Source organism: Dreissena polymorpha, chromosome 1 (genome assembly GCF_020536995.1).
Source record: "Dreissena polymorpha isolate Duluth1 chromosome 1, UMN_Dpol_1.0, whole genome shotgun sequence".
NCBI classification, from domain to species: Eukaryota; Metazoa; Mollusca; class Bivalvia; order Myida; family Dreissenidae; genus Dreissena; species Dreissena polymorpha.
Genome location: NC_068355.1, coordinates 79,903,255 through 80,037,890, shown reverse-complemented (window position 1 = coordinate 80,037,890; position 134,636 = coordinate 79,903,255). Strand labels below are relative to the sequence as shown.

Sequence of the window (134,636 nt, the reverse complement as noted above, 5' to 3'; positions counted from 1 at the left end):
ACCTATCAGAACGTCTGAAGCATATTGAATCTGTCTCTGAAATTAGTCAAAACAAACATGAAAAAAATTGAAACCCAAATGAAACGAAACAACCTTAAGTTTCATAATGTTCCCGAACAGCAAAATGAAACGAGACCGATGTTAATTGACACTATAAAACATCTTCTAACGGAGAAACTTAGCATTAATTGTGATTCAATTCTGACCGACGACGTTTTCCGCCTACCGTCGCGAGCCGGCAACAGGCCGATTCTTTTTCGATTCGCCCTTCTTCACGATCGGGACCGCATTCTGACGGCATTCCGGGGGAAGCGGAAGAAAGGCGATCCCGGATTCCGAATAGGAGAAGATCTTCCTCCGAGAATCGGAAGGGCTAGATCGGGGTTATTTCCTCTATTTCAGCAGTGTATTCTCGAGAATAAGCGTGTACATTTCAAGTTCGACAAACTTATAGTTGAAAATACAATCTTACGCATACGACGAACTACAGAAAAAGCCCGTTCGCGTTGATGAATAGGGGTGTGGCCAAGGCTCGGAATACAAACCTGTTGAAACTACTATAAAACTATGTTCCCTCAATGTTAGAGGGTTAGCGAAATTTACAAATGACACAGATTTTCTGAATTATGTAAAACAATTTGATTTAATAGCTTTATATGAAACTTGACAATCGCGTTTGTGTGAATATGGTGATGTTTTCAATGATTATATTCCTTTTGAAAATATAAGATCCCAGAGAAAAAGCAGCATTCGTAATTCAGGCGGTGTATTAGTGTTAATAAGAGAATCTTTTTGTCGATACGGCATGAAAACAAGAATATATAATCAGTTTACGGATTGTATTGTATTATATGTAAAAAAGGAAATGCTTTCTTTACCAAAAGATCTGATTATGTATTTTACATATGTATCACCAGAAGGGTCTGTTACATATGACGCGGAGGAAACCGACGGCATAAGTTTATTAAAAGACAAATTAACTATTATAAAATCAGATTTCCCAGGTACCTCGTTTCTCATAGCCGGGGACTTGAACGCTCGTGTGAAAGATATGCTTGACTACATCCCCCAAGACGATGTTGATTTTATTTATAGTACAGAAACCGACTACCCAGGTGATAATGTTTGCCTTCAGCGTAATTCGATAGACTTAACGATAAATAAGTTTGGTTATTCTCTAATCGAACTATGTTGTATGCATGATATACATATGCTAAATGGTCGTATGTTCGATGATAAAGACGGCAATTTTACATGTGTAGCAAATGACGGCCATAGTACTGTTGATTATGTCTTAGCTTCAACTGATATTTTTCATATTATTTCCTCTTTTGGTGTTGATTGTATTGATTTCTCTGATCATTTTCCATTGTACTGTACTTTGTATTGTAATGACATTGTTAATCATATGCGTACTGAAAAGAATGATATGTCTGCTAAACATGCATGTATAAAATATAAATGGCGTGAAGAGGGTAAAGAAGAATTTGTGAATAATTTTAAGAGATTATATGAATCTTTCAGCAATACAGTAACCACAACGAACACCGTCGAAAAACTGAATGACTTTATCACTATATTCAAAACTGCGGGCTCAAAAATGCGTGTTAGTCAAAATAGGCGTAGAGCAAGGCAATCTGCGGGTAAACAGTCGGATTGGTGGTGCCGCGAATGTGAGGTGGCAAAACAAAATAAATATAAACTATTACGTCGGTTTCGAATAACAGACAATAACGAATAACAGAAGATCTACAGGATTATATTCATGCAAGAAACGAGTTCAAAAACTTATGTAGAAAGAAAAAAGAATGTTTAGAAAAAAGTAGAAGAGACGACCTGGTAAATGCCCGTACTAGCCCAAAGGAATTTTGGAGGCAAATAAAAAAACTCGAATGGTGATCATACTACAAAAAAAGGTATCGGCAGTATTTCTGCAAGTTCATGGGTGGACTACTTCGAAAACCTTTACTTGGCAGACAATACATCCCGTTCCGTTAACCAAAACGAGTTTACAGAACTGGCCACCCACATAAACGCAGTCGTACTGGACCGTGAGATATCTGCCGACGAAATTGAAGCAAGCATTCGTTCGTTGAAAGATAACTGTAGCCCAGGCGTAGATGGATTATGTATTGAGATGTTCAAACAAACCTACCAAATCAGTGTGCCTTATTTGAAAGACTTATTTTTATACTATTTAGTTTTACGAGGAAGGTAGTTTTCCCGCGAAATGGAGCGAAAGTATAATAGTACCGTTGCACAAAAAGGGAAGTAGAGACGAGCCTAATAATTATAGGGCCATATCGCTCATAAGTAGTATTAGTAAAATATTTACAAATATATTAAATAAAAGGCTGACTAGTTGGTGCGAAAAAAATGATGTAATTATTGAATCTCAAGCTGGTTTTCGTAGAAATTATTCTTCAGAAAGAGTGTAATTGCAAAATATATGCACGATGCGTTTACTACTCGGAAGACATTTTTGCTTGATACTTAATTGAATATAAAAGTGTTTCTTGACGTTATAATTGCTTTCATTATGAAACATATAACTTGAATTACTTACTTGTCAAAGTTATGATATGATATGTTATATATATATTGCATGCTTATGTCTGTGTGGTACATGTTCTGCTCGTTTATAATATAATTATTAATTAACATATCTCTGTCACCACCATTGGATGATTATTGAACAATTGTATTTTGGGCCGGAGGCCTTGCATTACAATAAACCATATGTTATGTGATGTTATGTAGTAGTAGTAGTAGTAGTAGTAGTAGTAGTAGTAGTAGTAGTAGTAGTAGTAGTAGTAGTAGTAGCAGTAGTAGTAGCAGTAGAAGTAGTAGTAGAAGTAGTAGCAGCAGCAGTAGCAGCAGTAGCAACAGCAGCACTAGTAGCAGCAACAGCAGCAGTAGCAGCTGTAGCAGCAGCAGCAGTAGCAACTGTAGCAACACTTGCCACAGAAGCAGCAGTAACAGCAGTAGCAGCAATATCAGTAGTAGCAGCAGTAGCAGCAGTAGCTTCAGTAGCTGCAATAGCAGTAGTAGCAGTAGTAGCAGTAGTAGCAGTAGTAGCAGCAGTAGCAGCAGTAGTAGTAATAGAAGTAGCAGTAGTAGTGGTTGAAGAAGTAGTTGTAGTAGTAGTAGTAGTAGTAGTAGAAGCAGTAGCAGCAGAAGCTGAAGCAGCAGTAGAAGCAGTAGCAGCAGTGGCCGCAGAAGCAGCAGTAACAGCAGTAGCAGGAGTAGCAGCAGTAGCAGTAGTAGCAGCAGTAGCAGGAGTAGCTGCAGTAGCAGTAGTAGTAGTAGTAGTAGCAGTAGTAGTAGTAGCAGTAGCAGTAGTAGTAGTAGTAGTAGCAGCAGCAGTAGCAGCACTAGCAAATAACTGCATAAACATTGCATGCTATGCATTTTCCAGATTTTTCATCAAGAGTCAATAACATGAACTGGAATTGTTATCTCTTTTAGGTATTATCTGCCTATGGCAATATTGAGTGAGAGCTGCACATCATAATTATGATATTGGTTCTTATTCCATGAACAATGAAATCAAAGCACAATGCTCTATAATCTGTAGATTATGTAACTTTTTCAATTGTTTATCAGTCTATTAACAACCATTTATTGTAATAGCCTTACATAAAGATGATACAAGTGGTGTTTAATTATAGATAAATAATTGATGGAACTTGGAAATAATTTGATCTGGATTGTTTTTGAAAATTCGGAACCTTGAATCTGAATTTTGTCAAACATAGTTTTGTTCCCTGAATATAGGGTATCATGTTTTGCGTTCATTATGTTATGGATTTTGTTGTTCTCCTGGTTTAAAATATATAAATAAATCACACGAAGAAAAGAGTAGCTAGTTGTTAAAATTTTATTCATTATTATATAATTATATAACACAGCAAAACATAACTGCAAGAATGTTGAGTGGACACATTATTAAAATAAAAGTATCGTTCAACCCAGTACAATAAAATATGTATCATTGAAAATGGACAAATCATAAATTATTACATGTAACTGTGTCATGAATCAAAAGTAAAGAGCATTTAGACGGCTATAATCTAATTAATGCATGCGCCTAAATTGTTTTACCAGATTGCATGTTCAGTCCACACTAATCAGGGAGACACTTTCCGCTTTTGCCGTATTTTTCTATGTGCGAAAATCCAGTTATGGCAGAAAGTATCGCACCTGATAAGCCTGTGCGGACTACACAGCCTAATCTGGGACAACACTAAGTGCATGCATTAGAACCTCTTTTTACAGAGCGAGCCTCAAGTATTTATTAAATGATTAATTAAGTTTTCTTACATGATTTTTTAAGAAACACTCAGAAATCTCTCAGTAAAACATGATTTATTTGATAGCAGGCGCAGGAAAATTAGTTGAACTTGAAGTAAAATTATTCAGGAAATGTACATGAAGTTCCAAGCTTAACTAAACAGCACTGTCATTTCAAGCAATATATCGAAAAAAAGTCTTGTTACTCGATAGTGTGCACGAAAATCGCCGATATTTTCTGGTATTCCCATGTAATTTTGCACTGTATGATGTTCTTGTTTTGAGAGAGTACCAGTATACTCAAAATAGTTAGTATAGTGTATTCTTAAATAACCCATCCAAACTAAAGCGCATTCCATCACTTACCCTACCAAACATGCGTATTACAACTTCCGTTTCCAGACTAAAGTGCGCGATCGAAGTCGACCCTAGTTTACAGTAAAGATGGTATAGTTTTACGGCAAACGAAGTTAAACCCCTTGTCTCTATTATAGATAATAGCATATAAAACATAAACACATAACAAAAATATGGGCTTCCATCCTGAGCTTAGAGCCAGAAGAAAACATGTGTTTATTGCATGGAATTTCAGCCGAATAAACATCTTAATGTGACTTGAACACTAACATGTGGGTGTAAAATAGCGTGAACCCAAACGACTATACTCGCAACAATGACTGAATTTTGACTACTACTCTAGTAGTGCTATTATTACTGCTGTAGCTACTACTACTACTACAACTACTTCTACTGCCAATGCTGGTGGTGCTGGTGCTGCTACTGCAATGCTACTGCTGCTATTACTTCTACTACTATTACTACTACAAATACTACTACCACTACTACCAGTCCTACTACCACTACTACCAGTCTCACTACCACTACCGCTACTACCATCACTTCTACTACTACTACTACTACTGCCACTGCTACTACTACTACTACTACTACTACTACTACTACTACTACTACTACTACTACTACTACTACTACTACTACTACTACTTCTGCTGCTTCTACTGCTACTACTGCTACTCCTGCTTCTGCTCCTATTACTGCTATTACTCCTATTTCTGCTGCTGCTGCTACCACTGCTACTACTGCTACTGCTGCTGCTGCTACAGTTTCTACTGCAGCTACTACTTCTATTACAACAACTACAACTACTGCTACTGTTGGTGGTGCTGCAACTGCTACTACACTGCTACTGCTACTATTACTACTCCTGATTCTGCTACTACTATAACTTCTACTACCACTGCCACCAGTCCCACTGCCACTACCACTACTACCAGCCTCACTAACACTACCGCTACTACTACTGCTGCTACTTCTGCTACTACTGCTACTGCTGTTACTCCTGCTACAATTGCTACTGCTACTACTGCTGCTGCTGCTAATGCTGCTGCTGCTACTACTGCTGCTGCTACTGCTGCTGCTGCTACTGTTACTGCTTCTACTGCAGCTACTACTACTACTACTACTACAACTACTAATACTGCTACTGCTGCTGCCGCTAATGCTGCTACTGCTTCTACTGCAGCGACTACTACTACAACAACAACAACTGCTACTGTTGGTGGTGCTGCAACTGCTACTACACTGCTACTGCTACAATTACTACTCCTGATTCTGCTACTACTACAACTACTACTACCACTACCAACAGTCCCACTACCACTACCACTACTACAAGTCTCACAACCACTACCGCTTCTACTACTACTACTACTACTACTACTACTACTACTACTGCTTCTACTGCTGCTACTGCTGTTGCTGCTACTGCTGCTGCTACTGCTGCTACACCTGCTGCTGATACTGATGCTGCTGCTACTGCTTCTACTGCAGCTTCTACTACTACTATTACAACTACTAATACTGCTGCTGCTGCTACTGCTACTGCTGCTTCTACTGCAGCTACTAATACTACTACACCAACTACTAATACTGCTACTGCATCTGCTGCTACTGCTTGTACTGCAGCTAAAACTACTACTAAAACACCTACTTCTACTGCTACAGCTGCTGTTGCTCCTGCTGCTAATGATGCTGCAGTAGTGCTGCTGCTACTGCAGCTTCTGCGTCTACTGCAGGTACTACTACTACTACTACTACTTCTACAACTACTAATACTGCTACTGCTGCTGCTACTGCCGGTACTGCTGATACTGCTACTGCTGCTGCTACAGCTTCTACTGCAGCTACTACGACGACTACAACAACTACTACTACTGCTACTGTTTGTTGTGCTGCAACTGCTACTACACTGCTACTGCTACTATTACTACTCCTGATTCTGCTACTACTACAACTACTACTACCACTACCACCAGTCCCACTACCACTACTACCAGTATCACTAACACTATCGCTACTACTACTATTACTACTACTACTACTGCTTCTGCTACTACTACTACTGCTACTACTACTACTACTGCTGCTACTTCTGCTACTATTGCTACTCCTGCTACTGCTGCTAAAGCTGTTACTCCTGCTACTGCTGCTACTGCTACTACTACTGCTGCTTCTGCTACTGCTGGTGGTGCTGGTACTGCTACTACACTGCTACTGCTACTATTACTACTCCTGATTATGTTACTACTACAACTACTACTACCACTACCACCAGTCTCACTACCACTACCGCTACTACTTTTACTACTCCTGATTCTACTACTACAACTACTACTACTACTACAACTACTACTACTACTACTACTACTACTACTACTACTACTACTACTACTACAACAACAACTACTACTACTACTACTACTACAACAACAACTACTACTACTACTACTACTACAACTACTACTACTACTACTACTACTACTACTACTACTGCTACAACTACTACTACTGCTACTTCTACTACTACTACTACTGCAGCTACTTCTGCTACTACTGCTACTCCTTCTGCTTCTACTGCTGTTACTCCTGCTACTGCTGCTACTGCTACTACTGCTGCTACTGCTGTTGCTGCTACTGCTGCTGCTACTGATGCTGCTGCTACTGCTTCTACTGCAGCTACTACAACTTCTACAACAACTACTAATACTGCTACTGCTGCTACTACTGCTGCCGCTGCTGCTACTGCTGCTGCTGCTGCTGCTGTTATTGCTGCTACTAGACGCCGCTATTTTTACTTAAGCTGAAAAAGTTACTATGACACCTTGCTTGCAGATGAAAAAAATACTCCCACACCGGTCGACATACTACACTTGCGCGATATTTGCTCGATATATCGCGCGAGTGCCATATCGTGCGTCGAGAGAATGTCGTGCGTCGAGAGAATGTCGTGTGTCGACCTAGTGATTTTAAGGTCGACAGGCGACATTTTCGCGATATATCATTGAATGTCGCGCGTCGTATCGTGCGTCGAGAGAATGTCGAGAGAAAGTCGAGTGTCGAGCTCGAAGGTCGACACACGACATTCAAGCGACATTCTCTCGACGCTCGATACGACGCGCGACAATTCAGTTGACAGTCAAGATTTTCTGCGATATTTTTTTACTAAAACCCAGCGCGATATGCGACACTCAAGTCTTTGCTACACTTCTGTTTCTCCTTAAAAATAACAAACTCATATTTGCAATACCAGACGAGACGTTTATTTGCGGGACACTGTGCAGCCAAGTTCAACATTGAATACATACATGACAAGATTTATGACTACAAAATGTGAACCGACCGGCCAGGAAAAGCCAGAGACGGTTAACGCTGGAAACCTGTGCTCGTTTGCCAATTGTCGGAACACAATACGAATGTCGAGCCTCATTCATGTGTCTGGTTTCATATAAAAATCCAAAACATATACAATCACAACAAAAAACAACAAATTTTTCTTAGCACATAGAATTAAAATAAAACCTGTCCGCACTGACTGAAGACGCCTGGTAGAATGAACTCTACACAACATAATCATACGTTTGAGATCCTCGTGCAAGACTGACCAATCATTTTATTACTGTAAAACAGTCTCGTTTCGCGTATAACAAATATTTCACGCTACACTATCGAAACGCGTGAAATAAAAAGTCTTTGCTATACTTCTGTTTCTCCTTAAAAACAACAAACTCATATTTGCAATACCAGACGAGACGTTTAGAAAACGAAAAGAGCGGGCTGGTGGGACAAAAAAAACAAACAAAAAAACAAACAAATAAAATATTAACTTTTTAACATCACAATTCTATTTGAGAATTAAAATGCCAATATTTATAACGCCAGAGCCTTAGACACACTCAGTCTCCTCTCCAATGAGTCACAGACATATCTATCCTTACTATTTTCGCTCTTCCAGCGACCATGCCGTTTCCAACAACGGTCATTAACTCCCGCGTTCGCCACGCATGTTGCGCCCCCGGCACGTAATGAATGCAAGCCAATATTTGCATTACCTACCACTTCTCTTAATCTAGCCGTTATACACTCGCGACTTCGGGTATAACTCAGCGGTTTGTTTTTCTGAATCAATTTTAAATTGCCTTTTGAATTATTAATAGGTCTAAACAAGAAACTATTGTCACTCGTCGATAATCCAGCAATTTCTAAAATATCTATTTAAAATAAAATACGGGCAAGCCGCAGTTTCGCCCTTAGCGATATCGATTTTTTCGCCCTTACGATATTGGTCAGTCTTACTTTTTCTTATGGTAATTGTAAAATATTCGTTAAAAAATTGAATATCATCACATCTCAAATTTACTAGCTTGTTAAATCGTAATAAAAAAAAATGCTAAAGATATCATGCATAAATCCCTCAATACAAGCAAATCTGTATTGTTAGAGTACTTTTCACTAAGCTCTTTCAACGATTCTAAAGAAATCGGTTCCTTGCGAGAAAAATGTTTTGACAATGTTCTGTTTGCGGATTCCAGCAAATTCATCACAAATGCATTAGCCGTAGGATCAAGGAGATTTCTAAAAGAATGAGCCCACTTAATGCTATATAAAGAAGCACTTATAACAGAACTCGATACTTGCTTGTCAATAAGATCAGTCAAATACAAAGCCACATGAATAGGAGAAGCTGGAACCGCTTAGCCGCCCTTAGAATATATAAAAGATTTCCACTTATTAAAATAACTAAAATACTTTTTATTTGTATTGTCACTTCTTGAATACACAATTTGTCCCGACATCTTTCCCGTCAAATCTCCAAACTCGCTAACGCTAATCCCGCTGTCTTGAATCTCCGTCTCAATAGCCGTCTTGAGATTTAAACCTGCAGAAATATATGATACGTCACTCAATAAATCGTAATGCAATAAATCCAAAATTTAACGGTCTCCCATCAAATATACCGTTCCTTCCTCTGCCTCGTATGGTAATATGACCCGCTGGAAATAAAGTAAAATCATGCACAAAGTATGCTTTATCATTACCTCCAGGAAAACACAACGGCAAAAAAAGGAGCCGACTTCCAAATAGGCAGCAATACAGTTGCATTACACTGTTCGTGTTTTATCTTAAGAATACAATCACATGCCAATCGAGGCGGGGGAACAATCCAGTTGTTTTCGCCTTTCCACTCCAAACTAAATGCGTCTATAGCGGAAGTACCAGGGCACCAATATCTAGAATTAAATTTGGCGTATTTAGTATTGTAATTACATGCAAAACGATCACATGTATGTGGACCCCAAGTTGTTTCTAAATTTCGAAAATATAATTTGCAATTGACCAATCGTCACTATCAGTGGACCTACTCAAAAAATCGGCTTGATCGTTGCTTTTTCGTGGAACCCAATTTGGTACCAATATTATACCATTACTTCTACATACATCATCAACATGTACTGCAATATCTTGCATATATGGCTTTCTACTACCTGTTTTTAAAATACTTGTTACATTCCTGTTATCGGAGTTTAATTTTACTACAGATCCTTTTACTTGTTCCAAAGAACTATTAAGCACTCTGCGTACAGCTTCTAACTCCCTCCAGGTAGAACTGAGTCTTGTTTCAGACTCGGACCAACAACCCACAACATCGCTATTGTTGTGATTCTCTACATAACCTCCAAATCCAGCTCCACTGGCGTCACAATAGACGACGGTATGCTCATTTTCACAAAACCAATCAAATTCTTCTAATTTCCCACAATTCAGCGAATGTATGTTACATTTCCAAAATAATATCTCATCAAAAGCCTTGCTTGTCACCAAGACAGGAGCGTCCCAACTCGCTCTGGACAATACGCACTGATAAAGAGACCTTGACCTTAAACGTACAATCGGCCTATAGCGCTTTGCATCGAAATCAGCTGACCTATCAGTCTTGCAAGTACACGTACATGAAACATATTTTCACCTTTAACAATTTTAGATGAAAGCTCATTTAATAAACAGACTGCGCTTTCTATACGCACAGTACCATCATGCATATGCCAAGTATACCCTAACCAATCTATGCACTGCCGAGGTTCCCAATGACATTTTTCATCAGCGACTAAGAACCCAAAATTCCGCAAATCTTCCCGTATGAACCTTGAAACGCGAGAAGCGTTTTGAAATGAATTTGAACCTCCGAGACCGTCATCCAGAAATACAACTATTTTGTGACCCATCGACCTCCATTTTGTTACAAGAACTCTCAAAATCTTAGTAAAAATCAAACCCGCTGTAGAGATCCCAAATGGTAACACGTTGTAAACATAATACCCTTTTCCGTTTTCGGTTTCCCAGCAAAAACCTAGAAATTGTCTATGTTCTGGAAAAATCATTATATGATGATAAGCGGATCTAATATCAAATGAAAATAAATAGGTCTCCTTTACAAAAGATTTGTTTAGCAACTGATTGATCCTCGAAACAAACCTTGTATTTAAATAATTCTGGATTTATATAAGGACAATCTTAAACAAGTCTCGGTTTTCCGCTTTTTCCATAAGCCACAGTCAAAGGATTAACAACGACTGGAGGTTTGTTCACTTGAGAAATACAGCCCTTAGCCAATAAACGTTCAATTTCGCTCGACACAAATGAACAATTATCATTAGCAGATTTGTTATTTGGTAAAATAACAGACCGTGGTACATCTCTAAAAGGCAACTTGTATCCATTATTCACAACATCTAATATGTACTCGCTTGCATTTGCGTTTTTTCCAATACTCGTAACAAGAATTAAGCCTACCTACAGGCGTTTTTACTGATATTTTGCAATCGAATTGTACTTTTTTCTCAACCACACTACAATAAACATGGTTACTTATCTTGTTATCTTTCGAAACAACGGCTCCACCGTCTGGGACTACAGCCTTGCACTCTGCTCGCCAATGTCCTGTACGCCCACACCGGCAACACGTCCCGGGCCGTCTAGTCTGCGAAGCTGCCGTTGACTGAATCAATGCCGATGCTATATTGCCATCGCCTTTGACCGGAAGAACGTATGGAGAGAAACGACGTTCGCGTTTCCGATGCTCTTGGCGCAACTTCCGGTCTGCCTTCTGCTGGGCTCTGTAGATTTTCTTTTCGTCATCGGAGTCCTCTGCTAATGGATGTGCTTCATACTCATGCACTACTCTCCATCCGGTATCTGAAGAGTCTGCTAATCTTATGAGCTTCTGTCTATGCAATAGAATGTCCGTACCTGCAATCTTCTTATTCGCGGCTACCACAGACTCGGTGGGCTGCAACCTGACGGATTCTTGCAAAAATCCTTCTGCCTCTCTTAATTTGTTCAAAACTTGGTTGTTGATCTTGTACTGCTCCTCGTTACCCTTCTTACGTAACGTGTAATTCTCGTTCATGGACAAATTTTCTTGAATAGAATTTAACCGAGCTTGCGACAACTGTTGATTTTCGCTCATTCGTCTTTCCAAACTCTCAAATTTCCTTGAAATAATGTCCTCCAAATGAGAAAGAATGTCATTCTCTTGACTCGCCATGGCTGCACGACCACGTGTAAAACGAACTGTGTATTAAGAGAAGACAATAAAACCTGTCCGCACTGACTGAAGACGCCTGGTAGAATGAACTCTACACAACATAATCATACGTTTGAGATCCTCGTGCAAGACTGACCAATCATTTATTACTGTAAAACAGTCTCGTTTCGCGTAAGACAAATATTTCACGCTATACTATCGAAACGCCAATCTCTTGCACGACGGTTACATTACATTCACCTCTGTGTTGGGCTAAGAACGGAGTATTGGTTACAATATACTAAATCTTTTTGGAGTGCAATGCTATACTCTCTAAAAACATGAACATCATTTATTTGAAGACACGGTTCTCTGTAGGGTCACTTGCCATGACTTTATTTTAGTATATTTCTGTGTGCATGTGGCAGGGAAAACATTGTTGTTTACTAGAAATTCACTCTTTTATCTGAAGATTGGAGACTACATAAGACTTTGACAGATTGCGGGAAACCTTCATGAACTGGATAGAAGCCGGTAAATAGATGGCCGTAAAACAGTGTCTTTTGATTCGTGGCGAGTTCTTTCTTACATGTCGCGTGACCTATCTTTTTTATTGCTTAAATCAATTCGGCTTGGAATGCTCTTCGAGAAAAGGTATGGTTATGAGGGTCTCTATGCGCAAAAGTTTGACTTTATTTTTCGTTAAAGTTATTGCATTTACATTGAATTTGTGTAGGAAATCTTTTACTATATTGTAACCTAAACTAGCTTTAGGTAAAAAAATGTAATATCATCTGCAAGTGCAAAATATGACTGGGAAAGCTGATTTTTGGTCATTTCTTAGCAAAAGAGAAGAAAATTAGTGCATTAAATGCATGAATTCAGATTATTTGACCTGAAATAGTTGTTTTTCAAGTTGACCCCCCCACCCTTGTATAGCCAAATAAGGGCTTAATTGCTTTCCGACTTAAATTCAAAGGCATTTTGGTTGACCGTGTAGCGTTATTGTGCTACATGCAGTCAGAATTCAACGCCAAGGACTCCGCAATCCAGTAACGCAACAATAGCTTGTGCGTAAAGCATGAACATTCAAACAGAGCCCCATTTTACCTACATGGAATGGCGGACATTTTTACAGTTTTGACAGCGCAACAGATGCTTAACTGAGCCAGCTTTCATATTTAGTACAATCATGCATATGACAAGCTTTATCACCTCATATTATTCATAGAAATACACTAAAAATACATAAATGCATGTTTTTTTCTTCATTTTATATCTATTTCTATTGGGTATTTTGACTTTTTCAGGTAGAAGAATGTCTGCGACTAAGCCGAGGGCCACTTGATAAGGGTTGTTGATGGTAAAACAGGTAATAATACTAATTTATTATCATGTACACAGGCAAATAAGCATATTTATGATGCTTAAGGTGTGAAATACTGTCCTAATCAGTTTTGTGGTCACTCAAACTCTTGCCGTCGTGCAATTCCCATGCAGTTTGTATCGATTATTCCGCGTCCTGACACGTAAAGCTCCTGCTCTGTTGGCAGCAGAAGTTGGTACTCAACATGTTTATCCTTGTTCCTGAGCATGTATGCAGCACAACTGAGCTGATTTGCTACTTGTTACCCTACAATTAGCTTGTGTTTGGTACTGTTTTCTCACAATATGCTTTCAGTCATGGTTCCGGCTTGAGAAGATGTCGCGTCCGACTTAAACATAGGATTGTTGTAGCGAGTGTCCCCTTCATCGTTTACATTAGAGGGATCTTTTTGACAAAATTTGGCACTTTCAGCAACCAGTTTTGTTTTTATTTGGTAAATGCTTCTCTCATTCAGTGATTTAAGGGCAGTATTGACTTTATTTCGCTTGTCTTTGCATACAGAGGTGACATGGATCAATGATGTTTGATGTGTTGAGAATTCTGCGGGAAGCTGTGTCCCCAAAAGAAGTACTAGAAACCCCTTTCAGGAAGCCTGCATTGATCTGAGCTGCCTTTCTGCCCCTGTTACTACATGGAACCTCATTTCTAAGCTTAAAATGCTTGCCTACATATATGTATCTTGTTCATTTTAAACCTTTCCGTCCATTCTATACCCCCAAAATGAGCATTTTTTCTTTCGCTTGGTTCTGAATCCCCATTTTTTACCCAGATTGCCACCATAAAAATAGTCAAAAGTACTTATTTTGTGCCCAAAATATGACATTTTGTATTCTCTTGAACCTCTAAATGAGAGCTGGCAATGCATATTGACCATCTGCTGCAGTTTAAAGGCACCCATGACATTATATGCTAGGATATATCATTGGCCTCTGGCAAATAAATGGGCTCCGAGCGACAAGGCGCGTTTCAAGATTTCACACTTTTATTGGTGCTAAACAACAAGTTATTGGAAGCTTATTGATTTCTTCTCTTCAAAGTATCTTTGATCTCTCATTTGTACTAATTTGTTTATTGTCTTGGATGAAATTGGATTTTCTTTGCTTTGAAATTGACATTTTTGGGGTGATTTAAAAAAAAAACACACAAAAAAGACATTATCAAAATTGCTTAGAGTGAAAATATCTAACAAATTCATTCTTTCACCACCCCGCATAAGCCCCACGTGCATGTCCATTTGGTTTGTTTTTGGTATTTGTTGCAGATATTGAACTTAGCACATTTAAACCTTAAAGGGACATTTAAGCTTTAACAGGCCTAAAATGGCCTTCTTTGGACCGAAAACACCTGCGTGTGAAAATATGAAAAAAAATGGCCAAACGGACAGATAATCCAGCCAAACTTATTACATGTGTGCAATATGAATAGGAAGATAAGAATATGCAAGAAAAACACATTTTAATCAGAAGATATTTTTCCTTTAGGTTACAATATACTAAATCTTTTTGGAGTGCAATGCTATACTCTCTAAAAACATGAACATCATTTATTTGAAGACACGGTTCTCTGTAGGGTCACTTGCCATGACTTTATTTTAGTATATTTCTGTGTGCATGTGGCAGGGAAAACATTGTTGTTTACTAGAAATTCACTCTTTTATCTGAAGATTGGAGACTACATAAGACTTTGACAGATGGCGGGAAACCCTCATGAACTGGATAGAAGCCGGTAAATAGATGGCCGTAAAACAGTGACTTTTGATTCGTGGCGAGTTCTTTCTTACATGTCGCGTGACCTATCTTTTTTATTGCTTAAATCAATTCGGCTTGGAATGCTCTTCGAGAAAAGGTATGGTTATGAGGGTCTCTATGCGCAAAAGTTTGACTTTATTTTTCGTTAAAGTTATTGCATTTACATTGAATTTGTGTAGGAAATCTTTTACTATATTGTAACCTAAACTAGCTTTAGGTAAAAAATGTAATATCATCTGCAAGTGCAAAATATGACTGGGAAAGCTGATTTTTGGTCATTTCTTAGCAAAAGAGAAGAAAATTAGTGCATTAAATGCATGAATTCAGATTATTTGACCTGAAATAGTTGTTTTTCAAGTTGACCCCCCACCCTTGTATAGCCAAATAAGGGCTTAATTGCTTTCCGACTTAAATTCAAAGGCATTTTGGTTGACCGTGTAGCGTTATTGTGCTACATGCAGTCAGAATTCAACGCCAAGGACTCCGCAATCCAGTAACGCAACAATAGCTTGTGCGTAAAGCATGAACATTCAAACAGAGCCCCATTTTACCTACATGGAATGGCGGACATTTTTACAGTTTTGACAGCGCAACAGATGCTTAACTGAGCCAGCTTTCATATTTAGTACAATCATGCATATGACAAGCTTTATCACCTCATATTATTCATAGAAATACACTAAAAATACATAAATGCATGTTTTTTTCTTCATTTTATATCTATTTCTATTGGGTATTTTGACTTTTTCAGGTAGAAGAATGTCTGCGACTAAGCCGAGGGCCACTTGATAAGGGTTGTTGATGGTAAAAACAGGTAATAATACTAATTTATTATCATGTACACAGGCAAATAAGCATATTTATGATGCTTAAGGTGTGAAATACTGTCCTAATCAGTTTTGTGGTCACTCAAACTCTTGCCGTCGTGCAATTCCCATGCAGTTTGTATCGATTATTCCGCGTCCTGACACGTAAAGCTCCTGCTCTGTTGGCAGCAGAAGTTGGCACTCAACATGTTTATCCTTGTTCCTGAGCATGTATGCAGCACAACTGAGCTGATTTGCTACTTGTTACCCTACAATTAGCTTGTGTTTGGTACTGTTTTCTCACAATATGCTTTCAGTCATGGTTCCGGCTTGAGAAGATGTCGCGTCCGACTTAAACATAGGATTGTTGTAGCGAGTGTCCCCTTCATCGTTTACATTAGAGGGATCTTTTTGACAAAATTTGGCACTTTCAGCAACCAGTTTTGTTTTTTATTTGGTAAATGCTTCTCTCATTCAGTGATTTAAGGGCAGTATTGACTTTATTCGCTTGTCTTTGCATACAGAGGTGACATGGATCAATGATGTTTGATGTGTTGAGAATTCTGCGGGAAGCTGTGTCCCCAAAAGAAGTACTAGAAACCCCTTTCAGGAAGCCTGCATTGATCTGAGCTGCCTTTCTGCCCCTGTTACTACATGGAACCTCATTTCTAAGCTTAAAATGCTTGCCTACATATATGTATCTTGTTCATTTTAACCTTTCCGTCCATTCTATACCCCCAAAATGAGCATTTTTTCTTCGCTTGGTTCTGAATCCCCATTTTTTACCCAGATTGCCACCATAAAAATAGTCAAAAGTACTTATTTTGTGCCCAAAATATGACATTTTGTATTCTCTTGAACCTCTAAATGAGAGCTGGCAATGCATATTGACCATCTGCTGCAGTTTAAAGGCACCCATGACATTATATGCTAGGATATATCATTGGCCTCTGGCAAATAAATGGGCTCCGAGCGACAAGGCGCGTTTCAAGATTTCACACTTTTATTGGTGCTAAACAACAAGTTATTGGAAGCTTATTGATTTCTTCTCTTCAAAGTATCTTTGATCTCTCATTTGTACTAATTTGTTTATTGTCTTGGATGAAATTGGATTTTCTTTGCTTTGAAATTGACATTTTTGGGGTGATTTAAAAAAAAAACACACAAAAAAGACATTATCAAAATTGCTTAGAGTGAAAATATCTAACAAATTCATTCTTTCACCACCACGCATAAGCCCCACGTGCATGTCCATTTGGTTTGTTTTGGTATTTTGTTGCAGATATTGAACTTAAGCACATTTAAACCTTAAAGGGACATTTAAGCTTTAACAGGCCTAAAATGGCCTTCTTTGGACCGAAAACACCGCGTGTGAAAATATGAAAAAAAATGGCCAAACGGACAGATAATCCAGCCAAACTTATTACATGTGTGCAATATGAATAGGAAGATAAGAATATGCAAGAAAAACACATTTTAATCAGAAGATATTTTTCCTTTAGGTTACAATATACTAAATCTTTTTGGAGTGCAGTGCTATACTCTCTAAACACATGAACATCATTTATTTGAAGACACGGTTCTCTGTAGGGTCACTTGCCATGACTTTATTTTAGTATATTTCTGTGTGCATGTGGCAGGGAAAACATTGTTGTTTACTAGAAATTCACTCTTTTATCTGAAGATTGGAGACTACATAAGACTTTGACAGATGGCGGGAAACCTCATGAACTGGATAGAAGCCGGTAAATAGATGGCCGTAAAACAGTGACTTTTGATTCGTGCGAGTTCTTTCTTACATGTCGCGTGACCTATCTTTTTTATTGCTTAAATCAATTCGGCTTGGAATGCTCTTCGAGAAAAGGTATGGTTATGAGGGTCTCTATGCGCAAAAGTTTGACTTATTTTTACGTTAAAGTTATTGCATTTACATTGAATTTGTGTAGGAAATCTTTTACTATATTGTAACCTAAACTAGCTTTAGGTAAAAAATGTAATATCATCTGCAAGTGCAAAAGTATGACTGGGAAAGCTGATTTTTGTCATTTCTTAGCAAAAGAGAAGAAAATTAGTGCATTAAATGCATGAATTCAGATTATTTGACCTGAATAGTTGTTTTTCAAGTTGACCACCCCACCCTTGTATAGCCAAATAAGGGCTTAAATTGCTTTCCGACTTAAATTCAAAGGCATTTTGGTGGACCGTGTAGCTGTTATTGTGCTACATGCAGTCAGAATTCAACGCCAAGGACTCTGCAATCCAGTAACTGCAACAATAGCTTGTGCGTAAAGCATGAACATTCAAACAGAGCCCCATTTTCACCTACATGGAATGGCGGACATTTTTACAGTTTTGACAGTGCAACAAATGCTTAACTGAGCCAGCTTTCATATTTAGTACAATCATGCATATAACAAGCTTTATCACCTCATATTATTCATAGAAATACACTAAAATACATAAATGCATGTTTTTTTCTTCATTTTACATCTATTTCTATTGGGTATTTTGACTTTTTTCAGGTAGAGGATGTCTGCGACTAAGCCTGAGGGCCACTTGATAAGGGTTGTTGATGGTAAAACAGGTAATAATACTAATTTATTATCATGTACACAGGCAAATAAGCATATTTATGATGCTTAAGGTGTGAAATACTGTCCTAATCAGTTTTGTGGTCACTCAAACTCTTGCCGTTGTGCAATTGCCATGCAGTTTGTATCGATTATTCCGCGTCCTGACACGTAAAGCTCGTGCTCTGTTGGCAGCAGAAGTTGGCACTCAACATGTTTATCCTTGTTCCTGAGCATGTATGCAGCACAGCTGAGTTGATTTGCTACTTGTTACCCTACAATTAGCTTGTGTTTGGTACTGTTTTCTCACAATATGCTTACAGTCATGGTTCCGGCTTGAGAAGATGTCGCGTCCGACTTAAACATAGGATTGTTGTAGCGAGTGTCCCCTTCATCGTTTACATTAGAGGGATCTTTTTGACAAAATTTGGCACTTTCAGCAACCAGTTTTGTTTTTTATTTGGTAAATGCTTCTCTCATTCAGTGATTTAAGGGCAGTATTGACTTTATTCGCTTGTCTTTGCATACAGAGGTGACATGGATCAATGATGTTTGTTGTGTTGAGAATTCTGCGGGAAGCTGTGTCCCCAAAAGAAGTACTAGAAACCCCTTTAAGGAAGCCTGCATTGATCTGAGCTGCCTTTCTGCCCCTGTTACTACATGGAACCTCATTTCTAAGCTTAAAATGCTTGCCTACATATATGTATCTTGTTCATTTTAACCTTTCCGTCCATTCTATACCCCCAAAATGAGCATTTTTTCTTCGCTTGGTTATGAATCCCCATTTTTTACCCAGATTGCCACCATAAAAATAGTCAAAAGTACTTATTTTGTGCCCAAAATATGAAATTTTGTATTCTCTTGAACCTCTAAATGAGAGCTGGCAATGCATATTGACCATCTGCTGCAGTTTAAAGGCACCCATGACATTATACGCTAGGATATATCATTGGCCTCTGGCAAATAAATGGGCTCCGAGCGACAAGGCGCGTTTCAAGATTTCACACTTTTATTGGTGCTAAACAACAAGTTATTGGAAGCTTATTGATTTCTTCTCTTCAAAGTATCTTTCATCTCTCATTTGTACTAATTTGTTTATTGTCTTGGATGAAATTGGATTTTCTTTGCTTTGAAATTGACATTTTTGGGGTGATTAAAAAAAAAACACACAAAAAAGACATTATCAAAATTGCTTAGAGTGAAAATATCTAACAAATTCATTCTTTCACCACCACGCATAAGCCCCACGTGCATGTCCATTTGGTTTGTTTTGGTATTTTGTTGCAGATATTGAACTTAACACATTTAAATCTTAAAGGGACATTTAAGCTTTAACAGGCCTAAAATCGCCCTCTTTGGACCGAAAACACCCGCGTGTGAAAATATGAAAAAAAATGGCCAAATGGACAGATAATCCAGCCAAACTTATTATATGTGTGCAATATGAATAGGAAGATAAGAATATGCAAGAAAAACACATTTTAATCAGAAGAAATTTTTCCTTTAGGTTACAATATACTAAATCTTTTTGGAGCGCAGTGCTATACTCTCTAAAACATGAACATCATTTATTTGAAGACACGGTTCTCTGTAGGGTCACTTGCCATGACTTTGTTTTAGTATATTTCTGTGTGCATGTGGCAGGGAAAACATTGTTGTTTACTAGAAATTCACTCTTTTATCAGATAAACTGAAGATTGGAGACTACATAAGACTTTGACAGATGGCGGGAAAACCTCATGAGCTGGATAGAAGCCGGTAAATAGATGGCCGTAAAACAGTGACTTTTGATTCTTGACGAGTTGTTTCTTACATACCGCGTGACCTATCTTTTTTATTGCTTAAATCAATTCGGCTTGGAATGCTCTTCGAGAAAAGGGATGGTTATGAGGGTCTCCATGCGCAAAAGTTTGACTCTATTTTTCGTTAAAGTTATTGCTTTTACATTGAATTTGTGTAGGAAATCTTTTACTATATTGTAACCTAAACTAGCTTTAGGTAAAAAATGTAATATCATCTGCAAGTGCAAAATATGACTGGGAAAGCTGATTTTTGGTATTTCTTAGCAAAAGAGAAGAAAATTAGTGCATTAAATGCATGAATTCAGATTATTTGACCTGGAATAGTTGTTTTTCAAGTTGACCCCCCACCCTTGTATAGCCGAATAAGGGCTAAATTGCTTTCCGACTTAAATTCAAAGGCATTTTGGTGGACCGTGTAGCGTTATTGTGCTACATGCAGTCAGAATTCAACGCCAAGGACTCTGCAATCCAGTAACGCAACAATAGCTTGTGCGTAAAGCATGAACATTCAAACAGAGCCCCATTTCACCTACATGGAATGGCGGACATTTTTACAGTTTTGACAGTGCAACAAATGCTTAACTGAGCCAGCTTTCATATTTAGTACAATCATGCATATAACAAGCTTTATCACCTCATATTATTCATAGAAATACACTTAAAATACATAAATGCATGTTTTTTTCTTCATTTTACATCTATTTCTATTGGGTATTTTGACTTTTTCAGGTAGAGGAATGTCTGCGACTAAGCTGAGGGCCACTGGATAAGGGTTGTTGATGGTAAAACAGGTAATAATACTAATTTATTATCATGAACACAGGCAAATAAGCATATTTATGATGCTTAAGGTGTGAAATACTGTCCTAATCAGTTTTGTGGTCACTCAAACTCTTGCCGTTGTGCAATTGCCATGCAGTTTGTATCGATTATTCCGCGTCCTGACACGTAAAGCTCGTGCTCTGTTGGCAGCAGAAGTTGGCACTCAACATGTTTATCCTTGTTCCTGAGCATGTATGCAGCACAGCTGAGTTGATTTGCTACTTGTTACCCTACAATTAGCTTGTGTTTGGTACTGTTTTCTCACAATATGCTTACAGTCATGGTTCCGGCTTGAGAAGATGTCGCGTCCGACTTAAACATAGGATTGTTGTAGCGAGTGTCCCCTTCATCGTTTACATTAGAGGGATCTTTTTGACAAAATTTGGCACTTTCAGCAACCAGTTTTGTTTTTTATTTGGTAAATGCTTCTCTCATTCAGTGATTTAAGGGCAGTATTGACTTTATTCGCTTGTCTTTGCATACAGAGGTGACATGGATCAATGATGTTTGTTGTGTTGAGAATTCTGCGGGAAGCTGTGTCCCCAAAAGAAGTACTAGAAACCCCTTTAAGGAAGCCTGCATTGATCTGAGCTGCCTTTCTGCCCCTGTTACTACATGGAACCTCATTTCTAAGCTTAAAATGCTTGCCTACATATATGTATCTTGTTCATTTTAACCTTTCCGTCCATTCTATACCCCCAAAATGAGCATTTTTTCTTCGCTTGGTTATGAATCCCCATTTTTTACCCAGATTGCCACCATAAAAATAGTCAAAAGTACTTATTTTGTGCCCAAAATATGAAATTTTGTATTCTCTTGAACCTCTAAATGAGAGCTGGCAATGCATATTGACCATCTGCTGCAGTTTAAAGGCACCTATAACATTATACGCTAGGATATATCATTGGCCTCTGGCAAATAAATTGGCTCCGAGCGACAAGGCGCGTTTCAAGATTTCACACTTTTATTGGTGCTAAACAACAAGTTATTGGAAGCTTATTGATTTCTTCTCTTCAAAGTATCTTTCATCTCTCATTTGTACTAATTTGTTTATTGTCTTGGATGAAATTGGATTTTCTTTGCTTTGAAATTGACATTTTTGGGGTGATTAAAAAAAAAACACACAAAAAAGACATTATCAAAATTGCTTAGAGTGAAAATATCTAACAAATTCATTCTTTCACCACCACGCATAAGCCCCACGTGCATGTCCATTTGGTTTGTTTTGGTATTTTGTTGCAGATATTGAACTTAACACATTTAAATCTTAAAGGGACATTTAAGCTTTAACAGGCCTAAAATCGCCCTCTTTGGACCGAAAACACCCGCGTGTGAAAATATGAAAAAAAAATGGCCAAATGGACAGATAATCCAGCCAAACTTATTATATGTGTGCAATATGAATAGGAAGATAAGAATATGCAAGAAAAACACATTTTAATCAGAAGATATTTTTCCTTTAGGTTACAATATACTAAATCTTTTTGGAGCGCAGTGCTATACTCTCTAAAAACATGAACATCATTTATTTGAAGACACGGTTCTCTGTAGGGTCACTTGCCATGACTTTGTTTTAGTATATTTCTGTGTGCATGTGGCAGGGAAAACATTGTTGTTTACTAGAAATTCACTCTTTTATCAGATAAACTGAAGATTGGAGACTACATAAGACTTTGACAGATGGCGGGAAAACCTCATGAGCTGGATAGAAGCCGGTAAATAGATGGCCGTAAAACAGTGACTTTTGATTCTTGACGAGTTGTTTCTTACATACCGCGTGACCTATCTTTTGTATTGCTTAAATCAATTCGGCTTGGAATGCTCTTCGAGAAAAGGGATGGTTATGAGGGTCTCCATGCGCAAAAGTTTGACTCTTTTTTTCGTTAAAGTTATTGCTTTTACATTGAATTTGTGTAGGAAATATTTTACTATATTGTAACCTAAACTAGCTTTAGGTAAAAAATGTAATATCATCTGCAAGTGCAAAATATGACTGGGAAAGCTGATTTTTGGTATTTCTTAGCAAAAGAGAAGAAAATTAGTGCATTAAATGCATGAATTCAGATTATTTGACCTGGAATAGTTGTTTTTCAAGTTGACCACCCACCCTTGTATAGCCGAATAAGGGCTAAATTGCTTTCCGACTTAAATTCAAAGGCATTTTGGTGGACCGTGTAGCGTTATTGTGCTACATGCAGTCAGAATTCAACGCCAAGGACTCTGCAATCCAGTAACGCAACAAAAGCTTGTGCGTAAAGCATGAACATTCAAACAGAGCCCCATTTCACCTACATGGAATGGCGGACATTTTTACAGTTTTGACAGTGCAACAAATGCTTAACTGAGCCAGCTTTAATATTTAGTACAATCATGCATATAACAAGCTTTATCACCTCATATTATTCATAGAAATACACTTAAAATACATAAATGCATGTTTTTTTCTTCATTTTACATCTATTTCTATTGGGTATTTTGACTTTTTCAGGTAGAGGAATGTCTGCGACTAAGCTGAGGGCCACTGGATAAGGGTTGTTGATGGTAAAACAGGTAATAATACTAATTTATTATCATGTACACAGGCAAATAAGCATATTTATGATGCTTAAGGTGTGAAATACTGTCCTAATCAGTTTTGTGGTCACTCAAACTCTTGCCGTTGTGCAATTGCCATGCAGTTTGTATCGATTATTCCGCGTCCTGACACGTAAAGCTCGTGCTCTGTTGGCAGCAGAAGTTGGCACTCAACATGTTTATCCTTGTTCCTGAGCATGTATGCAGCACAGCTGAGTTGATTTGCTACTTGTTACCCTACAATTAGCTTGTGTTTGGTACTGTTTTCTCACAATATGCTTACAGTCATGGTTCCGGCTTGAGAAGATGTCGCGTCCGACTTAAACATAGGATTGTTGTAGCGAGTGTCCCCTTCATCGTTTACATTAGAGGGATCTTTTTGACAAAATTTGGCACTTTCAGCAACCAGTTTTGTTTTTTATTTGGCAAATGCTTCTCTCATTCAGTGATTTAAGGGCAGTATTGACTTTATTCGCTTGTCTTTGCATACAGAGGTGACATGGATCAATGATGTTTGTTGTGTTGAGAATTCTGCGGGAAGCTGTGTCCCCAAAAGAAGTACTAGAAACCCCTTTAAGGAAGCCTGCATTGATCTGAGCTGCCTTTCTGCCCCTGTTACTACATGGAACCTCATTTCTAAGCTTAAAATGCTTGCCTACATATATGTATCTTGTTCATTTTAACCTTTCCGTCCATTCTATACCCCCAAAATGAGCATTTTTTCTTCGCTTGGTTATGAATCCCCATTTTTTACCGAGATTGCCACCATAAAAATAGTCAAAAGTACTTATTTTGTGCCCAAAATATGAAATTTTGTATTCTCTTGAACCTCTAAATGAGAGCTGGCAATGCATATTGACCATCTGCTGCAGTTTAAAGGCACCAATGACATTATACGCTAGGATATATCATTGGCCTCTGGCAAATAAATGGGCTCCGAGCGACAAGGCGCGTTTCAAGATTTCACACTTTTATTGGTGCTAAACAACAAGTTATTGGAAGCTTATTGATTTCTTCTCTTCAAAGTATCTTTCATCTCTCATTTGTACTAATTTGTTTATTGTCTTGGATGAAATTGGATTTTCTTTGCTATGAAATTGACATTTTTGGGGTGATTAAAAAAAAAACACACAAAAAAGACATTATCAAAATTGCTTAGAGTGAAAATATCTAACAGATTCATTCTTTCACCACCACGCATAAGCCCCACGTGCATGTCCATTTGGTTTGTTTTGGTATTTTGTTGCAGATATTGAACTTAACACATTTAAATCTTAAAGGGACATTTAAGCTTTAACAGGCCTAAAATCGCCCTCTTTGGACCGAAAACACCCGCGTGTGAAAATATGAAAAAAATGGCCAAATGGACAGATAATCCAGCCAAACTTATTATATGTGTGCAATATGAATAGGAAGATAAGAATATGCAAGAAAAACACATTTTAATCAGAAGATATTTTTCCTTTAGGTTACAATATACTAAATCTTTTTGGAGCGCAGTGCTATACTCTCTAAAAACATGAAAATCATTTATTTGAAGACACGGTTCTCTGTAGGGTCACTTGCCATGACTTTGTTTTAGTATATGTCTGTGTGCATGTGGCAGGGAAAACATTGTTGTTTACTAGAAATTCACTCTTTTATCAGATAAACTGAAGATTGGAGACTACATAAGACTTTGACAGATGGCGGGAAAACCTCATGAGCTGGATAGAAGCCGGTAAATAGATGGCCGTAAAACAGTGACTTTTGATTCTTGACGAGTTGTTTCTTACATACCGCGTGACCTATCTTTTTTATTGCTTAAATCAATTCGGCTTGGAATGCTCTTCGAGAAAAGGGATGGTTATGAGGGTCTCCATGCGCAAAAGTTTGACTCTATTTTTCGTTAAAGTTATTGCTTTTACATTGAATTTGTGTAGGAAATCTTTTACTATATTGTAACCTAAACTAGCTTTAGGTAAAAAATGTAATATCATCTGCAAGTGCAAAATATGACTGGGAAAGCTGATTTTTGGTATTTCTTAGCAAAAGAGAAGAAAATTAGTGCATTAAATGCATGAATTCAGATTATTTGACCTGGAATAGTTGTTTTTCAAGTTGACCCCCCACCCTTGTATAGCCGAATAAGGGCTAAATTGCTTTCCGACTTAAATTCAAAGGCATTTTGGTGGACCGTGTAGCGTTATTGTGCTACATGCAGTCAGAATTCAACGCCAAGGACTCTGCAATCCAGTAACGCAACAATAGCTTGTGCGTAAAGCATGAACATTCAAACAGAGCCCCATTTCACCTACATGGAATGGCGGACATTTTTACAGTTTTGACAGTGCAACAAATGCTTAACTGAGCCAGCTTTCATATTTAGTACAATCATGCACATAACAAGCTTTATCACCTCATATTATTCATAGAAATACACTTAAAATACATAAATGCATGTTTTTTTCTTCATTTTACATCTATTTCTATTGGGTATTTTGACTTTTTCAGGTAGAGGAATGTCTGCGACTAAGCTGAGGGCCACTGGATAAGGGTTGTTGATGGTAAAACAGGTAATAAGAAAAAAAAATTTGGTACGAAAACAATTGGGAACAAAAAACATTTGGGTACGAAAAAAATGGGTTCGAAAAAAAAAATTGGTACGAAAAAAATTTGGTACGAACACAAATTTAGGTACGAAAAAAAATAGGTACAAAAAAATTGGGTACGAAAAAAATTGGGTACGAAAAAAATGGGTACGAAAAAAATTGGGTACAAAAAAAATTGGGTACGAAAAATTTGGGTACGAAAAACATTTGGGTACGAAAATAATGGGTACGAATTTTTTTTAGGTACGAACAAATTTGGGTACGAAAAACATTTGGGTACGAAAAAAAATGATTACGAAAATCGAAAAATTGGGGTATGAAAAATCTAATTTGAATTGTCTAGCCCATGAATTGTCTCCTGGGGGTGAATTGTCTTGGGGTTGTTATTAAAACTACATGTACTTCCGGCCAAGCCACTCGTTTATAGCGATTGCGCAATAAAAAACACCACTTTTTCGTGATTTAATCAAAAACTAGATTTTTCCCAGTTATAACGAATACGCCAACAGGTAGATCGCGTTATATGTACAGTTAATGGAAAGTTTCAAAGGGCCATACATTGTAACTCTGTGAAAAATCATCCGACCAGAACCGGCTGATAATATGCATGTCTCCTCTTGGTAGTGAAACTTCCCATTAAGTTTAATTGAATTCCAGTCATTAGTTGCTGAGAAATAGCCCAGACAAAAATTGTGCACGGACGGACAGACGAAGCGGCTACTATATGCTCCCCCCTTAAAAGTTGGGGGGAGCATAATAAAGAAGTTGTGGCAATTTAAAGGTGGTACGCAAACTTTAAAATAGATTTATCAATTATATGCTTATTCTTAGTGAAAAAAAGGCCATAATTGTTACAAAATGCTTGATACAGTTATCTGCTTTTGTTTATACATTGGGGTCATGTTGGTTAAGAAGCAAAATACATGTATGAAAGCAATATGTCAAGGGACATAGAAAATATTTGAGGTGGTATGCAAACTTTAACAAAGATTTATCTATAATATGCATATTCTAAGTGAAAAAGGGTCTAATTCTGTTAAAATGCTTGATACAGTTGATTGCTCTTGTTTATAGATTGGGGTTATGTTGGTAAAGAAGTATGCAATATATAAAAGCAATATGTCAATGGACATAAGAAATATATTTGAGGTGGAACGCAAACATTCCAATGCGCGCGCCGACGCCGGGGTGAGTAGGATAGCTCCACTATATATATTTCATATATAATAGTCGAGCTAAAAAGTAAATATACTATAAACAACAAGCTAACTTCAATCACAACTTTAATGCAATGCAGTTAAACAATAAAGTTACAATGATATGCCAGGGATTGAAACTAACTTTTTGCTATTGTGGGCAACCATCTTTAGTATTTTGGTTGCCCAGATATAAAATTACGAGCCCAGAAATATGAACATGTGAATATTATTATACATTCCTTTAATAAAATAATAGATACTTAAATACATTTGCTGACAATACACATGTTCAATTCATGATGTATTATTATGAGCCTGAATTGAATCATGTCCTATTCCTAAATAATGAATGTTATTTAACTAGTATTGATCCATGGTGATCAATTGTTTTTCAATTTTTATTGCACTGAATTGATTTAAACTTTAAAAAAAAGTTTACCAACTTTTGAAAATGAGTTGCCCAGGCCAAAATCTACTTGCCCCGGGCTCACGGGAAACCACTTATTTCCATCCCTGTATGTTCTTTATTTTCTGTTTTTCCATCCCATTCTCAAAATTAATATTTAAGCACAATTTTTTTTAATAACATTTGTATGAATTGCTAACCATTATCACCCAAAAAACAATTTTACAAAGCTGTAATCCTGTCGTAGAGATTTAGTTTACTATTATCAGTGTTCTCTTTAAATACCGGCAGCCAGTGATTTTGCCGGTTACATTTACTCCTGATGCCGGCTACTTTTCCCAAATATATCAAGTAAATGTCATAAATGCTTTGGTTTTACTGCATAGTTGCCGGCCATATAACTGGCTACTCAATTTTTTCTGGAAAACACTGAATTATGCATGACAAACACACAATACTTAAAATCTTAGATTCGTTTTTAAAATAAATTGACACTTCCAGCTTGTCGCCATTAAAATCCAAAGATTCAAATAATTTCCCACGAGGTACGTCAACAATTGCGTAATCAAATGAATGAAAAATAAAAGTAAAGAAAGCCGGATTTTACATAAATTCCAGGTTGATAAACACAACAAGGTAAATTTAGGTAGTCGGTGAGATACATGTATAATAATACTACAGTTAGTAAGGCCCAAACCCTGGATACGGTAAATATACTAAAACATACCCGGGAATTTTAACACTAAATCTGTTGTTGTCGGCTATTTTGTAAAAATTAATTATGTTCACATTTATGTCAATTTTCTGTTAATTGGCATTTATATTATCAAATCTCATTGTTAAAGTCATTAATGTGATTTAATATTAAATCTTAAATTGTTTTAAGTCGCGTCATTTTATGACGTCGTCAAGTATAATATTTTCCGTGACGTCGCACGTTCACTTTTTACCGGTCCGTTAAATGGGGAACACCATATTCGGTATTTATATTATGTTTTAACAATTAATTAATGCTGTGTAATAAATATTGTATAAGATATTTCGATAGTTATTGAAAATGTTTCAAATTGTTATTTATGAAACCTCTTATTATTATGAGTGTATGCCATTATAATTTATATTATACTTAGCATATCTGTTGTACTATAATCTTATTATTCATTTTTTATTGTTAATTTCATTTATTGTAGAGAATCTTCAATGTTACATCTAGTCGCCAATGCTTGTCGTCAGTGTTAGTCGTAAATGCTTGTGATCATTGTCGTCAATGTTAGTCGTCAATCCTTATCGTCATTATACATGAAGGAAATAAAAGCAGAAACAGAGACGTATTCTTGATTACTTGATTATTTCTACAGCGTCCTCTCAACACTCGTACTAAAAAGCATGTTGATGCAGAAATTTTAAAAGAGAAGTTAGTTTAAGGTAAACAATATTGTTTTATGTTAATCGGTAGCATGTTTTACGATATCGGGTTTTGGGCGGATATACAACTTGGATACAATCTAATATTTGCAGGTATGTTTAAGTTTATTTACCGTACCCGGGGTACATGTAAGTAAAGTTAAGAGTACCCAGGGTACATGTACCGGTAAGTAGTACCCGAGCCGACAATGACCAATCGAGCCTTAGTAAGTGAGTGATGGTGTATGGGATAACATGCACTGAGGGTGTATATTTTTCATGAACAAGTCAATTGAAGGTGTTAGAGATGCATTGATCCATAAGATTAAAAAGGGTAATTAACCACGGGCTTATTAAAATTAAAAGGATGACATTACATTGTACCAGCTGTTTATTGTTGTATACTGTAAGCTTGCAATATTTTAAATAATGTAAACAACTTACCTTGTATTAAGTTGGCACATTGTTGTCAGGTGTAGAAACTTTTTATACTTATTTTTGTTAAGTTGCACTGGCTGAACCAAAAGAATTATGTAGTCGTTTCTAAATAATCACGAAACAACCTACTAATGCATATATGCTTGCCAGTAACTGAGTTTGTGCATTTCCATTAATTATATTATCGGCCTTGGCAAACAGCGTAGAATCAGATGAGACGCCGTGTGGTGTCTGCTATTTCGTTACGCTGAAGATTTCCATATCGGATTATCCGCGGGTGTTTTTATGTCAAATGTTATGGTTTTTCAATAGATCGTATACTTATCTTCAAAACAGCGAATTAGCGTTCACTTTACATCATTTCTGATGATCTTATTTTGTAAATATTTTCTGAGTGTTAATTCCTACGTTGCTATGTCGTCAGCCATTTTGACGGTTGGTTTGTTTACTTTCGGTTTCCACTACAAACGAAATTAATTGATTTGCTGCTCGCGTTTATTTATTGATTAAATAATAAATTATTAAACCCTAATAATGTAATTGTCTCAATATCATTTATATTCAAGATATTATCGGATAAATAGAATACCATTCTAATACCAGTGTGTACTTACATTTATCTCGGAAAGCCTAGCCGTGTAAACCTTTCTTCAACTCGTCGCACACAATACGTTGAATAACACATAGATTTATATCATGTTTATTAAAAAACCACACTGTGCACAAAAGACATGCATGTGTACTTCCGATTGATATTCAAACACAATTATTACGTCTTTGTTTATCGATTAAACGCCTAACTTAATATTAAATTAATAACGCGTAACGTGAGTTTCTTTGTTTCGTAGCAAGATGGAAGCTAGCCTAAGCGCTTTTCATGACGTCATGCGCGCGTGCTCTTTCCCATAAAAATATTTAAACGCAAAATACTCGAAAACTTGATTTTTCCCAGGTATAACGCCTACGCCAACAGGTAGATAGCATTCTTCTTCATATACATGTCAAATTTCAGCAAAAGTTACCGACCAGTTTTCAAGCGCCACAAATCGCGGCTATATGCACCAACTTAACGAAACTTAGCCCCCTTTATCATTCGTTCGAATGAACGTCATCAATGATGACGTCCAATACATCACTCATTCCATTTTTCTAAAAAAAAATTGTACGAAAAAATATGTGGGTAGGAAAAAAAAACAAATTTGGGTACGAAAACAAATTTGAGTACGATAAAAAGGGTACAAACAAAATAAGGGAACGAAAAAACTATTTTGGTACGAAAAAAATGGGTACAAATAAAAAATAAGGTGCGAAAAAATTTGTGTACGAAAAAAAAAATGAGTACGAACAAATGGGTACGAAGAAATTTGGGTACGAACAAATTTGTGTACGAAAAAATTGGGTACAAAAAAATGTGGGTACGAAAAAAAAATTGGTTATGAAAAAAAATTAGGGTACGAAAAACTATTTGGGTACGAAAAAAAAAGGTTCAAATAAAAATTTGGGTACAACAAAAATTGGGAACAAAACGAATTTGGGTACGAATTTGAGTACGAACAAATGGGTTCAAAGAAATTTGGGTACGAACAAATTTGTGTACAAAAAAAAATTGGGTACGAAAAAAAATTTGGTTATGAAAACCTATAGGGAACGAAAAAATTAGGGTACAAAAAACTATTTGGGTACGAAAAAAAAAGGGTACATATATAAATTTGGGTACAAAAAAAAATGGGTATGAAACAAATTTGTGCACCGACGGACAGACGAAGCGGCGACTATATGCTCCCCCTAAAAAATTTGGGGGGGAGCATAATAAACAAGTTATGGCAATTTAAAGGTGGAACGCAAACTTAATAATAGATTTATCAATTATATGCTTATTCTAAGTGAAAAAAAGGCCATAATTGTTACAAAATGCTTGATACAGTTATATGCTCTTGTTTATACATTGGGGTCATGTTGGTTAATAAGCAAAATACATGGTGTATGAACGCAATATGTCAAGGGACATAAAAAATATTTGAGGTCATATGCAAACTTTAACATAGATTTATCAATAATATGCATATTATTCTAAGTGAAAAAGGGCCTAATTCTGTTAAAATGCTTGATACAGTAAATGTGTTGTCTGCTCTTGTTTATAGATTGGGGTTATGTCGGTAATGAAGTATGCAAAATATAAAAGCAATATGTCAATGGACATAGTAAATATATTTGAGGTGGTACGCAAACATTCCAATGCGCACGCCGACGCCCGGTTGAGTAGGATAGCTCGACTATATATATTTCATATATAACAGTCAAGCTAAAATGTAAATATACCATAAACAACAAGCTAACCTCAATCACAACTTTAATGCAATGCTTATAACAATAGAGATACAATGATATGCCAGGGATTGAAACTAACTGTTTACTATTGTGGGCAACCATCTTTAGTATTTTGGTTGCCCAGATAAAGAATAACGAGCCCAGAAATATGAACATGTGAATATTATACATTCTTTTAATAAAATAATAGATAATTAAATACATTTGCTGACAACACATGTTCAATGCATGATGTTTTATTATGAGCCTGAATTGAATCATGTCCTATTCCTAAATAATGAATGTTATTTAACTAGTATTGATCCATGGTGATCAATAGTTTTTCAATTTTTATTGCAGTGAATTGTTTTAAGCTTTAAAAAAAAGAAGTTTACCAACTTTTGAAATTGAGTTGCCCAGGCCAAAATCTACTTGCCCCGGGTTCACGGTAAACCACTTATTTCCATCCCTGTATGCTCTTCATTTTCTGTTCTTCCATCCCATTCTCAAAATTAAATTTAAAGCCGATATTTTTTAATAACATTAGTATGAATTACTAACCATTATCACCCAAAAAACAATTTTACAAAGCTGTAAACCCGTCGTAGAGATTTAGTTTACTATTATCAGTGTTCTCTTTAAATACCGGCTGCTAGCGATCTTGCCGGTTACATTAACTCTTGATGCCGGCTACTTTTCCCAAATATATCAAGTAAATGTCACAAATGCTTTGGTTTTACTGCATAGTTGACGGCCATATAACTGGCTACTCAATTTTTTCTGGAAAACACTGAACTATGCATGACAAACACACAAAAATTAAATACATCTTAGATTCATTGTAAAAATAAATTGACACTTCCAGCTTGTCGTCACTAAAATCCAAAGATTCAAATAATTTTCCACGAGATACGTCAACAATTGCGTAATCAAATGAATGAAAAATAAAAGTAAAGAAAGCCGGATTTTACATAAATTTCAGGTTGAAACACAACAAGGTAAAGGTAGTCGGTGAGATATAATAATAATACAGTTAGTAAGGCTCGTACCCTGGGTACGGTAAATATACTAAAACGTACCCGGGAATTTTAACACTAAATCAGTTGTTGTCGGCTATTTTGTAAAAATTAATTATGTTTACATTTATGTCAATTTTCTGTTAAATGGCATTTATACAATGTATTATCAAAACTCATTTTTACAATCATTAATGTGATTCAATTTAAAATCTTAAATTGTTTAAAGTCGCGTAATTGTATGACGCTGTCAAGTATATTTTCCGCGACGTCGCACGTTCACTTTTTACCGTCATAGATTTTTTTAAAGAAACATTTTTTGGTTTGCGAGGTCCGTTAAATGGGGAACACCATATTTGGTATTTATATTATGTTTTAACAAATAATTCATGCTGTGTAATAAATATTGTATAAGATATTTCGATATTTATTGAAAATGTTTCAAATTGTTATTTATGAAACCGTTTAATCTAATGAGTGTATGCTATCATATTATACTTCGAATAGCAGATCTGTTGTACTATAATCGAATTATTCATTCTTTATTGTTAATTTCATTTATTGTAGAGAATCGTCAATGTTACATCTAGTCGCCAATGCTTGTCGTTAGTGTTAGTTTTCAATGCTTGTTATCATTGCCGTCAATGTTAGTCGTCAATCCTTATCGTCATTATACATGAAGGAAATAAAAGCAGAAACAGAGACGTATTCTTCATTACTTGATTATTCATACGGCATCCTCTCAACACTCATACTAAAAAGCATGTTGATGCAGATATTTTTTAAAGAGAAGTTTCTTTAAGGTAAACAATATTGTTTTACTTTAATCGCTAGCATGTTTAACGACATCGGATTTTTGGCAGATATACAACTCGGATACAATCTAATATTTGCGGGTATGTTTAAGTTTCTTTACCGTACCCGGGCTACATGTAAGTAAAGTTAAGAGTACCCGGGGTACATGTACCGGTAAGTAGTACCCGAGCCGAGAATGTCAATTGAAGGTGTTAGAGATGCATTGAACCATAAGATAAAAAGGGTAATTAACCACGGGCTTATTAAAATTAAAACGATGACATTACATTGTACCAGCTGTTTATTGTTGTATACTGTAAGCTTGAAATATTTTAAATAATGTAAACAACTTACCTTGTATAAAGTTGGCACATTGTTGTCAGGTGTAGAAACTATTATACTTATTTCTGTTAAGTTGCACTGGCTGAACCAAAAGAATTATGTAGTCGTTTCTAAATAATCACGAAACAACCTACTAATGCATATATGCTTGCCAGTTACTGAGCTTGTGCATTTCCATTCATTATATTATCGGCCTTGGAAAACAGCGTAGAATCAGATGAGACGCCGTGTGATGTCTGCTATTTCGTTACGCTAAAGATTTCCATATCCTCGGGTGTTTTTATGTCAAATGTTATGGTGTTTCAATAGATCGTATACTTATCTACAAAACAGCGAATTAGCGTTCACTTTACATCATTTTTAATTATGTTATTTTGTTAATACTTTCTCGCGTTGTTTTCGAACCTGTATTGGCAGCCAGCCGCCCATTGGTCGACGCCGTCTGCTATTTCGAACGATGAAGATTTCCATATCCACTGGCGTTTTTTTATGTCAAATGTTAGTGTTTTCCAATGGATCGTATACTTATCTACAAAACAGATAAGTAGCGTTCACTTAACATCGTTTGTGATGATGTATTTTTTGTAAATACTTTCTAAGCGTTCATTCTGACGAAGCAGCCATTTTGACGGGTGTGAAGAAATACCGAAATTCCCGTAATTACCAGAATCCCCAGGAATCCCCGAGATCCCACGAAATCCCCATTAATAGTGATTGTTTATTGAAAAACTGCGTATTTTAATATAGATCGTTGCGAAATACACTGAAATCACTAATGAAACATTGTTTTATCAAAGTTTGATTTCGGGGATTTCGGTAGGATTTCGGTATATCCACATACCGCATTTTTAATTCCGGTTTTGTCAAACTTGCGAAACTTTTTCGTGATTTAATAAAAAAACTATTTTTCCCAGGTATAACGCCTACGCCAACAGGTAGATCGCATTCTTCTCCATATACATGTCAAATTTCAGCAAAAGTTACCGACTAGTTTTCAAGAGACCCAAATCGCAGTGATTTGCCCCAGCTTAACGAAACTTAGCCCCCTTTATCATTCGTTCGAATGAACGTCATCAATGATGACGTCCAATACATCACTCATTCCATACTAGAGTTGCGATACCTTAAGGGGTTTCGCGGGATGGAATGAGTGGGAACTAAACAAATTTGGATTCAAACATTTTGGGTAAGAAAATGTGGGAACACAAATTTTGGGTACTAAACAAATGTGGGTACGAAAATTTTGGTTACGAAAAAAAATGTGGGTACGAAAATTGTGGGTACAATGGGTCAATGTTAAGGTTTTAGCATGGCGGACGCCGGACGGCGAAAAGACACGACACGACGCGATGAGCTGGCTATGACAATACCTCAGGTATTCTCCGAAAATAGCCGAGCGTATATGCATAAGTCAGTGAGTAATACTCAACAAGACTATTGTCAAGCAAATTTGTCCCCTACCGGCTCCACCATTGTCAGAATTTATTTTATGTTTTTACCAGAGTTGCGACACCTTAAGGGTTTCGCGGGATGGAATGAGTGGGGAGATCAAATCAAATTGAAAACCGATTATTTCGACCAAAAAATAGGGTACGAAAAACATTTGGGTACGAAAAAAATAAATGGGTAAGAATATAAAAATGTGGGTACGAAAACGTTTGGATACGAAAAAAAATTGGGTACGAAAAAAATGGGAACCAAAAAATAATTGGGTATGAAAAAATTTGGGTACGAAACATTTGGGTAGTAAAAAAAATGGGAACGAAAACAATTTGGGTACGAAAAAAAATTGGGTACGAAAAATTTTGGGTTAAAAAAAAAGAGTGGGTACGAAAAAGAGTGGGTACGAAACAGTTTGGGTACAAAAAAAAGGGTACGAAAAAAATTTGGGTACGAAAACATGTGGGTACGAAAAAAAATTGGGTACGAAACAAATTTGGGTACGAAATAAATGGGTACGAAAAAAAAAATGGGTACGAAAAAATTTGGGTACGAAAAAAATGGGTACGAAAAAAAAATTTGGTAGGAAAAAAATGGGTACAAAAAAAATTTCGGTACGAAAAACATTTGATTACGAAAAATATTTGGGTACGAAAAAAATGGGTACGAAAAAAATGTGTGGGTACAATGTGTTCATGTTAAGGTTTTAGTATGGCGGACGCCGGATGGCGAAAAGACACTTCATGACACAATGAGCTTGCTATGACAAAACCTCAGGTTTTGTTCGAAAACAGCCGAGCTCATATGCATAAATCAGTGAGTAATAGTACTTATACTCAATAAAAGCTAGGCACAGCGTATAAAATCAGAACCACTGGGCTGAATCTGCTGAAACTTGGTCGCATTATAGATTATGGTCCAAACATGCTACAGAATGAGCACTTCTGGACCTGACAGCGTAAAACATTAACCGATAATTGACAGCACAAAATGGGTTATTTTGTACAAAAAAAAAGTAAACTTTAAGTGGCATTTGATGACTTTTAGACATCAGAAAGTTGCAAATGTTTAATATTCTGCACACTTCGACTTGTTTGTTTTTTTTACAAATTTAGAAGCATTTATCCTTGGGGTGTATATAAACCCTGTTATTCAATGTCAAAAATAGCTAAGCAGCAATTCCCCTTTAACATTATTCCTATTATTTAATTGTATTGTTTAAAAAGATAACTGTGTATATTTAATCATAATGGCTCCGTATTTCACACTTGATAGGCCACTGCTGGGGCTTGAACCCAGAACTCATCTCACATTGTAAGATGCATTTTTCAATTAAACTACAATGACTGTATCGTGTGAAGTGGAGCCAACATACACCCACATAAGTGAAAAAATCATTACGTCGATATATTTGTCCTGGGCGTTTCCCGACATGTCGCATAACTGTTTACAACAAAAGATGTATACATAGATAAATATACATACATGTAAATGGGGAAAAAATGAACCATCTATTTTTAATTTTTGCTTCATATATACACATTTCCTAGCCATGATTTATAATTATATCATGTTGAAATCATTTTTAGACAGAATATTACTGAAACTGCAATAAACAATAAGATGGATAGATATAATGTTTACTTTTATCTAGTACAATGAACAAATGTTCTTCCGATGCCATTTTCACTAAGGTATAGGTATTGAATCCTGATATATATACGACTAAAAATGAACATCTAAACAGCAGTATTTTACATGAAGAGTACTCACAAAACCACAACAATAATACTCAATGAATGGGCTGTCCAAAATCCGAAAAATATGTACACTACAATAACAAGACGTTAATACAAAATATGCATGTTAACATTATTCAAGATATGAAAGCAATATATCAAGGGATATAGGAAATATTTGGGGTGGTACGCACACTTTAACATCGAGTCAGTGTGCGAATTTCACTTTTGAAACCACTAGCCCGTTCGGGCTACCAGATGGAATTTTTCACTAGCCCGAACCAAAGTTTACTAGCCCGAACTGTTTATCACAAGTTTTTAAAATAAGTTTATATTTGTGCGGTTCTGGGTAGATTTTATTGCAGGTAGGGTGTAATTGATGAGGATTGCAACTAACAGTTGATTCCAATTAACTGGAAATGTTATTATAATATTTCAATGACACAATACGATTATAATATTTATGTATGACGATATTCGTCAATCAATACCTTACATGCAGTCAAGATGCAAAGGTTTATATCCAGTCTGTAAATAATTTTAGATGTCAATTGTCCCAAATTTGAAATCCGAAACATTTAGCCGAAAGTCTTAGGCCGTATGATAAAGCGAATAGAGGGCAGTGTCTGCTCCCCCTAGCTTACTGTTTTTTTTTATAGTCTTTCTAGGTCCAATTCTGGTGAGTACAATGTGAAAAATTATCAACCAGACCATCCGTAACATCGCATGTGTATTCATCATTCTAGATATTTTTTTATCAAGAATGTCGAAAATAAATTAAAATCGACAGATAATACTGTATCCGGAAACAACTGTCCAAAAACAATCAATGTAAGTCTTTGCACGTGAAATAAAATATGCATAACGTTTGACTGCCAAAACTGAAAACCAGTAAAAAGTAACCAAGCAACTACGCTATCAATATATAATTTGGTTGACATATTTTATTAAAATATGATATTGCAATGCGTTAATTCGTCAATAGATCATTACAAATCCAAGATGGCGGACATTTAAAACATTTGTAGACTTGTATGGTTTTCTGAAAGTACAGCAAATTGAACAACCTGTGTAGATCCGCATTTTATTTGCACGGTATCAAAAAAAAATTGTCATTCAAACTCTCGTCATGTCAACATAATCGGAAGGGTGAGGAAACGCGATACGAAGCTAAATAAACCCTCTAAGGTATGGTTCAAACGATGGATGAAAATAATATTTGTGAGCATTTTTAATTTCAAAAGTTCGAAAAATCAAAAGCCCAATCGGGCTAGTACCCATTGAAATTCAGTAGCCCAAAACAAGATCAACTAGCTCCGGGCTAGTGCGAATTTCGAACATTTTAGAGTTATCAATAATATGCATATTCTACATGGAAAAAGTGTCATAATTCTTATAAAATGCAAGTGATACAGTCGTCTGCTCTTGTATTTAGGTTGGGGTCATGTTGGTTAAGAAATATGCAAAATATGGAAGCTATATGTCAAGGGACATAGGAAATATTTGGGGTGGTACGCAAACTATAACATTTGCACGCTTACGCCAATGCCGGGGTGAGTAGGATAGCTCCACTTTATATATTTCATATATAATAGTCGAGCTAAAAAGTAAATATACTATATTATTAACAACAAGCTTACCTCAATCACAACTTTAATGCAATGCTTATAACAATAAAGTTACAATGATATTTTATTGATTAAAACTAACTTATTACTATTGGTTGCCCGCACTGGCAACCATCTTTAGTATTTTGGTTGCCCAGATAAAGAATAACGAGCCCAGAAATATGTGCATGTGTATATTATACTTTCTTTTAATAAAATAAAAGATAATTAAATAAATTTGCTGACATTGCACTACTCAATGTTTGATGTTTTATTATGAGCCTGAATTTAATTATTTCCTATTCCTAAATAATGAATGTTATTTAACTAGTATTGATTCATGGTGGTCAATTGTTATTCAATTTTTATTGCACTGAATTGTTTTAAGCTTTAAAAAAAAACAAGTTGCCCGGCCGGACTACCAACTTTGGAAATTGAGTTGCCCAGGCCAAAACTACTTGTCCTGGGCTCACGGGAAACCACTAATTTTCATCCCTGTATACCCTTTCATTTTCTGTTCTTCCATCCTATTCTCAAAATGAATTTTAAACCACAATACTTTATAATAACATTTGTATTGAATGCTAACCATATTATGACCCAAAAAACAATTTTACAAACCCATAATCCAGTCACAGCGAGTTTTTTTTATTTAGTTTACCATTATCAGTGTTCTCTGTAAGACCGGCAGCGGGCCATTTCGCCGGTTACATTTACTCTAGACGCCAACTACTTTCCCCAAGTATATCAAGTAAATGTCACAAATGCTTTAGTTTTACTGCATTGTTGCTGGCCATATAACTGGCTACTCAAATTTTTTTGGAAAACACTGAATTATGCATGACAAACACACAAAACTTAAAATTTTAGATTTGTGTTTAAAATAAATTGACACTTACAGCTTGTCGCCATTAAAATCCAAAGATTCAAATAATTTTCCACGAGATACGTCAACAATTGCTTAATCAAATGAATGAAAAATAAAAGTAAACAAAGCCGGATTTTACATAAATTCCAGGTTGATAAACACAACAAGGTAAAGGTACCTTGTAGTCGGTGAGATATAATAATAATACAGTTAGTAAGGCTCGAACCCTGGGTACGGTAAATATACTAAAATGTACCCGGGAATTTTAACACTTAATCGGTTGTTGTCGGCTATTTTGTACAAATATTAATATATGGTCACATTTATGTCAATTTTGTGTTCAATGGCATTTATATTATCAAAACTCATTGTTAAATCATTAATGTGATTTAATTTTAAATCTTAAATTGTTAAAAGTCGCATCATTGTATGACGTCGTCAAGTATAATATTTTCCGCGACGTTGCACATTAACTTTTTACCGCCATAGATTTTTTTAAAGAAACATTATTAGTTTGCGAGGTCCGTTAAATTGTGAACACCATATTCGGTATTTATATTATGTTTTAACAATTAATTCATGCTGTGTAATAAATATTGTTTAAGATATTTCGATATTGATTGAAAATGCTTCAAATTGTTATTTATGAAACCTCTTATTCTAATGAGTGTATGCTATTATAATATACTTTAAAAAGCTTATCTGTTGTACTATAATCTTATTATTCATTTTTTTATTGATAATTTCATTTATTGTAGAGAATCGTCAATTTTACATCTAGTCGCCAATGCTTGTTGTCAGTGTTAGTCGTAAATGCTTGTGACCATTGTTGTCAATGTTAGTCGTCAATCCTTATCGTCATTATACATGAAGGAAATAAAAGCAGAAACAGAGATGTATTCTTGATTACTTGCTTATTCCTACGGCGTCCTCTCAACACTCATACTAAAAAGCATGTTGATGCAGATTTTTTAAAAGAGAAGTTTGTTTAAGGTAAACAATATTGTTTTACTTTAATCGGTAGCATGTTTAATGACATCGGATTTTTGGCAGATATACAACTTGGATACAATCTAATATTTGCGGGTATGTTTAAGTTTATTTACCGTACCCGGGGTACATGTAAGTAAAGTTACGAGTACCCGGGGTACATGTACCGGTAAGTAGTACCTGAGCCGAGAATGATCAATCGAGCCTTAGTAAGTGAGTGATGGTGTATGGGATAACATGCACTGAGGGTGTATATTTTTCATGAACAAGTCAATTGAAGGTGTTAGAGATGCATTGATCCATAACATTAAAAAGGGTAATTAACCACGGGCTTATTAAAATTAAAACGATGACATAACATTGTACCAGCTGTTTATTGCTGTATACTGTAAGCTTGCAATATTTTAAATAATGTAAACAACTTACCTTGTATTAAGTTGGCACATTGTTGTCAGGTGTAGAAACTTGTTATACTTATTTTTGTTAAGTTGCACTGGCTGAACCAAAAGAATTATGTAGTCGTTTCTAAATAATCACGAAACAACCTACTAATGCATATATGCTTGCCAGTAACTGAGTTTGTGCATTTCCATTCATTATATTATCGGCCTTGGCAAACAGCGTAGAATCAGATGAGACGCCGTGACCCGTGTGGTGTCTGCTATTTCGTTACGCTGAAGATTTCCATATCGGATTATCCGCGGGTGTTTTTATGTCAAATGTTATGGTTTTTCAATAGATCGTATACTTATCTTCAAAACAGCGAATTAGCGTTCACTTTACATCATTTCTGATGATCTTATTTTGTAAATATTTTCTGAGTGTTTATTTCTACGTTGCTATGTCGTCAGCCATTTTGACGGTTGGATTGTTTACTTTCGGTTTCCACTACAAACGAAATTAATTGATTTGCTGTTCGCGTTTATTTATTGATTAAACAATACATTATTAAACCCTAATAATGTAATTGTCTCAATATCATTTATATTCAAGATATTATCGGACAAATAGAATACCATTCTAATACCAGTGTGTACTTACATCTATCTCGGAAAGCCTAGCCGTGTAAACCTTTCCTCAACTCGTCGCACACAATACGTTGAATAACACATTGATTTATGTCATGTTCATTAAAAAACCACAATGTGCACAAAAGACATGCATGTGTACTACCGATTGATATTCAAACACAATTATTACGTCTTTGTTTATCGATTAAACGCCTAACTGAATTAATAACGCGTAACTTGGTTTCTTTGTTTATTAACAAGATGGAAGCTAGCCTAAGCGCTTTTCATGACGTCATGCGCGCGTGCCGTTTCCCATAAAAATATTTCAACACAAAATACTCGAAAACTTGATTTTTCCCAGGTATAAAGCCTACGCCAACAGGTAGATCGCATTCTTGTCCATATACATGTCAGATTTCAGCAAAAGTAACCGACCAGTTTTCAAGAGACCCAAATCGCAGTGATTTGCCCCAGCTTAACGGAACTTAGCCCCCTTTATCATTCGTTCGAATGAACGTCATCAATGATGACGTCCAATACATCACTCATTCCATATTTATTGCCATAGAAACCAGATTTTTTGACGTAGGAACAAAATGAAATCACGTGCATAATGTCCTTATTGCCATCTATCCATGTTTCAAGTTTCATGAAAAAATATTAAGAACTTTTAAAGTTATCGCAGGATTCAGAAAAGTGTGACTGACTGACGGACCCACAAAGCGCAAACCACAAGTCCCCTCCGGTGAAACCGGTAGTGGACTAATAAAAGCTAGGCACGGCGTATAAAATCAGAACCACTGGGTCGAATCTGCTGAAACTTGGCCACATTATAGATTATAGTCCAAACAAGCTACAGAATTAGCGTTTTTGGACCTGACGGCGTAAAACATGGGTGTGTATAAAACGCGGCATTTAGCGCAGACTGCAAATTGCAGGCTGCGTTATCGGGCCATAAAACGCAGCCAATATAGACATCGTTGCAGTCAATATAGATATCGTTGGAAAACGCAGACAATATAGACAAAGAAGGAATACGCAGACGATATGCAATATAGTTTATGTGCTATATTTAACTAATTAATTTATTGCATTTCGGTGAATTTATGAACCATGGACATTCTAAAATGAATGTGCTATATTTAACTAATTAAATACTTGTAAGTTGTATTGCATTTCGTTGAATTTATAAACCAAGAACATTCTAAAAATGAATATCAGTCAATTTGAAGTTGAATATTGATACCGGGAGGTTTATTTTACAAGATGTATACGATATATAAATAAAAAAGAATATAAAAAAAATGACTGTATATACACATTTCATTGCGTGAAACTTATTCGAATAATAGGAAATTCAAATTAAAATTAAGAGCGATGGTTATCCCTATTTGTTTAAAATAATGAAATATTAAAGCTTTATACGTTTTAAACTCATTAACGAATACGCAGCTTTGAGTGCAGACAATATATAAAAAGGAAGAAAACAGATTAGGTCGATGTTTCGCGATGATGGGCAAAATTTATTTTAAATAAAAACTATCTAGCATTTAAGCCGTTGAACTAATGAAATTGTATTGAGAATTTATTTATATGAATTTAGGAACCTAGATGTTCTGTATCAAGATGAAGACATAATAATGTGTTTTTATGAGCACAATTGAATAATTAAAATTGAGATAATATAATTATATAACTGTATGTATATTTAATGTATGTATAGATTAAACGCAATGTTGTTTTCATCGAAGCCAATATGGATATCGCTGCAAATTGCAGGCTGCCTAATCGGCATAAAACGCAGCCAATATAGACATCGTTGCAGTCAATATAGATATCGTTGGAAAACGCAGCCAATATAGAAATAGAAGGAAAACGCAGCCAATATAGACATAGAAGGAATACGCAGCCAATATGGAAATAGAAATCAAAAACTTGTGAAATTTTAAAATGACTGACTCTGTATCAATAATTCGAAGGTTTTAATTAACATTATATGTATGAAAGTATATAAAGTCCATATTATTGTAAAACTTTTAACCTAATATATTTTCAATCGGAATATCGAACAAGTTGAATTTAATCTTCAAAGCACACAAATGTAAACGAGTTTTAATAAAAGAATACTAATTTGTATTAAAAATTATTTTATTAATGAAATACACATTTTACACATTTTATTGCTTTCAAATTATTTAAATAATTAGATTTCTACTTGAAATTAAATGCGTAAGCAGGAAGGCAGCTGACATATATATATGGTAAACGCAGCTTTTAGCGCAGCCTATGTAGATATGGAGGCAAACTAATTGGGCAGGTTTCGCGCGGGTGGTCATTATTTATATTAAATGATGAAATATAAAAGCATTATACGTTTCGAACTCAGTAGAGCAATAAAGAATTGGATTGTACCTTGTTTTGTGTTATCATCCATAAATTAATCCTCATCCAAGGGAGAAAATGGAGCAAGCATATTTCTGACACGTGAAAAAGTTTCATTTTGCCATGTTTACTTGTTAGAACTTGTTAGAATTGAAGAACGATATGAGAAGCTTAAGAATAAACAAAAGACCGTTTGAAAGGAGTGTTATACATGTTAAACCAGGGGTCTGTTACAGTGTCTGTCCGATTATCCTTTATTGTGGGATAGTGCGTTCGAAAAAGGTGCGAAATCTGTCAACTTAATATACAAATATAATGAATGTGACACCTGTTGATTAACTTATCAATATTTGACATTTGTAGACGTTCGAAGGACGCCGGTCACCGGGGTTTTAACTGCACTTAATTGGTCTGAAGGCTTATGTATCTTATGTTCGTAGATATGTCTGTGTAGTTATGAAAATGGAGGTCTCACAAATTTAATAAATTAGTAATTCATTTGCACGTTATGTAAACGCCTCTGTTACTCAACAAATATAAGCAAAATATGAGCAATGCAAATTTGTTTAAAATAATTTCTTTTCCATAATTCTATCAGCAACAACAATAATAGTAAAACAATAACAAGAGATTTCCTTTAAACAGAATAAACAATACAAGCGGAAAGTGTCGTCCAAATTAGCCTGTGCGGCTATACAACAACAATAAAAGTGAAAAAACAAAATAGCAATCAGCAAAAAAAGCAATAACCAAAACACCAGCTTATAGAATCACAATATAAACAATGCAATTTCTTAGTACATGTACTGTGAAGTCCGCACATCCTAATCAGAGTCGACAGTCTCCGCCCAAACTGGATTTCCGCTAAGAAGAGACTTCGTTTAAACAGAATATACAATACAAGCGGAAAGTGTCGTCCAAATTTGCCTGTGCGGACTGCACAGCAACAACAATAAAAGTGAAAAAACAAAATAGCAAACAACAAAAGCACAAGCCAATATAATCACAATATAAACGATGCAATTTCTTAGAACTGTGCAGTCTGCGCAGGCTAATTAGAGTCGACACTCTCCGCCCAAACTGGATTTCCGCTAAGAAGAGTCTTCGTTTGAACAGAATATACAATACAAGCGGAAAGTGTCGTCCCAAATTAGCCTTTGCGGACTGCACAGCAACAACAATAAAAGTGAAAAAAACAAAATAGCAAACAACAAAAAGCAATAACAAAAGCACAAGCCAATATAATCACAACGTAAATCGCGAACGATCTCAGCAGGAGACGAATGTCCGATGTCGTTCGCTCCCGCAACGATGACCACGACCTAACAATTAAAATCAAACTTTCTTTTAGATTTATTCAATACGTAATATATATCAACACAAAAAACGACATACGTAGAAAACGCGTATAGCTTTTATATGATCAATTTATACAACTTGCTTGAGCAATTCTTTTTGTATTTCAACAGTAATTTCATTTTTTTTTATTTATGCAAGCGGTTTAAAAACAATGAATCGTTTGTTTGCAACTTCAATTTTTTTTTAAATATAACATATGTACTCAATATATCCAATCAACGGCATTTCTTGGATGGTATTTCTGATTAACATGAACTCAATTATATCATACAGCTCTAAGTGTTACAGCTCGATAAGCTCTTCTTCGACCTGCTGTGGTGATCCAGATCTTATCTACGCACTAAGGCGGCCACTAGCTACGTTACTCCAAAAATTGTGAAAGAAATTTGGTACATTTATTGTTTATTTATTCCCATAATCAGCGATACATGCTTTTGGCAAAATGAATCATATCATAAATACATATACACTATAAGATGAAGTTCGGCTATACCGAGAATTACTGTATGATTTATTGATTATGTTATTCCACAGGTACAGATAAGTAATATATAACACATACAAATCAATAAATCAATGACATATTTTCGTTTTATGCAAGATTGATAAATTTCAATACCTCACGGCAACGTTCCACAGACTTGTTGACATAATTTGATTAAATAATTCTAAGTATTAAACGGCAGTCGAACGTTGTATTTTGCCCAAAGATCTTATAAATAAAACAAACACTTAGGAAATTAATTGAGATTCAATCGTACCAGTAATTCAGACACTCTTTACACTCAATATCATTAACGTTAATAGTATTAAATCTTCTAAGTGATGCAAACACAATCGAAATATAGTGATAAGATACAATAATAGACAACAGGCATCAGGTTGATATCAAGGCGAGGAACTGAAGAAATTCTATTATTTCAGTCTTTAAGTCAACAATGACTACCACTATTATTTTAAGAGATTCGGTAAATTGGTATAAATAGGGATTATCACACCTTTAGTCGACAAGCGTGTGCACTAATTGAGTTGTTTAGCCATCGGATGAAAATGTATGGAGTTGATGTTATCAATTGGGAGATGTTTGCAAAGGGTTAATATTAATTACCCAGACTTGGTCTTTGTCATTAATGTATCTTTTTATATGCGACTACGCGCTGATTTTTTTTTTAAATGAAATATTCAAATGTCCTATATATATATTGTTTTAATGTATCTTATTTACAATATATGATCAATAAGACGGATTACAAAGTTAATCAGTGTATTGAGTGTATCCCTGTATTGAGATTATAATAGAGGGATCACCACAGCAAGTTGCAAATACACGGGGTATTCATTCGGGTCGGGTTAGATGTCATTTTTATCAGTGTTTAATTGTTTAATTTAGTTCGCATCTCTTCGCGGCCGACTTGCTGAAGCATTTCGCGTTGCAATGATGTGAGTTGAATCTTTTGCGCATATCTTTTATAGAACCGACAAGTCCGTTTAATAGTCACCAAGCATTAATTATATCGAAATATCAATGGTATACATTTATTTGAAACAGTCAATAATATATACTACATTTAACAAGGAAGTTTCAAAAACAATAGCTTCAACATTTTTTCACACTTTGACAAACGGACGACTTGTTGAAGCATTTCGCGCTGCAATGATGCGAGTTGAATCGTTCGCGTATAGCTTTTATAGAACCGACATGTCCGTTTATTAATTATTAAGAAGTTAATAATTTGTCATAAAACAATTAATGAAAATCCCATTACGTATGGAAAACTTATTGCGCACACAATTATAGGAAAAAAAGGTAAACCGCGCATATATGATTATCATACCTACATGTATTTAAACATGGTTGTACGAAACAATGATTAATTTTACACCAATTCTTTATTATGCAATTTTTACAAGAATCAAATGTTTATTTATTTTCTACTTTAATAAAAATTTACCAACATTTTTAAAATTTGTACATGAGTTACGGTTCTACATTAATTAATTTAATATTAAATTGTTTAGCATGAACAAATTAAAAAAATATTTATTTAAGTATTCCATACTACAGCCTTATCTCTAGACAACCCCTATCAGTAATAGCCTTATCTACTCCTCGATAATCAGTGCCCTCATCAGCTCTGAATGACTGACAGATTATCGGTTTATTGTAATTTTAGTGGTGAGAATTAGGGTATTGTTACTGATTAGGAGACAGCTGTTTTCAATTTCTTTCATAGCTCATTAGAAGTAAAAAAATATAAGATTATACAAAATTTATAACAATTAAATAGAAATTAGAATACAAATAATTAAAAAACAAAAAAACATGAACGCAGAAATAGAGCTCTACATAGACTTTCCACTATTATAAATCAACACGCGAACCATTACACGTATTTGAATTAATAATTGCAAATTACATATTTTCCAATATTGGTTCAAAATACTTGACTCGAGTGATAGAAGTATCACAAAAACAAACATGCATCTATCATTCAATTTAGTTTATTTGATTATTGCTTTGCTACTTTAATAATTGTTAGTTGTATATAAGACCTTTCACAACTATTGCAAACATTCATATAACCCGTGAAAAACACCGACCACACGTGTAACAGAGCAATTAAATGTGACAACCGTTTATTCAGATAATTAAAAAAGGACATTATTATTTTTACTTCTTATAAACTTCTGATCATATTACATCCTTCATCTATTTCTATATATTTTTTCGAGGCGTGCGAGATGACTTCGAAAAGTGCGAGTGGACCAGAGATGCCGTGCGAGTTGACCAAAAAACGTGCGAGTTGACTACCGTGCGAGTGGACCGGCACCCATATATTATACATTTAACAAGGAAATTGCAAAAACAATAGCTTCAACATTTTTCACCCAAGTAACAGTTCAGATATGTCATCAAAACTATATGGGCCTTCGTCTCAATTATGATCCAATTAACGGGTAATGCCAAAGTGTTACACAAGAGAGTTGTCATGAGATGTCACGAGGACCCAAGCTACCACCCCTGCAAATGTGACGATTGCATCAAATGCAACTATTAATTTTGCTTTAAGTTGCAATTTTAATAAAATTCCTATTAAGATGACAGTACAAACAATAAACAAGTGGTGCCACTTAACAATAAAACATCAGTGCATTTTGGAACGGATTTATATTTTTAATTATACAGCCTGTTAATAAATTTTTGTTCGTATATATGGAGGAATGTGTAATGTTGATATAAGCCTGCTATACAAAGTAAGTTATTGTTTGTATGATTTCCATCATACTTATAAATTGTGGTAAATTTAAAGACGAACTTCTAAAGTATATCTCCAAATTAATTTAAAAATGTTTCATAACAATATGGTTAGGTATCCGGAGAAGTGCCCCCCCGGAGAACTGCCCCCCGGAGAACTGCCCCCTTATTTTAAAGGTGGCGGAGAGGTGCCCCCCCCATCAAATCGGTAGGGGCGGAGAACTGCCCCTGTCAGAATTTAGTAGGCGGATATCTGCCCCCCATCAAATCTGTAGGGGCGGAGAACTGCCCCCCGGTGTCATATTAGTTATTAGTTACGTAGTGAAAACAATACTTACGGGTAATTTTACGTTATCGCCGTACACATTTTATCCGGTAACAATTTAATTTCAGTACAAGTATATTACCATTTATCGAACTGAATAACACAAATTGTCTAGAGGCATGTGATAATACTGTTTAAGGCCCTTGGTACGCATCTGCACCACTCACTATACATGAATGCCTTGTAAAAGTCGTGTTTTAATAAGAGCGCGAAACATAGTCGAGATCCACACAGGAAACGCGTGCGTGTTAATACTGGCAATGTGTTGCAACTAAATATAGACGTGCAACTCGGTACTTATGGAGGAAAAGTTACATCGGAATTAATTTACATTATAAAGATAGTATTGACCCATGGAAAAAACGTTAATTGACATATAAAAAAGTAGATTAATAGGCAAGGCAAAGGCAATAATTTAGCTGACTTGAAGAAAAAAGTGAAGTGAAGTTGAATTTATAAGCAATTTAGTCTTCTAGCACCTTATCCGTCGGTAGCATCGCCAGACCGTCGAGTCGTCCGCAGTTTGCATTTTGAGCAGATCATGTCGACATGCCAAACAAACAAAATCGGTAACAGTTGCTTTAATTAGCAGCTAATTAGGCAGGCAGAGAACTTGTTACCGTTAAAGATAAGTACCGCGATCTTTTAATCTTTTAATTGGTAGACCGGACCGACCTTAATTGTTAAGAACTTGTTAGCTTTGAATAAAGCCGCATACGGGTTTATTATATTGAACCGTCCAAATCCGTAATTGGCGAAAACAAACAAATAAATTATTGTTTTCAGCTGGCATAAGGATGGATTAAATTGCATGCTAATTGTTTGTTTTTATTTCGGGGAAAATATCAAATAATTCAGCCGCGAAAACTTTTTATTAGCAAAAAGTTATTTGTTTTTCTTTGTTCACATTGACGAAAAGCACGTGATTATCAAGTTGGCGACGTGACGACGTCCATGCCGAGGTAGGTATTTTATGCCGTTTTATAACTTTTATTACTTGTACAACTTTATATTACTTTTGAAATTTCACTCAATTTCCATACATAACAGCAAGAAAGTTACTGGCGTTATTGTCATTATAATACTCGCTTTATATATCACCGCTATTTCTTTAATTAGGGGGCACTTCTCCGGGTCATCAATTCTGAAAGGGGGGCAGTTCTCCGCCCCTTATTAATCAGCAGGGGGGCAGTTCTCCGCCCTATACAAAAACAGTGAGGGGGCAGTTCTCCGCCCAGTGAAAAATCTTTGGGGGGGCAGTTCTCCGGGGGGCACTTCTCCTAGAGAATACTAAAGTATATCTCCAATTAAATTTAAAAATGTTTCATAACAATATGGTTATATTCACGCACAAAAGCAACAACAGGTAACGTTAACTCACCTTGCAGGAGGGCACGATTTCAAAAATCGACTCCTCTTCACACAGATCTACCGTTGTGAAACCGGAGTATGACAATGTTATAATGTCCTCACTTTTGAGATACTGGTGCATATACTTCACCTGGCTGTGTCCGAAAATCAAAGCCATTCTTTTACACTCACTAGACGGCACACGAAAACACTATAGGAACTATACACACAAAAAGAACACAAAATTACAAAACACTTCTTCCAAATATCGCAATAAACACACACAAAAAAACTGTTGAAAAACACGAAAAAGCACTTTACACACAACACACACAAAACACGTATTCCAAATATCACACTAATCACTGACAGCACTGATATTACAAGTAATAACAATGATATGAAATGGATACAAAAAATCGGATATAAATATACGACTAAGAATTACTCGCTAAAATATAACAATTTCTTTAACAATATGTGTGAAATTTCATTCCTTAAGATGCAATTTAAATAACTTTGAAGTCATCTGAGCAAATAAACACCCGGCATAATTAAGGGTCTTTTGGGTTGAAATTCAAAGGGAAGTATTAATTGGCAGGTAATTGATGTACATCCTTATATTCACACTTAGACAATCTCGATAAAATAAAATTAGCCACAAACAACATCAATAAGTTGTTGCCTTCTTTCTCTATATTGGCTGCGTTTTTCTTCTGTTTCTATATTGACTGCGTTTTCCTTCTTTGTCTATATTGCCTGCGTTTTCCAACGATATCTATATTGACTGCAACGATGTCTATATTGGCTGCGTTTTATGGCCCGATAACGCAGTCTGCAATTTGCAGCGATGTCCATATTGTCTGCGTTAAAAACCACAATTCGTTCAATCTATACATACATATACATACAAACATTTTATACATTTTATATAATTATGTTAATACAATTTTTATTACTCATGTGTGCTCATAAAATCAAATTATGATGTCTTCAACTTGATACACAAAATAATAAAATTTGTATAAATTTACTGCCATTATAGCGATAAAAAACGATAAGTTTTAAAATTGTTTGGACCCATAAATAAAAACCTTATTGATACAGTCATTCTCGAACTTTTTTGTCGTCTATCTCTATATTGGCTGCGTATTCCTTCTATTTCTATATTGGCTGCGTTTGCCAACGATTTCTATATTGCCTGCAACGATGTCTATACATTGGCTGCATTGACTGCGTTGAAAATAACAACCCGTTTAATCTGTACATATACTTTACATACATTTATTTCATAAACAATTATGTTAAACAATCAAAACATATTATTATGTCTTCTTCTTGATACAGAAAAACTCAATGCGTTTATAATTAAACTGCCATTTTAGCGATTAAAACGATAATTTACGTCTTATAATTGTTTTGACCTTTACCAGTTTCATACATATACTGTTAATTAAAACCTTCGAATTATTGATACGGTAATTCTCTCGAATTTCACCCGTTTTGCCTTATAGTTTTATATCGTCTGCGTATTCCTTCTTTGTCTATATTGCCTGCGTTTTCCAAAGATATCTATATTGACTGCAACGATGTCTATATTGGCTGCGTTTTATGGCCCGATAACGCAGCCTGCAATTTGCAGGCTGCGCTAAATGCCGCGTTTTATACTGACCCGTAAAACATTAACCAATAATGGACAGCACAAAATGGGTCATTTTGTACAAAAAATGTAAACTTTAAGTGGCATTTAATGACCTTTAGACATCAGAAAATTGCAAATTTTTAATATTCTGCACACTTCGACTTGTTTTTTTTTACAAATTTAGAAGCATTTATGCTTGGGATGTATATAAACCCTGTTATTCAGTGTCAAATTTGGCCAAAAATCACAATACAATCCCAAAAATGGCTAAGCAGCAATGCCCCTTTAACATTATTCCTTATATTCAATTGTATTGTTTAAAAAGATAACTGTGTATATTTAATCATAATGGCTCTGTATATCACACATGATAGGGCACTGCTGGGGCTTGAACCCAGAACTCATCTCACATTGTAAGATGCGTTTTTCAATTAAACTACAATGACTGTATCTTGTGAAGTGGAGCCAACATACACCCACATACCGGTAAGTGAAAAAATCATTCTGTCCATATATTTGTACTGGGCGTTAGTGAAAGTGAAAGTCTTTTTCCAGGTTTTCCCTGATTTCCAGGTTGGCTGGGAACCATGTTTAACTATGATAAAATGTTCTTTAGATGCCATGTGTATTAATATATAGGTCTATTTTTCTGAGATATTAATGAAAATGCCTTTGGGTATGTGGCGAATATTTAAAAAATCTGCAACTTGATATATGGTGCTAACACGGTAAAATTGTATGAGCCCAAATTATAATAGATGAATGCCTATTATGCTTCTCTGCTTATACTATGACGACATTATCATACAATGCCATTTTTATTAATATACATGTATATGCCAAATTTAATGAAAAAGACTTGAAAATGTGTGTCGCAAGATACCAAGTAAGAAAAAAATCAGCATTTTTATGTAGGGTCTTCACACGGTAAAATTATTTGTGCCCAAAATAATAATAGATGAATGCATATTAGGCCTCAATGTTGCTTATACTATGACGACTGGTTCATACGATGCCATTTTTATAAATATCTTTGCCAACTTTAATGAAATAGACATGAAAATGTGTATCGCCAGGTACCAAGTAAGAAAAAAATCAGCATTTTTATCTAGGGTCTTCACACGGTTAAATTATTTGTGCACAAATAATAATAGATGAATGCATACTAGGCTTCAATGTTGCTTATACTATGACTACTGGTTCATACGATGCCATTTTTATAAATATCTATGCCAAATTTAATGAAATAGACTTGAAAATGTGTGTCGCCAGGTACCAAATAAGAAAAAAATCAGCATTTTTATGTAGGGTCTTCACACAGTAAAATTATTTGTGCCCAAATAAGAATAGATGAATGCATATTAGGCTTCAATGTTGCTTATACTATGACTAATGGTTCATACGATACCATTTTTATAAATATCTATGCCAAATTTAATGAAATACACTTGAAAATGTGATTAGCCAGGTACCAAGTAAGAAAAAAATCCGCATTTTTATGTAGGGTTTTCACACGGTAAAATTATTTGTTCCCAAATAATAATAGATGAATGCATATTAGGCTTCAATGTTGCTTAAACTATGACGATATGTTCATACAATGCCATTTTTATTAACATATATGCCAAATTTAATGAAATAGAATTGAACATGTGTGTCGCCAGGTACCAAGTAAGAAAAAAATCAGCATTTTTATGTAGGGTCTTCACACGGTAAAATTATTTGTGCCAAAAATAATAATAGATGAATGCATATTAGGCTTCAATGTTGCTTATACTATGACTACTGGTTCATACGATGCCATTTTTATAAATATCTATGCCAAATTTAATGAAATAGACTTGAAAATGTGTGTCGCCAGGTACCAAATAAGAAAAAAATCAGCATTTTTATGTAGGATCTTCACACGGTAAAATTGTTTGTGCCCAAATAATAATAGATGAATGCATATTAGGCTTCAATGTTGCTTATACTATGACTACTGGTTCATACGATGCCATTTATTAAAATATCTATGCCAAATTTAATGAAAAAGACTTGAAAATGTGTGTCGCCAGGTACCAAGTAAGAAAGAAATCAGCATTTTTATGTAGGGTCTTCACACAGTAAAATTATTTGTGCCCAATTAATAATAGATGAATGCATATTAGGCTTCAATGTTGCTTATACTATGACTACTGGTTCATATGATGCCATTTTTATAAATATCTATTCCAAATTTAATGAAATAGACTTGAAAATGTGTGTCGCCAGGTACCAAGTAAGAAAAAAATCAGCATTTTTATGTAGGGTCTTCACACAGTAAAATTATTTGTCCCCAAATGATAATAGATAAATGCATATTAGGTTTCAATGCAGGGTTGGCATATTGACCGGTCAATTGAGTATTGACCGGGCCGGCGGTCAATACCCGGTTAAAACCGGTCAATACTGGTCATTACTGGTCTTTACTGGTCGATTAAAAATTGTAGCATTTAAACATTACAAAGGAGCCATTTTATATTAAATCAATAATTATTCTGTAATTGATAAACTTTTTTCTGAGTTATTTATTTTTAAAAAAAATCTTTAAAAAGCTGTAAAAAGTTACTTCTTAATTATTTATGGAAACAGCCTCAAATACATAAGGACTAAGGCAATATCTTTATCTCAGCGTATCACATCTGTTACTAATTAGCCGGATTTTACATAAATTCCAGGTTGATAAACACAACAAGGTAAAGGTACCTTGTAGTCGGTGAGATATAATAATAATACAGTTAGTAAGGCTCATACCCTGGGTACGGTAAATATACTAAAACGTACGCGGGAATTTTTTAACACTAAATCGGTTGTTGTAGGCTATTTTGTAAAAATTAATTATGTTTACATTTATGTCAATTTTCTGTTAAATGGCATTTATATTATCAAAACTCATTGTTAAAATCAATAATGTGAATTAATTTTAAATCTTAAATTGTTTAAAGTCACGTCATTGTATGACGTTGTCAAGTATAATATTTTCCGCGACATCGCACGTTCACTTTTTATTGTCATAGATTTTTTTAAAGAAAGATTATTTGGTTACCAAGGTCTGTTAAATGGAGAACACCATATTCGGTATTTATATTATGTTTTAACAATTAATTAATGCTGGGTAATAAATATTGTATAAGATATTTCAATATTTATTGAAAATGTTTCAAATTGTTTTATATGAAACCTCTTATTCTAATGAGTTTATGAGTGTATGCTATTATATTATACTTTGAAAAGCATATCTGTTGTACTATAATCTTATTATTAATTATTTTTTATTGTTAATTTCATTTATTGTAGAGAATCGTCAATGTTACATCTAGTCACCAATGCTTGTTGTCAATGTTAGTCGTAAATGCTTGTGATCATTGTCGTCAATGTTAGTCGTCAATCCTTATCGTCATTATACATGAAGGAAATAAAAGCAGAAACAGAGACGTATTCTTGATTACTTGCTTATTCCTATGGCGTCCTCTCAACATTCGTACTAAAAAGCATGTTGATGCAGGTTTTTTAAAAGAGAAGCTCGTTTAAAGGGGCCTTTTCACAGATTTCGTCATTTTTTAACTTATTCATTAAATGCTTTATATCGATAAATGTAAACATTGGATTGTAAAAGCTCCAGTAAAAAATCAAGAATTAAATTTAAAAAAGGAATAGAACATTGCCCGGACTGGGTTTCGAACCAGTGACCCCTGGAGTCCTGCCATAGTCCTGAAGTAAAAACGCTTTAGCCAACTGAGCTATTCCGCCGAGTACACATACGTGACGTATTTTATACCTTATATAAGCAATCTTCGTTGTTTCACAAAATTTAACGACAAAAACAGAACTCTCCAAATTATTCAATCGTTTCGCGTTGCAACGCTTTATAAATTTTAGGTTTAAAATCGTCAAAAGATGCATATAATGGCTATATTAGACCATGGTAAATGTTCAGTATTACTGTTTCCTCACAAATATCATAACTAAAACGAAAATGTGCGATTCTGAAACAATTTTTTTCAATTTTGTCAATTTACCAAAGCGTGAAAAGATCCCTTTAAGGTAAACAATATTGTTTTACGTTAATCGGTAGCATGTTTAACGCAGTGTTCTCCAGAAACATCTGAGAAGCCAGTTATATTTTCAAAGTAGCCGGCGATTAAGCAATAAAACATGTGCATTTGCACCATTTCAATTGATATTTTGGGGAAAAGTAGCCTGCATCTAGATTGAATGTAACCGGTGAAATCGCCGGCTGCCGGTGCTTCCAGAGACCACTGTTAACGACATCGGATTTTTGGCGGATATACAAATCAGATACAATCTAATATTTGCGGGTATGTTTAAGTTTATTTACCGTACCCAGGGTACATGTAAGTAAAATTAAGAGTACCCGGGGTACATGTACCGGTAAGTAGTACCCGAGCCGAGAATGATCAATCGAGCCTTAGTAAGTGAGTGATGGTGTATGGGATAACATGCACTTAGGGTGTATATTTTTCATGAACAAGTCAATTGAAGGTGTTAGAGATGCATAAGATTAAAAAGGGTAATTAACCACGGGCTTATTAAAAATTAAAACGATGACATTACATTGTACCAGCTGTTTATTGTTGTATACTGTAAGCTTGCAATATTTTAAATAATGTAAACAACTTACCTTGTATTAAGTTGGCACATTGTTGTCAGGTGTAGAAACTTTTTATACTTATTTCTGTTAAGTTGCACTGGCTGAACCAAAATAATTATGTAGTCGTTTATAAATAATTACGAAACAACCTACTAATGCATATATGCTTGCCAGTTACTGTGTTTGTGCATTTCCATTCATTATATTATCGGCCTTGGCAAACAGCGTAGAATCAGATGAGACGCCGTGTGATGTCTGCTATTTCGTTACGCTGAAGATTTCCATATATCCACTGGCGTTTTTTTATGTCAAATGTTAGTGTTTTCCAATGGATCGTATACTCATATACAAAACAGATCAGTAGCGTTCACTTTACATCGTTTGTGATGATGTTTTTTTTGTAAATACTTTGTGAGCGTTCATTCCTTTGTCAGCCATTTTGACGGTTGGTTTGTTTACTTTCGGTTTCCACTTACAAACGAAATTAATTGATTTGCTGCTCACGTTTATTTATTGATTTAATAATAAATTATTAAACCATAATAATGTAATAGATATTATCGGATAAATAGAATACCATTCTAATACCAGTGTGTACTTACATTTATCTCGGAAAGCCTAGCCGTGTAAACCTTTCTTCAACTCGTAGCACACAAATTCACAATACGTTGAATAACACATAGATTTATGTAATGTTTATTAAAAAAACACACTTGTGTTCTTCCGATTGATATTCAAACACAATTATTACGTCTTTGTTTATCGATTAAACGCCTATCTTTTATTGAATTAATAACGCGTAACTTTGTATCTTTGTTTATTAACAAGATGGAAGCTAGCCTAAGCGCTTTTCATGACGTCATGTGCGCGTGCCGTTTCCCATAAAAATATTTCAACACAAAATACTCGAAAACTAGATTTTTCCCAGGTATAACGCCTACGCCAACAGGTAGATCGCATTCTGGTCCATATACATGTCAAATTTTAGCAAACGTGTTCGGCCAGTTTTCAAGAAACTCAAATCGCAGTGATTTGCCTCAGCTTAACGAAACTTAGCCCCCTTTATCATTCGTTCGATTGAACGTCATCAATGACGTTCCAATGACGTCACTCATTCCATATTGCCATAGAAACCAGAATTTTTGACGTAGGAACAAAATGAAATCACGTGCATAATGTCCTTATTGCCATCTATCCATGTTTCAAGTTTCATGAAAAAATATTAAGAACTTTTAAAGTTATCGCAGGATTCAGAAAAGTGTGACAGACTGACTGACTGACTGACGGACACATAGAGCGCAAACCATAAGTCCCCTCCGGTGAAACCGGTAGTGGACTAATAAAAGCTAGGCACGGCGTATAAAATCAGAACCACTGGGCCGAATCTGCTGAAACTTGGCCACATTATAGATTATTGTCCAAACAAGCTACATAACGAGCGTGTTTGGACCTGACAGCGTAAAACATTAACCAATAATGGACAGCACAAAATGGGTCATTTTGTACACAAAATGGGTCATTTTGTACAAAAAATGTAAACTTTAAGTGGCATTTAATGACCTTTTGACATCAGAAAGTTGCAAATTTTTAATATTCTGCACACTTCGACTTGTTTTTTTTACAAATTTAGAAGCATTTATGCTTGGGATGTATATAAACCCTGTTATTCAGTGTCAAATTTGGCCAAAAATCACAATACAATCCCAAAAATAGCTAAGCAGCAATGCCCCTTTAACATTATTCCTTATATTTAATTGTATTGTTTAAACAGATAACTGCAGGGTTCGACACTAAGGCACGTCCGACAGACATTGTCTAGTAAGATCGGTGGTCGGGCTAGTAAAACTGCGGGCTAGCTTGTCCGACTGGTCGTACATAAATAAAAAAAAATGTATACTGATTCATATAACTATAAATCACTGCTGTGAAAACCTTTACTTTTAATGTGTAAAATTGCTATTGTATCCGTTATTTACATTAAAACAAAACTAGTATATTTAAATAAACGCGGAGCATTCACATGATTCATCGCTATTTTTAGACGCAAAGTATATTTAAATAAACGCGGAGCATTCACATGATTCATCGCTATTTTTAGACGCAAAGGAGATCTTCCTGCAGAAATTGCTTGTTTCAATTGGTCAAGTTGTCATGAATATTAATGATTTTCTGCAGTGACGTAAAACTGTAGAGCATGATTTTACGACTTCTATCGAAAATCGGTATCGTCAATGTAAACATTTTTGCGTAGCAGACAAGATAATGTAATTTAAAGAATGGCTGTGTTCAAGTTCGGATTTTTGTGCGACAAATCAGTTAAAAAAAAAGAATCTGACACGAAACGTAAATATGAAGAAACACGAAAACGTCAATTTTATCCTAGATGGAAAATCGAGTCAGTTCCCATGGCTTGAATTTGACGAAGAAAAGCAAAAAAAAGGGTTATTTTATTGTTTTACTATATGCATAAAAAAATCTGGTGTTCACTGATTATTTACTGATCAATCCTGTTTAAACAGTTACATGACACAATTGTGTTCATTTGCTATGTCATCAGTGATTTTCCTTGTCCAATTGGGAAAAGTACCCGTACCGGTCCAATTGGGAAAAATCGAGTTGTGAAAACATCAAAATTGGGAAAAATCGAGTCGTGAAAACCTCAAATTGGGAAATTGGTGTATTTGATTTTTTGCTCCCAAATACTTTAAAATTGATAACCACGTGTTTTCAAGCTGTCAATATTATATATAAACAAATTGGGAAATTGGTGTATTTGATTTTTTGCTCCCAAATACTTTAAAATTGATAACCACGTGTTTTCAAGCTGTCAATATTATATATAAACCTAGGTTCAAGCTATAGAGCTGCAAAGGGAAACTAAATGTTGCTTAAAAAAAAAAAAAAATTTTTTTTTTTTTTTTTTTTTTTACCTTTAATTGGGAATTTAAGGACAGCAATTGGGAAATTTGTATTTTTTTCGTAATTGGGAAAGTGCCGTTTACCGGTACTTTATAAAGAAGGAGGAAAATCGCTGGTCATATATGGTCTAGTAGACATCAGGTTCGGGCTAGTACATTTTTAGAGGAGCTGGTCCGACGGTCTTGCTGTAAAAAAAGTTAATGTCGAACCCTGATAACTGTGTATATTTAATCATAATGGCTCTGTATATCACACATGATAGGCCACTGCTGGGGCTTGAACCCAGAACTCATCTCACATTGTAAGATGCGTTTTTCAATTAAACTACAATGACTGTATCTTGTGAAGTGGAGCCAACATACACCCACATACCGGTAAGTGAAAGTAGGCGTATGCGTTTTTGAGTTATCATCCGGAAACCATTTTACTATTTCGAATCATCGTGACCTTGACCTTTGACCTAGTGACCTCAAATTCAATAGGGGTCATCTGCAAGTCATGATCAATCTACCCATGAAATTTCATGATCCTAGGCGTATGCGTTCTTGAGTTATCATCCGGAAACCATTTTACTATTTCGGGTCACCGTGACCTTGACCTAGTGACCTCAAAATCAATAGGGATCATCTGCGAGTCATGATCAATGTACCTATGAAGTTTCATGATCCTAGGCCCAATCGTTCTTGAGTTATCTTCTGACAACCATCTGGTGGACGGACCGACCGACCTACCGACCGACCGACATGAGCAAAGCAATATACCCCCTCTTCTTCGAAGGGGGGCATAAAAATAATTCTGTTCATATATTTGTACTGGGCGTTCCTGACACATGTCGCATAACTGTTTACAACAAAAGATGTATACATAGATATATATACATAAATGGGGAAAAAATAAACCGTCTATTTTTTTATTTTTGTTTCATATATACACATTTGCTAGCAATGATTTATAATTATATCATGTTGAAATCATTTATAGACAGAATATTACTGAAACTGCAATAAACTATAAGATGGATAGATATAATGTTTCATTCCATCTAGTACAATGAACAAATGTTCTTCCGATGCCATTTTCACTAAGGTATAGGTATTGAATCCTGATATACGACTAAAAATTTATGTTGGTTAGCATGAAATATTCAACAAATCCTCATATTCAAGCTGGGTCATCACTTAGTGAAATAATTTGTGGACATATAATAGAAAAATGCATTTCATGCCTCTAGATTGCTTTATTACAGGGTTCCCAGCTTTTTGTATGAACAAAATTCCCTGATTTTTCCCTGATGGAAAATAAAACGTCCAGGATGATAATTTCGACCTTTTTCTTGTTTTAGACACCCTGAAGAAATAGCAGTTGCAGACATAACTTATTTTTAAAGCTACATGTATACTACAAAGTCACCATAGCCATGCAGAGGAAATAATTTGCTGTTTTAATTGTATGGACTTCTTGAGAAAAGTTGGGAAAGTCTGCCCAAACAAAATTCCCTGATTTTTCCCTGATTTCAGGAACTTTTTCCAAATTCCCTGACTTTTCCCTGACTGGAAAAAGTGAAAATCTTTTTTCAGGTTTTCCCTGATTTCCAGGTTGGCTGGGAACCATGTTTAACTATGATAAAATGTTCTTTAGATGCCATGTGTATTAATATATAGGTCTATTTTTCTGAGATATTAATGAAAATGCCTGTGGGTATGTGGCGAATATTTAAAAAATCTGCAACTTGATATATGGTGCTAACACGGTAAAATTGTATGAGCCCAAATTATAATAGATGAATGCGTATTATGCTTCTCTGCTTATACTATGACGACATGTTCATACAACGCCATTTTTATTAATATACATGTATATGCCAAATTTAATGAAAAAGACTTGAAAATGTGTGTCGCAAGATACCAAGTAAGAAAAAAATCAGCATTTTTATGTAGGGTCTTCACACGGTAAAATTATTTGTGCCCAAATAATAATACATGTAGATGAATGCATATTAGGCTTCAATGTTGCTTATACTATGACTACTGGTTCATACGATGCCATTTTTATAAATATCTATGCCAAATTTAATGAAATAGACTTGAAAATGTGTGTCGCCAGGTACCAAGTAAGAAAAAAATCAGCATTTTTATGTAGGGTCTTCACACGGTAAAATTAGTTGTGCCCAAAATAATAATAGATGAATGCATATTAGGCTTCAATGTTGCTTATACTATGACTACTGGTTCAAACGATGCCATTTTTATAAATATCTATGCCAAATTTAATGAAATAGACTTGAAAATGTGTGTCGCCAGGTACCAAGTAAGAAAAAAATCAGCATTTTTATCTAAGGTCTTCACACGGTTATATTATTTGTGCACAAATAATAATAGATGAATGCATATTAGGGTTCAATGTTGCTTATACTATGACTACTGGTTCATACGGTGCCATTTTTATAAATATCTATGCCAAATTTAATGAAATAGACTTGAAAATGTGTGTCGCCAGGTACCAAATATAGAGTTTTACCCAGGCCATTTTAGCGTGGCCAAAAGCCACGCTGCCCTCCCGGATCGCCACGCTGCCCTTTTCAAAGGCAAATTTCGCCACGCCCCCTTATCGATAACATCTTTATTGCCTTACGATCTTACTTGGTGCGCAAAATCAGCGTCCTTGATTGTCTGTGACGCTCTGACTGTGCTTGATTTACTCGAGAGACGTCAACGTCTAATCGACTATATTATTTGAGCAGATTTAATCTATTACAGTGCTCGATTTATAGGAAGACTGCTCCGAAGCTGTGAATTAGTCATGCGTGAATAACCCCGTGTCAGTATTAATCCATAATGCCAGAGGCTATGTTATACCAAGCGCACTTACTATGGAGACTTTTGATGAAAAACTCGATGTTATGCTTGTGGCAATTGTGCATTGCATGCATTATTCATTTATATCAAAACATATTTTTACGCATAATTAAATTTAAAAACTCAAACATATTTATTCTTTATCGATTTCGTCTTTAAGAAAATTAGATCTAATTATTGGAATAATTACTGAGACGTATAATAATTTAACAAAATGTGAATCGCGTATACGATTTAACATTGCCATGCGCACCTGTCGCTTACATCATTTGACATTTGAACAACATGGCGGACAATACAGAATTAAATTGCGAGTCGGCAAAACTGGCAAATAACGTCGTAAATGATCGAATTAACGATGGAGATTATACATTAAGAAGGAATTAATGAAATGTCTGTGATAATCAACGATGCATAAAAATGTTTTAGATAGCAACAACATTATGTATTTATTTGTAATCTACTTGGTGGATGTATGTCACGGAAACGAGTGTTTGCATATTGTTAGCGATCACTTTACTCGCAATGTTATTTTAAACATCTGGCAAAATTATTGTTAGAAAATGGGATAACAGGGTTCGACACTAAGGCACGTCCGACAGACATTGTCTAGTAAGATCGGTGGTCGGACTAGTAAAACTGCGGGCTAGCTTGTCCGACTGGTCGTACATAAATATAAAAAAATGTATACTGATTCATATAACTATAAATCACTGCTGTGAAAACCTTTACTTTTAATGTGTAAAATTGCTATTGTATCCGTTATTTACATTAAAACAAAACTAGTATATTTAAATAAACGCGGAGCATTCACATGATTCATCGCTATTTTTAGACGCAAAGTATATTTAAATAAACGCGGAGCATTCACATGATTCATCGCTATTTTTAGACGCAAAGGAGAGCTTCCTGCAGAAATTGCTTGTTTCAATTGGTCAAGTTGTCATGAATATTAATGATTTTCTGCAGTGACGTAAAACTGTAGAGCATGATTTTACGACTTCTATCGAAAATCGGTATCGTAAATGTAAACATTTTTGCGTAGCAGACAAGATAATGTAATTTAAAGAATGGCTGTGTTCAAGTTCGGATTTTTGTGCGACAAATCAGTTAAAAAAAAAGAATCTGACACGAAACGTAAATATGAAGAAACACGAAAACGTCAATTTTATCCTAGATGGAAAATCGAGTCAGTTCCCATGGCTTGAATTTGACGAAGAAAAGCAAAAAAAAGGGTTATTTTATTGTTTTACTATATGCATAAAAAAATCTGGTGTTCACTGATTATTTACTGATCAATCCTGTTTAAACAGTTACATGACACAATTGTGTTCATTTGCTATGTCATCAGTGATTTTCCTTGTCCAATTGGGAAAAGTACCCGTACCGGTCCAATTGGGAAAAATCGAGTTGTGAAAACATCAAAATTGGGAAAAATCGAGTCGTGAAAACCTCAAATTGGGAAATTGGTGTATTTGATTTTTTGCTCCCAAATACTTTAAAATTGATAACCACGTGTTTTCAAGCTGTCAATATTATATATAAACAAATTGGGAAATTGGTGTATTTGATTTTTTGCTCCCAAATACTTTAAAATTGATAACCACGTGTTTTCAAGCTGTCAATATTATATATAAACCTAGGTTCAAGCTATAGAGCTGCAAAGGGAAACTAAATGTTGCTTAAAAAAAAAAAAAAAAATTTTTTTTTTTTTTTTTTTTTTTTTTACCTTTAATTGGGAATTTGAGGACAGCAATTGGGAAATTTGTATTTTTTTCGTAATTGGGAAAGTGCCGTTTACCGGTACTTTATAAAGAAGGAGGAAAATCGCTGGTCATATATGGTCTAGTAGACATCAGGTTCGGGCTAGTACATTTTTAGAGGAGCTGGTCCGACGGTCTTGCTGTAAAAAAAGTTAATGTCGAACCCTGGATAAGACAAACATGGTTTCATTTATATGTAAGTGGATCTGTGTATAATCAGAATCATATGCATATATTGCTTTATTATGTGTGTGGTGCTGTACAGTTTATTGAAACAGCATGGAACTGTACATTGCAAGGTAAATATATTAATATAAATCATAGTCAGTTAAATACATCAATTACCATTTAATGTGCTTGTTTATATGTTATTTTTTCCGCAACTGCTTCAGATGCGATTACATGTTGCCCCGTAATTCAGGTATTCAGGGAACGTTTTTGCCCTTTTTTGCCTAAACTGCGCGCTAAAATGCCCTTTTTAAAAGTAATGGCCATGCCCCTTTGCCCTCCTGGGAAAAACACTAAAATAAGAAAAAAATCAGCATTTTTATGTAGGATCTTCACACGGTAAAATTGTTTGTGCCCAAATAATAATACATGTAGATGAATGCATATTAGGCTTCAATGTTGCTTATACTATGACTACTGGTTCATACGATGCCATTTTTATAAATATCTATGCCAAATTTAATGAAATAGACTTGAAAATGTGTGTCGCCAGGTACCAAGTAAGAAAAAAATCAGCATTTTTATGTAGGGTCTTCACACAGTAAAATTATTTGTGCCCAAATAATAATAGATGAATGCATATTAGGCTTCAATGTTGCTTATACTATGACTACTGGTTCATACGATGCCAATTTTATAAATGTCTATGCTAAATTTAATGAAATAGACTTGAAAATGTGTGTCGCCAGGTACCAAGTAAGAAAAATATCAGCATTTTTATGTAGGGTCTTCACACGGTAAAATTATTTGTTCCCAAATAATAATAGATGAATGCATATTAGGCTTCAATGTAGCTTATACTATGACGACATGTTCATACAATGCCATTTTTATTAATATATATGCCAAATTTAATGAAATAGAATTGAAAATGTGTGTCGCCAGGTACCAAGTAAGAAAAAAATCAGCATTTTTATGTAGGGTCATCACATGGTAAAATTATTTGTGCCCAAAATAATAATAGATGAATGCATATTAGGCTTCAATGTTGCTTATACCATGACTACTGGTTCATACGATGCCATTTTTAAAAAAATCTATGCCAAATTTAATGAAATAGACTTGAAAATGTGTGTCGCCAGGTACCAAGTAAGAAAAAAATCAGCATTTTTATGTAGGGTCTTCACACGGTAAAATTATTTGTTCCCAAATAATAATAGATGAATGCATATTAGGCTTCAATGTTGCTTATACTATGACGACATGTTCATACAATGCCATTTTTATTAATATATATGCCAAATTTAATGAAATAGAATTGAAAATGTGTGTCGCCAGGTACCAAGTAAGAAAAAAAATCAGCATTTTTATGTAGGGTCTTCACATGGTAAAATTATTTGTGCCCAAAATAATAATAGATGAATGCATATTAGGCTTCAATGTTGCTTATACCATGAATACTGGTTGATACGATGTCATTTTTAAAAATATCTATGCCAAATTTAATGAAATAGACTTGAAAATGTGTGTCGCCAGGTACCAAGTAAGAAAAAAATCAGCATTTTAATGTAGGGTCTTCACACGGTAAAATTATTTGTGCCCAAATAATAATAGATGAATGCATATTAGGCTTCAATGTTGCTTATACTATGACTACTGGTTCATACGATGCCAATTTCATAAATATCTATGCCAAATTTAATGAAATAGACTTGAAAATGTGTGTCGCCAGGTACCAAGTAAGAAAAAAATCAGCATATTTATGTAGGGTCTTCACACGGTAAAATTATTTGTGCCCAAATAATAATAGGTGAATGCATATTAGGCTTCAATATTGCTTATACTATGATTAATGGTTCATACAATACCATTTTTATAAATATCTATGCCAAATTTAATTAAAAAAGACTTGAAAATGTGTGTCGCCAGGTACCAAGTAAGAAAAACATCAGCATTTTTATGTAGGGTCTTCACACGGTAAAATTATTTGTTCCCAAATAATAATAGATGAATGCATATTAGGCTTCAATGTTGCCTATACTATGACGACATGTTCATTCAATGCCATTTTTATTAATATATATGCCAAATTTAATGAAATAGAATCGAAAATGTGTGTCGCCAGATACCAAGTAAGAAAAAATCAGCATTTTTATGTAGGGTGTTCACATGGTAAAATTATTTGTGCCCAAAATAATAATAGATGAATGCATATTAGGCTTCAATGTTGCTTATACCATGACTACTGGTTCATACGATGCCATTTTTAAAAATATCTATGCCAAATTAAATGAAATACACTTGAAAATGTGTGTCGCCAGGTACCAAGTAAGAAAAAAATCAGCATTTTTATGTAGGGTCTTCACACAGTAAAATTATTTGTGCCCAAATAATAATAGATGAATGCATATTAGGCTTCAATGTTGCTTATACTATGACTACTGGTTCATGCGATGCCATTTTTATATAATAATAAAATATAACAAATAATCCAATATGAGACAAAATGTCAAATAAAGATTATTAAAATAACATTTTTATAGCACAACTTGAACAAATTACAAATTAGACAGGCACACAATATCATAATAAAAAAATATGATAGTCATATGAAATGGCCGTAAACAACTTTAAATAAAAAATAATTACGAATTTCTTTAAACTGAAAAACTTTTGTATAATAGACTTGTTTTTTTTCTTAATTTATTAATAGTGATAGCTGTTTTTGCACAAATTATAGGAATTCGCGATGCAAATGGTCAATGTTTTAAAAAGCTTGCAACTTATTTTTTCACATTTCTCAACAGTTAGCGACTAATGCTGATGTTGTTACGCTGAGTGGCATATGGTTGCTGATGTCGTTACTGAGACTCATATTTTCACAAATTTGAACAATGCTCAATTAATTATTTTCACAATGTTCAACAGTCACAACTCATTTGTTCACAATTTTGAAGTGTGCAACTTATTTTTCCATAATTGTCAAGATTGCGGGGCTCATTTTTTTAATCTTCAACATTGCACGACTCATATTTCACAATTTTCAACATTGTAAGACACTTGTTCTCACAATTTTTAAAAGTTTGCTACTGATATTTTAGGAATTTTAAACAATGCGCAGCAAATTTTTCACAATGTTGAATAGTCACCACCAATTTTTCTCACTTTGAACATTGCGCGACTCCTTTTACCACAATATGAACAGTGTGCGCCTAATCTTCTCACAAAATGAGGCGGAAGAGGTTGCTGCACAAAGATAAAAAAGCCCACTGCCATAAATTTTATCCAAAAAATAGCAACATGGCTTATTGGAGCTAAACAACCCTTTCTAAATGTACTTTCAACAAGCACACAGACCAATGACAGTTCATCAGCATGAAAAATGGGTGTCAAAAATAGCACAAATAATGTAAAATGTGTAATATGCATGTATAACGATGAAACTTACCAACCACTCGACCAGGAAACATCTGTTGCAGACTATGTCACATAGTATGTGGGATTCGGGATGCTCTACCACTGGTATCATATGCAGATCAGTGGTCACAAGAACGTACACAACATCATTTAATGTCAGCAATATATATCTCCGACTTCAAACACACAGCTTGCAAAATCGCTGAATATTGCACAAAAGCAGCTTCGTTACAAACTTCCAGCAACTCGAAATCCACAAGCAGTCTCGTTCCCCACCCACTTTGACTTCGCAGCGAAGGCATGTTTTTTTTGGGGGGAAACCGTTAACATCTCACAACTAAACGTATACTACGGAGATTGACAAGTTGAAAAATAAATTACTCTAATCACTTCCGATTTGCGCACTACGTTAAACTCCAGTTCCATTCTGTCTTTATTGTTCGAAATGTTACTCTACACATTCGCTTTGAAAATAGCGGTTGGCGTGTTGTTGGAAGTACATGTACATGTCGAATGTGTTATTGTAAAAACTATTGGTATTGTGTTTTTAGTGCAGAAATTGTATTTAAGTTTCGATTTCTAGCTTAAATTTATATATTTTGTTAAATAATTTGCGTTTAAATGTGATTGTTTGTTGCTTACTTGCGAACTATTTTTTATGTGTAAATATGCATAGACGCTAGTGGATATGTAATCAGGTTACCATATTTACAACAATAAAATTTAACGTTTTTTTGTTTTTTGTTTGTTTTGTTAATATTTTCTAAAACGTATGTCAAACGCAAGATGAAATTATTAATTAATTTGGGAATAAAACGCAATATGTATTATTTAAAATCAAATTTGAATTGCCTAGCGCGTGAATTGTCTCCTGGGGTGAATCGGCTTCCGGCGAGAACTCATTTTATAGCGATTGCGCGATTAAAACACACCACTTCTTCGTGATTTAATCAAAAACTAGATTTTTCCCAGGTATAACGCCTACGCCAACAGGTAGATCGCATTCTTGTCCATATACATGTCAAATTTCAGCAAAAGTTACCGACCAGTTTTCAAGGCGCCCAAATCGCGACTATATCCACCAACTTAATGAAACTTAGCCCCCTTTATCATTCGTTCGATTGAACGTCATCAATGATGACGTCCAACACATCACTCATTCCATATAGAGTTGCGACACCTTAAGGGTTTCGCGGGATGGAATGAGTGGAGAGTTCAAATCAAATCGAAAATCGATTATTTCTATAAAAAAAATTGGTACGAAAAAATATGTGGGCAGTGGGTACGAAAATAAAATAAAATTTGGGTACGAAAACAAATTGGAGTACGAAAAAAAAAGGGTACGAACATAATAAAGGTACGAAAAACTATATGGGTACGAAAAAAATGGGTACGAATAAAAAATTAGGTACGAACAAATTTGTGTACGAAAAAAATTTGAGTACGAACAAATGGGTACGAAAATTTTTTGGGTACAAACAAATTTGTGTACAAAGAAATAATGGGTACGAACATAATATGGGCAGGAAAAGAAACTAATTTGGTTACGAAAACAAATTAGAGTACGAAAAAATAAAGGAAACTAAAAAAATTAGGGTACGAAAAACTATTTGGGTACAAAAAAAATGGGTACAAATAAAAATGTGGGTACGAACAAATCTGGGTATGAAACAAATTTGGGTCCTAAAAAAATGGGTACGAATTTTTTTATTTGGGTACGAAAAAAATGGGTATGAAAAAAAAATTGGGTACGCACAAATTTGGGTACGAAAAAGATTGGTACGAAAAAAAAATGGGTACGAACAAATTTGGGTACGAAAAACATTTGGGTACGAAAAAAATGGGTACGAAAAACAAATATTTGGTACGAAAACAATTGGGAACAAAAAACATTTGGGTACGAAAAAAATGGCTTCGAAAAAAAAATTTGGTACGAAAAAAAATTTGGTACTAACAAAACTTCAGGTACGAAAAAAATGGGCAAGAACAAAATTGGGTACGAAAAAATAGGGTACGAAAAAAAAGGGGTACAACAAAAATTGGGTACAAAAAAAATTGGGTACGAAAAACATTTGGGTACGAAAATAATGGGTACGAATTTTTTTTAGTTACGAACAAATTTGGGTACGAAAAAATAATTACGAAAATTGAAAAATTGGGTTATGAAAAATCTAATTTGAATTGTCTAGCCCTTCAATTGTCTCCTGGGGGTGAATTGTCTTGGGGTTGCTATTAAAGCTACATGTACTTCCGGCCAAGCCACGTGTTTATAGCGATTGCACAATAAAAAACACCACTTTTTCGTAATTTAATCAAAAAGTAGATTTTTCCAAGTTATAACAAATACGCCAACAGGTAGATCGCGTTATATGTACAGTTAATGGAAAATTTCAATGGGCCATACATTGTAACTCTGTGAAAAATCATCCGACCAGAACCGGCTGATAATATGCATGTGTCCTCTTTGTAGTGAAGCTTCCCATTAAGTTTAATTGAATTCCAGTCATTAGTTGCTGAGAAATAGCCCGGACAAAAATTGTGCACGAACGGACAGACAAAGCGGCGACTATATGGTCCCCCCTTAAAAAATTTGGGGGGAGCATAATAAAGAAGTTGTGGCAATTTAAAGGTGGTACGCAAACTTTTAAATAGATTTATCAATTATATGCTTATTCTTATTGAAAAAAAAGGCCATAATTGTTACAAAATGCTTTATACAGTTATCTGCTTTTGTTTATACATTGGGGTCATGTTGGTTAAGAAGCAAAATACATGTATGAAAGCAATATGTCAAGGGACATAGAAAATATTTAAGGTGGTATGCAAACTTTAACATAGATTTATCTATAATATGCATATTCTAAGTGAAAAAGGGCCTAATTCTGTTAAAATGCTTGATAATAAATATAAAAGCAATATGTCAATGGACATAGGAAATATATTCGAGGTGGTACGCAAACATTCCAATGCGCGCACCTACGCCGGGGTGAGTAGGATAGGTCCACTATCTATATTTCATATATAATAGTCGAGCTAAAAAGTAAATATACTATAAACAACAAGCTTACCTCAATCACAATTTTAATGCAATGCAGTTAAACAATAAAGTTACAATGATATGCCAGGGATTGAAACTAACTTTTTACTATTGTGGGCAACCATCTTTAGTATTTTGGTTGCCCAGATAAAGAATAACGAGCCCAGAAATATGAACATGTGAATATTATTATTAGGGATGTCAACGAATATCCGAATATCCGAATATTCGGTCCCGGACCGAATATTCGGATACTATTTTCCGAATCGAATATTCGGAAGAAAAAAATCAAAAAAATCGAGTAATTTGAAAGACTTTGTATTCGTGAAATTTGCTTCAAACATTGTACAAAAAGTCGTTCCTCGTGTCATAATGTTTAGTCCGGATAATTCGTCGCTATGGTGATGACAGTATACCGGTCATAAATCCCGCTAATTGCCTAACAAAGACAGTCACTTTGTGTCAAAATTATGAAAGGTTCTAATCGCATCGGCAATCAAAACACCGACCTGCACTTGATCCAATGACTCGAATTACATTTAAAATTATCAAAGATTAAATGAGTAAAGGAAAAGCCGACTTGGTGTAAAAAAACAAATAAGACCGTATGGCAATTAAAACACAGACCCGTCTTGATCTAATAACTCGAATTACATTTAACATGATAAAAGATTAAATAAGTAAAGGAAGTGCCGACTTGGTGTGAAAAACAAAAAAGATCGTATGGTTATAATCACGTTGTCCAATCAAAAAAGCTTTTAGAAAATAATTTACTCAACCTCTAACCGAGCAAGAGAATTCTGCCGAACTTCAGAGATATTTGCTTGTGAAAATGGAGCCAAACGCTAAACCTCTTGACTGGTGGAAACGTCACGAGAGCGAATTTCCGAAAGTCGCGTATGTTGCTAGGAGTGTTCTATATGTACCTGCAACTTCTATGCCATCTGAGCGCATATTCTCAACCACTGGATTGCTCATCAATAAACTAAGAAATAGACTCGCCAGTGATCTGGTCGACGCAATCGTGTTTTTAAATAAGAACAATGTTCATGTGCCCAGTGACGCCGATCCGAGTGACTTTTAAATGTGGCAACGGTGATCTAACTGTTTTGTTATGTAATTGTTTTGTCGTCATGTAAATATTATGTTTCTCGTTCTATTGTTGATTTACAATATTAAAAGTTTAAAAACAGTTTCGTCATTCAATTTTAACAATTAGCGACGGCAATGCTGTGCCAATATTTAGTCACTTCCGGGGAACTTCCGGTAAAAACGAAAGTAGAATTCATGGAGTAATGTTACGGTAAACATAGTTGATTTTTTTCTAACAGATGTTGACCGAATATCCGAATATTCGTTCGGAAGGATGACCGAATATCCGAATACCAATATCGGTATCCGTTGCCATCCCTAATTATTATACATTTTTTTAATAAAATAATAGATAATTATATACATTTGCTGACAATACACATGTTCACTGCATGATGTATTATTATGAGCCTGAATTAAATCATCTCCTATTCCTACATAATGAATGTTATTTAACTAGTATTGATCCATGGTGATAAATTGTTTTTCAATTTTTATTGCACTGAATTGATTTAAACTTAAAAAAAAAGAAGTTTACCAACTTTTGAAAATGAGTTGCCCAGGCCAAAATCTACGTGCCCCGGGCTCACGAGAAACTCCTTATTTCCATCCCTGTATGCTCTTCATTTTCTGTTTTTCCATCCCATTCTCAAAATTAATTTTAAAGCACAATATTTTTCAATAACATTTGTATGAATTGCTAACCATTGTCACCTAAAAAACAATTTTACAAAGCTGTAATCCTGTCGTAGAGATTTAGTTTACTATTATCAGTGTTCTCTTAACTTAAATACCGGCAGCCAGCGATTTTGCCGGTTCATTTACTCTTGATGCCGGCTACTTTTCCCAAATATATCAAGTAAATGTCACAAATGCTTTCTTTTAACTGCATAGTTGCCGGCCATATAACTGGCTACTCAAATTTTTCTGGAAAACACTGAATTATGCATGACAAACACACAATACTTACATGTAAATACATCTTAGATTCGTTTTTAAAATAAATTGACACTTCCAGCTTGTCGTCATTAAAATCCAAAGATTCAAATAATTTTCCACGAGATACGTCAACAATTGCGTAATCAAATGAATGAAAAATAAAAGTAAAGAAAGTCGGATTTTACATAAATTTCAGGTTGATAAACACAACAAGGTAAAGGTAGTCGGTGAGATATAATAATAATACAGTTAGTAAGGCCCAAACCCTGGGTACGATAAATATACTAAAACATACCCGGGAATTTTAACACTAAATCGGTTGTTGTCGGCTATTTTGTAAAAATTAATTATGTTCACATTTATGTCAATTTTCTGTGAAATGGAATTTATATTATCAAAACTCATTGTTAAAATCATTAATGTGATTTAATTTTAAATCTTAAATTGTTTAAAGTCGCGTCATTGTATGACGTCGTCAAGTATAATATTTACCGCGATGTCGCACGTTCACTTTTTACCGCCATAGATTTTTTTAAAGAAACATTATTTGGTTTGCGAGGTCCGTTTTATGGGGAACACCATATTCTGTATTTATATTATGTTTTAACAATTAATTAATGCTGTGTAATAAATATTGTATAAGATATTTCGATATTTATTGAAAATGTTTCAAATTGTTATTTATGAAACCTCTTATTCTAATGAGTGTATGCTATTATATTATACTTTGAAAAGCATATCTGTCGTCACTGTTAGTCGTCAATCTTTATCGTCATTATACATGAAGGAAATAAAAGCAGAAACAGAGACGTATTCTTGATTACTTGCTTATTCCTACGGCGTCCTCTCAACACTCATACTAAAAAGCATGTTGATGCAGATTTTTTAAAAGAGAAGTTTGTTTAAGGTAAACAATATTGTTTTACGTTAATCGGTAGCATGTTTAACGACATCGGATTTTTTGCGGGTATACAACTCGGATACAATCTAATATTTGCGAGTATGTTTAAGTTTATTTACCGTACCCGGGGTACATGTAAGTGAAATTAAGAGTACCCGGGGTACATGTACCGGTAAGTAGTACCCGAGCCGAGAATGATCAATCGAGCCTTAGTAAGTGAGTGATGGTGTATGGGATAACATGCACTGATGGTGTATATTTTTCATGAACAAGTCAATTGAAGGTGTTAGAGATGCATAAGATTAAAAAGGGTAATTAACCACGGGCTTATTAAAATTAAAACGATGACATTACATTGTACCAGCTGTTTATTGTTGTATACTGTAAGCTTGCAATATTTTAAATAATGTAAACAACTAACCTTGTATTAAGTTGGCACATTGTTGTCAGGTGTAGAAACTTTTTATACTTATTTCTGTTAAGTTGCACTGGCTGAACCAAAAGAATTATGTAGTCGTTTCTAAATAATCACGAAACAACCTACTAATGCATATATGCTTGCCAGTTACTGAGTTTGTGCATTTCGATTCATTATCGGCCTTGGCAAACAGCGTAGAATCAGATGAGACGCCGCGTGATGTCTGCTATTTCGTTACGCTGAAGATTTCCATATCCGCGGGTGTTTTTATGTCAAATGTTATGGTTTTTCAATAGATCGTATACTTATCTACAAAACAGCGAATTAGCGTTCACTTTACATCATTTCTGATGATCTTATTTTGTAAATAATTTCTGAGCGTTAATTCCTACGTTGCTATGTCGTCAGCCATTTTGACGGTTGGTTTGTTTACTTTCGGTTTCCACTACAAACGAAATTAATTGATTTGCTGCTTGCGTTTATTTATTGATTAAATAATAAATTATTAAACCCTAATAATGTAACTGTCTGAATATAATTTATATTCAAGATATTATCGGATAAATAGAATACCATTCTAATACCAGTGTGTACTTACATTTATCTCGGAAAGCCTAGCCGTGTAAACCTTTCTTTAACTCGTCGCACTCAATACGTTGAATAACACATAGATTTATGTCATGTTCATTAAAAAACCACAATGTGCACAAAAGATATGCATGTGTACTACCGATTGATATTCAAACACAATTATTACGCCTTTGTTTATCGATTAAACGCCTAACGGAATTAATAACGCGTAACGTCAGTTTCTTTGTTTCGTAGCAAGATGGAAGCTAGCCTAAGCGCTTTTCATGACGTCACGCGCGCGTGCCCTTTCCCATAAAAATATTTAAACGCAAAATACTCGAAAACTTGATTTTTCCCAGGTATAACGCCTACGCCAACAGGTAGATCGCATTCTTCTCCATATACATGTCAAATTTCAGCAAAAGTTACCGACCAGTTTTCAAGGCGCTCAAATCGCAGTGATTTGCCTCAGCTTAACGAAACTTAGCCCCCTTTATCATTCGTTCGAATGAACGTCATCAATGATGACGTCCAATACATCACTCATTCCATACTAGAGTTGCGACACCTTAAGGGTTTCGCGGGATGGAATGAGTGGGAACTAAAAAAATGTGGGTTCGAAAATTTTGGGTCTAAACAAATGTGGGTACGAACATTTTGGTTACGAAAAAAAATGTGGGTACGAAAATTGTGGGTACAATGGGTCAATGTTAAGATTTTAGCATGGCGGACGCCGGATGGCGAAAAGACACGACACGACACGATGAGCTGGCTATGACAATACCTCAGGTATTCTCGTAAAACAGCCGAGCGCATATGCATAAGTCAGTGAGTAATACTCAGCAAGACTCATAATTGTCAAGCAAATTTGTCCCCTACCGGCTCCACCATTGTCAGAATTTATTTTATGTTTTTATTTATTGCCATAGAAACCAGAATTTTTGACGTAGGAACAAAATGAAATCACGTGCATAATGTCCTTATTGCCATCTATCCATGTTTCAAGTTTCATGAAAAAATATTAAGAACTTTTAAAGTTATCGCAGGATTCAGAAAAGTGTGACAGACTGACTGACTGACTAACTGACGGACACACAGAGTGCAAACCATAAGTCCCCTCCGGTGAAACCGGTAGTGGACTAATAAAAGCTAGGCACGGCGTATAAAATCAGAACCACTGGGCCGAATCTGCTGAAACGTGGCCACATTATAGAATATAGTCCAAACAAGCTACAGAATGAGCGTTTTTGGACCTGAAGCGTAAAACATTAACCAATGATGGACAGCACAAAATGGGTCTTTTGTACAAAACATGTAAACTTTAAGTGGCATTTAATGACCTTTAGACATCAGAAAGTTGCAAATTTTAAATATTCTGCACACTTCGACTTGTTTTTTTTTACAAATTTAGAAGCATTTATGCTTGGGATGTATATAAACCGTGTTATTCAGTGTCAAATTTGGCCAAAAATCACAATAACATCCCAAAAATGGCTAAGCAGCAATGCCCCTTTAACATTATTCCTTATATTTAATTGTATTGTTTAAAAATGTGCAGCTCCATGAGATACATATGCATTCCAAATATCAAGTTGCTATCTTCAATATCGCAAAAGTATTCATAAAATAAGCGATTTGGGCCACATATATTTGACCTCTGACCTTGAAGAATGACCTTGACCTTTCACCACTCAAAATGTGCAGCTCCATGAGATACAAATGCATGCCAAATATGAAGTTGCTATCTTCAATATCGCAAAAGTACATGTATTCATAAAATAAGCGATTTGGGCCACATATATTTGACCTCTGACCTTGAAGGATGACCTTGACCTTTCACCACTCAAAATGTGCAGCTCCATGAGATACACATGCATGCCAAATATCAAGTTGCTATATTCAATATTGCAAAAGTATTTATAAAATGAGCGATTTTGGCCACATATATTTGACCTCTGACCTTGAAGGATGACCTTGACCTTTCACCACTCAAAATGTGCAGCTTCATGAGATACACATGCATGCCAAATATGAAGTTGCTATCTTCAATATAGCAAAAGTTATTGCAAAATGTTTAAGTTGGCGCAAACAGACAGACAGACAGACAGACAGACCAACCAACAGACAGGGCAAAAACAATATGTCCCCCACTACTATAGTGGGGGACATAAAAAGATAACTGTGTATATTTAATCATAATGGCTCTGTATATCACACATGATAGGCCACTGCTGGGGCTTGAACCCAGAACTCATCTTACATTGTAAGATGCGTTTTTCAATTAAACTACAATGACTGTATCTTGTGAAGTGGAGCCAACATACACCCACATACCGGTAAGTGAAAAAATTATTCTGTCCATATATGTGTACTGGGCGTTTCTGACACATGTCGCATAACTGTTTACAACAAAAGATGTATACATAGATATATATACATAAATGGGGAAAAATAAACTGTCTATTTTTTTTTTTCATATATGCACATTTGCTAGCAATGATTTATAATTATATCATGTTGAAATCATTTATAGACAGAATATTACTGAAACTGCAATAAACTATAAGATGGGTAGATATAATGTTTTATTCCATATAGTACAATGAACAAATGTTCTTCCGATGCCATTTTCACTAAGGTATAGGAATTGAATCCTGATATACAACTAAAAATGTATGTTGGTTAGCATGAAATATTCAACAAATCCTCATATTCAAGCTTGGTCATCACTTAGTGAAATAATTTGTGGACATATCATAATAGAAAAATGCATTTCATGCCTCTAGATTGCTTTATTACAGGGTTCCCAGCTTTTTGTATGAACAAAATTCCCTGACTTTTCCCTGATGGAAAATAAAACGTCCAGGATCATAATTTCGACCTATTTCTTGTTTTAGACACCCTGAATAAATAGCAGTTGCAGACATAACTTATTTTTAAAGCTACATGTATACTACAAAGTCACCATAGCCATGCAGAGGAAATAATTTGCTGTTTTAATTGTATGGACTTCTCGAGACAAGTTGGGAAAGTCTGCCCAAGCAAAATTCCCTGATTTTTCCCTGATTTCAGGAACTTTTCCCAAATTCCCTGACTTTTCCCTGACTGGAAAAAGTGAAAGTCTTTTTCCAGGTTTTCCCTGATTTCCAGGTTGGCTGGGAACCATGAATGATAAAATGTTCTTTAGATGCCATGTGTATTAATATATAGGTCTATTTTTCTGAGATATTAATGAAAATGCCTGTGGGTATGTGGCGAATATTAAAAAAAATCTGCAACTTGATATATGGTGCTAACACGGTAAAATTGTATGAGCCCAAATTTTAATAGATGAATGCGTATTATGCTTCTCTGCTTATACTATGACGACATGTTAATACGATGCCATTTTTATTAATATATATGCCAAATTTAATGAAATAGAATTGAAAATGTGTGTTGCCAGTTACCAAGTAAGAAAAAAATCAGCATTTTTATGTAGGGTCTTCACATGGTAAAATTATTTGTGCCCAAAATAATAATAGATGAATGCATATTAGGCTTCAATGTTGCTTATACCATGACTACTGGTTCATACGATGCCATTTTTAAAAATATCTATGCCAAATTTAATGAAATAGACTTGAAAATGTGTGTCGCCAGGTACCAAGTAAGAAAAAAATCAGCATTTTTATGTAGGGTCTTCACACGGTAAAATTATTTGTTCCCAAATAATAATAGATGAATGCATATTAGGCTTCAATGTTGCTTATACTATGACGCCATGTTCATACAATGCCATTTTTATTAATATATATGCCAAATTTAATGAAATAGAATTGAAAATGTGTGTCGCCAGGTACCAAGTAAGAAAAAAATCAGCATTTTTATGTAGGGTCTTCACATGGTAAAATTATTTGTGCCCTAAATAATAATAGATGAATGCATATTAGGCTTCAATGTTGCTTATACCATGACTACTGGTTCATACAATGCCATTTTTAAAAATATCTATGCCAAATTTAATGAAATAGACTTGAAAATGTGTGTCGCCAGGTACCAAGTAAGAGAAAAATCAGCATTTTTATGTAGGGTCTTCACATGGTAAAATAATTTGTGCCCAAATAATAATAGATGAATGCATATTAGGCTTCAATGTTGCTTATACTATGACTACTGGTTCATACGATGCCAATTTTATAAATATCTATGCCAAATTTAATGAAATAGACTTGAAAATGTGTGTCGCCAGGTACCAAGTAAGAAAAAAAACAGCATTTTTTTGTAGGGTCTTCACACAGTAAATTATTTGTGCCCAAATAATAATAGATGAATGCATTTTAGGCTTCAATATTGCTTATACTATGACTAATGGTTCATACGATATCATTTTTATAAATATCTATGCCAAATTTAATAAAATAGACTTGAAAATGTGTGTCGCCAGGAACCAAGTAAGAACAAAATTAGCATTTTTATGTAGGGTCTTCACACGGTAAAATTATTTGTGCCCAAATAATAATAGATGAATGCATATTAGGCTTTAATGTTGCTTTTACTATAACGACATGTTCATACGATGCCATTATTATTAATATATATGCCAAATTTAATGAAATACAATTGAAAATGTGTGTTGCCAGTTACCAAGTAAGAAAAAAATCGGCATTTTTATGTAGGGTCTTCACATGGTAAAATTATTTGTGCCCAAAATAATAATAGATGAATGCATATTAGGCTTCAATGTTGCTTATACCATGACTACTGGTTCATACGATGCCATTTTTAAAAATATCTATGCCAAATTTAATGAAATAGACTTGAAAATGTGTGTCGCCAGGTACCAAGTAAGAGAAAAATCAGCATTTTTATGTAGGGTCTTCACACGGTAAAATTATTTGTGCCCAAATAATAATAGATGAATGCATATTAGGCTTCAATGTTGCTTATACTATGACTACTGGTTCATACGATGCCAATTTTATAAATATCTATGCCAAATTTAATGAAATAGACTTGAAAATGTGTGTCGCCAGGTACCAAGTAAGAAAAAAAACAGCATTTTTATGTAGGGTCTTCACACGGTAAAATTATTTGTGCCCAAATAATAATAGATGAATGCATATTAGGCTTAAATGTTGCTTATACTATGACTACTGGTTCATACGATGCCAATTTAATAAATATCTATGCCAAATTTAATGAAATAGACTTGAAAATGTGTGTCGCCAGGTACCAAGTAAGAAAAAAAACAGCATTTTTATGTAGGGTCTTCACACAGTAAAATTATTTGTGCCCAAATAATAATAGATGAATGCATATTAGGCTTCAATATTGCTTATACTATGACTAATGGTTCATACGATACCATTTTTATAAATATCTATGCCTAATTTAATAAAATAGACTTGAAAATGTGTGTCGCCAGGTACCAAGTAAGAACAAAATTAGCATTTTTATGTAGGGTCTTCACACGGTAAAATTATTTGTTCCCAAATAATAATAGATGAATGCATATTAGGCTTTAATGTTGCTTTTACTATGACGACATGTTTATACGATGCCATTTTTATTAATATATATGCCAAATTTAATGAAATAGAATTAAAAATGTGTGTCGCCAGGTACCAAGTAAGAACAAAATTAGCATTTTTATGTAGGGTCTTCACACGGTAAAATTATTTGTGCCCAAATAATAATAGATGAATGCATATTAGGCTTTAATGTTGCTTTTACTATAACGACATGTTCATACGATGCCATTATTATTAATATATATGCCAAATTTAATGAAATACAATTGAAAATGTGTGTTGCCAGTTACCAAGTAAGAAAAAAATCGGCATTTTTATGTAGGGTCTTCACATGGTAAAATTATTTGTGCCCAAAATAATAATAGATGAATGCATATTAGGCTTCAATGTTGCTTATACTATGACTACTGGTTCATACGATGCCAATTTTATAAATATCTATGCCAAATTTAATGAAATAGACTTGAAAATGTGTGTCGCCAGGTACCAAGTAAGAAAAAAAACAGCATTTTTTTGTAGGGTCTTCACACAGTAAATTATTTGTGCCCAAATAATAATAGATGAATGCATTTTAGGCTTCAATATTGCTTATACTATGACTAATGGTTCATACGATATCATTTTTATAAATATCTATGCCAAATTTAATAAAATAGACTTGAAAATGTGTGTCGCCAGGAACCAAGTAAGAACAAAATTAGCATTTTTATGTAGGGTCTTCACACGGTAAAATTATTTGTGCCCAAATAATAATAGATGAATGCATATTAGGCTTTAATGTTGCTTTTACTATAACGACATGTTCATACGATGCCATTATTATTAATATATATGCCAAATTTAATGAAATACAATTGAAAATGTGTGTTGCCAGTTACCAAGTAAGAAAAAAATCGGCATTTTTATGTAGGGTCTTCACATGGTAAAATTATTTGTGCCCAAAATAATAATAGATGAATGCATATTAGGCTTCAATGTTGCTTATACCATGACTACTGGTTCATACGATGCCATTTTTAAAAATATCTATGCCAAATTTAATGAAATAGACTTGAAAATGTGTGTCGCCAGGTACCAAGTAAGAGAAAAATCAGCATTTTTATGTAGGGTCTTCACACGGTAAAATTATTTGTGCCCAAATAATAATAGATGAATGCATATTAGGCTTCAATGTTGCTTATACTATGACTACTGGTTCATACGATGCCAATTTTATAAATATCTATGCCAAATTTAATGAAATAGACTTGAAAATGTGTGTCGCCAGGTACCAAGTAAGAAAAAAAACAGCATTTTTATGTAGGGTCTTCACACGGTAAAATTATTTGTGCCCAAATAATAATAGATGAATGCATATTAGGCTTAAATGTTGCTTATACTATGACTACTGGTTCATACGATGCCAATTTAATAAATATCTATGCCAAATTTAATGAAATAGACTTGAAAATGTGTGTCGCCAGGTACCAAGTAAGAAAAAAAAACAGCATTTTTATGTAGGGTCTTCACACAGTAAAATTATTTGTGCCCAAATAATAATAGATGAATGCATATTAGGCTTCAATATTGCTTATACTATGACTAATGGTTCATACGATACCATTTTTATAAATATCTATGCCTAATTTAATAAAATAGACTTGAAAATGTGTGTCGCCAGGTACCAAGTAAGAACAAAATTAGCATTTTTATGTAGGGTCTTCACACGGTAAAATTATTTGTTCCCAAATAATAATAGATGAATGCATATTAGGCTTTAATGTTGCTTTTACTATGACGACATGTTTATACGATGCCATTTTTATTAATATATATGCCAAATTTAATGAAATAGAATTAAAAATGTGTGTCGCCAGGTACCAAGTAAGAAAAAATCAGCATTTTTATGTAGGGTCTTCACATGGTAAAATTATTTGTGCCAAAAATAATAACAGATGAATGCATATTAGGCTTCAATGTTGCTTATACTATGACTACTGGTTCATACAATGCCATTTTTACAAATATCTATGCCAAATTTAATGAAATAGACTTGAAAATGTGTGTCGCCAGGTACCAAGTAAGAAAAAATCAGCATTTTTATGTAGGGTCTTCACACGGTAAAATTATTTGTGCCCAAATAATAATAGATGAATGCATATTAGGCTTCAATGTTGCTTATACTATGACTACTGGTTCATACGATGCCAGTTTTATAAATATCTATGCCAAATTTAATGAAATAGACTTGAAAATGTGTGTCGCCAGGTACCAAATAAGAAAAAAATCAGCATTTTTATGTAGGATCTTCACACGGTAAAATTGTTTGTGCCCAAATAATAATACATGTAGATGAATGCATAGTAGGCTTCAATGTTGCTTATACTATGACTACTGGTTCATACGATGCCATTTTTTTAAATATCTATGCCAAATTTAATGAAAAAGACTTGAAAATGTGTGTCGCCAGGTACCAAGTAAGAAAAAAATCAGCATTTTTATGTAGGGTCTTCACACAGTAAAATTATTTGTGCCCAATTAATAATAGATGAATGCATATTAGGCTTCAATGTTGCTTATACTATGACTACTGGTTCATACGATGCCAATTTTATAAATATCTATGCCAAATTTAATGAAATAGACTTGAAAATGTGTGTCGCCAGGTACCAAGTAAGAAAAAAATCAGCATTTTTATGTAGGGTCTTCACACAGTAAAATTATTTGTGCCCAAATAATAATAGATAAATGCATATTAGGCTTCAATGCAGGGTTGGCATATTGACCGGTCAATTGAGTATTGACCGGGCCGGCGGTCAATACCTGGTTAAAACCGGTCAATACTGGTCATTACTGGTCGATTGAAAATTGTAGCATTTAAACATTACAAAGGAGCCATTTTATATAAAATCAATAATTATTCTGTAATTGATAAACTTTTTTCTGAGTTATTTATTTTTAAAAAAATCTTTAAAGCTGTAAAAAGTTACTTCTTAATTATTTATGGAAACAGCCTCAAATACATAAGGACTAAGGCAATATCTTTATCTCAGTGTATCACATCTGTTACTAATTAGCCGGATTTTACATAAATTCCAGGTTGATAAACACAACAAGGTAAAGGTACCTTGTAGTCGGTGAGATATAATAATAATACAGTTAGTAAGGCTCGTACCCTGGGTACGGTAAATAGACTAAAACGTACGCGGAAATTTTAACACTAAATCGGTTGTTGTCGGCTATTTTGTAAAAATTAATTATGTTTACATTTATGTAAATTTTCTGTTAAATGGCATTTATATTATCAAAACTCATTGTTAAAATCAATAATGTGATTTAATTTTAAATCTTAAATTGTTTAAAGTCGCGTCATTGTATGACGTCGTCAAGTATAATATTTTCCGCGACATCGCACGTTCACTTTTTACCGTCATAGATTTTTTAAAAGAAACATTATTTGGTTACCAAGGTCCGTTAAATGGGGAACACCATATTCGGTATTTATATTATGTTTTAACAATTAATTAATGCTGTGTAATAAATATTGTTTAAGATATTTCTATATTTATTGAAAATGTTTCAAAATGTTATTTGTGAAACATCTTATTCTAATGAGTGTATGCTATTATATTATACTTTGAAAAGCATATCTGTTGTACTATAATCTTATTATTCATTTATTACTGTTAATTTCATTTATTGTAGAGAATCGTCAATGTTACATCTAGTCGCCAATGCTTGTTGTCAGTGTTAGTCTTAAATGCTTGTGATCATTGTCGTCGATGTTAGTCGTCAATCCTTATCGTCATTATACATGAAGGAAATAAAAGCAGAAACAGAGACGTATTCTTGATTACTTGCTTATTCCTACGGCGTCCTCTCAACACTCATACTAAAAAGCATGTTGATGCAGATTTTTTAAAAGAGAAGTTTGTTTAAGGTAAACAATATTGTTTTACGTTAATCGGTAGCATGTTTAACGACATCGGATTTTTGGCGGATATACAACTCGGATACAATCTAATATTTGCGGGTATGTTTAAGTTTATTTACCGTACCCAGGGTACATGTAAGTAAAAATAAGAGTACCCGGGGTACATGTACCGGTAAGTAGTACCCGAGCCGAGAATGATCAATCGAGCCTTAGTAAGTGAGTGATGGTGTATGGGATAACATGCACTGAGGGTGTATATTTTTCACGAACAAGTCAATTGAAGGTGTTAGAGATGCATTGATCCATAAGATTTAAAAGGGTAATTAACCACGGGCTTATTAAAATTAAAATGATGACATTACATTGTACCGGCTGTTTATTGTTGTATACTGTAAGCTTGCAATATTTTAAATAATGTAAACAACTTACCTTGTATTAAGTTGGCACATTGTTGTCAGGTGTAGAAACTTTTTATACTTATTTCTGTTTAGTTGCACTGGCTGAACCAAAAGAATTATGTAGTCGTTTCTAAATAATCACGAAACAACCTACTAATGCATATATGCTTGCCAGTTACTGAGTTTGTGCATTTCCATTCATTATCGGCCTTGGCAAACAGCGTAGAATCAGAGACGCCGTGTGATGTCTGCTATTTCGTTACACTGAAGATTTTCATATCCGCGGGTGTTTTTATGTCAAATGTTATGGTTTTTCAATAGATCGTATACTTATCTACAAAACAGCGAATGAGCATTCACTTTACATCATTTCTGATGATCTTATTTTGTAAATAATTTCTGAGCGTTAGTTCCTACGTTGCTATGTCGTCAGCCATTTTGACGGTTGTTTTGTTTACTTTCGGTTTCCACTACAAACGAAATTAATTGATTTGCTGCTTGCGTTTTTTTATTGATTAAATAATAAATTATTAAACCCTAATAATGTAATTGTCTGAATATCATTTATATTCAAGATATTATCGGATAAATAGAATACCATTCTAATACCAGTGTGTACTTACATTTATCTCGGAAAGCCTAGCCGTGTAAACCTTTCTTTAACTCGTCGCACTCAATACGTTGAATAACACATAGATTTATGTCATGTTCATTAAAAAACCACAATGTGCACAAAAGACATGCATGTGTACTACCGATTGATATTCAAACACAATTATTACGCCTTTGTTTATCGATTAAACGCCTAACTGAATTAATAACGCGTAACGTCAGTTTCTTTGTTTCGTAGCAAGATGGAAGCTAGCCTAAGCGCTTTTCATGACGTCACGCGCGCGTGCCCTTTCCCATAAAAATATTTAAACGCAAAATACTCGAAAACTAGTTTTTTCCTAGGTATAACGCCTACGCCAACAGGTAGATCGCATTCTTGTCCATATACATGTCAAATTTCAGCAAAAGTAACCGACTAGTTTTCAAGCGCCACAAATCGCGACTATATGCCTCAACTTAATGAAACTTAGCCCCCTTTATCATTCGTTCGAATGAACGTCATCAATGATGACGTCCAATACATCACTCATTCCATATCAGATAAACTGAAGATTGGAGACTACATAAGACTTTGACAGATGGCGGGAAAACCTCATGAGCTGGATAGAAGCCGGTAAATAGATGGCCGTAAAACAGTGACTTTTGATTCTTGACGAGTTGTTTCTTACCAGAGTTGCGACACCTTAAGGGTTTCGCGGGATGGAATGAGTGGGGAGATCAAATCAAATTGAAAGCCGATTATTTCGACAAAAAAAATTGGGTACGAAAAAAATAAATGGGTACGAATAAAAAAATTAGGGTACGAAAACAGTTGGGTACTAAAAAAATTTTGGTACGAAGAAAAATGGCAATAAAAAGATTGGGTAAGAAAAAATTTGGGTACGAAAAAAAATTGGGTAGAAAAAAATGGGTACGAAAAAATTTGGGTACGGAAAAAAAATTGGGTACAAAAAAATTGGGGTACAAAAAAAGTGGTTACGAAAAAAGTGGGTACCAAAAAAAATTGGGTACGAAAACATGTGGGTACGAAAACAATTTGGGTACGATAAATAAAAATTGGGTACGAAAAAAAATTTGGGTACGAAAAAAGAAAATTGGGTACGAAAAAAATTTGGTACGAAAAAATGGGTACAAAAAACATTTGGGTACGAAAAACATTTGGGTACGAAAAACATTTGTGTACAAACAAATGGGTACGAAAAAAAATTGTGGGTACAATGGGTTCATGTTAAGGTTTTAGCATGGCAGACGCCGGATGGCGAAAAGACACGACATGACACAATGAGCTGGCTATGACAAAACCTGAGGTTTTGTCCGAAAACAGCCGAGCTCATAATGCATAAATCAGTGAGTAATAGTACTTATACTCAATAGGCACAGGGTATAAAATCAGCACCACTGGGCCGAATCTGCTGAAACTTGGTCGCATTATAGATTATGGTCCAAACAAGCTACAGAATGAGCGCTTCTGGACCTGACAGCGTAAAACATTAACCGATAATGGACAGCACAAAATGGGTCATTTTGTACAAAAAAAACAACTTAAAGTGGCATTTAAGACATTTTAGACATCAGAAAGTTGCAAATGTTTAATATTCTGCACTCTTCAACTGGTTTGTTTTTTTACAAATTTAGAAGCATTTATCCTTGAGGTGTATATAAACCCTGTTATTCAATGTCAAAAATAGCTAAGCAGCAATGCCCCTTTAACATTATTCCTTATATTTAATTGTATTGTTTAAAGAAAGAACTGTGTATATTTAATGATAATGGCTCCGTATTTCACACTTGATAGGCCACTGCTGGGGCTTGAACCCAGAACTCATCTCACATTGTAAGATGCATTTTTCAATTAAACTACAATGACTGTATCGTGTGAAGTGGAGCCAACATACACCCAAATAAGTGAAAAAATCATTATGTCGATATATTTGTCCTGGGCGTTTTCCGACATGTTGCATAACTGTTTACCACAAAAGATGTCTACATAGATAAATATACATACATGTAAATGGGAAAAAAATGAACTGTCTATTTTTAATTTTTGCTTCATATATACACATTTCCTAGCCTGCCATGATTTATAATTATATCATGTTGAAATCATTTATAGACAGAATATTACTGAAACTGCAATACACAATAAGATAGATAGATAATAATAATGTTTAATTCTATCTAATGCAATGAACAAATGTTCTTCCGATGCCATTTTCACTAAGGTATAGGTATTGAATCCTGATATACGACTAAAACTGAACATCTAAACAGCAGTATTTTACATGAAGAGTACTCACAAAACCACAACAATAATACTCGATGAATGAACTGTCCGAAATCCGAAAAATATGTACACTACAATAACAAGACGTTAATAAAAATATGCACGTTAACATTATTCAAGATATGAAAGCAATATATCAAGGGATATAGGAAATATTTGGGGTGTTACGCACAATTTAACATAAAGTCAGTGTGCGAATTTCACTTTTTAAACCACAAGCCCGTTCGGGCTACCAGATGGATTTTTTTCACTATCCCGAACCAAAGTTTACTAGCCCGAACTGTTTATCACAAGTTTTTAAAATAAGTTTATATTTTTGACGGTCCTGGATAGTTTTTATTGCAGGTAGCGTGTAATGATGAGGATTGCAACTAACAGTTGATCCCAATTAGCAGGAAATGTTATTATAATATTTCAATGACACAATACGATTATAATATTTATGTATGACGATATTCGTCAATCAATACCTTACATGCAGTCAAGAAGCAAAGTTTTTTTATCCAATCTGTAAATAATTTTAGATGTCAATTGTCCCAAATTAGAAATCCGAAACATTCAGCCTAAAGTCTGAGGCCGTATGATAAAGCGAATAGAGGGCAGAGTCTCCTTCCCCTAGCTTATTGTTCTTTTTTATAGTCTTTCTAGGTCCAATTCTGGTGAGTACAATGTGAAAAAATATCAACCAGACCATCCGTAAAATCGCATGTGTATTCATCATTCTAGATATTTTTTTATCAAGAAAGTCGAAAATAAATTAAAATCGACAGATAATACCATATCCGGAAAAAACTGTCCAAAAACATATCAATATAAGTCGTTGCACGTGAAATAAAATATGCATATCGTTAAACTGCCTAAACTGAAAACCAGTAAAATGTAACCAAGCAACTACGCAATCAATATAAAATTTGGTTGACATATTCTATTAAAATATGATAGTTCAATGCGTTGATTTGTCAATAGATCATTACAAATCCAAGATGGCGGACATTAAAAACATTTGTAGACTTGTATGGTTTGCTGAAAGTACAGCAAATTGAACAACCTGGGTAGATCCGCATTTTATTCGCACAGTATCAAAAAAAATTTGTCATTCAAACTCTCGTCATGTCAACATAATCGGAAGGGTGAGGAAACGCGATACGACGCTAAATAAACGCTAGATATGGTTCAAGCGATGGATGAAAATAATATTTTTGAGCATTTTTTATTTCAAAAGTTTGAAAAATCAATAGCCCAATCGGGCTAGTACCCATGGAAATTCAGTAGCCCAAAACGAGATCAACTAGCCCCGGGCTAGTGCAAATTTCGAACACTGTAGAGTTATAAATAATATGCATATTCTACGTGGAAAAAGGGTCATAATTCTTACAAAATGCAAGTGATACAGTTGTCTGCTCTTGTTTTTAGGTTGGGGTCATGTTGGTTAACACGTATGCAAAATATGGAAGCAATATGTCAAGGGACATAGGAAATCTTTGGGATGGTACGCAAACTATAACAATTGCACGCTAATGCCGATGCCGGGGTGAGTAGGATAGCTCCTCTATATATATTTCATATATAATAGTCGAGCTAAAAAGTAAATTTACTATAAACAACAAGCTTACCTAAATCACAACTTTAATGCAATGCTTATAACAATAAAGTTACAAAGATATTTCATTGATTAAAACTAACTTATTACTATTGGTTGCCCGCACTGACAACCATCTTTAGTATGTTGGTTGCCCAGATAAAGAATAACGAGCCCAGAATTATGTACATGTGTATATTATACTTTCTTTTAATAAAATAATAGATAATTAAATACATTTGCTGACATTGCACTTCTCAATGAATGATGTTTTATTATGAGTCTGAATTTAATCATTTCCTATTCCTTAATAATGAATGTTATTTAACTAGTATTGATCCATGGTGGTCAATTGTTATTCAATTTTTATTGCACTGAATTGTTTTAAGCTTTAAAAAAAACAAAACAAGTTGCCCGGCCGGACTATCAACTTTGGAAATTGAGTTGTCCAGGCCAAAACTGCTTGCCCCGGGCTCACGGGAAACCACTAATTTTCATCCCTGTATACCCTTTCATTTTCTGTTCTTCCATCCCATTCTCAAAATGAATTTTAAACCACAATATTTTTTAATAACATTTGTATGAATTGCTAACCATTATCACCCCAAAAACAATTTTACAAAGCTGTAATCCTGTCGTAGAGATTTAGTTTACTATTATCAGTGTTCTCTTAACTTAAATACCGGCAGCCAGTGATTTTGCCGGTTACATTTACTCTTGATGCCGGCTACTTTTCCCAAATATATCAAGTAAATGTCACAAATGCTTTCGTTTTACTGCATAGTTGCCGGCCATATAACTGGCTACTCAATTTTTTCTGGAAAACACTTAATTATGCATGACAAACACACAATACTTACATGTACATACATCTTAGATTCGTTTTTAAAATAAATTGACACTTCCAGCTTGTCGTCATTAAAATCCAAAGATTCAAATAATTTTCCACGAGATACGTCAACAATTGTGTAATCAAATGAATGAAAAATAAAAGTAAAGAAAGCCGGAATTTACATAAATTTCAGGTTGATAAACACAACAAGGTAAAGGTAGTCGGTGAGATATAAAAATAATACAGTTAGTAAGGCCCAAACCCTGGGTACGGTAAATATATTAAAACATACCGGGGAATTTTAACACTAAATAACACTAAATCGGTTGTTGTCGGCTATGTTGTAAAAATTAATTATGTTCACATTTATGTCAATTTTCTGTTAAATGGCATTTATATTATCAAAACTTAAATTGTTAAAATCATTAATGTGATTTAATTTTAAATCTTAAATTGTTTAAAGTCGCATCATTGTATGACGTCGTCAAGTATAATATTTTCCGCAACGTTGCACGATCACTTTTTAACGCCATAGATTTTCTTAAAGAAACATTATTTGGTTTGCGAGGTCCGTTAAATGGGGAACACCATATTCGGTATTTATATTATGTTTTAACAATTAATTCATGCTGTGTAATAAATATTGTATAAGATATTTCGATATTGATTGAAAATGTTTCAAATTGTTATTTATGAAACCTCTTATTCTAATGAGTGTATGCTATTATATTTTACTTTGAAAAGCATATCTGTTGTACTATAATCTTATTATTCATTTTTATTGTTAATTTCATTTATTGTAGAGAATTGTCAATGTTACATCTAGTCGCCAATGCTTGTTGTCAGTGTTAGTCGTAAATGCTTGTGATCATTGTCGTCAATGTTAGTCGTCAATCCTTATCGTCATTATACATGAAGGAAATAAAAGCAGAAACAGAGACGTATTCTTGATTACTTGCTTATTCCTACGGCGTCCTCTCAACACTCGTACTAAAAAGCATGTTGATGCAGAAATTTTAAAAGAGAAGTTTGTTTAAGGTAAACAATATTGTTTTACGTTAATCGGTAGCATGTTTTACGATATCGGGTTTTGGGCGGATATACAACTTGGATACAATCTAATACTTGCAGGTATGTTTAAGTTTATTTACCGTACCCGGGGTACATGTAAGTAAAGTTAAGAGTACCCGGGGTACATGTACCGGTAAGTAGTACCCGAGCCGACCATGACCAATCGAGCCTTAGTAAGTGAGTGATGGTGTATGGGATAACATGCACTGAGGGTGTATATTTTTCATGAACAAGTCAATTGAAGGTGTTAGAGATGCATTGATCCATAAGATTAAAAAGGGTAATTAACCACGGGCTTATTAAAATCAAAACGATGACATTACATTGTACCAGCTGTTTATTGTTGTATACTGTAAGCTTGCAATATTTTAAATAATGTAAACAACTTACCTTGTATTAAGTTGGCACATTGTTGTCAGGTGTAGAAACTTTTTATACTTATTTTTGTTAAGTTGCACTGGCTGAACCAAAAGAATTATGTAGTCGTTTCTAAATAATCACGAAACAACCTACTAATGCATATATGCTTTCCAGTTACTGAGTTTGTGCATTTCCATTCATTATATTATCGGCCTTGGCAAACAGCATAGAATCAGATGAGACGCCGTGTGGTGTCTGCTATTTCGTTACGCTGAAGATTTCCATATCGGATTATCCGCGGGTGTTTTTATGTCAAATGTTATGGTTTTTCAATAGATCGTATACTTATCTTCAAAACAGCGAATTAGCGTTCACTTTACATCATTTCTGATGATCTTATTTTGTAAATATTTTCTGAGTGTTAATTCCTACTTTGCTATGTCGTCAGCCATTTTGACGGTTGGTTTGTTTACTTTCGGTTTCCACTACAAACGAAATTAATTGATTTGCTGCTCGCGTTTATTTATTGATTAAATAATAAATTATTAAACCCTAATAATGTAATTGTCTCAATATCATTTATATTCAAGATATTATCGGATAAATAGAATACCATTCTAATACCAGTGTGTACTTACATTTATCTCGGAAAGCCTAGCCGTGTAAACCTTTCTTTAACTCGTCGCACACAATACGTTGAATAACACATAGATTTATGTCATGTTCATTAAAAAACCACAATGTGCACAAAAGACATGCATGTGTACTACCGATTGATATTCAAACACAATTATTACGCCTTTGTTTATCGATTAAACGCCTAACTGAATTAATAACGCGTAACGCCAGTTTCTTTGTTTCGTAGCAAGATGGAAGCTAGCCTAAGCGCTTTTCATGACGTAACGCGCGCGTGCCCTTTCCCATAAAAATATTTAAACGCAATATACTCGAAAACTAGATTTTTCCCAGGTATAACGCCTACGCCAACAGGTAGATCGCATTCTTGTCCATATACATGTCAGATTTCAGCAAAAGTTACCGACCAGTTTTCAAGGCGCTCAAATCGCAGTGATTTGCCCCAGCTTAACGAAACTTAGCCCCCTTTATCATTCGTTCGATTGAACGTCATCAATGATGACGTCCAATACATCACTCATTCCATACTAGAGTTGCGACACCTTAAGGGTTTCGCGGGATGGAATGAGTGGGGAGATGAAATAAAATTGAAAACCTATTTCTTTTTGTGCATTTAATGATTGTAACCAAAGTTCTCGCAAAAAATTAATATACATATCATTTGATAGTAACCATAATACTCGCAGACATGTTTATTTTTTCGAGGCCGTTCGATTAGCTACCTTAAAAAGTAGAACTTCAATTCCCATGACTATAATATTAAAAACGTGAAAAGAGCAAACAACTGCAGTGTGTCGGACATCCCCATCTTAAACACTATCGACTAGCATTAAGCCTTTTTCTTTGTCTACAAAATTCTGTGTATTTTATTGAAACATCATTATAGCTTTGCGTTCAAGATAGTGTTGAATTCATTTTGCAATGCAATCAGCGCTTTGATTTTATATTACGAAATGTACTACGCAGTACATTGTGTGACGTCATTTCGGTGACGAAACACAATGGTTTTATTTACACTCTCTGGAATTTAAGGACATGTCGTTGTGTTTTTCATCTGTAAACTATTTGTTTAAAGCATCGAACGAATGCAAAACGTATTTTGGATTGTGTGTTCATTATGCATAAATGTAAACATAGATAGGAATACAATACAATTGTGTGGTTTGAACTAAGTTTCGATAAAGACATGGATTATTAAAGGTGAAAGTGCATATCGTTTCAAATTGTTTGTTATAAACTTTGGATTAAAGTAGTCAACTTATTGTTACAAACATTGGATTAACGATGTCATTTAGGTAAGCGTGACGTTTATACTAAATTAAGTTTTTTTATAACTCTTGTTACAGCTGAAATTGAGTCATCAAATTTCGCTACAAAACAGTTGCAATAGATATTTTAATGTGCTATGTGAAATTATAATTATGTTTGATTATTTTGTTTATTTGTTACGCACTTTATGCTGCTAATGATGTGTTGCTCACGGCAAGCCTCGCCGTGTAAACCTTTCTTCAACTCGTCGGACAAATTCAAGTACACGTGATACTTACATTGTATTTTATTTTTTCTGTGTATTTGATGATGGTAACCAAAGATATCACAGAGATTTTAATATACATGAAACTATTTCAATTAATGCTATTTTGAGAAGTCCGTCACCACTCTATCGTTTGTTATTGTTTATATCATACTATTTTGCTCCACTATATAAACATTTCTCAAAACCGGCTTTCCGTACTTTTATTTTGCATGCAACTGATTGCGCAATTTATGACGTATGTTGTGTGACGTAATTTATTTGTCAAAACAAACAATTTTAAGTTAAATTCTCTGGATGTTTTTAACAGTTATTTATTTGTTTAAAGCATCAAACGAATGCAAAAACGTATTTCGGATTGTGTGTTTATCATACATAATTGTAATTGTTATATTATATTGGATTATTGTCGTCATTAAGGTAAGCGTGTTGTTTATACTAAATTGATTTGCTGCTCACGTTTATTGATTGATTCAATAATTAAACCATAAATTAATAATTTATTTGTCTCATGATTATCATGTATATTAAAGATATTATCGGATAAATAGAATACCATGTTAATACCAGTGTGTACTTACATTTATCCGACACGTCTCGGAAAGCCTCGCCGTGTAAACCTTTCTTCAACTCTTAGCACAAAATAACATAAATTTATGTCATGAATATCTAAACAACCACACTCGATCTGCACAAAAGACATGCATGTGTACTTCGTATTGATATTCAAACACAATTATTACGTCGTTGTTTATAGATTTAACGCCTAATTGTATATATATTGAATTAATAACGCGTAACTTAGTTTCTTTGTTTCTTAACAAGATGGAAGCTAGCCTAAGCGCTTTTCATGACGTTACGTCACAATGTTTATCTACGCGCGTTGTGTTTCGCACAAAAAATATTTAAACACAAAATACACGAAAACTAGATTTTTCCCAGGTATAACGCCTACGCCAACAGGTAGATCGCATTCTGGTCCATATACATGTCAAATTTCAGCAAACGTGTTCGGCCAGTTTTCAAGAAACTCAAATCGCAGTGATTTGCCTCAGCTTAACGAAACTTAGCCCCCTTTATCATTCGTTCGATTGAACGTCATCAATGATGACGTCCAATACATCACTCATTCCATACCAGAGTTGCGACACCTTAAGGGTTTCGCGGGATGGAATGAGTGGGGAGATCAAATCAAATTGAAAACCGATTATTTCGACCAAAAAATTGGGTACGAAAAACATTTGGGTACGAAAAAAATAAATGGGTAAGAATATAAAAATGTGGGTACGAAAACGTTTGGATACGAAAAAAAATTGGGTACGTAAAAAATGGGAACCAACAAATAATTGGGTATGAAAAAATTTGGGTACGAAAAATTTGGGTAGTAAAAAAATGGGAACGAAAAAAATTTGGGTACGAAAAAAAATTGGGTACGAAAAATTTTGGGTAAAAAAAAAGAGTGGGTACGAAAAAGGTTGGGTACAAAAAAAGGGTACGAAAAAAAAGGGTACGAAAAAAAATTTGGGTACGAAAACATGTGGGTACGAAAAAAAATTGGGTACGAAAAAAATTTGGGTACGAAAAAAATGGGTACGAAAAAAAAATTTGGGTACAAAAAAAATTTGGTAGGAAAAAAATGGGTACAAAAAAAATTTGGGTACGAAAAACATTTGATTACGAAAAATATTTGGGTACGAAAAAAATGGGTACGAAAAAAATGTGTGGGTACAATGGGTTCATGTAAAGGTTTTAGCATGGCGGACGCCGGATGGCGAAAAGACACTTCATGACACAATGAGCTTGCTATGACAAAACCTGAGGTTTTGTTCGAAAACATCCGAGCTCATATGCATAAATCAGTGAGTAATAGTACTTATACTCAATTAAAGCTAGGCACAGCGTATAAAATCAGAACCACTTGGCCGAATCTGCTGAAACTTGGTCGCATTATAGATTATGGTCCAAACATGCTACAGAATGAGCGCTTCTGGACCTGACAGCGTAAAACATTAACCGATAATGGACAGCACAAAATGGGTTATTTTGTACAAAAAAAAAGTAAACTTTAAGTGGCATTTGGTGACTTTTAGACATCAGAAAGTTGCAAATGTTTAATATTCTGCACACTTCGACTTGTTTGTTTTTTTTTACAAATTTAGAAGCATTTATCCTTGGGGTGTATATAAACCCTGTTATTCAATGTCAAAAATAGCTAAGCAGCAATTCCCCTTTAACATTATTCCTATTATTTAATTGTATTGTTTAAAAAGATAACTGTGTATATTTAATCATAATGGCTCCGTATTTCACACTTGATAGGCCACTGCTGGGGCTTGAACCTAGAACTCATCTCACATTGTAAGATGCATTTTTCAATTAAACTACAATGACTGTATCGTGTGAAGTGGAGCCAACATACACCCACATAAGTGAAAAAATCATTACGTCGATATATTTGTCCTGGGCGTTTCCCGACATGTCGCATAACTGTTTACAACAAAAGATGTATACATAGATAAATATACATACATGTAAATGGGGAAAAAATGAACCATCTATTTTTAATTTTTGCTTCATATATACACATTTCCTAGCCATGATTTATAATTATATCATGTTGAAATCATTTTTAGACAGAATATTACTGAAACTGCAATAAACAATAAGATGGATAGATATAATGTTTACTTTTATCTAGTACAATGAACAAATGTTCTTCCGATGCCATTTTCACTAAGGTATAGGTATTGAATCCTGATATATATACGACTAAAAATGAACATCTAAACAGCAGTATTTTACATGAAGAGTACTTACAAAACCACAACAATAATACTCAATGAATGGGCTGTCCGAAATCCGAAAAATATGTACACTACAATAACAAGACGTTAATACAAAATATGCACGTTAACATTATTCAAGATATAAAAGCAATATATCAAGGGATATAGGAAATATTTGGGGTGGTACGCACACTTTAACAAAGAGTCAGTGTGCGAATTTCACTTTTGAAACCACTGGCCCGTTCGGGCTACCAGATGGAATTTTTCACTAGTCCGAACCAAAGTTTACTAGCCCGAACTGTTTATCACAAGTTTTTAAAATAAGTTTATATTTTTGCGGTTCTGGATAGATTTTATTGCAGGTAGGGTGTAATTGATGAGGATTGCAACTAACAGTTGATCCCATTTAACTGGAAATGTTATTATAATATTTCAATGACACAATACGATTATAATATTTATGTATGACGATATTCGTCAATCAATACCTTACATGCAGTCAAGCTGCAAAGGTTTATATCCAGTCTGTAAATAATTTTAGATGTCAATTGTCCCAAATTTGAAATCCGAAACATTTAGCCGAAAGTCTGAGGCCGTATGATAAAGCGAATAGAGGGCAGTGTCTCCTCCCCCTAGCTTACTGTTTTTTTTATAGTCTTTCTAGGTCCAATTCTGGTGAGTACAATGTGAAAAATTATCAACCAGACCATCCGTAACATCGCATGTGTATTCATCATTCTAGATATTTTTTTATCAAGAATGTCGAAAATAAATTAAAATCGACAGATAATACCGTATCCGGAAACAACTGTCCAAAAACAATCAATGTAAGTCTTTGCACGTGAAATAAAATATGCATAACGTTTGACTGCCAAAACTGAAAACCAGTAAAAAGTAACCAAGCAACTACGCTATCAATATATAATTTGGTTGACATATTCTATTAAAATATGATATTGCAATGCGTTAATTCGTCAATAGATCATTACAAATCCCAGATGGCGGACATTTAAAACATTTGTAGACTTGTATGGTTTTCTGAAAGTACAGCAAATTGAACAACCTGGGTAGATCCGCATTTTATTTGCACGGTATCAAACAAAAATTGTCATTCAAACTCTCGTCATGTCAACATAATCGAAGGGTGAGGAAACGCGATACGAAGCTAAATAAACCCTCTAAGGTATGGTTCAAACGATGGATGAAAATAATATTTTTGAGCATTTTTAATTTTCAAAAGTTCGAAAAATCAATAGCCCAATCGGGCTAGTACCCATTGAAATTCAGTAGGCTGAAACAAGATCAACTAGCCCCGGGCTAGTGCAAATTTCGAACATTGTAGAGTTATCAATAATATGCATATTCTACATGGAAAAAGTGTCATAATTCTTATAAAATGCAAGTGATACAGTTGTCTGCTCTTGTATTTAGGTTGGGGTCATGTTGGTTAAGAAATATGCAAAATATGGAAGCAATATGTCAAGGGACATAGGAAATATTTGGGGTGGTACGCAAACTATAACATTTGCACGCTAACGCCAATGCCGGGGTGAGTAGGATAGCTCCACTTTATATATTTCATATATAATAGTCGAGCTAAAAAGTAAATATACTATATTATTAACAACAAGCTTACCTCAATCACAACTTTAATGCAATGCTTATAACAATAAAGTTACAATGATATTTCATTGATTAAAACTAACTTATTACTATTGGTTGCCCGCACTGGCAACCATCTTTAGTATTTTGGTTGCCCAGATAAAGAATAACGAGCCCAGAAATATGTACACGTGTATATTATACTTTCTTTTAATAAAATAATAGATAATTAAATAAATTTGCTGACATTGCACTACTCAATGTTTGATGTTTTATTATGAGCCTGAATTTAATTATTTCCTATTCCTAAATAATGAATGTTATTTAACTATTATTGATCCATGGTGGTCAATTGTTATTCAATTTTTATTGCACTGAATTGTTTTAAGCTTTAAAAAAAAACAAGTTGCCCGGCCGGACTATCAACTTTGGAAATTGAGTTGCCCAGGCCAAAACTACTTGTCCTGGGCTCACGGGAAACCACTAATTTTCCATCCCTGTATACCCTTTCATTTTCTGTTCTTCCATCCTATTCTCAAAATGAATTTTAAACCACAATACTTTATAATAACATTTGTATTGAATGCTAACCATATTATGACCCAAAAAACTATTTTACAAACCCGTAATCCAGTCGCAGCGAGTTTTTTTATTTAGTTTACCATAATCAGTGTTCTCTGTAAGACCGGCAGCGGGCCATTTCGCCGGTTACATTTACTCTAGACGCCAACTACTTTCCCCAAGTATATCAAGTAAAATGTCACAAATGCTTTAGTTTTACTGCATTGTTGCTGGCCATATAACTGGCTACTCAATTTTTTTTGGAAAACACTGAATTATGCATGACAAACACACAAAACTTAAAAACTTAGATTTGTTTTTAAAATAAATTGACACTTCCAGCTTGTCCCCATTAAAATCCAAAGATTCAAATAATTTTCCACGAGATACGTCAACAATTGCTTAATCAAATGAATGAAAAATAAAAGTAAAGAAAGCCGGATTTTACATAAATTCCAGGTTGATAAACACAACAAGGTAAAGGTACCTTGTAGTCGGTGAGATATAATAATAATACAGTTAGTAAGGCTCGTACCCTCGGTAAGGTAAATATACTAAAATGTACCAGGGAATTTTAACACTAAATCGGTTGTTGTCGGCTATTTTGTACAAATATTAATATATGGTCACATTTATGTCAATTTTCAGTTCAATGGCATTTATATTATCAAAACTCATTGTTAAATCATTAATGTGATTTAATTTTAAATCTTAAATTGTTAAAAGTCGCATCATTGTTTGACGTCGTCAAGTATAATATTTTCCGCGACGTTGCACATTCACTTTTTACCGCCATAGATTTTTTTAAAGAAACATTATTTGGTTTGCAAGGTCCGTTAAATGGGGAACACCATATTCGGTATTTATATTATGTTTTAACAATTAATTCATGCTGTGTAATAAATATTGTATAAGATATTTCGATATTGATTGAAAATGTTTCAAATTGTTATTTATGAAACCTCTTATTCTAATGAGTGTATGCTATTATATTTTACTTTGAAAAGCATATCTGTTGTACTATAATCTTATTATTCATTTTTTATTGTTAATTTCATTTATTGTAAAGAATCGTCAATGTTACATCTAGTCGCCAATGCTTGTCGTCAATGTTAGTCGTCAATCCTTATCGTCATTATACATGAAGGAAATAAAAGCAGAAACAGAGACGTATTCTTGATTACTTGCTTATTCCTACGGCGTCCTCTCAACACTCAAACTAAAAAGCATGTTGATGCAGAATTTTTAAAAGAGAAGGTTGTTTAAGGTTAACAATATTGTTTTACGTTATCGGTAGCATGTTTAACGACATCGGATTTTTGGTGGATATACAACTCGGATACAATCTAATATTTGCGGGTATGTTTAAGTTTATTTACCGTACCCGGGGTACATGTAAGTAAAGTTACGAGTACCCGGGGTACATGTACCGGTAAGTAGTACCTGAGCCGAGAATGATCAATCGAGCCTTAGTAAGTGAGTGATGTATGGGATAACATGCACTGAGGGTGTATATTTTTCATGAACAAGTCAATTGAAGGTGTTGATCCATAAGATTAAAAAGGGTAATTAACCACGGGCTTATTAAAATTAAAACGATGACATTACATTGTACCAGCTGTTTATTGTTGTATACTGTAAGCTTGCAATATTTTAAATAATGTAAACAACTTACCTTGTATTAAGTTGGCACATTGTTGTCAGGTGTAGAAACTTTTTATACTTATTTCTGTTAAGTTGCACTGGCTGAACCAAAAGAATTATGTAGTCGTTTCTAAATAATCACGAAACAACCTACTTATGCATATATGCTTGCCAGTTACTGAGTTTGTGCATTTCCATTCATTATACTATCGGCCTTGTCAAACAGCGTAGACTCAGTCAGATGAGACGCCGTGTGATGTCTGCTATTTCGTTACGCAGAAGATTTCCATATCCACTGGTGTTTTTATGTCAAATGTTATGGTTTTTCAATAGATCGTATACTTATCTACAAAACAGCGAATTAGCGTTCACTTTACATCATTTCTGATGATCTTATTTTGTAAATAATTTCTGAGCGTTCATTCCTACGTTGCTATGTCGTCAGCCATTTTGACGGTTGGTTTGTTTACTTTCGGTTTCCACTACAAACGAAATTAATTGATTTGCTGCTTGCGTTTATTTATTGATTAAATAATAAATTATTAAACCCTAATAATTTGATTGTCTGAATATCATTTATATTCAAGATATTATCGGATAAATAGAATACCATTCTAATACCAGTGTGTACTTACATTTATCTCGGAAAGCCTAGCCGTGTAAACCTTTCTTTAACTCGTCGCACTCAATACGTTGAATAACACATAGATTCATGTCATGTTCATTAAAAAACCACAATGTGCACAAAAGACATGCATGTGTACTACCGATTGATATTCAAACACAATTATTACGCCTTTGTTTATCGATTAAACGCCTAACTGAATTAATAACGCGTAACGTCAGTTTCTTTGTTTCGTAGCAAGATGGAAGCTAGCCTAAGCGCTTTTCATGACGTCACGCGCGCGTGCCCTTTCCCATAAAAATATTTAAACGCAAAATACTCGAAAACTTGATTTTTCCCAGGTATAACGCCTACGCCAACAGGTAGATCGCATTTTTCTCCATATACATGTCAAATTTCAGCAAAAGTTACCGACCAGTTTTCAAGGCGCTCAAATCGCGGTGATTCTCGCCACCTTAACGAAACTTAGCCCCCTTTATCATTCGTTCGAATGAACGTCATCAATGATGACGTCCAATACATCACTCATTCCATACATTGCATGCAAATTTTCATTTCGATTCTTCAACTTTACTAGACTTGCGACACCTTAAGGGTTTCGCGGGATGGAATGAGTGGGGAGATCATATACAATTTTCAGCTTCCGGACGCAAGGACCCTCTGGACGTGAAACACCAGCTTTCCAACACTATATGATTCCAGTTCAAAAAAGCACATATTGCATTAGTTCAAGGAGAAGAACATAAACGGCATATTCACAAATCTCTGAAAAACAAACAGTGCTAAAAAATATTTTAAGTAGTCATTTACTATTTAATTGATTATGTCCTCTGATTGTTGCATTTTTAATTTAAATATGTGTTCCTATATGCATTTATTGTTGTATTGACTTAAAAAACTAAAATGGATGCCCATTCCTAGTTTGCTGTCTTAGTCTACCCTAAAATTATACATGTTTTTTGCATAATTGAATTATCAAAAACTGCATACTTTTAAAGGCATTGTCAGAGTTAATTGGTTAAGTTAGAGACAAAGTAAAGCAAATATATTCATTTTTCTTAAAATGAATCATCCTCTGAAGCCCCCACTGGGATTCAAACCCAGATCTCTTTCCTCTGGGAAGGAAAGTATTATATCTTGAAATACAAGGGCAAGTAAGAGGACAATTTGCAATTTTAAACCTATAAACATATAAACTTAATTGTTCACATGACCTTAGAAACAAAACAGACATCTCTGAATCTGAAATACATTTCAGTTACAATTCAGGTTTTTATTATTGTGCATTGTACATAAATGTTTAAGTATTGTATTTATCCTTGGTACACAGAACTGCCTAAAGATGCGTAAAATACCAGTATTCAAATCTGAAAATATCCCATGTGTTTGTTTTACTCTGTAAGTATCCCTATTTTATTTCAATAAAGCAGTTTTTTCCTTCTCCTGAAAATTTAACTAAATGTCAGTTATGCTACTTTTTACATTCAGCAAATGACATGTGTCCGTAATGTCAATTTTGAAAATTTGGTAAAAACATTATTTTTACCAAAAAGGTAGACTAAATATTATTAAACAGTTGATGTATGTCACCTTAATAAAAAACACAAAAATGGGAAAAAAATAAAATGTATAAAAATGTCATTTACATGACTTATAACATTAAGTAGACGATATAGCTTTGATACTTTAGGATAAGAGTAGACCTTAACACAAATAGGATAAGAGTAGACCTGAACACAACATTTACCCAAATTTTCAATTTTCTAACTATAAAAGGGGGCATTATTCTTTCAAAAAACAGAAAAAAATGGGTACGAAAAAAATGTGTGTACGAAAACAATTGGGTAAGAAAAAATTATGCCGAAAACAATATATGCTACAATAGCTTGGGGTCTTGACCACCAAAACGGCTTTGATTTTAATTATGCTGAAATAACTCGGGGTCATGACCTCCAAACTGGCTTAGAATTAAATTATGCTGAAATAGCTCAGGATCTTGACCACCAACCTGGCTTGGATTTTTATTATGCTGAAAAAGCTAGGGGTCTTGACCACCAAACTGGCTTGGATTTTAATTATGCTGAAATAGCTCGGGATCTTTACCACCAAACTGGCTTGGATTTGAATTATGCTCATTGTTCGGGTTCTTGACCACCACACTGGCTTGGATTTTAATTATGCTGAAATAGCTCAGGATCTTGACCACCAAACTGGCTTGGATTTTAATTATGCCAAAATAGTTCAGGATCTTTACCACCAAACTGGCTTGGATTTTAAATATGCGGAAATAGCTCGATGTCTCGGCGATGAAACTGGCTAGGGTTTTAATTATGCTGAAAAAGCTCGGGTTCTTGACCACCAAACTGGCCTTGATTTTAATTATACCGAATTATTATACCTGACTTTGATTTTAAATATGCTGAAATAGCTCAGGGTCTCCCCCACGAAACTGGCTAGGATTTTAATTATGCTGAAAAAGCTAGGGGTTTTGACCACCAAACTGGCCTGGATTTTAATTATACCGAAATAGTTCAGGATCTTGAACACTAAACTGACTTGGATTTTTATTATGCTGAAATAGCTCGGGGTCTTTACCACAAAAATGGCTTGAATTTTAGTTATGCTAAAAAAGCTCGGGGTCTTGACCACCAAACTGGCTTGGATTTTAATTATACCGAAATAGTCCAGGATCTTGACCACTAAACTGACTTGGATTTTAATTATGCTGAAATAGCTCGGGGTCTCTGCCACCAAACTGGCTTGGATTTTTATTATGGTGAGAAAGCTCGGGTCTTGACCACAAAAATGGCTTGGATTTTAATTATGCTGAAATAGCTTGGGATCTTTACCACCAAAGTGGGCGGGGCCCTGGGGTGGGTAATGTGAACATGGATGGTCGAGATAGACTGTGTTGTCATAAGAAATCTAAAGTATTAATTTGAAGTCAATTGGTGAAAAATGGTGCAGCAGAGGCCGACGCGTATTCCCACGCCGCATGTTTGACCCAGGGGGCGCCCCAGGGTTGGTAATGCGACCATGCATGGTTGAGATTGACCGTATTGTCATAAGAGATTTTGAGTGCTTGACAGGTTAATGTAAGCCATCATGGAGAGGGGGGGGTTTATGTGGGTTGGTGGTAATTTAAAAGATGAACTTTCCAAAATAATTATTAAAAAAAAATTGGGGGGGGGATTTTGGGTGGGGCATGGGGGATAGTTTGGGTGCAGTGCATTGTGGTATGTCAGGTAAGTGTTGTTTTGTCAAAGTATGAATCAAATGTGATCATAAATAAAGAAGTTATGGCAATTTAAGCAAAATGTTCAATTATCTATGAATAAAAGGGGCAATAATTCTGTCAAATGCTTGATACAGTTGTCTGTTCTTGTTTATAGATTGGGATCATGTTGGTAAAGAAGTATGCAAAATATGAAAGCAATATGTCAAAGGACATAGAAAATATTTGAGGTGGTATGCAAACTTAAACATAGATTTATCAATTATATATGCATATTCTAAGTATAAAAGGGCAATGATTCTGTCAAAATGCTTGATACAGTTGTCTGCTCTTGTTTATAGATTGGGATCATGTTGGTTATGAAGTATGCAAAATATGAAAGCAATATGTCAAAGGACAAAGAAAATATTTGAGGTGGTATGCAAACTTTAACATAGATTTATCAATAATATGCATATTCTAAGTATAAAAGGGGCAATAATTCCATCAAAATGCTTGATACAGTTGTCTGCTCTTGTTTATAGATTAGGGTCATGTTGGTAAAGAAGTACATGTATGAACTAGTGACCTCAAAATCAATAGGGGTCATCTGCGAGTCATGATCAATGTACCTATCAAGTTTCATGATCCTAGGCATAAGCGTTATTGAATTATCATCCGGAAACCATTTTACTATTTCGGGTTACCGTGACCATAATCTTTGACCTAGTGACCTGAAAATCTATAGGGGTCATCTGGGAGTCATGATCAATCTACCTTTCAAGTTTCATGATCCTAGGCATAAGCGTTCTTGAATTATCATCCGGAAACCATTTTACTATTTCGGGTCACAGTGACCTTGACCTTCGACCTAGTGACCTATAAATCAATAGGGGTCATCTGCGAGTCATGATCAATGTACCTATGAAGTTTCATGATCCTAGGCCTAAGTGTTCTTGAGTTATCATCCGGAAACCACCTGGTGAACGGACCGACCGACCGACATGTGCAAAGCAATATACCCCCTCTTCTTCGAAGGGGGGGCATAAAAATATAAAAATAATTTGTTAAAGTAAAAAGAAACAAGGGACAAAATTGTCACAAAACCAGGTTTTCATTGTGAAAAAAAATCTGATAAAGGGAGAAAACTCAAACTGAACTTTTAAATTGAACAAACAAAATTAACCCCCTTTGTAAGTTTGTTTTTTAAAAAAATCTATTTTTAGTCGTGGCGACCTTGACATTGGCAGGGGACAAAAATTCCACTCGTCTGCTCGTATTGACGAGTGAAATCTTGAAAGGACGAGTGAATTTCCCTAAAGCTCTCGTCCTACAGGACGAATAAAAAAAAGCTGATGTTAAAAAATGAATTTTCTGACCAGTAAGACTTATTTTTCATTTAATAAATTCATTTTCTAAAAGCATATCTATTCCGAAAGTAGAATGCAAATGAACCGGAAATTGTAATTGTAAACTTCATACAGCAGGTGCGCGTTGTTATGCGAGACTTGTGTCCCGAGTAAATATTGGCTTTTTGGTGTAAGCTTTGCGGGTACATGTTGACAGGGAACCATGCGACTGCAGTCACTGTTAGTATTGACTTTGAATAATTATTTAAGCGCGAAGTACGTTTTAAACCAGATTTAAACCAGTCTGAATTTCGTTTGAAAAATGTCTGACATACGAGCGTTCTTAAAAGGGGGCGGGGGCGATTTTTTAAACGTCCGAAATGGAAAGCACGCGAGCATTAGAAAAAATTATTTATTTTGTGTTCCTCATAAATAAATTAACTTATTTCACTGCTTAGCAGTGATATACTTTAGGAAATGTTATAAGTCATATCAGCCCTTTGCAATCTTTATTTCACACATATTTGAAGGACGAGTGCGTGTGTTTGCAGGACGAGTGAAAATTTTAATGCACTCGTCCTGCAGGACGAGTGCAGTTTATGAATATTTTTGTCCCCTGATTGGAGATATTGACGTGATTCTTTCGTGCGACACACCGTCCCATGATGGTGAACAAATGTGCAAAATGATTTTAAAATCTCACAAAGAATGACATAGTTATGGCCAGGACAAGCTCATTTATGGCCATTTTTGACCTTTGAACTCAAAGTGTGACCTTGACCTTGGAGATATCGACGTAATTATTTCGCGCGACACACCGTCCAATGATGGTGAACAAATGTGCCAAATGATTTTAAAATCTGACAATGAACAATATAGTTATGGCCGGGACAAGCTTGTTCCGCCCGCCCGCCAGCCAGCCCGCCAGCCAGCCCGCCCGCATTCGCCAATCTAATAACCAGTTTTTTCCTTCGGAAAATCTGGTTAAATATTTGGGGTAGTACACAAACTTTAACATGTGCACGCTAACGGTAACGCCAACGTGATCAGGATAGCTCCATTATATATATTTCATATATAATAGTCGAGCTAAAAATGAGTGAAAATCTCTGACCCGTCCCCACCCCAACCCCTATAACTTTTGACCCAGGGGTCAGATCAAAATTCCAAATAGTGCAGGGTCGCACATAATGCTCATAGCTACCATGTGTTTAAGTTTCAAGGTTCTAGTGCTTATGGTGTAAGAGATAGTGGCTAGGACAGACGGACAGACTGATGGTGGAGATAACCACAATGAACCTGTTAACAGCCAACTAACGCTGCCAACAAAGCACAAGCTTTACTTGTTAGGATGTGGCACTATCTATACAAACTGCATAAGGAATAACAAGACGCTTAGGGTTTCAGGGACACCAAACCTGATTATGAGTCTTCCACACCTTAAGCATCTTAACCCTTTGCATGCTGGGAAATTTGTCGTCTGCTAAAATGTCGTCTGCTGAATTTCTAAAATTAGCATTTTTTTCGATTTTTTTTCAAAGAATTCTATCAGAATAGCAAACAGTTTGGATCCTGATGAGACGCCACGTTCTGTGGCTTCTCATCTGGATCCAAACTGTTTTCAAAGGCCTTTAAAATTCGGTTCCCGCACTGAAAGGGTTAAATATACTTATTTGCTTGTGTACATGTACCTGATAATAAATTATTATTATTACCTGTTTTGGCATCAACAAGCTTTATCCATTGGCCCTCAAATTTTGCACATAAACGCTACACGATCAACCAATATGCCTTTTCATTTCAAGTTGGAAAGCAATTTAGCCCTTATTCGGCCATAATAGGGTGGAGGATCGATTTAAAATACAACTATTCCAGATACAAAAATATTAATTCATTTATTTAATGCACTTATTTTCTTCTCTTTTGCTACGAAATGACCAGTCATATTTTGCACTAGCAGATGATATTTCTTTTTTACATATGAAAGGTAAAAAGAAATTCAAGCAGCATTTTATAATATAAATTTAAAAATGCACTAAATCATGCACTTAAAAACAATATTCTTGTGATTCTGTTATTTATAATCATATTAATAATGCCTCATTTTTCTCCATTTTATGGTTAACTACGGTATCTATTTTTCCCAATTTTATGGTTTATCTTGCTTATTTTCTGAATTCAAAAGGCACTGGCTTAAAAAAACTGTCTATGCATGTAACTGTATATTGAAATCTCTTTATGAGTGATTATAAATGCATGATAAAATTCTAACATGTTATGTTATAGATAAATCTATATTGTTTGTATTTTTCCTAAACATTATTAGCCACCGTTGTGGTCAAACATATTTTTTTGTTTTATTAATGACGTTGTTTCAAAGATTACTGTAACAGAGCTACAGATAAATACCCAATGTAAAATTGCCGATTACACATAGAAAAATAAAACCATGCGTTCCGAAACCCAATTGAAATTGTCTATTACGCATATCATATTTTTCCTTTGCATAACGAGTAAATCTGTCCCGGAAATACCCTGGTCCAAAATACCCGGATTCTTTCCGCTTTGTCCAAGCGCTTTCAGTGTACGTGTTATTGTTGTGAAAATGTCGAAACCGTGAGGCCTAAAAAATGGAAACATCGTATCCCAAGCACTAACAAACTCAATTTTAAGATATTCAACCGCAGGCAACACAAAATCAGAAGCAGAAAATATAGTGAAACTAATTCTTGACGATATTGTGTCGGAGGCAATCCGCTGTCAGTGCTTACATTGTAAGAAAACTGGTGGAAAAAATCGTTGAACTTTTTTTTTAAATCAAGACTGTATAATATGGTTAGCCTTATTTGTAAAGAGTTAGACACTCGCTCATACAAAATGACAAGAGTTAGGAGCATTGTCGCAAAGGATGTCGCAAAGTCGTTTGCATTGAACATCTGAGTCCAAAAATGACAAGAGTTAGAAAAAAATTGCTTTAATAGTGTTTCACGGTGCAAGCAGTCAATAAACCTTAATTTATTCACAAGAAAAATGACAAGAGTTAGAAAGAAACACGTGCTTTAACTGTGTTTTCGGTCACGAGCGGTCAATATACTTTATATATTTACACGCAAAATGACAAGAGTTTGAAAAAAAACCTGTCGTTTTCATTGAACATCTGAGTCCAAAAATGACAAGAGTTAGAAAAAATTGCTTAAATAGTGTTTCACGGTGAAGGCAGTCAACAAACCTAAATTTATTCACAAGAAAAATAACAAGAGTTAGAAAGAAACACGTGCTTTAACTGTGTTTTCGGTCACGAGCGGTCAATATACTTTATATATTTACATGCAAAATGACAAGAGTTTGAAAAAAACCTGTTTTTTGCATTGAACATCTGAGTCCAAAAATGACAAGAGTTAGAAAAAATTGCTTTAATAGTGTTTCACGGTGCAAGCAGTCAACAAACCTAAATTTATTCACAAGAAAAATGACAAGAGTTAGAAAGAAACACGTGCTTTAACTGTGTTTTCGGTCACGAGCGGTCAATATACTTTATATATTTACATGCAAAATGACAAGAGTAAGAAAACAAACCTGTCGTTTGCATTGAACATCTGAGTCCAAAAATGACAAGAGTTTGAAAAAAAATGCTTTAATAGTGTTTCACGGTGCAAGCAGTCAATAAACCATAATTTATTCACAAGAAAAATTATAAGAGTTAGAAAGAAACACGTGCTTTAATGTGTTTTAGGTCACGAGCGGTCAATATACTTTATATATTTACATGCAAAATGACAAGAGTTAGAAAAAAACCTGTCGTTTGCATTGAACATCTGAGTCCAAAAATGACAAGAGTTAGAAAAATTGCTTTCATAGTTTTTCACGAGGCCAGCAGTCAATTTACTTCATTTTTTCAAATGCAAAATGACAAGAGCTAGAAAAACACAAACTTTACTTGTGTTTCACGAGGCCAGCAGTAAATATACGTCATTTATTCGAATGGAAAAATGACAAGAGTTAGAAGAAACATATCGTTTAATTGTGTTTCACGAGGCCAGCAGTCAATTTACTCAATTTATTCAAATGCAAAATGACAAGAGCTAGAAAAACACATGCTTTAATTGTGTATCACGAGGCCAGCAGTAAATATACTTCATTTATTCACCTGCACAATGACAAAAGATATTAAAAGCAAATCTTTAATTGTGTTTCACGGTGCCAGCAGTCAATTATACTTAATTTATTCATGTGCAAAATAACAAGAGTTTAGCAGAAACTTATCGTTTAATTGTGTTTAATTTAAAATTTAATTTGAAATTAACACAAGAAAAGGCCAATAACCATACAAAACACCATTAACAAACAGTAATAGAAAATACATATGCAGGACTGCGGGAGAAACAAACACAATTTCAGATTTGTATTGTATTGTATTGCCCTGAAGAGGTAACACCTTCACACAGGCATCTTCTCCTTAATGCTAGTTCCTGTACAAAGAAAGAAGCAACAAGGGCTGTTTGTAAAACATGCATGCCCCCCTATATGGGATATAAGTTGTAGTAGCAGCCATTGTGTGAATACGTTTTTTGTCACTGTGAACAACGATGGTGGTGGTGGTTGTGGTGGTGGTGGCGGTGGTGGTTGCGGTGGTGGTGTTGGTGGCGGTGGTGGTTGTCGTGGTGGTGACGGTGGTGGCGGTGGTGGTGGTGGTTGTGGTGGTCGTGGTGGTGGTGGTGGTGGATACAATGCATTACAAAAATGCAATTAACCTTATATTTGGTAAAATTTAAATATATTACAAGGGAGGCAAATGCTGTAACAAAAAAGAACATGCATAAACGGTAGTTGTTTTCCTTGTTTGGACCATGCTAAATCCTTAAAATGCCTATTTCCAGTAACTGTGACCTTCACCTGTGACCTTGACTTTTGACCTAGTGACCTCAAAATCAATAGGGGTCATCTACGAGTCATGATCAATGTTCCTATGAAGTTTCATGATCCTAGGCCCAAGCGTTCTTGAGTTATCGTCTGACAACCACCTGGTGGACGGACCGACCGACAGAAAGACCGACATACCGACACGAGCAAAGCAATATTCCCCCTCTTCTTCAAAGGGGGGCATAAAAATACTATGATAACTACACAGAATGTTTACACATTTAATGTTTTAGAACATTTTTATTGTAAAAGAATATATTCTGTCATCATTGTTATTTGGTAAATTTGATGTTGATGTATCTCATTAACTGTGAATTCGAGAATTGGAATGCTTCTGTTTTTTAATTTTATTAGTATTCTGCTTTAACTATGTTGGGTCAGGCTCTTAATTTCTGTCAGCGGAATGAAATATCAGCATCTTCTTGCATCATGTACACTCAGTGACCCTGTGATAATCCTCCTTGCATCCTCCTAGAATCCTCCTCATATGATTATCCTCCTTGCATCCTCCTACTGTGATTATCCTCGTTGCATCCTCCTACTATAATTATCCTCCTTGCATTCTCATTCTGTGATTATACTCCTTGCATCCCCCTCCTGTGATTATCCTCCTTGCATCCTCCTAATGAGATTATCCTCCTTGAATTCCCCTCCTGTGATTATCCTCCTTGCATCCCCCTCCTGCGATTATCCTCCTTGCATCCTCCTCCTGAGATTATCCTCCTTGCATCCTCCTCCTGTGATTATCCTCTTCCTGTGATTATCCTCCTTGCATTCTCATCCTGTGATTATCCTCCTTGCATTCCCCTCTTGTGATTATCCTCCTTACATCCTCCTCCTGAGATCATCCTCCTTGCATCCTCCTCATGTGATTATCCTCCTTGCATTCCCCTCTTGTGATTATCCTCTTCCTGTGACTTCCTCCTTGCATCCTCCTGTGATTATCCTCCTTGCATTCCCCTCTTGTGATTATCCTCTTACTGTGATTTCCTCCTTGCATCCTCCTGTGATTATCCTCCTTGCATTTTAACACACAATACATGTATGATTACAATATGATGATTACAACAGACTTGCATTTACATAACAGCAGCCACAATTACCTTAGGCTGGTTGTAATGAAGTGCAAATCTGCTTATTGATCACTTCCACATTCACTGAAATTCAATCTGAACACACACAGAAGTGTTGTTTTTTATGCCGAGTGTGGTACATCATTTTAACAACTTCAGTATTATTAAAAGAAACATTGTAAATGTCTACTATACAATGTTTTATACAAAATATACATGCTTTAGGCCTTAGGCTATGGGGAACAGTTTTTCCATTCAGCCAATGGACCCTTTTGTTGTTGTCAATATTTGAGCCTGATTCAATAACAAACAAGAACATATAAATAAATTGATAATGTTTCTACTATTACATATGTTTGCTACATAACAAGCGATTACATGTACCTACTTAATGAAAAGGTTTGTTTATGTCTATAACTGATGTTTTAGTTAAGAGTAAGGGTGTCAAGTTTACAGATTTTTCTAAACGTTTAAACGAAATGAAATAAACGAAACGTTACCGTTTAAACGGTATCCCTATGTCCGTTTTAAAATCATCACGCATCAGTGCCATCACTTCTTCAAACTGAAAGTAGTACTTATTTCCGGATATTATATTTAGTGCATATCCCATTCGCACATGATGTCATACTAAAACCAACTGTTCTCATAGTTGTCTAACCAATGGGTTACAATTTGTCTACTTACATGCCGTAATATTTTGACACGAATGTGAATTATTTACCAACATTCCTTAAACAAGAGTAAACCAGTTTTAAATTTTTTAACGTTCTAGTTATACCAGGATGTATATCAAAAGATGCATACTAAAATTTTAGTAAAATGTTCCTATACGGAGATTGTTCGCCATATCTCGAGAAATTAATGGCGATGAATAAACGTCGTGAATATTTCCTCGGGCCGACGCGTGTTGAATGTTCAAGAGGATTCGGGGCATTCTCATGCAACAAAAGCCGGGAATTTCATGATGATGCGCGTTAAATATTCAAGAGGTCTAGTCCGTACATGGTGTATTGTTATGCTTACGGTATTGTGAATAAGGGCCATCTGGCGCACAGGAGACAAATAGTTTTTAATACGAGTCTTTTTCAGCAGCAAGGGCCCTCTCTACACTTTGGGGATTGGGGCCGGGGCCCTTAGAGGGGGGAATTTTGTATCGTTTTGGGCGAAAATGGGAATTTTAGAAGATCTTTCCAACAACCATTGAGCACTTAAAATTGCGATATTTTAATATGATTTATATAAATAAACAACTTATCAAAGTTAGTAGCACCATACCAGCAGGCAACATAGGTATAACATTAAAAAAAAATGGAGGGGGGATTTATAGCCGAAATAGGGGAAAAAAGTATACTTTTTTCATGGGGGAAGCCGCCAATATTCTGCAGTAAAAAATGCCAAACGAGGGCCCTGGCAGCTGTTAAAAAGCTTTGAAACGTCACAACGTAATGAACTAAAACGAATTTTATTGATATAGACTGGCATTTAAAGGTTAACTGTTTTTGTAAAGGTTTTTGAGCAAACCACGAAACGCGGCCGTTCAAACGTTTAAACGTGACACCCTTAGTTAAGAGTAGTAATGTTTTGATTAAATAAATAAGTGGCAATAACAAAAAAAGTAAATGATATATATATGTTTCTTCTAACTCGTGTCATTTTTAATATGAATATATAAAGCATATTGAAGGCTGGTGACCTAAAATACAAATAAAGCATGTGTTTTTTCTTACTCTTGTCATTTTGCATGCGAATAAATGAAGTATATTGACTTTCCCTGGACCCAACCTGCCACCCCCATTTATCCCAGGGGTTCCAGATTGTTAAATGTACACATATTGGGAATGGTTTGACTTTTCAACAAGGAATATTGACGAAAATACACAGTTTGAAAAAAGAACCTGTGTTAATGTATTATATAAACACAAAGTATAAAACGCACTATGTGCCTATTGACGAAAGATTGAGGAACACTGGACAAGACCATTTTCATCGAGAACACTCGAGTTGCCATGCCTGTTTATAATACCTATACGAGATTTTTTAACTGCATATTTTTGTCATTATTTGTTGTCGAAAAGACAAACCAAACACAATAGGTGTACATTTAACAATCTGGAAACCAAGGGGTAAGCTGGGGTGGGGGTATGGTCCTGGGGAAGGTTGGGTGGGGGAATTAATAATACTGCTGCTTTATCAGTGAATTATGCAATATTCTGTCTTAATATCCGCAGTATTTTGATAAATTATTAATATTAATAGGATTTCGGTATATCTACACACCGATTTAAACACACGTAACGCACATGGTTAAACAAATCCTAGTCATTTTTCATATTAATAATGTATTTTGACTGCTGGTGACCTACCGGTACTTCTTTTGCCAAAGCCTTTGCTGCTGTAGCCGATTTACAGACGTTTCGCGCCCAAGTCTTTTCGCACCCTAGTTATTTCTCCCCCAAGACGTTTCCGCCCTGGTCGTTTCGCACCTGGTCGTTTCGCCCCCATACTAGCGGAACAATAGTTGTTGAGTAGTTTTATTAATGACAATTATATAATTTTATTAAGAGGATATTTATCACGTCAATGACTAAACTTATAGTCTAGACTCTAGAGTAGTAACAAAAAACTAAAAAGAGATATTTTTTCTGACCTATTTATTCATTTGACATACAATAACGTATGTTAAGTGTACAGTGTAAAACAACGTGATGAACACATACGACATTTCAGTAGTTTAGTTACATAAAACGACAATGAAAGCATTCTTTATTTATATATTTTATGAACCACATAAACAAAACAGCGTATAAGCAACACAAAGAAAAGTCCGTAGAGTCTATTTGTTTTTTTATTTGGCATAAAATAACGTAGAATTACAGTGTTGTAAAACATCGCGATGAACACATACGATAATTCAGTAGTTTAGTTACATAAAACGATTTAGAAAAGGAGATGGGCAATTCTTCACAATGAAATTAGATTACATCCATTAAAGTCATGCAAGTGAGTTCAGTATAAGAACATGTAATTTGTAACTTCGAAACACAATGAGCAGTCACTATGACCAATTTGATTGTGTTAGTCACTGAGAGATATAGTTTTGTTCTCTACATGAAGATAAAATTTCATATTAACACAATTAAGCTTCAAAAGTATTTCTTTAAAAAAAGGCTTGTATTACTCTACAGCTAACTTAAAATTTTAATGTTATATGTTTTTAAGTAACATTAATGATTAATTTCTTGCTCCTGTGTCTGCCTTGAAAAGAAAACAAGACTTTAAACAGCATCTGAATTAATGTGACAATATGAATTAAAAATGCATATTTTTCAAGTATTATTTATGTTATAATTACATGTTTTAATATATATTTCATGTTTTTTTTTCTGACATTTTAATGCAACTTGTGTCACTTAATTAACATTTTTTAGTAGTTTAGTTACATAAAACGACAATGAAAGCATTCTTTATTTATATAGTTTATGAAGTACATAAACATGACAACACGAAGAAATGTCCGTAGGGTCTATTTGAACACATTCGATATTTCAGTAGTTTTCCGCAGGCACGCAGGTAGGTGAGTTCGACAGCGTACATCACTCCATGTCTGGCGGTCCGTCAATATCGCCGTCATCGTCCCCGTTTCCAGTTGTGTCGTCCATTTCGTTTCCGGTAATGTGATCACCGTCAATAGCGCCGTCATCGTCCACGTTTCCATTCCCTTCTGCCCGCGTACTGTCCAAGTCCTCGTCGGTGACGTTGTCATGAATGTCGCTTATGTCGAATCCCATTTCCCAATTTGCAGCAAAGTCATCGACATCAATATCGGCCTCTGATCTATGTGTCTGTTCTTTTTTAGAACAAGGACTGCAGACGAAGTCAAGCTCGCATCCTGACGTCACAGCATACCTCGTATTTGTTTGTATTTCGTGGTCACGAAGGCTTTTTACGCATTCTTCATGTGACCCAAAAAGCACGGTCACATCCTCGGCCATTTTGTAGTGAAACAGTTTTCGGTAACTCGCAAGACAGAGAACGATTTGTGGTACACACATAACTCTTGTCATCTACCGTTCTAACTCTTTACAAATAGGGTCTACGGTATAATATGGATACATCTACATAATTACACAAAATCTCTGAAACTAATCAATTAAGAGTGGAACTTCAACCAGCTTATTCAGGTAAGCAGGTGAGAATTTAAGACAGTTAGACAATGAACATACCCAATTTTAAAACAAAAGTACCCAATTGTCAATTTAAGTAGTGGGTACCAACTTTTTTGTACCCAATTGAATATGAAAATACCCAATTGAACTCAAAAGAAGTGGGTATTAACCCAATTACTCAGAAAAGTTATCTGGAGCTCTGCTGTAACGTACAATCTTTATACAGAATGAAGGAGTTTTTATTTACAAGTACACTTTTTGTATTCTTTTGATAGTCTACTTATTTTTTTTTTTACTGCTAAATAAAATAACGCGTCAGACTAATGTCGTTAAAATCTAGAGTTTAAATGAAATTATGTCACACGATATACGTATTAAAATATTTAACAACTGCATGTCCGACTTGTCGTCATTACATTCAAGTCGTCATTAAATTCAAGATTTTAAATGAAAATACGTCACAAGATATATGTATTTCATACCATACGAGTTTTTTGGGATATTTTCAGATCTGAATACTGGTATTTTACATGTCTTAAACTTTAACTGTAATGTATCGCAGATTCAGAGATGTATGTTTTGTTGTAAAGGTCATTTAAAACAAACGAATCCCATACACAAAGAGTGTCCAAATTTGTGCAAACAATTAAATTAAAACTTAGACATTTATCGATTGTCATTACCTGCTGTATAATTTATTTGTGTACTGACATATATTCAATTGTGGAGAAATCAACCGGGATCACCTTTGTGAGAATCTGGTGGAAAAATCACTGCACTAACCTGAGACATCAGTCTGTCATGATTGATATTGATCAGTTGTACATATTTTTCTAATTCTGGCTACCATAACTTTAAATGTCGCTTTTTATGATTTTTGACTGGCGCGACTTAATAGTTATGGACCAACCCCATTAGAAAAGTCAACCAGAAAATCCCGAAAAGTTGACAGTTAACAAAGACCGGTCCAAAACAGGTTTTAAATGCAGTTATTGGCCCAAATCAATCACTTGATTGGAAAGATTGACATTTTTCACATTTAACCGATACATTCTTTCACAAAATACTATCTTAAACATTTAAAATTTATCTATTCTGCTCTTTCATATCGAGAAAAACAGCGATGTGACAAACTTTCTTGAAATGCGAATCTCCCGAGATTTCACGGTATTTCTACTTTTAGTAACATACCATATGTCGGTCAATAGCGATACATCGTTAATGTTATACTTGTTATGTACAAACTAAAATAAAAATTTTATTTGTATATTTGTATACCATGTGCTCAAGTGTTTTCAAATTCAGAATGACATTTCCCGGTATTTTAGAATATTCTGGCTTGTTTTGTTAACAAATTGTAGTGTAAATACAAACTCAAAGTAAATATTTAAAACTACCCGATTCACACTGAAATCAGTTTTATAATCCACCAGACGTATGTTGTTAATCACAAATAATAGATTTCAGAAAACAAAGGTAATGTTTACAATATCAGCAAAAGATGTCAAGGATGATCCGACAGTATCCAAATGAAAACTAGTCTTGGACAAAGCGACAATGGCTTCAAAATTGTGAATTTCAGACTGATGAGAGTTATTTTCATCTATTGTTAGATGCATTTGAAACATTTAAACCTTAAAATATTCCTCGATGCAGTTATTTATATTCATTCACCAATATATGTAGAAATGTATCCAAGAAAATCAGTATTCTTTGATTTATAGCGTGACATAAATATGTTACGACTCTGGTTGACTTTCGATACAGAGTTGGCTTCAGAGTACAGGTATGTCAAAACCGTATAAATTGTACGCTGAAGTTTCTTTAGCTAATATTTTTCTGATGTTGACAGACCATTGACATTGCTGGGGTTTGTTGATTTTAAGACTTATTATCATCACGGGCAGAAAAACATTATAGACATTAAACAGCGCGTCATTAAGTAGACAACAGCTGCACAACTGTATGGTAAAAGGTAAATATGTATCTTAACAATTATGTTGACAACTAGCTTACGTAGCAACGTCCAAAAATGGGTACCGTCCGAAAATATGAAATATCCGACATGTATTTCAATATTTAAAATTCAAGATATAATGACGACTGAACTGTTTTACTTTAAGGAAAAAGCGGTAAAACTATGTTGAAAATCAAACACAACAAACTAAATACTTATCTGTTACGGCTAAACGACTAATTATCCCAACATAACACTGTCATTGAATCGCACATTTCTATTATAATTATTCCCCTTGAAAGTTAATGCATATTGATATAACGAATTCATCAAACGTTATCAAACATCAGTAATTTGAATTGCATCGGATTCGCACAATATTATGTGGATGTAAATCCGATCCGGTTGTTGTTTATGTGTCAAGCTCATTTTGTCAGTGAGATATAATAAATTTCTTGCGTAGTAAAATCTACTGTAAAGTACACAATGAATGAATGATAATTACATAATTCTGTCGTATCCGTCTGAATAAACATCCGCTGCACAAAATATAGACATTTGTATTAATGATAATTAAACAAAATCATATTTTCTGTGTTTATTGAATTAATAACACTGAGTTTCTTTGTCGCGTTACAAGATGGCGGATGTCTAACGCTGTTTGTGAAGTGACGTCACAATGTTTATCTGTGCGCGTGCCCTTTCCCATAAAAGTATTTAAACACAAAATACTCGAAAACTTGATTTTTGCCAGGTATAACGCCTACGCCAACAGGTAGATCGCATTCTTGTCCATATACATGTCAAATTTCAGCAAACGTGCTGGGCCAGTTTTCAAGGCGCCCAAATCGCAGTGATTTGCCCCAGCTTAACGAAACTTAGCCCCCTTTATCATTCGTTCGAATGAACGTCATCAATGATGACGTCCAATACATCACTCATTCCATGTACTAGAGTTGCGACACCTTAAGGGTTTCGCGGGATGGAATGAGTGGAGAGTTCAAATCAATTTGAAAATCGATTATTTCAAAATAAAAAATTGGTACGAAAAATATGTGGGCAGTGGGTACGATAAAAAAAAATAATTTGGGTACGAAAACAAATTTGAGTACGAAAAAAAAAAGGGTACGAACAAAATAAAGGTACGAAAAACTATTTGGGTACGAAAAAAATGGGTACGAATAAAAAATTAGGTACGAACAAATTTGTGTACGAAAAAAAATAATATGGGCAGGAAATAAAACTAATTTGGTTACGAAAACAAATTAGAGTACGAAAAAATAAAGGAAACAAAAAAATTAGGGTACGAAAATTATTTGGGTACGAAAAAAATTTGTACAAATAAAAATTTGGGTACGAAACAAATTTGGGTACTAAAAAAATGGGTACGATTTTTTTTATTTGGGTACGAAAAAAATGGGTATGAAAAAAAAATTGGGTACGAACAAATTAGGGTACGAACAAGATTGGTACGGAAAAAAAAATGGGTACGAACAAATTTTGGTACGAAAAACATACGGGTACGAAAAAAATGGGTACGAAAAAAAAATTGGGTACGAAAACAATTGGGAACAAAAAACATTTGGGTACGAAATAATGGGTACGAAAAAAAAAATTGTTACGAAAAAAAATTGGTACGAACAAAAATTAAGGTACGAAAAAAATGGGTACGAAAAAAATTGGGCACGAAAAAAAAGGGGTACGAAAAAAATTGGGTACGAAAAATTTGGATACGAAAAACATTTGGGTACGAAACTAATGGGTACGAATTTTTTTTTAGGTACGAACAAATTTGGGTACGAAAAACATTTGGGTACGACAAAAATGATTACGAAAATCGAAAAATTGGGGTATGAAAAATCTAATTTGAATTGTCTAGCCCGTGAATTGTCTCCTGGGGGTGAATTGTCTTGGGGTTGCTATTAAGGCTACATGTACTTCCGGCCAAGCCACGTGTTTGTAGCGATTGCGCAATAAAAAACACCACTTTTTCGTGATTTTAATCAAAAATTAGATTTTTCCCAGTAATAACGAATACGCCAACAGGTAGATCGCGTTATATGTACAGTTAATGGAAAATTTCATAGGGCCATACATTGTAACTCTGTGAAAAATCATCTGACCAGAACCGGCTGATAATATGCATGTCTCCTCTTGGTAGTGAAGCTTCCCATTAAGTTAAATTGAATTCCAGTCATTAGTTGCTGAGAAATAGCCCGACAAAAATTATGCACGGACGGACAGACGAAGCGGCGACTATATGCTACCCCCTTAAAAAATTTGGGGAGAGCATAATAAAAAAGTTGTGGCAATTTAAAGGTGGTACGCAAACTTTAAAATAGATTTATCAATTATATGCTTATTCTTAGTGAAAAAAAGGCCATAATTGTTACAAAATGCTTGATACAGTTATCTGCTTTTGTTTATATATTGGGGTCATGTTGGTTAAGAAGCAAAATACATGTATGAAAGCAATATGTCAATGGACATAGGAAATATATTCGAGGTGGTACGCAAACATTCCAATGCGCGCACCTACGCCGGGGTGAGTAGGATAGCTACACTATATATATTTCATATATAATAGTCGAGCTAAAAAGTAAATATACTATAAACAACAAGCTTACCTCAATCACAATTTTAATGCAATGCAGTTAAACAATAAAGTTACAATGATATGCCAGGGATTGAAACTAACTTTTTACTATTGTGGGCAACCATCTTTAGTATTTTGGTTGCCCAGATAAAGAATAACGAGCCCAGAAATATGAACATGTGAATATTATTATACATTTTTTAAATAAAATAATAGATAATTATATACATTTGCTGACAATACACATGTTCAATGCATGATGTATTATTATGAGCCTGAATTGAATCATGTCCTATTCCTATATAATGAATGTTATTTAACTAGTATTGATCCATGGTGATCAATTGTTTTTTCAATTTTTATTGCACTGAATTGTTTTAAGATTTAAAAAAAAACAAGTTTACCAACTTTTGAAATTGAGTTGCCCAGGCCAAAATCTACTTGCCCCGGGCTCATGGGAAACCACTTATTTCCATCCCTGTATGCTCTTCATTTTCTGTTCTTCCATCCCATTCTCAAAATTAATTTTAAAGCACAATATTTTTTAATAACATTTGTATGAATTACTAACCATTATCACCCAAAACACAATTTTACAACGCTGTAATCGTGTCGTAGAGATTTAGTTTACTATTATCAGTGTTCTCTTTAAATACCGGCAGCCAGCGATTCTGCCCGTTACATTTACTCTTACATTTACATGACGGCTTTTTTTCCCAAATATATCAAGTAAATGTCATAAATGCTTTTGTTTTACTGCATAGTTGCCGGCCATATAACTGGTACTCAATTTTCTGGAAAACACTGAATTATGCATGAAAAACACACAATACTTAAAATCTTATATTCGTTTTTATAATAAATTGACACTTATAGCTTGTCGCCATTAAAATCCAAAGATTCAAATAATTTTCCACGAGGTACGTCAACAATTGCGTAATCAAATGAATGAAAAATAAAAGTAAACAAAGCCGGATTTTACATAAATTCCAGTTTGATAAACACAACAAGGTAAAGGTACCTTGTAGTCGGTGAGATATAATAATAATACAGTTAGTAAGGCTCGTACCCTGGGAACGGTAAATATACTAAAACGTACCCGGGAATTTTAACACTAAATCTGTTGTTGTCAGGTATTTTGTAAAAATTAATTATGTTTACATTTATGTCAATTTTCTGTTCAATGGCATTTATATTATCAAAACTCATTGTTAAAATCAATGATGTGATTTAATTTTAAATCTTAAATTGTTTAAAGTCGCGTCATTGTATGACGTCGTCAAGTATAATATTTTCCGCGACATCGCACGCTCACTTTTTACCGTCATAGATTTTTTTAAAGAAACATTATTTGGTTTGCAAGGTCCGTTAAATGGGGAATGGTTAAATGGTATTTATATTATGTTTTAACAATTAATTCATGCTGTGTAATAAATATTGAATAAGATATTTCGATATTGATAGAACATGTTTCAAATTGTTATTTATGAAACCTCTTATTCTAATGAGTGTATGCTATTATATTATACTTTGAAAAGCATATCTGTTGTACTATAATCTTATTATTCATTCTTTATTGTTAATTTCATTTATTGTAGAGAATCGTCAATGTTACATCTAGTTGCCAATGCTTGTCGTTAGTGTTAGTTTTCAATGCTTGTTATCATTGTTGTCAATTTTAGTCGTCAATCCTTATCGTCATTATACATGAAGGAAATAAAAGCAGAAACAGAGACGTATTCTTGATTACTTGATTATTCCTACGGCGTCCTCTCAACACTCATACTAAAAAGCATGTTGATGCAGATTTTTTAAAAGAGAAGTTTCTTTAAGGTAAACAATATTGTTTTACGTTAATCGGTAGCATGTTTAACAATATCGGGTTTTGGGCGGATATACAACTCGGATACAATCTAATATTTGCGGGTATGTTTAAGTTTATTTACCGTACCCGGGGTACATGTAAGTAAAGTTAAGAGTACCCGGGGTACATGTACTGGTAAGTAGTACCCGAGCCGAGAATGACCAATCGAGCCTTAGTAAGTGAGTGATGGTGTATGGGATAACATGCACTGAGGGTGTATATTTTTCATGAACAAGTCAATTGAAGGTGTTAGAGATGCATTGATCCATAAGATTAAAAAGGGTAATTAACCACGGGCTTATTAAAATTAAAATGATGACATTACATTGTACCAGCTGTTTATTGTTGCAATATTTTAAATAATGTAAACAACTTACCTTGTATTAAGTTGGCACATTGTTGTCAGGTGTAGAAACTTTTTATACTTATTTCTCTTAAGTTGCACTGGCTGAACCAAAAGAATTATGTAGTCGTTTCTAAATAATCACGAAACAACCTACTAATGCATATATGCTTGCCAGTTACTGAGTTTGTGCATTTCCATTCATTATAGTATCGGCCTTGGCAAACAGCGTAGAATCAGATGAGACGCTGTGTGGTGTCTGCTATTTCGTTACGCTGAAGATTTCCATATCGGATTATCCGCGGGTGTTTTTATGTCAAATGTTATGGTTTTTCAATAGATCGTATACTTATCGTCAAAACAGCGAATTAGCGTTCACTTTATATCATTTCTGATGATCTTATTTTGTAAATATTTTCTGAGTGTTAATTCCTACGTTGCTATGTCGTCAGCCATTTTGACGGTTGCTTTGTTTACTTTCGGTTTCCACTATAAACGAAATTAATTGATTTGCTGCTCGCGTTTATTTATTGATTAAATAATAAATTATTAAACCCTATTAATATAATTGTCTCAATATCATTTATATTCAAGATATTATCGGATAAATAGAATACCATTCTAATACCAGTGTGTACTTACATTTATCTCGGAAAGCCTAGCCGTGTAAACCTTTCTTCAACTCGTCGCACACAATACGTTGAATAACACATAGATTTATGTCATGTTTATTAAAAAACCACACTGTGCACAAAAGACATGCATGTGTACTTCCGATTGATATTCAAACACAATTATTATGTCTTTGTTTATCGATTAAACGCCTAACTTTATATTAAATTAATAACGCGTAACGTCAGTTTCTTTGTTTCGTAGCAAGATGGAAGCTAGCCTAAGCGCTTTTCATGACGTCACGCGCGCGTGCCCTTTCCCATAAAAATATTTAAACGCAAAATACTCGAAAACTAGTTTTTTCCTAGGTATAACGCCTACGCCAACAGGTAGATCGCATTCTTGTTCATATACATGTCAAATTTCAGCAAAAGTAACCGACTAGTTTTCAAGCGCCACAAATCGCGACTATATGCGCCAGCTTAACGAAACTTAGCCCCCTTTATCATTCGTTCGAATGAACGTCATCAATGATGACGTCCAATACATCACTCATTCCATACTAGACTTGCGACACCTTAAGGGTTTCGCGGGATGGAATGAGTGGGGAGATCATATACAATTTTCAGCTTCCGGACGCAAGGACCCTCTGGACGTGAAACACCAGCTTTCCAACACTATATGATTCCAGTTCAAAAAAGCACATATTGCATTAGTTCAAGGAGAAGAACATAAACGGCATATTCACAAATCTCTGAAAAACAAACAGTGCTAAAAATATTTTAAGTAGTCATTTACTATTTAATTGATTATGTCCTCTGATTGTTGCATTTTTAATTTAAATATGTGTTCCTATATGCATTTATTGTTGTATTGACTTAAAAAACTAAAATGGATGCCCATTCCTAGTTTGCTGTCTTAGTCTACCCTAAAATTATACATGTTTTTTGCATAATTGAATTATCAAAAACTGCATACTTTTAAAGGCATTGTCAGAGTTAATTGGTTAAGTTAGAGACAAAGTAAAGCAAATATATTCATTTTTCTTAAAATGAATCATCCTCTGAAGCCCCCACTGGGATTCAAACCCAGATCTCTTTCCTCTGGGAAGGAAAGTATTCTATCTTGAAATACAAGGGCAAGTAAGAGGACAATTTGCAATTTTAAACCTATAAACATATAAACTTAATTTTTCACATGACCTTAGAAACAAAACAGACATCTCTATATCTGAAATACATTTCAGTTACAATTCAGGTTTTTAGTATTGTGCATTGTACATGAATGTTTAAGTATTGTATTTATCCTTGGTACACAGAACTGCCTAAAGATGCGTAAAATACCAGTATTCAAATCTGAAAATATCCCATGTGTTTGTTTTACTCTGTAAGTATCCCTATTTTATTTCAATAAAGCAGTTTTTTCCTTCTCCTGAAAATTTGACTAAATGTCAGTTATGCTACTTTTTACATTCAGCAAATGACATGTGTCCGTAATGTCAATTTTGAAAATTTGGTAAAAACATTATTTTTACCAAAAAGGTAAACTTAATATTATTAAACAGTTGATGTATGTCACCTTAATAAAAAACACAAAAATGGGAAAGAAATAAAATGTATAAAAATGTCATTTACATGACTTATAACATTAAGTAGACGATATAGCTTTGATACTTTAGGATAAGAGTAGACCTTAACACAAATAGGATAAGAGTAGACCTGAACACAAAATTTACCCAAATTTTCAATTTTCTAACTATAAAAGGGGGCATTATTCTTTCAAAAAACAGAAAAAAATGGGTACGAAAAAAATGTGTGTACGAAAACAATTGGGTAAGAAAAAATTATGCCGAAAACAATATATGCTACAATAGCTTGGGGTCTTGACCACCAAACTGGCTTAGAATTAAATTATGCTGAAATAGCTCAGGATCTTGACCACCAACCTGGCTTGGATTTTTATTATGCTAAAAAAGCTAGGGGTCTTGACCACCAAACTGGCTTGGATTTTAATTATGCTGAAATAGCTCGGGATCTTTACCAACAAACTGGCTTGGATTTGAATTATGCTCATTGTTCGGGTTCTTGACCACCACACTGGCTTGGATTTTAATTATGCTGAAATAGCTCAGGATCTTGACCACCAAACTTGCTTGGATTTAATTATGCCAAAATAGTTCAGGATCTTTACCACCAAACTGGCTTGGATTTTAAATATGCGGAAATAGCTCGATGTCTCGGCGATGAAACTGGCTAGGGTTTTAATTATGCTGAAAAAGCTCGGGTTCTTGACCACCAAACTGGCCTTGATTTTAATTATACCGAATTATTATACCTGACTTTGATTTTAAATATGCTGAAATAGCTCAGGGTCTCCCCCACGAAACTGGCTAGGATTTTAATTATGCTGAAAAAGCTAGGGGTTTTGACCACCAAACTGGCCTGGATTTTAATTATACCGAAATAGTTCAGGATCTTGAACACTAAACTGACTTGGATTTTTATTATGCTGAAATAGCTCGGGGTCTTTACCACAAAAATGGCTTGAATTTTAATTATGCTAAAAAAGCTCGGGGTCTTGACCACCAAACTGGCTTGGATTTTAATTATACCGAAATAGTCCAGGATCTTGACCACTAAACTGACTTGGATTTTAATTATGCTGAAATAGCTCGGGGTCTCTGCCACCAAACTGGCTTGGATTTTAATTATGGTGAAAAAGCTCGGGTCTTGACCACAAAAATGGCTTGGATTTTAATTATGCTGAAATAGCTTGGGATCTTTACCACCAAACTGGGCGGGGCCCTGGGGTGGGTAATGTGAACATGGATGGTCGAGATAGACTGTGTTGTCATAAGAAATCTTAAGTATTAATTTGAAGTCAATTGGTGAAAAATGGTGCAGCAGAGGCCGACGCGTATTCCCACGCCGCATGTTTGACCCAGGGGGCGCCCCAGGGTTGGTAATGCGACCATGCATGGTTGAGATTGACCGTATTGTCATAAGAGATTTTGAGTGCTTGACAGGTTAATGTAAGCCATCATGGAGAGGGGGGGGGTTTATGTGGGTTGGTGGTAATTTAAAAGATGAACTTTCCAAAATAATTATTAAAAAAAAATTGGGGGGGGGGATTTTGGGTGGGGCATGGGGGATAGTTTGGGTGCAGTGCATTGTGGTATGTCAGGTAAGTGTTGTTTTGTCAAAGTATGAATCAAATGTGATCATAAATAAAGAAGTTATGGCAATTTAAGCAAAATGTTCAATTATCTAAGAATAAAAGGGGCAATAATTCTGTCAAATGCTTGATACAGTTGTCTGTTCTTGTTTATAGATTGGGATCATGTTGGTAAAGAAGTATGCAAAATATGAAAGCAATATGTCAAAGGACATAGAAAATATTTGAGGTGGTATGCAAACTTAAACATAGATTTATCAATTATATATGCATATTCTAAGTATAAAAGGGCAATGATTCTGTCAAAATGCTTGATACAGTTGTCTGCTCTTGTTTATAGATTGGGATCATGTTGGTTATGAAGTATGCAAAATATGAAAGCAATATGTCAAAGGATAAAGAAAATATTTGAGGTGGTATGCAAACTTTAACATAGATTTATCAATAATATGCATATTCTAAGTATAAAAGGGGCAATAATTCCATCAAAATGCTTGATACAGTTGTCTGCTCTTGTTTATAGATTAGGGTCATGTTGGTAAAGAAGTACATGTATGAACTAGTGACCTCAAAATCAATAGGGGTCATCTGCGAGCCATGATCAATGTACCTATCAAGTTTCATGATCCTAGGCATAAGCGTTATTGAATTATCATCCGGAAACCATTTTACTATTTCGGGTTACCGTGACCATAATCTTTGACCTAGTGACCTGAAAATCTGTAGGGGTCATCTGCGAATCATGATCAATCTACCTTTCAAGTTTCATGATCCTAGGCATAAGCGTTCTTGAATTATCATCCGGAAACCATTTTACTATTTCGGGTCACAGTGACCTTGACCTTCGACCTAGTGACCTATAAATCAATAGGGGTCATCTGCGAGTCATGATCAATGTACCTATGAAGTTTCATGATCCTAGGCCTAAGTGTTCTTGAGTTATCATCCGGAAACCACCGGGTGAACGGACCGACCGACCGACATGTGCAAAGCAATATACCCCCTCTTCTTCGAAGGGGGGGCATAAAAATATAAAAATAATTTGTTAAAGTAAAAAGAAACAAGGGACAAAATTGTCACAAAACCAGGTTTTCATTGTGAAAAAAAATCTGATAAAGGGAGAAAACTCAAACTGAACTTTTGAAATGAACAAACAAAATTAACCCCCTTTGTAAGTTTGTTTTTTAAAAAAATCTATTTTTAGTCGTGGCGACCTTGACATTGGCAGGGGACAAAAATTCCACTCGTCTGCTCGTATTGACGAGTGAAATCTTGAAAGGACGAGTGAATTTCCCTAAAGCTCTCGTCCTACAGGACGAATAAAAAAAAGCTGATGTTAAACAATGAATTTTCTGACCAGTAAGACTTATTTTTCATTTAATAAATTCATTTTCTAAAAGCATATCTATTCCGAAAGTAGAATGCAAATGAACCGGAAATTGTAATTGTAAACTTCATACAGCAGGTGCGCGTTGTTATGCGAGACTTGTGTCCCTAGTAAATATTGGCTTTTTGGTGTAAGCTTTGCGGGTACATGTTGACAGGGGACCATGCGACTGCAGTCACTGTTAGTATTGACTTTGAATAATTATTTAAGCGCGAAGTACGGTTTTAAACCAGATTTAAACCAGTCTGAATTTCGTTTGAAAAATGTCTGACATACGAGCGTTCTTAAAAGGGGGCGGGGGCGATTTTTTAAACGTCCGAAATGGAAAGCACGCGAGCATTAGAAAAAATTATTTATTTTGTGTTCCTCATAAATAAATTAACTTATTTCACTGCTTAGCAGTGATATACTTTAGGAAATGTTATAAGTCATATCAGCCCTTTGCAATCTTTATTTCACACATATTTGAAGGACGAGTGCGTGTGTTTGCAGGACGAGTGAAAATTTTAATGCACTCGTCCTGCAGGACGAGTGCAGTTTATGAATATTTTTGTCCCCTGATTGGAGATATTGACGTGATTCTTTCGTGCGACACACCGTCCCATGATGGTGAACAAATGTGCAAAATGATTTTAAAATCTCACAAAGAATGACATAGTTATGGCCAGGACAAGCTCATTTATGGCCATTTTTGACCTTTGAACTCAAAGTGTGACCTTGACCTTGGAGATATCGACGTAATAATTTCGCGCAACACACCGTCCAATGATGGTGAACAAATGTGCCAAATGATTTTAAAATCTGACAATGAACAATATAGTTATGGCCCGGACAAGCTTGTTCCGCCCGCCCGCCAGCCAGCCCGCCCGCATTCGCCAATCTAATAACCAGTTTTTTCCTTCGGAAAATCTGGTTAAATATTTGGGGTAGTACACAAACTTTAACATGTGCACGCTAACGGTAACGCCGACGTGATCAGGATAGCTCCATTATATATATTTCATATATAATAGTCGAGCTAAAAATGAGTGAAAATCTCTGACCCGTCCCCACCCCAACCCCTATAACTTTTGATCCAGGGGTCAGATCAAAATTCCAAATAGTGCAGGGTCGCACATAATGCTCATAGCTACCATGTGTTTAAGTTTCAAGGTTCTAGTGCTTATGGTGTAAGAGATAGTGGCTAGGACAGACGGACAGACTGATGTTGGAGATAACCACAATGAACCTGTTAACAGCCAACTAACGCTGCCAACAAAGCACAAGCTTTACGTGTTAGGATGTGGCACTATCTATACAAACTGCATAAGGAATAACAAGACGCTTAGGGTTTCAGGGACACCAAACCTGATTATGAGTCTTCCACACCTTAAGCATCTTAACCCTTTGCATGCTGGGAAATTTGTCGTCTGCTAAAATGTCGTCTGCTGAATTTCTAAAATTAGCATTTTTTTCGATTTTTTTTCAAAGAATTCTATCAGAATAGCAAACAGTTTGGATCCTGATGAGACGCCACGTTCTGTGGCTTCTCATCTGGATCCAAACTGTTTTCAAAGGCCTATAAAATTCGGTTCCCGCACTGAAAGGGTTAAATATACTTATTTGCTTGTGTACATGTACCTGATAATAAATTATTATTTATTATTACCTGTTTTGGCATCAACAAGCTTTATCCATTGGCCTCAAATTTTGCACATAAACGCTACACGATCAACCAATATGCCTTTTCATTTCAAGTTAGAAAGCAATTTAGCCCTTATTCGGCCATAATAGGGTGGAGGATCGATTTAAAATACAACTATTCCAGATACAAAAATATTAATTCATTTATTTAATGCACTTATTTTCTTCTCTTTTGCTACGAAATGACCAGTCATATTTTGCACTAGCAGATGATATTTCTTTTTTTACATATGAAAGGTAAAAAGAAATTCAAGCAGCATTTTATAATATAAATTTAAAAATGCACTAAATCATGCACTTAAAAACAATATTATTGTGATTCTGTTATTTATAATCATATTAATAATGCCTCATTTTTCTCCATTTTATGGTTAACTACGGTATCTATTTTTCCCAATTTTATGGTTTATCTTGCTTATTTTCTGAATTCAAAAGGCACTGGCTTAAAAAAACTGTCTATGCATGTAACTGTATATTGAAATCTCTTTATGAGTGATTATAAATGCATGATAAAATTCTAACATGTTATGTTATAGATAAATCTATATTGTTTGTATTTTTCCTAAACATTATTAGCCACCGTTGTGGTCAAACATATTTTTTTGTTTTATTAATGACGTTGTTTCAAAGATTACTGTAACAGAGCTACAGATAAATACCCAATGTAAAATTGCCGATTACACATAGAAAAATAAAACCATGCGTTCCGAAACCCAATTGAAATTGTCTATTACGCATATCATATTTTTCCTTTGCATAACGAGTAAATCTGTCCCGGAAATACCCTGGTCCAAAATACCCGGATTCTTTCCGCGTTGTCCAAGCGTTTTCAGTGTACGTGTTATTGTTGTGAAAATGTCGAAACCGTGAGGCCTAAAAAATGGAAACATCGTATCCCAAGCACTAACAAACTCAATTTTAAGATATTCAACCGCAGGCAACACAAAATCAGAAGCAGAAAATATAGTGAAACTAATTCTTGACGATATTGTGTCGGAGGCAATCCGCTGTCAGTGCTTACATTGTAAGAAAACTGGTGGAAAAAATCGTTGAACTTTTTTTTAAAATCAAGACTGTATAATATGGATACATCTACATAATTACACAAAATCTCTGAAACTAATCAATTAAGAGTGGAACTTCAACCAGCTTATTCAGGTAAGCAGGTGAGAATTTAAGACAGTTAGACAATGAACATACCCAATTTTAAAACAAAAGTACCCAATTGTCAATTTAAGTAGTGGGTACCAACTTTTTTGTACCCAATTGAATATGAAAATACCCAATTGAACTCAAAAGAAGTGGGTATTAACCCAATTACTCAGAAAAGTTATCTGGAGCTCTGCTGTAACGTACAATCTTTATACAGAATGAAGGAGTTTTTATTTACAAGTACACTTTTTGTATTCTTTTGATAGTCTACTTAATTTTTTTTTTACTGCTAAATAAAATAACGCGTCAGACTAATGTCGTTAAAATCTAGAGTTTAAATGAAATTATGTCACACGATATACGTATTAAAATATTTAACAACTGCATGTCCGACTTGTCGTCATTACATTCAAGTCGTCATTAAATTCAAGATTTTAAATGAAAATACGTCACAAGATATATGTATTTCATACCATACGAGTTTTTTGGGATATTTTCAGATCTGAATACTGGTATTTTACATGTCTTAAACTTTAACTGTAATGTATCGCAGATTCAGAGATGTATGTTTTGTTGTAAAGGTCATTTAAAACAAACGAATCCCATACACAAAGAGTGTCCAAATTTGTGCAAACAATTAAATTAAAACTTAGACATTTATCGATTGTCATTACCTGCTGTATAATTTATTTGTGTACTGACATATATTCAATTGTGGAGAAATCAACCGGGATCACCTTTGTGAGAATCTGGTGGAAAATCACTGCACTAACCTGAGACATCAGTCTGTCATGATTGATATTGATCAGTTGTACATATTTTTCTAATTCTGGCTACCATAACTTTAAATGTCGCTTTTTATGATTTTTGACTGGCGCGACTTAATAGTTATGGACCAACCCCATTAGAAAAGTCAACCAGAAAATCCCGAAAAGTTGACAGTTAACAAAGACCGGTCCAAAACAGGTTTTAAATGCAGTTATTGGCCCAAATCAATCACTTGATTGGAAAGATTGACATTTTTCACATTTAACCGATACATTCTTTCACAAAATACTATCTTAAACATTTAAAATTTATCTATTCTGCTCTTTCATATCGAGAAAAACAGCGATGTGACAAACTTTCTTGAAATGCGAATCTCCCGAGATTTCACGGTATTTCTACTTTTAGTAACATACCATATGTCGGTCAATAGCGATACATCGTTAATGTTATACTTGTTATGTACAAACTAAAATAAAATTTGTATTTGTATATTTGTATACCATGTGCTCAAGTGTTTTCAAATTCAGAATGACATTTCCCGGTATTTTAGAATATTCTGGCTTGTTTTGTTAACAAATTGTAGTGTAAATACAAACTCAAAGTAAATATTTAAAACTACCCGATTCACACTGAAATCAGTTTTATAATCCACCAGACGTATGTTGTTAATCACAAATAATAGATTTCAGAAAACAAAGGTAATGTTTACAATATCAGCAAAAGATGTCAAGGATGATCCGACAGTATCCAAATGAAAACTAGTCTTGGACAAAGCGACAATGGCTTCAAAATTGTGAATTTCAGACTGATGAGAGTTATTTTCATCTATTGTTAGATGCATTTGAAACATTTAAACCTTAAAATATTCCTCGATGCAGTAATTTATATTCATATACCAATATATGTAGAAATGTATCCAAGAAAATCAGTATTCTTTGATTTATAGCGTGACATAAATATGTTACGACTCTGGTTGACTTTCGATACAGAGTTGGCTTCAGAGAACAGGTATGTCAAAACCGTATAAATTGTACGCTGAAGTTTCTTTAGCTAATATTTTTCTGATGTTGACAGACCATTGACATTGCTGGGGTTTGTTGATTTTAAGACTTATTATCATCACGGGCAGAAAAACATTATAGACATTAAACAGCGCGTCATTAAGTAGACAACAGCTGCACAACTGTATGGTAAAAGGTAAATATGTATCTTAACAATTATGTTGACAACTAGCTTACGTAGCAACGTCCGAAAATGGGTACCGTCCGAAAATATGCAATATCCGACATGTATTTCAATATTTAAAATTCAAGATATAATGACGACTGAACTGTTTTACTTTAAGGAAAAAGCGGTAAAACTATGTTGAAAATCAAACACAACAAACTAAATACTTATCTGTTACGGCTAAACGACTAATTATCCCAATATAACACTGTCATTGAATCGCACATTTCTATTATAATTATTCCCCTTGAAAGTTAATGCATATTGATATAACGAATTCATCAAACGTTATCAAACATCAGTAATTTGAATTGCATCGGATTCGCACAATATTATGTGGATGTAAATCCGATCCGGTTGTTGTTTATGTGTCAAGCTCATTTTGTCAGTGAGATATAATAAATTTCTTGAGTAGTAAAATCTACTGTAAAGTACACAATGAATGAATGATACTTACATAATTCTGTCGTATCCGTCTGAATAAACATCCGCTGCACAAAATATAGACATTTGTATTAATGATAATTAAACACAATCATATTTTCTGTGTTTATTGAATTAATAACACTGAGTTTCTTTGTCGCGTTACAAGATGGCGGATGTCTAACGCTGTTTGTGAAGTGACGTCACAATGTTTATCTGTGCGCGTGCCCTTTCCCATAAAAGTATTTAAACACAAAATACTCGAAAACTTGATTTTTGCCAGGTAAAACGCCTACGCCAACAGGTAGATCGCATTCTTGTCCATATACATGTCAAATTTCAGCAAACGTGCTGGGCCAGTTTTCAAGGCGCTCAAATCGCAGTGATTCTCCCCAGCTTAACGAAACTTGGCCCCCTTTATCATTCGTTCGATTGAACGTCATCAATGATGACGTCCAAAACAGCACTCATTCCATACTAGACTTGCGACACCTTAAGGGTTTCGCGGGATGGAATGAGTGGGGAGATCATATACAATTTTCAGCTTTCAGGAAGCAAGACCCTCTGGACGTGAAACATCAGCTTTCCAACACTATATGATTCCAGTTCCATAGCACATATTGCATTAGTTCAATGGGAAGAACATTAAACGGCATATTCACAAATCTCTGAAAAACAAACAGTGCTCAAAAATATTTAAATTAGTCATTTACTATTTAATTGATTATGTCCTCTGATTGTTGCATTTTTAATTTAAATATGTGTTCCTATATGCATTTATTGTTGTTTTTACTTAAAAAACTAAAATGGATGCCCATTCTTAGTTTGCTGTCTTAGTCTACCCTAAAATTATACATGTTTCTTGCATAATTGAATTATCAAAAACTGCTTACTTGTAAAGGCATTGTCAGAGTTATTTGGTTAAGTTAGAGACAAAGTAAAGCAAATATATTTATTTTTTCTTAAAATGAATCATCCTCTGAAGCCCCCACTGGGATTCAAACCCAGATCTCTTTCCTCTGGAAAGGAAAGTATTCTATCTTGAAATACAAGGGCAAGTAAGAGGACAATTTGCAATTTTAAACCTATAAACATATAAACTTAATTTTTCACATGACCTTAGAAACAACACAGACATCTCCGAATCTGAAATACATTAGGCCACGGCTTTTATATTTCTTGGTTTACAAAACCGCCGACCCTAATTTTTGGAAAATGGGAAAAAAAATAAAATCGGAAAATCGTCTTTTTTTTAAATATTTTATTCCCGACCGCACTGCAAAACGAGCGAAACGAGAAGAAAAATCGATCTGGTTTGAGTACGGTTGCGAATAAAATCAAGTACGTACAATCACCGATTGGTTCACATATATTGCAGAGATCGGGATATTTTTCAATGTGACACATTATGTACCAGTCCTTTTATGGGCACTTCTCAAAATTTATTTCGGGTAAAAATTACAGACAATAAGAAAATCAGCGTCAGTAAAATGTCGACCCCATCAAAATTTATTTCCGAGTCTGTGACCCAACTATATTGTTTAACATGTTAATTATATTAAACAAACCCGATATTATAGTAGATAAAAAGTATTTGATAATTAGTATAAATAATCCAATAAAACACTGCCATTATTTACGATATATGTGTTTAGGAATTTTGTTTCAATGCTTAGGGCCGAGTAATTTCGGCAAATCGGAACTCAACTTGCG

At 34.7% G+C, this 134,636-nt stretch overlaps 1 long non-coding RNA gene across 1 annotated transcript; it reads left to right on the top strand.

The window, feature by feature from the left end:
• The first annotated feature begins 13,482 nt into the window (after nt 1-13,482).
• LOC127837275 (uncharacterized) lies at nt 13,483-86,083 on the top strand. The gene is made up of 6 exons (XR_008029211.1): nt 13,483-13,547; nt 15,226-15,287; nt 21,218-21,279; nt 23,799-23,860; nt 26,378-26,439; nt 86,050-86,083. It is a non-coding gene; the product is annotated as an uncharacterized LOC127837275 (long non-coding RNA).
• Nucleotides 86,084-134,636: the final 48,553 nt, after the last annotated feature.